The sequence below is a fragment of the Zalophus californianus genome, chromosome 15 (assembly GCF_009762305.2).
Source record: "Zalophus californianus isolate mZalCal1 chromosome 15, mZalCal1.pri.v2, whole genome shotgun sequence".
Taxonomy (NCBI): domain Eukaryota; kingdom Metazoa; phylum Chordata; class Mammalia; order Carnivora; family Otariidae; genus Zalophus; species Zalophus californianus.
In genome coordinates this window covers 14,794,320-14,938,498 of record NC_045609.1, presented here as the reverse complement: position 1 = coordinate 14,938,498, position 144,179 = coordinate 14,794,320, and the positions used below count along the sequence as shown (strand labels likewise).

The 144,179-nt window shown below is 42.3% G+C and overlaps 2 long non-coding RNA genes across 3 annotated transcripts; one reads left to right on the top strand and one right to left on the bottom strand.

The window, feature by feature from the left end:
• Nucleotides 1-31,731: 31,731 nt before the first annotated feature.
• On the bottom strand, nucleotides 31,732-33,151 carry LOC113920132. Its single transcript, XR_003519243.1, has 3 exons — nucleotides 33,096-33,151; nucleotides 32,588-32,715; nucleotides 31,732-31,822 (listed from the first exon to the last, which is right to left on the bottom strand). It is a non-coding gene; the product is annotated as an uncharacterized LOC113920132 (long non-coding RNA).
• Nucleotides 33,152-34,174: 1,023 nt separating this feature from the next.
• On the top strand, nucleotides 34,175-102,799 carry LOC113918209. Of its 2 annotated transcripts, none has more exons than XR_003518475.2 (3): nucleotides 34,175-34,253; nucleotides 46,234-46,454; nucleotides 102,640-102,799. It is a non-coding gene; the product is annotated as an uncharacterized LOC113918209 (long non-coding RNA). The 2 variants fall into 2 exon arrangements; XR_003518478.2 differs by lacking the exon at nucleotides 102,640-102,799 and adding an exon at nucleotides 71,268-71,395.
• The last annotated feature ends 41,380 nt before the right edge of the window (nucleotides 102,800-144,179 follow it).

The following is a 144,179-nucleotide window of genomic DNA, read 5'->3' as shown; positions in this document are numbered from 1 at the left end:
AAAGGACCAAACTTATCTGCAAATAAAGACCTGATAGGACAAAGCCCAATACTCTTTAAAAAAAATACAACAAAATTCAGAGTTCAGCAATATAAAATCCACAGTGTCCAGAACCCAATTTAAAAAATTAACACACATGCTAAGAAACAGGAAAATACAACCCATCACCAGGAGAAAAAATAACCAATAGAAACAGATCCATAAATGACAGAGATGATAGAATTAGCCAATAAGGATATTAAAACCTTTTATAAATGTGCTCAATATGCTCAGTGATTTAGAGGAAAACGTGAACATTATGAGACTAGAAATAAAAGATATAAAAATACACAAAGAGGGGCGCCTGGGTGGCTCAGTCGTTAAGCATCTGCCTTCGGCTCAGATCATGATCCCAGGGTCCTGGGATCGAGCCCCGCATCGGGCTCCCTGCTCAGCCGGAAGCCTGCTTCTCCCTCTCCCACTCCCCCTGCTTGTGTTCTCTCTCTCACTGTGTCTCTCTCTGTCAAATAAATAAATAAAATCTTTTAAAAAAATACATAATAGACACTATCAACAGAATGAAAAAGCAACCCACACAATGGGAGAAAATATATGCAAATCATATATCTGATAAGGGGTTAATATCCAGAATATATAAAGAACTCCTGCAACTCAACAACAACAACAATTTTAAAAAGGATGCAAAGACCTGAATAGATGTTTCTCCAAAGAAGATAAACAAATGGCCAATAAGCACATGAAAAGATGTCATTAGGGAAATGTAAATCAAAACCAGAATGAGATTTCATTTTACTTCTATTTGGATAGCTATTAGAAAGAAGAAAATGAAGAAGAAGATGAAGAAGGAGGAGGAGGAGGAGGAGGAAGGGAAGGGTGAGGGGAAGGGGGAAGAAGGGAGGAGGAGAAGAGAAGAAAAGAAGTGTTTGTGAGAATGTGAAGAAATTGGAAACCTTGCATACCACTGGTAGGAATGTAATATGGTGCAGCTGTGATGGAAAGCAGTATGATGGTTCCTCAAAAAATAACAAGTAGAATTACCATAAGATCCAGCAATTCCACCTCTGGGTATTATCTGAAAGAATTGAGGGCAGGAACTAGAACAGATATTACACACCCATATTCATAACAGCGTTAGTCACAATAGCCAGTGGGTAGAAATCAATGAAATAGAAAAGGATAGTATATGGAAAATCAATAAAGCCAAAGCTAGTTTCTGAAAAAAATAAATAAAATTGATGAATCTTTTTAAAAATGAGATGAGAAAATTACCCATATCATGAATGAACTAAGGGATATTATTATAGATCTGACAGATATTAAAAGAATAAGGAAATATTATGGATAACTTTATGGAATAAATTTGACAGGCTAAATGAAATGGACAATTCCTTGAAAGTCACAATTACCAAAACTGACTCAAGAAGAAATAGAAAACCTTACCTGTATCAGTTAAATAAAATCGAATTCATGATTAAAATCTTCCCATACATAACCTCTAGATTCAGATGTCTTTATTGGTGAGTTTAGCAAATATTTTAGAAAGAAATAATATCAATCCTACACAAATTCTTTAAAACAAAACCAAAACACTGAGCAGTAGAGAATGTTTCCCAGTTCATTTTATGTAAAAGATCCACATTCTGTCATACGAAATTCAAGGACTTTACAAGAAAACTATACATTGATGTCCCTCATTAATATCAGTACAAAAATCATTAACAAAGTGTTAGCAAATCAAACTCAGCAGAATGACAATAGGATGACATATCAAATAGGGATTTATTCTAGAATTGCAAACATCGGTTGTTTTGAGTGTTGGTTCAACATTCAAAAATCAATGACTGTAATTCACCATATTAACAGAATGGAAGTTTTCACAACCCGTACGATCATCTCAATAGAAGTATAAAATGCATTTGACAAAGTTCATCACTTGTTAATAGTGAAAACTCTGAGTGAATTTGGAACAGAGTCCCTCAATCCGATAATGGGTGTCTATGCGAATCTACAGCTAACATCACAGTTAACGGTGACAGCCTGAGATCAGCAAAAAATGCAGATATGTCCATTCTGGTCACTGATATTTGGTATTACCTAAGAGATCTCAGCTCCTGCAATATGACAAAGAATGGAGGTAAAACCTTACCTGTTGGAAGGAAAGAGATAAAATGTCTTTATTAGCAATAACATATGCTGAGAGGAAGAAGACAGGCAAAGAAAAGTACATACTGTATGAGTATATGGACTCCAAACCCTAGACCACAGTTACCAGGTTGGGTTGCCCACTCCTAAAGCTGGTGTGGGGTTTGACTGGGAAGTGGCACAAAGTGGTAGAAAATGTTCTGCATCTTTATTTTGGTGGCAGTTGCATGGATGTGGACACTTGTCCAAGTTCCTCGAAAGTGGGTGTATTTACGGTGGGTGTGTTTTACTGAGTGTAAATGAAATCTCTGTCCAGATTTGCGCTCCAGCCAAAGACCAGACACCCCTGTAATTGAACAAGCTGGGTCTGTTACTCCTGGCATGGAAGGTGAATGCACCCCATGGGGAACTGTGGGAGGGGTTAGAAAGGACTTACAGCGTCTGGCCTGGTGACCAGGAGGGTTTGAGGAAGCAGGGCTCTGCTCTGGAGTGCCTGCTGACAGGTTCTATTTTTTCTATTTAAACAATGTGCCTGTTTGTGTGTGCTCAGACGTGATTACGCAATAGTCTTGTTGAAGTCACAGTCCATCAGGTCACAGAGAGGCCTTGTCTGATGTTGCTGTTCTGGGAAATTGTCCATGTTTAACCAAAATGGCCCCAAGCATGTGGGCCATCTGGTGACACCTCCTCAGACCTGAGCCAAATGACCAGGCCGGTCCCCCTTGTCAGGAGCTGCTTCTCCCCTCTTACCTCAGTAGGTGATGTTAAACATTTCCCTCTCAACCATGCAAGCCCTCAAAGCTTCCTCAGACCCCAGCCTGAAACCATGTGCTGAGCGTTTGTTGCTCGCTTTATGGACTGGGTTGTGTACACGGGGCAGACTCACGTAATTACTGCTTCTAACGTTGGAGTCTGAGTTTCTGGGGCTACGTACCAGCTACTACTTTGAACTGCATCGCTGTGATGATATTCTTCTTTTGTAAATGTACACATTGTGGGCAACTCATCCTTCATCTAGCTTTTGTCCATATCATAATTCTTGGCGATCTTTGAAGACCAAAATGTATTTAATTTAGTTTCTCAGCCCCTTAAGGGGAAATATTGTTTTCTGGTATGCAATTTATATTCTCCTTGCAGAAGGAATCTTTGAGAGTGAATGCAGCTATATGTTTCCTGCAGAAGAGCTTAATGTATACATAAGAGCCTGCAGATATCTGGGATGTCATTCTTTTGAAATTTTACTATATTGTATTCTGAATACTTTGATTTTGGTTAATTCCTAGAATTCTCATTCTTTAGATGAAATATTTAAAATCTTCCCTTTGTGATTTATGGACAGAGTCTTGCCACATTTTTTTTATTATAGTATGTTAGTCACCAAACATTACATCATTGGTTTTTGACGTAGTGTTCCATGATTCATTGTTTGTGTATAACACCCAGTGCTCCATCCAATACATGCCCTCCTTAATACCCATCACCTTTGCCACATTTTTTTAATGAGGAAATCAGGGTCTTGAACGTTGTTTCCTTCCCTGGAGAAAACATGGCAACTGGAAATATGTTTCAGAATTTGTCCGCTGCTCAGTAAAAAATTTCAAAAGTCTGTATCAACTCCTGTTTCAAACCTGATATGAAAATAATTTTTATTATCATGTCTAATCTATAGGTTAGGAGTGTTTAGTAAATAATCTGTGAACTCTAGTTTTAAAAATATTTATTTTCATTGTTTGGAAGCAAAAGAGAAATTTCCTTAAAGGGAACAGAATTTGATAATATGCAATGTAATGGAAAACATAAGCTATATGTGCAAATTATTTTCAATAGATCGTGCATTTTTGGATGCTTTCCAGAATTTTTGTGGAAATCATATGAATATCCTTATTCCCAGCATATTCCTCAGTTGACTTTCAAATGAAGATAATTCTTATTTATTAGTGACCAGAGTGTGAGTAGAAGGCAACTTTATTCTTTCTTACAGCTTACCATTTCAACCTGCTCTGCCAACTCATTTTTCCAGCTCTCAGTGAGACCTTATGTCCATCTGATGTTTTCAGAGTTATTTTCAGGTATTAAAATGTGCATTCGAAATTTCTCATCAATTTACCTGTTTGTCCTTCCCCTGGATCAGTACCGTGACAAGCAGGAGATCTGCACGCCTTCCTCGTCTTGCCCAGCCTTGCTTACTGCTCCCACTCTGCTCCTCTGCAGGCCTTGGCCCCACAGGACTGGTGAGCGGGGTGGGAGGGGGAGCTTACAGGCCATTTGTGGTTAGTGCTGGTTGCCTGGTTGACAGGCAACTGTTTTAAAGCTGACCTTCTCATAGTAGAAGGCTCTCATGGCTTCCTCTGAGACGGCCCTGCTGGGGACCTTTGATGGCAGTTAGCTGACAGCAGAGAAGCTTCCATTGACTGGCCACCAGGCCTGTCCCTGGTTTCTAGCCATCGGACTCCAACTCTCCAGGAGTCCATTTGGAGAGTCTCTTTCAAGATGGCTCTGAAAGTTTCCATTTTTGGGTTTCATATCTGCCCCATGATAGGGGAACATGAAACTGTCCCTTCACACTCCAGAGGTGTGTCCTTTCCCAGTGTAGCCTTGTGTTCTTGCTCTGTGGCCAGGCCCAACTGCTCCAACTGCCCCATCCTTTGGGGGTTAAGTGAGAAAAGTACGAGTTCCCAGAGTCCCCAAGTTCCAAGGATACATGTCAAGCTCTCTGAGTGATTCCTTCGAAACCCCTCATTTAAAATGGGGAGCCTCGGGTGCCTGGGTGGCTCAGTTGGTTAAGCGACTGCCTTCGGCTCAGGTCATGATCCTGGAATCCCAGGATCGAGTCCCACATCGGGCTCCCTGCTCGGCGGGGAGTCTGCTTCTCCCTCTGACCCTCTTCCCTCTTGTGCTTTCTATCTCTCTCATTCTCTCTCTCTCTCTGAAATAAATAAATAAAATTTAAAAAAAAATAAATAAATAAAAAATAAAATGGGGAGCCTCCCCATCCCCACCTCAACAGAAGACAGGCAACAAAGATGAACAGAACCCCCTCAACTCTCTCCAAGAAGGCTCACCCCCTAAACTCTTCATTCAACCATCTCCAGGCTTCCCCTTATGTACCCTTAAAGTATGGAATGGGGTCACCTCCTACAGGCTCTTTTATGGGGTCATTCCTTGGCGTTTGCTGGACCGATGATCTGCCACTCACCTTGGTTCTCAGCCGGTGGGCCTCACCCAAACCTGAGATGAAGAGAAAAGTCCTATTTAACTTTTAGGAATGTATTTTGAAGCCAAGGCATCTTGAGAACCCGCAGAGTAGCAGATCTAGTAATTCTCTTGTGCCTCTCTAATGCCCCATTTAAGGATCTTGGGCAACAAGGCATGGGAGGAGCATCTAGATTTCCATACCTCTCCTACCCCTGACCAGTCACAATCTGGTTCACATTTCTTTCGTCCCTCTTTGCCTGGCTTTCTGGAACTTCATCCCACACATGAATGTCTTAGTATTCAACAAAGATTCAAGGGATTCTAGAGCTCTTTTATTTCTTCCTACACAGCCCCCTCCTCTTTAGCATTTTGTCCTTCAACTTCCTGCCACATCAGTCTCCATGAACTCCTTTCTTCATCTCTGAAACTCAGCCAGACCGCTATGCTGTGCTTGCGATCTGCCTTTCTGTTCCATGGGTCTTGGGTGTGCCTCCAGGCAAAATCCCAAGGGATCACAGACTCCCTTAATTTGTTTCCCTTCTCTCAAGGGTCACAGCCTAATATCACCTACTGGTCAATGTCTGAAAACAAGAGTTTCATGTTTTAGGCAATTTCAAGTGTACGGCAGGAGGGTAAGTTAGATTCCTGTTATCCCATCATGGCTGGAAGCATGGCAGTGTGTGTGTGTGTGTGTGTGTGTGTGTGTGTGTGTGTGTGTGTGTGTGTGATGCTTTTTAAATAATGGTATTTTCCAAATATTTAGATATTAATGGTCTGCTCACTCTTTTGTGTTCTCACAATATTTTCCAATATTTCAAAGCATCTCGTTCTTTTGAATTCTTATTTTTGAAGCTTGCTGTCTTTGACTTCAACTTAATTTTAATCAAAGCTGAATTAAAGACATTTTAGGCTTATACTTTCTGATTCTACATGTATTGTGCCTGTATTATTTTATCATATTCATTATGGCTCCCCCTATTTTTAATCTCTTTTCTTCTTCAATGCCAAACTTTAAGGCCAGGGCTTCTTTATATGCAACTTTTAATGTGCAGATAAATCACCGGGGATCTTATTAAAATGCAAATTCCAATTCAGTACGTCTATGGTGGATTCTGGAATTCTGCATTTTAACTAGCTCCCCGGTGAAGGCAATGCTGCTATTCTGGGGACCAGACTGTCAGCAGCAAGATTTGGGTCATTCTCTAATTCTCTGTGAAATTGCTCTTTAAACATATGAGAAATTTGCCCAGAGAGTGAAACTCCCATTTTCTACCTTGTGAATATGGCAAAGTTTGGAAGAAACAGAACTCAAGATAAAAACATTTTTAATTTTTAAATTTACTCACAAAAATATTATTTCAGAATCAGTCTTAGCTACCAATTCCCATGTTTATCCCCCATACTTCCCATGCTGTATCAATACACATTTTTTATGTATTCACTGAACAAATATTTCTTAAGCAACACACATTATTGAGGCAGAATAATATTATCTTCCCAGTCATCATTACTCATTGCACGTATGAACGTCAATGAAATAAAAGATCTGAAAGGATTTTCAAACAATAGCATCCCAAACAAATACAGCTGACTCTGGAAAAACACGGTTTTGAACTGTACTGGGTTCACTTACCCGTGGATTTTTTTTTTCAATAAATAAAGTTCAGTACAGTAAATGCATTTCCTCTTCCTTATGATTTTCTTAATATCATTTTCCTTTCGCTAGCTACTTGATTTAAGAATACAGTATAGAAGGGCGCCTGGGTGGTTCAGTCGGTGAAGTGTCTGCCTTTGACTCAGGTCATGGTCTCAGGGTCCTGGGATCAAGCCCCACATCCGGCTCCCTGCTCAGCAGGGAGACTGCTTCTCCCTCTGCCTGTCCCTCCCCCTGCTTGTGCTCTCTCTCTTGCTTTCTCTCTCTGTCAAATAAGTAAAATCTAAAAAAAAAAAAAGATGAGACATCATCCTTTCCCCTTCAAAAACCCACTTCCATCACAGGTGTCCCTTCAGTCTCACAAAGAATTGGCCTTAACTCTTCAGTGTCATACTCTGCTTGTAAACACGAACAGTTTAGACAAAAGGCCAAATGGTTTTTAGAAGGTAAAAATCTTTGCATAGCAATATCCTGTCTGAAGATGTCAGGTTGGAAGTAATATTTTAAAAACATTTTTAATTCCACGCATCATCCAACCATTTGGGGCCCAAACATTATCTATTTCCAACGAACTATTTGCAACTGTTTTCATGATTGTTTGGTATTCATTCTCTTACAAAATATGTTTTCTCTTATCACAAAATGAGAGAGCAGATATAGGGGAGGGGCACAGGTGGGCGTGGAAAGGACTTTGGTTCATTTTAGGCGCTCAGACAATCTATCAAATACTTGTCAGTATTTCAAGAGGTATAAAAGTCTATTTTCGGTGATATTAAGTAGTACCATGTTGTCCTACCATAGGATACACCGCAAAATTCATCCAACCGTGTGCAAATTCAAAGATTTTTACCTCCTGCTCCACTGCAGACTTACAAATTCTTGAACATCAGCTTTCTTATATCTGAATTAAACATCTTGACCCCGGGGTTACTTCTCAAAGAAGGAGTACTATCCTAACATGAGGAAGGTAAGGGCTAAGTAAGAAAAAGAAAACCAAGAGATAATTATCACTGAGGGAGCTCTTTTTAGTTGTTTTGCTTTAAGATTTTTAGGTGGGATGTATTCCAAGCCCCATTTCATTTTATCTGTATAGCAACCGGGACACAGGCTAAATTTCAACTGAGACCATGAAGCATGCCAGCAAACCTTCTTTGTCCAAATCTGAATTCGGCCTCCTGCTTTCACTTAACTGTGGAAAAGTGGTGACTTATATGGTGTCACATCTGGAAGGGGCCTCTGGAGTTTTCTCTGTTCTTTATCATTTGAACTGACCACTGGTAGATCATCCCAGGAAAAGGCCCTGGTCTTAGTCCGAACTTGAGACAATGGAAACAATTGTAAAAAGAACCAAAAAAAAAAAAAAAAAAAAAAGGTATTAACGAGCTGGGACACCCAACTCTGGGAGGAAGGAATCTAAAACACATGGTGTGTAACTGTATAGAAGGCTTTCCAGCAACTCCTCCTTAATGGGTCTATATTGGCCTTTTAGAAAATGGAAAGAATAGAATAGATCAGAGTGATTTCACGTGGTAAAGTTAGTATTTTATCATGAAGGTGTTTCAGGGATATATAAATACATTGTGTATTACATCATAAAGTAAAATATATTTGTTTTAGAGGTTTTGTCAAATACTTTTTTCAACACTAGTATAGAGAATTATGCGTGATAGCATTATACATGTAGTTTAAATAAGGTTAAACTAATAATTATTATAACTACATTTATTAAGTCCTTACTACTTGTGAGGCACACAGGACAAATAAGACACATATTCTAAACACTTCATATAAATATTCTCATTGTTCTTTCTAAGGGTCCAATGGAGGTACGTCCCAGTTTTACTGCATTTCAGATTACAAAGCATACAATGAAATAATTATGGGAAGAAGTTCTAGACCTAATCTAGGCTTTGACCTTGCAGGACTATCTATACGAATCTCTTTCTGTCCTGGTGTCTCAAATTCCTTATCTCTAAAGGAAATTATGATTCTTTCACTAATTTACTCACAAGATGCTGTGAGGTTTACTCTGATATTTGTGAAGATTTTATGAAAAAACAGATAATATTAAACAAATTTATTTGGGTATTACTAATCTTCAAAAGAGCATAATTTTAAAAATGAACTGAAATTTAACATGGCCACTTTGGAAATTTTCTCAGCAGCAATAATTGTTCAACATTGAGAACTTGTTACTAAAATAGATTATTGTCTTTCTTCTTTTTTTAAATAATTTTTTTATTGTTATGTTAATCACCATACATTACATCATTAGTTTTTGATGTGTTCCATGATTCATTGTTTGTGCATAACACCCAGTGCTCCATGCAGAATGTGCCCTCCTTAATACCCATCACCAGGCTAACCCATCCCCCCACCCCCTCCCCTCTAGAACCCTCAGTTTGTTTCTCAGAGTCCATCATCTCTCATGGTTCATCTCCCCCTCTGACTTACTCCACTTCATTCTTCCCCTCCTGCTCTCTTCTTCTTCTTTTTTTTTCTTAACATATGTTGCATTATATGTTTCAGAAGTACAGATCCGTGATGCATCAGTCTTGTACAATTCACAGCGCTCACCATAGCGCATACCCTCCCCAATGTCTATCACCCAGCCACCCCATCCCTCCCACCCCCCCACCACTCCAGCAAACCTCAGTTTGTTTCCTGAGATTAAGAATTCCTCATATCAGTGAGGTCATATGATACATGTCTTTCTCTGATGGACTTACTTCACTCGGCATAACACCCTCCAGTTCCATCCACGTCGTTGCAAATGGCAAGATCTCATTCTTTTTGATGGCTGCATAATATTCCACTTTGTATATACACCACATCTACTTTATCCATTCATCTGTCAATGGACATCGTGGCTCTTTCCACAGTCTGGCTATAGTGGACATTGCTGCTATAAACATTGGGGTGCACGTACCCCTTCGGGTCCCTACATTTGTATCTTTGTGGTAAATACCCAGTAGTGCAATTGGTGAATCGTATGGTAGCTCTATTTTCAACTGTTTGAGGAACCTCCACACTGTTTTCCAGAGGGGTTGCACCAGCTTGCATTCCCACCAACAGTGTAGGAGGGTTCCCCTTTCTCCGCATCCCCGCCAGCATCTGTCGTTTCCTGACTTGTTAATTGTAGCCATTCCGACTGGTGTGAGGTGGTATCTCATGGAGGTTTTGATTTGGATTTCCCTGATGCCGAGCGATGTTGAGCACTTTTTCATGTGTCTGTTGGCCATTTGGATGTCTTCTTTGGAAAAATGTCTGTTCATGTCTTCTGCCCATTTCTGGATTGGATTATTTGTTCTTTGGGTGTTGAGTTTGGTAAGTTCTTTATAGATTTTGGATACTAGCCCTTTATCTGATAGGTCATTTGCAAATATCTTCTCCCATTCTGTCAGTTGTCTTCTGGTTTTGTGGACTGTTTCTTTTGCTGTGCAAAAGCTTTTTATCTTGATGAAATCCCAATAGTTCATTTTTGCCCTGGCTTCCCTTGCCTTTGGCGATGTATCTAGGAAGAAGTTGCTGTGGCTGAGGTCGAAGAGGTTGCTGCCTGTGTTCTCCTTTAGGATTTTGATGGACTCCTGTCTCACGTTTAGGTCTTTCAACCATTTGGAGTCTATTTTTGTGTGTGGTGTAAGGAAATGGTCCAGTTTCATTCTTCCGCATGTGGGTGTCCAATTTTCCCAACACCATTTGTTGAAGAGACTGTCTTTTTGCCATTGGACATTCTTTCCTGCTTTGTCAAAGATGAGTTGACCATAGAGTTGAGGGTCCATTTCTGGGCTCTTGATTCTGTTCCATTGATCTATGTGTCTGTTTTTGTGCCAGTACCATACTGTCTTGATGATGACAGCTTTGTAATAGAGCTGGAAGTCCGGAATTGTGATGCCGCCAGCTTTGCTTTTCTTTTTTAACATTCCTCTGGCTATTCGGGGTCTCTTCTGGTTCCATACAAATTTTAGGATTATTTGTTCCATTTCTTTGAAAAAGGTGGATGGTATTTTGATGGGGATTGCATTGAATGTGTAGATTGCTCTAGGTAGCATTGACATCTTCACAATGTTGGTTCTCCCAATCCATGAGCATGGAACGTTTTTCCATTTCTTTGTGTCTTCTTCAATTTCTTTCATGAGTATTTTATAGTTTTCTGAGTACAGACCTTTGCCTCTTTGGTTAAATTTATTCCTAGGTATCTTATGGTTTTGGGTGCAATTGTAAATGGGATCGACTCCTTGATTTGTCTCTCTTCTGTCTTGTTGTTGGTGTATAGGAATGCCACTGATTTCTGTGCATTGATTTCATATCCTGCCACTACTGAATTCCTGTATGAGTTCTAGCAGTTTTGGGGTGGAGTCTTGTGGATTTTCCACATACAGTATCATATCATCTGCAAAGAGTGAGAGTTTGACTTCCTCTTTGCCGATTTGGATGCCTTTGATTTCTTTTTGTTGTCTGATTGCTGTGGCTCGGACTTCTAATATTATGTTGAATAGCAGTGGTGATAGTGGACATCCCTGCCACGGTCCTGACCTTAGGGGAAAAGCTCTCAGCTTTTCCCCATTGAGAATGATATTCGCTGTAGGTTTTTCATAGATGGCTTTTATGATATTGAGGTATGTACCCTCTATCCCTCTACTCTGAAGAGTTTTGATTAAGAAAGGATGATGTACTTTGTCAAATGCTTTTTCTGCATCTATTGAGAGGATCCTATGATTCTTGTTCTTTCTTTTGTTAATGTATTGTATCACGTTGATTGATTTGCGGTTGTTGAACCAGCCTTGCAGCCCAGGGATAAATCCCACTTGGTCTTGGTGAATAATCCTTTTAATGTACTGTTGGATCCTATTGGCTAGTATTTTGGTGAGAATTTTTGCATCCATGTTCATCAAGGATATTGGTCTGTAATTCTCCTTTTTGATGGGGTCTTTGTCTGGTTTGGGGATCAAGGTAATGGTGGCCTCATAAAATGAGTTTGGAAGTGTTCCTTCCATTTCTATTTTTTGGAACAGTTTCAGAAGAATAGGTATTAATTCTTTAAATGTCTGACAGAATTCCCCTGGGAAGCCATCTGGCCCTGGGCTTTTGTTTCTTGGGAGATTTTTGATGACTGCTTCAATTTCCTTAGTGGCTATAAGTCTGTTCAGGTTTTCTATTTCTTCCTGGTTCAGTTTTGATAGTTGATACATCTCTAGGAATGCACCCATTTCTTCCAGGTTATCTAATTTGCTGGCATAGAGTTGCTCATAATATGTTCTTATAATTGTTTGTATTTCTTTGGTGTTGGTTGTGATCTCTCCTCTTTCATTCATGATTTTGTTGATTTGGGTCATTTCTCTTTTCTTTTTGATCAGTCTGGCCAGGGGTTTATCAATCTTGTTAATTCTTTCAAAGAACCAGCTCCTAGTTTCGTGGATCCGTTCTACTGTTCTTTTGGTTTCTATTTCATTGATTTCTGCTCTGATCTTTATGATTTCTCTTCTCCTGCTGGGTTTAGGCTTTATTTGCTGTTTTTTCTCCAGCTCCTTTAGGTGTAGGTTTAGGTTGTGTATTTGAGACCTTTCTTGTTTCTTGAGAAAGGCTTGTATTGCTATACACTTTCCTCTCAGGACTGCCTTTTCTGTATCCCAAAGATTTTGAACAGTTGTGTTTTCATTTTCATTGGTTTCCATGAATTTTTTAAATTCTTCTTTAACTTCCTGGTTGACCCATTCATTCTTTAGTAGGATGCTCTTTAGCCTCCATGTATTTGAATTCTTTCTGATTTTCCTCTTGTGATTGAGTTCTAGTTTCAAAGCATTGTGGTCTGAAAATATGCAGGGAATAATCCCAATCTTTTGGTACCAGTTGAGACCTGATTTGTGACCTAGGATGTGATCTATTCTGGAGAATGTTCCATGGGCACTAGAAAAGAATGTGTATTCCCTTGCTTTGGGATGGAATGTTCTGAATATGTCTGTGAAGTCCATTTGGTCCAGTGTGTCATTTAAAGTCTTTATTTCCTTGTTGATCTTTTGCTTAGATGATCTGTCCATTTCGGTCGGGGGGTGTTAAAGTCCCCCACTATTATTGTATTGTTGTCAATGTGTTTCTTTGCTTTTGTTATTAGTTGCCTTATATAATTGGCTGCTCCCATGTTAGGGGCATAGATATTTACAATTGTTAGATCTTCTTGTTGGATAGACCCTTTAAGTAGGATATAGTGTCCTTCCTCATCTCTTATTACAGTCTTTGTTTTAGAATCTAATTTGTCTGATATAAGGATTGCCACCCCAGCTTTCTTTTGGTGTCCATTAGCATGGTAAATGGTTCTCCACCCCCTCTCTTTCAATATGGGGGTGTCTTTGGGTCTAAAATGAGTCTCTTGCAGACAGCATATGGATGGGTCTTGTTTTTTAATCCAATCTGATAGCCTGTGTCTTTTGATTGGGGCCTTTAGCCAATGGTTACGTTCAGGGTAACCATTGAATGGTAGGAATTTAGTGCCATTGTATTGCCTGTAAGGTGATGGTTACTGTATATTGTCTGTGTTCCTTTCTGATCTATGCTGTTTTTAGGCTCCCTTTTTACTTAGAGGACCTCTTTCAATATTTCTTGTAGGGCTGGTTTCGTGTTTGCAAATTCCTTTAGTGTTTGTTTGTCCTGGAAGCTTTTGATCTCTCCTTCTATTTTCAATGAGAGCCTAGCTGGATATAGTATTCTTGGCTGCATATTTTTCTCGTTTAGTGCTCTGAAGATATCATGCCAGTCCTTTCTGGACTGCCAGGTCTCTGTGGATAGGTCTGTTGCCAATCTAATGTTTCTACCATTGTAGGTTACATATCTCTTCTCCCGAGCTGCTTTCAGGATTTTCTCTTTGTCTCTGAGACTCGTAAGTTTTACTATTATATGTCGGGGTGGTGACCTATTATTATTGATTTTGAGAGGGGTTCTCTGTGCCTCCTGGATTTTGATGCCTGTTTCCTTCCTTACATTAGGGAAGTTCTCTGCTATTATTTGCTCCAATATACCTTCTGCCCCCCTCTCTCTCTCTTCTTCTTCTGGGATCCCAATTATTCTAATGTTGTTTCGTCTTATGGTATTGCTTATCTCTCGAATTCTGCCCTCGTGATCCTGTAGTTGTTTCTCTCTCTTTTTCTCAGCCTCTTTATTTTCCATCATTTGGTCTTCTATATCGCTGATTCTCTCTTCTGCCTCATTTATCCTAGCATTTAGTGCCCCCATTTTTGATCACACCTCATGAATAGCCTTTTTGATTTTGACTTGGTTAGATTTTAGTTCTTTTATTTCTCCAGAAAGTTTCTCTAATAACTTCCATGCTTTCTTCAAGCCCAGCTCGTATCTTTAAAGTCATGATTGTGAACTCTAGGTCCGACATCGTACTAATGTCCGTATTGAGTAGGTCCCTGGCTGACGGTACTACCTCTTGTTCTTTTTGCTGAGGTGATTTTTTTCGTCTTGTCATTTTGTCCAGAGAATAGATGAATGAGACAACAGAATGTTAACAGGTTAACAACATCTCCAGCAAATATACTCTATACAAATCAGAAAAGACCTGAAACCAGGGGACAAGAAAGGGAAAGAAAGAAGAGAAAAAAAAGGGAAAAGAAAAAGATAAAAACAAACAAAAACAGAACAAAACAAAATAAAAACAGAATATGATCAAATATGATCAGGCTAGTGCATGGATCAGTGCCACACACTAGCTTTTGGGCATATTTTGGTCTGTTAGAAGAAAGTGCCTGCTAAAATTTTAAAGGAAGAAAGACTTATATATGTACAAAATAAGGGTTGACACAATGAAGGGATGGAAGATGAATGTAAAGATGAAAATTATAAAAGATTTTATAAAAGGAATTGATAAGTTGTTTTTTAAAAAGAAAGAAGAAGATTGAAAAAGAAAAAGAAAAAAGAAAAAAAAAGGGAGAGAATGTGATCAGGCAGGAGACTAGAACAAAGCCATACACTAGTGATTTAGGGTATATTTTGATCTGTTAGAAGAAATTGTATATCAAAATTTTAAAGAGAGAACAACTTATATATATATATGCCAAAAATAAGGGTAGCTACTATGAAGGGATAAAAATATGACTCTAAAAATGAAAAATAAAAAGTTTTTTTTAAAAAAGTGATAAGATGTTGTTTGAAAAAGGGAAAAAGAAAAATTAAAAAAAAAACAGTTAAAAATTAACTTTGAAAAACTAATGAATTATGGTAAAAAGCCATGAATTCTACGTGCAGTATTCCCCTAGCGCTGGAGTTCTCCCGTTCTCCTTGATCGGTAAACTTGGTCTTGGCTTGCTGGCTGTTCGTACTGATCTTCTGGGGGAGGGGCCTGTTGCCGTGGTTCCCAAACATCTTTGCCGGAGGCGGAATTGCCCCGCCCTTGTCGGTGCGGGCTAAGCAAGCTGCTTGGGTTTGCTCTCAGGAGCTTTTGTTCCCTGCAAGCTCTCAGTACAGCTTTGGAGGACCAGGGTGAAAATGGTGGCCTCCCAATCTCCACCCGGAGGGGCTAAGAACTTGGGCTCCCACTCCTCCTTGCGCCCCCAGAGAAAAGCAGTCACTCCCGTGTCCCCGGTCTCCGGCCGCACTCCGCACTCACCCGGCCTGTGACTGAGCGTTTTTATTCCTGGCACCCGACCCCATGTGGAGTCTCCAAACCCAGCAGATCCCTGCGGTGCGCTTCCACGCCGCTCCTCCCGGGGGAGGAAGGGGAGTCTCCCCAGCTCTGCCGCTTGTTGGGTCCCTGCTGGAGGAGCCGTGCCCCGACTGGGCCGCGGATCACAGTTTATGGCCACCCCGAGCTGAGAGCCGCGCCTCGGCTCCGTCTCTGCAGCCGGCTTCCCCGCTCTGATCCCTGGGAGCTCTGCCGCACTCAGGCACCCCCGGTCTTTCTGTGACCCCGAGGGTCCTGAGACCACACTGTCCCGCGAGGGTTCCACCCCCCCCCCCCCTTAGCCACTGGAGCGACGTCCCTCAGCGGAGCCGACTTCAAAAGTTCCGATTTTGTGCTCCGCGGCTCTAGCACTTGCCAGAAGTGGCCGACGGAGGCCCCCTCCCCCGCCGTCTATCCTCCCGAATATCGCCTCGAATTCACTTCTCTGCACGTCCTACCTTCCAGAAAGTGGTCGCTTTTCTGTTCAGAGTTGTTGCTACTATTCTTATCTTCGATCTCCTGTTGAGTTCGTAGGTGTTCAGAATGGTTTGCTCCCTATTCAGCTGAATTCCTGAGACCAGATGAAATCCAGGTCTCCTACTCCTCTGCCATCATGCTCCGCCCCTCTAGATTATTGTCTTTCTAAAATAAATCTTTAAAAGTAAGGTTATTTCAGAGAAATTCCTGCTCAAAGATGACCCCATGAAGACTATGATGGAATAACTCAAATTTGCATGGATTATGAGATCCCATTCTTTATGAGATAGCCGTTCTGGAAGACTCGTGACTTCATAAAAAATATTAGGACTGTTAAGTTTTTACTATCATAATCACAAAATGGGATATTTAAACAAAAGTGATACCTAAAAATCCCAATACAAAATTTGATAGTAAAAATCTGTCATCCTGACCATCTCATCATACCCATTAGGATTACCACTATAACAAGCAAACAAACAAAAAAGGCAAAAAAAAAAAAACCCCAAAAACAAAAAACCGCCACCACCAAACAAACCCAAAAAATAACAAACACTGATGAGAATGTGGAGATATTAACAAACTCATGCACTGCTAACGGTGCAGCTGTTATGGAAAACAGTATGGCATGCCTTAATGAATTATAAATAGAACTGGGATATGATCTATCAATTAATTCCACTTCTAGGTATATACAGAAAAGCATTGAAAAATTGAGTTCACTGGAGTGGACTTTTTTTTTTTTAAAGATTTTATTTATTTGACAGAGAGAGACACAGTGAGAGAGGGAACCCAAGCAGGGGGAGTGGGAGAGGGAGAAGCAGGCTTCCTGCGGAGCAGGGAGCCCGATGCGGGGCTTGATTCCAGGACCCCGGGATCGTGACCTGAGCTAAAGGCAGACGCTTAACGACTGAGCCACCCGGGCGCCCCTGGAGTGGACTTTGTCCAGCAAGGACTCAAACAGATATTTGTACACGCATGTTCACAGCCACATTATTCACAATGGCCAAGGGGTAAAAGAAACCCAAATGTGCGTTGACAGGTGAAAGGATAAGCAAGACGTGGTGTATACATGCAATGGAATATTATTCTGCTTTGAAAAGGAATGAAATTGTGGCAGGTTTAATGGATTACTGGAGGGCATGGATTAATCTGGAGGACATGATGCCAAGTGAAATAAGCCGGTCACAGAAGGACAAAGACTGTATGATTCCACGTACATGAGGTCGCTAGATTAGTCAAGTTCATGGAGACAGAAAGTAGAATGGGGGTTGCCAGGGGCTGAGGGAAGAGAGAGAATGGGGAATTAGTGTTGAATGAGTATAGAGTTTCCGTTTGGGGTGATGAGCCTTGAAAATGGATGGCGGTGATCATTGCACAGTGAATATACTTAAAACCACAGAATTCTACACTTCAAAATGGTTCAGATGGTAAATTTTATGTCATGTGAAATTTACCACCATTAAAAACAAAACAAAACAAAACAGAACCCGTGTCCCTAAAACTTTAATCCTGACTTCTCCGTTTCAGACAAAAATTTCCCTCTTTGAGCAGGTTAGTATGAGCAAAGTTTTCCCTTTATCAAAAGCTTCGGAGAGTTCCCCGTGGCCAAGAACACTTTGGATACAGAGGGTTCTTCCAGAAGCAATCATAACGGAAGACATGAGCTCTGGGGCTGTCTCCATGATACAGCTTTTCCACTGCAAAGTGTGGTTACCAAGCTTCAGGGTTTAAACACCAGTTCCCTCTATTTTCCTTTAGCTGCTTGACCACTTCTAGAAAAACAAAGCTAGATGCTAAGGTTGAGGTTGTCTCTGTTTCCCTACTCAAAATGTTGTTGTGGAAAAGCACAGAAGAAGAGCATTCGAAATGAAGTCTTTGAAAAGTGTGGTGCTTATAAAGCAGCATGAGGAGCTTGCCTCTACCCCTTAAGTGGAATCTTAAAAGAAAAAGAGGCATTTCCATTGTGCTTTCCTATATAAAGAGATCTGGTGTAATAAAAAATGAAACTAATAAGTAAATAATACACACACTTATGCAAAGATTTTGTCAAGTTGTCTACTTCTTCCTATTATGCTGGTGGACACACTCTTAAAATTATGAACCTCCATTCTGTCCATAACTATTCATACCTTTAATAAATTTGATGACTCAAAATTTCCTTGATTTCCATGGATTGGTAAAAAACAAACAAACAAACAAAAACCCCACTAAAACAGAATAAAAGGGAAGTTTGATCTAGTACTCCTGTCCTTGTTTGCTTTTTAAAATCTGACACATTCTCAGTTCATTTCAAGGATTATAAGAATTCACAAGAATCTTAAGTACATAATTAACTAAAAATTTTAAAACACATTAAGTAAATAAATCCCTTGGTTTGTTTTGGGAAGGTGGCGGAGGGGGGGAAAGATGTTGTCAAACCGAACAAATCCTGACAATTTCAGGGTTTCCAGAATAATTAAAATTTCTTCTATGGGGCATTAGTAGCTAAACCCTGATTACCTTTTTTAAAATATTCAAATCTTGCAAATTTTTAATTTACTAAGTTGACCTTTGTGATCCTCATTACCTCTTTGTTGTTGTTGCTTATACTGAACAGCTAGAGGGAGCAGGGAAGTGAGAATCAGGATGATTGCTCTAGGGCAGATTCTCATGCATGAGTGATACCTACACTGATACCTACATCACAAGGGGCTGGGAGACCTTTTAGTAGACATTTACCAAAACACCTCAGATGTGCTCTTGTCTGATGAGCTGGAAGGACTTCAGGTAGGTGAACAATGATTTCTTTTCTCCTGCCTGTCCGTTCAGACCTGGAGAAGGGTTCAGCGGAACTGGGAGGAGGGGCAGGGGGATGATGTATAATCCAGCAAAACGACGGAAAGTTGTGCATCCAAACACCCACAATAGCAAGTTTAGGAAAAATTGCCACAACAGAGGATCAGAATAAAAGAAGCAAGGTATGAATGAATATTTTTTACGGAAAGGGGTAAAGGCTCAGCAACACTGACATTGAGTCAGGAGGGTGGCCAGGAGAGGAGCAGGGAAGGAGTCTATCTCAAATTCCCCACTGAAGATTTGGTGAGAGTGGCCCATACCTACCACCCTTCACAAAGGAAATCATTTGATTTGAGAAGCATTTCTCAGGGCGCCTGGGTGGCTCGGTCGTTAAGCGTCCGCCTTTGGCTCAGGTCACGGTCCCAGGGTCCTGGGATCGAGCCCCGCATCGGGCTCCCTGCTCAGCGGGAAGCCTCCTTCTCCCTCTGCCACTCCCCCTGCTCGTGTTCCCTCTCTCGCTATCTCTCTCTCTCTGTCAAATAAATAAATAAAATCTTTTAAAAAAAAGAAGCATTTCTCAGTTTCCACTGTACTGGAATAACAGGAAAAGGGAAATGAGACTAACTAGCTGCAGTGAACTGGCCCAGCCTCAGCTGGGGGTGTTCTCAGACGGAGTAATAGTCTCTTGCTTTTATTTTCCATCTTCCACTTAGCTGCCTCCTGTACCTGTCCCGTTTCGTATCTCTATCCGCGTGACTCTGTGAAACTGCTTCCAGGCTGACATCATCATATACTCCGGGCACGATGCTGGCCTCTGGACGGCCAGGTGACCTAATCCAGGCCAACGGAAATGAGACTTGCTGGGGTCCCATGGAAAGAGATGCCTCCTTTTTCCTGTTGGACGTGAAAATAAAGTCAATAGAGGGGCTGGGACTTCTGAAGCCATCTGCTATCTTGTGTGCAAACAGACTGAAGCCAAAAGTGGGAAGCAGAGCTAAGCTATGAACATAACAGAGGCCTAATTCTATCATTGGAGCTCTTGAATATAGCCATGTCCAAAGTTAGCCCTCCTTCCAGAATTTTCTGTTCAGCTGAGCCAAAATATTTCCCTTTTACATAAGCCACATCGAATGGGTTTTATTCTGGCACCTGCAAATAAATTTCCAAGGCTGTACCTGATGACATGCGATGAACAGAGACCAAACCGGACAGAGCAAGCAGGCACACACAGTAGGATTCGATGCTCACATTTGCAACTTAGGTTAGGTGTTCAAATGTGACAGACTTCAAATTATTCTCTTCAGAAAAAATATTCCCAGATGATCCATCCCATTAGCTGCAGCAGGAGCTTAAAAGTGAGTCTAGATATTTAAAGGACAGTAGACAGTAAGATGAATTGCTAAAGAGATTCCTCAGGTTGGGAGTAAAATGTTCTGCCATATTCCATGTGGATAATTTGATAAGATTTGATAAAGTCGTCTTTCCTATGAACTTTTCCCCCTGTAGAGGCAGGCTTCAGAGTTGCTCCCCTAAAATAAAGAACTTTCACACTTTTGCAAATTCTTGGGAATTATTTTCTCCATGGTGGCAATAGCCACAGAGCCGGAGTTGAGATTTGCGAACTCTGGGTCTGCTTCAGGGATGAATTTCAACAGAACACTCAGGCTTCAGTTTTGGATGATCTTTAATTAAATAAATAATACATTTCATCTCATTAAATCACATCTAATGAAAATGACCACATAAGACACAGCCTCAAGGAGACTGATAATTTGTTGATTCTTCTTTCATTTTCAGAGACCGAATAAAATTAAGAAATGTAACAGCTCATTTGGGATTGTGGTCGTCATTTTGCAAAAAAAAAAAAAAAATTTCAGTTATTTTTCACTTATAAGGAATGAATTTCGTGAGCTTTCATCCCCTAAAAGTAGTAGCATTATTCATTCTGAAACATGAAGAGATCTTTATGGTCCTTGGAGCTAGCTGACCTCCCCTCTGCGACAACTGTGTGACATGGGGGCCCTGCTCCCCCCCGTCTGACCCCGGAGACTCCCTCTCTCAGCCCTTTGTTCTATCAGCCAAGTCCTCCTTTCCGTATTCAGTTTCTATCCATCAGGTCTATGATGGTTAATTTTTCTCATCGACTTGACAGGGCCTGCAGGTGCCAAGGTATTTGGTCAAATATTATCCTGGGTGCTCCCGTGAGGGTGTTTTTATATGTGATTCATCGGAATCGGTAAACTGAATAAAGCAGAAGCCCACCCCCCGCCCCCCCACCCCTGCTAATGTGACTGGGCCCCATCCAACCCCTTGAAGGCTTGAATAGAACAAACAGGCTGATCCTCACCCCAAGGAACAGGGAACTCCTCCTACCTGCCCGCCTGCTTTTGGCTGGAACAGTGGCTTTCTCGTGCCTTTGGACCCGAACGGACACATGGGCTTTTCTGGGTCTCCTGAAGCCTGCTTTGCTCTGGAACATTCACCATCAGCTCTCCTGGGGCTCAGGCCTTCAGACCCCGACCCGCGATTGCACCCCAACCTCCCGGTCCCCAGCGTGCTAGCTGTTGACTCTGGGGCTCATCAGCTTCTATGGTCATGTGTGCAAGTTCCCTCCAATAAACCTTTCTCTTTCCCTGCTTTTTTCTCTGTATCTGTATGGACACGTCTATCTATATATCATATTGGTTCTATTTCTCAGAAGAACCCTCATACAGGGTCCTCCTCGATCTTAAGGGGAAAAAAAGAAGAAAAGAAAAATACTTGAGGGGATCTCGCCGCTTCTTAGAAAAATAAAATAAATGTATCATTTTATTTGACCCCATTATTTTCTTCCCTTCACGCTGAGGTCTGAGGTCACACTCCCACTTCTCAGTCGCTGGGTTTCTGATCCCTTACAAATCTGGCTTCTCCCTGCTCCACAGAAACTGTAGCCTTGAAGGAAATCAATAGCTTCTTGATTGTACGGGTCCCTTTGTAGTATTGGGGGTATCCAGTATTCCCCTTTGGCCTCTTCTAGGCTAGCATGGCTAGTAAAATGTTCCTTTAAAATTACAAAAGTTTCACTTTCTGCAAGTTGAAAAAGTTTGAAATATGCAAAGAAGGAAAAAAACCTCAGTCATAATCATAATACTCAGAGATCATCACTGCCAGTATTGTGCTCATATTCTTCCAATATTTTTTCCCATAGTTACGTACTGTTTTCACTCAAAATTGGGATCACACAACATATGATTTGATCATCTGGTCTTTTACATTGACTATATTAAGGTTATTTTTCCAGCCAGTACATATTCTTCTGCAACAGTTTTTTTCATGCCAGCAAATCTGATCATCATATGTGTTCTGTATGCTGTATTATTACCAGAAAGTAAGCTAGATAAAAGAAGATGTTATTAAGGAAATCATAAGGAAAAGAGAAATCCATTTACACTACTAAATGTTTATTTTTCATCTTATTTTATTTTTCCTTCTCTTCCCCTATGTTCATCTGTTTTGTTTCTTAAACACATATGAGTGAAATCAAGTGGTATTTGTCTTTCTCTGTCTAATTTATTTCACTTAGCATAATACCCTCTAGTTCCATCCACATTATCGCAAATGGCAAGGTTTCATTCTTTTTCACGGCTGAGTAATATTCCATTCCATTCCATATATACACCACATCTTCTTTATCCATTCATCTGTCCATGGACATCTGGGCTCTTTCCATAGTTTGGCTATCGTGGACATTGCTGCTATGAACAATGGGGCGCATGGGCCCTTTCGAAACACTATGTTTGTATCCTTTGGATAAATACCTCGTAGTGCAATCGCTGGGTTATAAGACAGTTCTATTTTTAACTTTTTGAGGAACCTCCATACTGTTTTCCAGAGTGGTTGCACCGGTGTGCATTCCCACTTATTTTTTAAAATCCACATATAAGTGGACCTGAGCATTTCAAACCCACATTGTTCAGAGTCAACTGTTTTTTTTTTTTAATTTCCTTTGAAATTTCTAATAATTCATGAGCCATGAATTACTTATAAGTATGTAGTTTAGTTCCCAAGTTTTTGGAATTTCCCATCATCTTTCTGTATAACAATAGGTCAATAAATCAATTGATGTATTGATCAACAATAAGTCAATAGATACCTAGTTTGATTTCATTGTGGTCAGAGAATACAGTCTGTATAATTTCAATTCTTTTAAATTTTTTGAAGTTTGTTTCATGGCTCAAGATGTGATATATACTGGTACACACCCTTGGAAAGAATGTGTATTCTGTTGTTGGTTGAATGTTCTATAAATATCAAATAGATCCTGTTTGCTGACGGTTTTGTTGAGTTCTGCTACATCATTGCTGATTTACTGTGTCCTCTTTGTATGGCTTATAGAGAGAAGGGCATGGCAGTGTTTAACTATGATGGTGGATGTGTCTGTTTCTCCTTTTGTTTCTATCAATGTTCCCTTCACATATTTTATAGTTCTGTTACTTGGGGAGCACACATTTAAGGCTGCTATGGCTTCTTGGTGCATTGAGCCTTTTATCATTATAAAATGTGCCCCCCTCTTTCTGGTAAATTTCTTTGCTTGGAAGTGTACTTATCTGATATTTACATAACCACTCTGCTTTCTTTTGATTCCTATTTTCATGACAGATCTTTTTCATCCTTTTACTTTCAACCTGCCTACATCGTTATGTTTGAAATGAGTCTCTCCACTTTGGCACATAATTTCATGGTTTTTCATCCACTTTGCCAATATGTCTTCAAATGGTGTATGTTGAAGCGTACAGTTCCACGGTATTAAGTACACTCACATTATTGTGCAACCATTACCACCATCCGTCTCTGGAAATTCTTCATCTTCCTCCACTGAAACTCTGTACCCGTTAAAGACTAACTTCCCCTTTCCCCTCTCCTCCTAGCCCCATTCTACTTCCTGTCTGTATGAATTCAGTTACTCTAGATACCTCATCTTAGTGAAATCATATAGTATTTTTCTCTTCATGATTGACTTATTTCCCTTAGTGTAAGGTTCTTAAGATTCATCCATGTTAAACAGTGTGCGTCAGAATTTCCTTCCTTCTTAAGACCGACTATATCCCATCCTCGGTGTATCTCCCATTTTGTTCATCCGTTCATCATCTGTCAGTGGACACCTGGTTGTTTCCATCTCTTGGCTACTGTGAATAATGCTGGGTGTATGAGTATCTGCTCAAGCCCCTGCCTTCAGTCATTTTGGGTACGTACCCAGAAGTAGAATTGGATAATAAAAAAATTCCACATTGAATTTTTTGAGGAACTTCCATACCATTTGCAAGTGGCTGCACCATTTTACATTCCCACCAGCAGAGCAAAAGCCTTCCAATTTTTCCTCATGCTCACCAGCACTTATTATTTCCTGTTTCTTGGTAAGAACTCTTCATACTGTTTTTTATATCTCATTTTCTTTTTCCTGCCTTCTTGTGTGGTGTTACTCATTTTTTATAATTCCATTAGCACAGTATTTTCTGGGCTGTTTGGCTGGCTATTGTTTTTGTTTGTTTATTTGTTTGTTTCTAGGGGGGAGGCACAGAGAGGGGGAGAGAGAGAATCTTAAGCAGGCTCCATGCTCAGTGCAGAGCCTGACATAGGGCTTGATCTCAAGACCCTGAGATCAAGAGTTGGATGACTAACCAACTGAGCCACCCAGGCACCCCTTGACTGGTTATTGTTGAAATTATTCTGGCTTGCTAGCCTCCTTCTTTCCTTCTTTCATCATTTACTTTCTGCTTCGGGAAGCTCCTTTAGCTATTCTCCTAGGGTAGGTTGACTGAGCACATTGTCTGAGTTTTCTTTCATTTGAGAATGTTTTGACTTTTCCCTTCCTTACTAAAGGATATTTTCACTGGGTATAGGATTCTTTGTTTGTCAGCACTTGCAAAAGATTGGATCACTTCCTCCTGACCTCCAAGCATTTGATGAGAAATTGGCTGTTTTTGAATTGTTTTCCTCTTCAGGTAAGGTGTTGTTTTTCTCTGACTGCTTTCAAGAGTTTGTATCTTTGTTCTGCATGGGGTTTGACATGTATTTCTTGGGGTTTATCCTGTTGGTGTTTGCTCAGCTTCTTGCCTCTGTAGGCTCATGTCTTGTGCAAAATCTGGGAAGTTTTCAGCCATTATTTCCCTGAATATTTTTTCACCCTCTTTCTCCTCTTCCAAATGCCAGTGGCATGAGCAATAGGTCATTAAGGCCATCCACGGAGTTTCATTTTCCAGTAATGTTCTGGAGCAGGAATTTTCTCACCTTCAATAGAATATCAAAACCCAAATTTCAGCTGAGAACCAAGGTAATATGGTATTTCCTTGTCCCACCTCATGGTATTTCCTTTCTTTAATTACTGAATTACACTATTTTTTTTTCGCTATTAGCAAAAGACTGTCAGAGGCCAAATACAGATTCCTGGCACTCTGCGCTCACTCATCAGGCACCAGCGAGCATCTATTGTCAGCCAGGCTCCCACTGGCTCCTGGTGGAACGAGAAAGGCCCTTGTTTGTCAATGCTGAGCACAACCTCGCCAGATCATCTGAAAAACCTTTCATGAGATCGTTTTAAATTGCCTGAAATCTGCTATCAGCATTTTCCCCAGATACATAAAGCATTTACTAGTTGCCAAAATCCACTTATTTAGGAAGCACTGGGCTTTTGAAAGCAAAAAAACAAATGTAGCAAATGGCCGTGGTCCAACCTAAGTTTCAGTGTCTTTGAAGCTAAACCCACCAGAGTGAGACAGAACCAAACAATTGCATCTATCAGTCTAATTAATTCCCTTATCCCAAAGAAACCTTTAAAGTTCAGGCCATGCCAGTTAAAATAAAGATCAATTCACTTGCTAAAATCACACACTACGGTGAAGTCTGCTCAGTGGTTTAGGGCAGGGGCACTGACTTTACATAGAATATTGCCTTTTGAAACCAGAAAACATGACTCCACTGTGTTTTAGCTCACGTTCAACAAATCAAAATTCCTAAGCTGGCTAAAAATCAAGTGAGTGGTTCTTTGGCATAACAAAAACATTAAGCCTCAGAGTTCTTTAAAATAGTGAAACTCACTTTTTTCCTGGATTACCTTAAAGATGTGAACCCCTTTAGAGGAAAGGACAAGGCATCTCAGGGTGTCGGGAGTAGGAGAAGTTACTGCCAAGGCAAAGTTACTCAACACGAGATAGAACAGGTCTGAGATGCCAATACAATGAACCACTATACAAAGGTACGATGAAGTGTTCATAGTGATAAAGTAATAAAATGAACCTTCCTAAAACAGTATTATCCTGTATCCCTTTGGCCTAAAACCTGTCAGTGGCTCCCCTCGGGTAAATTTGGTGGGGGCTCCTTCCCTGCCAGTGGTACCTAACGTTTTGAGCCTTGCCTCCTGCTGACCTCTCACCCCTGAGCTCTGGGATTTGTGGTTCCCTTTACCTGCAATATGGTTTCACAATATGGCCACAAGGTGGCCACTGTGCAGGTTCTTAGCTCTGTCTGGACTGCCTTTCCTACCTTTCCTCCATCCCCTGCCTCTGTCTCTTCCCTCTCCTGCTGCCCAAATACACCGTGTCCTTCCACTGAACTCCTAACACATCCCTCGAGATCGAGGACTCACTTCTCTACAAAGCTTTGCCTTTCTTCCCACATCTGATCCATCACTGTAGCTGGGACTGAGAGGCTGTCTCTTAGCAGACGCTCAGTAAATGTTTGTTGAATGAATATAAAAAGACACACAACCCAGTTAACTGGGATGATTGTACAAACACTCATACTCTGAATTTAAAATTCTCATAACTAGTTATTTTAATATGAAATATAATTTAGAACTTTCAATCAAAACTAATGAAATAAATGTAATTTAATGCTATGTTTTCAGTACTTATTTGAATTTTCCACACCAAACCTCTTCACATGTTTTCTTTTGTTGACTGGGAAGTCATGATACTGAGACTTTTGTGATTTACTGAAATGCTCTGAACCTACGGCTTTCTTCAAACTGACTAAGACATTCTTTTTTACTGTTAATTGCTTAAATCTGGACCTGTGTGAGCTTGGAAAGTTTCCAGGCATATCAACAATCTGGCTAGACTGTGCCCATTTCCAGACTCTCGTAAAGATTGAAGAGAATGTAAAATGTGATCACTTTCCAATGGTTTCAAACTGAGCTGAATCAAGAAGGATGATGGTCTTTTCTCGACCTTGCTGCCTGTGGCTAATTCATAATACGCTTGGCTGCTGATGACCCAAGGTGATTTGGAATCCCATATCTCAAAGAATGAGGCTTGAACTATGAGTGTATCCGTTCTCTCTCTCAAGAAAAAAAAAAAATGAATAGTATTGATAACCAAAAAAAAAAAAAAATCATGTATAACAGAAGATGAGGGAGAAAATGAAGATATACAAGTAGGGATGCTATAGATCGAAAAGTGGCCAGGTCAATAGCATAATCCTATACTGGAGTAAATCAGCAAAGCTATCACCTCAGATTTGTAGTATTTAAAAGCATCTTGGTTAAGTCACACTTTAACCAGATGCAGGTAAAGATCCCTCTAGTATATAGTCTTTGGCATTTCCAGAGCACTTTTATATTATAGAAGATATCCTTTCGTTGTTTTAGTCTGCTAAGCTCTGAATGTGAGGAGGTCAGAAATTTGTTCACTCTGGTATCTATGACTAGCGTAGTGTTTGGCATATGATAGGTCTTCAACACATATTGTGGAATTGGTATTTATAAAATGTCATAGGTTTGTCTCTCTCACTCACCGTGGTATCTCTAGCACCTCAACAACATCATCAATGTTGGAAGCTCTCAGGAATTACTCCCTCAGTAAATAAATGTATTAGAGATGACCCTCTCCACTCGTCACCTTGGAAGTGAGGACACAGTACTATGTGCCTAACACAGCGCCTAGTTTCCATTAGCTACTCACTATGTGTGCTTTTTCTTCTTTCCAGCTTTGAAAAACAAAATGAGGTGTCCAGGTAGAGAAAAACAATACCATCCCTCATTAGCATACCAAAAGCCCTCAAAAGAGATATGGCTACCATCAAACAAATAAGACAGTTTTCACCTAATAGAAATGTGCTTATCAAAGCTTTGAAATGCTTATTGGTTTGTGATATTTCTGACAATAGAATGATAGAGAGCCTGAGACCCCACCTATGCACCCCTCAAATTATCCAGACGAGAAAATGGAGCCTCACAAGATTTAAGCAACTGATCATGGGCCCAAAGATGTGTTGGCAGTTGGGCAGGGGATAAAATTCAGATTCCCCCCTCCATCTCCTCATCTGGGCCTTTTCCATTATACCAGATTGCCCTAATAATAATTTGTGTCGGTTAGAAGGACAATATTAGAACTTCCACGTATCATCTGTAAATGATTCTCATCTAGAGATTTTTTTTACCTGAAAAAGCCATTTCTAAATTTAAAAAAAGTTCTTTGGTGAGGGAAAGTTGAAGAAGGTAGCCGTATGATCAACATATATTGAATTTTAGAATTCCTCCTGTGTTTATAGACTTTAATATGAACTCCAAGGCGCAGCATTTACAGTTAAGCTCCTGAAGCCCCAGCTCCAGGGAATTCTGATGTACCTGCTGTCTGCTCGGACTCTGGTTACTTTTCTTTGAGGATCTGCAGGAGGGTCGGGGGTGCGAAAATTGTGTGAGAGCACAGAGCCTCATCTATGGGTAGGAACGGGAAATGGCCCTCAAAGGATCAGGAGCTCCTGGCAGGGGAGAACGAGCCCTAAGGTGGAGAAAGCAACATGTCCAAAATATGCCTTTTGGAGGCAGAGCTGAGTGATAAACTAGTGTGGTTTCCGGAAGGAAAGACTGGAGTCTGAATTCCAGCTCTACCACTTTCTCGTTAATCTTGGGCAACACTTTTTTAAAAGATTTTATTTATTTATTTGAGAGAGTGCACGAGTGGGGGGAGGGGCAGAGAGAGAAGCAGGCTCACCACTGAGCAGGGAGCCCAATGCGGGGGATCCCAGGACGCCGGGATCATGACCTGAGTCGAAGGCAGACGCTTCACAGACTGAGCCACCCAGGTGTCCCATATCTTGGGCAATGTTTAAAATTGTCAAAGCTTTCATTTCCTAACTTGTAAATGGGTGTGACAGTCACAACGTATATGAAGTATTTATCACAGTCCCTAGCACTTAGTGAGAATAAATTATTGAATGCTCTTAGTTGCAAAATATTCCATATGCATAGAAATTTCTAGGGAAAGATCCATTCAAGGAAGCCAGGCTCTATTCAGCAGCTACTCATAGTCAGGGCTGTGCCTGAGTGAATGCAGAGGAAAGGGTCTTGGGCACCTAGATCAGCTCAACCAGTGCTGAGCACACAGCAGGTGGCTCAGGATGACCACAAACACCACGCCCTTCTTCCACAAAATTCCGCCATTCATCTCTGCCACCTGGAGGACAAATTCAGCTCCTTGGTTTGACTATCCCGGTGGGTCTCTTTAATGCCCGGGTGGAGCTCAACGTGTGCAAACACCTGATCTCCCAGAAGCCCTCCTTCAGCCCACAGGGATAAGAAGGTATCATTCCCTTATGCAATTCTGGCATTTCTGCACCTGCATTTTCCACATGCCCTCCTGGTTGGAAAGCAGGGCTGTCTTTTAAGTTCAGTACATCTTACTAGAGTTGACATTTCTTCTTTAAAATGGCTGGATTCCATCCACTGCATGCCAAGCATAAGCGGGGGAAATACACACCTCCCGAGCGAGGCAGAAGCTCATCCAATGGCTCACATGCCCAGAGAACATCACAGAGCCCTGCCTTTCCCTCCTGCACACAGGTGCCCAACAGGAGAGCAAAAAAGGGAAGTAACTTGGTGTCCTATTTCTTAGAACTCTGAACAAAAGAAAGATGACTGAAAGCTAAGTGTTCCTGGAAAAGGCATAAATGAGTCATATTTAAATCTGGAGAAGTATTCCATGAATCCCAAGAATGCCCAGGTTCTTCAGAGGCAAAAGGAAACAAATAGTTAAGTCTTCCCAAGGGTGTGTTCACAGGCGACAGTCTTGGGACTGGCTCTGGGCACAATGTAGAGTGTGTGTAGAGTGGGGTGGGGGGGATTTTTTCTTCCCGACCTTCCATTTTTGTCTCAGTGAGCCTGTGAACCTGTCCTGGGCAAATCTTTGTTCCCAGAGGAAAACAGCTAATGAATGCGTAAAACAAAGTCAAGCTTAGCTTTATCCTTTTGCAGGGGGATTGGGATTTTAAAAGGTGACTATTAGAGAGAACATGCTTCATGCAAAGGAAAGCACTCAGGAGGCATTTCCAGCCATGGTGAGGGTGGGGTGTCCAGGACTCCCCTACTTTCCCCACGCCATGGGTGCTCCTTGTCCTGTCTCAGAGATAAGGGCAGCTCCAACCCTCCACCCACCCCCTCTCTCCTTGCTCTTTCTTTGTAAAGTAGCTAAACCTTTCTCACCACTCTGTTCCCTCAACAGACTTCAGCAGATCAGAGGAACGGACATTTTGCAGGAGCAAAACCAGGGCGCCGCCCATAGATGTCGCTGTTGGGCTCATTTTATCTTGTTTGTCTTCAAAAGCAAGGCGTCCTGAGCTCTTCAAATCCAAGGTTTCACCGCAAGGAATGGGGCTTTTGGGCCTCAGAGACTCAGGAAGAAGCCCTCTTCTTTCTCAGAGCTCTACAGAATGTTTCTCGGGGAAGACTTTTCACAGGAGGCTGGTGTGAGCTGGCGATGGAGGCGGGACTGAGATTTCTTGCCGTCCCTCCCTCCTTCTCTTACAACGAGCGTGGGGCTGGTTGAACTGCGTTCTGCCAAGACGCGGCTCCTTCCCTTTTCCCTGAATAACTCTTAACTGTCTTTTGGGACAGTGCTCAAAGGACGCCCCACAGACCAGCTGCTGCGCTGGGATACTCTGTGACTGCTTTGGGACAAGATAGGGAGCTTGTACCAGAAAGTAAGTTGGCTGAATCACTGAGCTCGGTATTCAGTTGAGTTTTTTCTTAGGCTTCCTTGCTCAAGGGAGATGTGGGTTGATTTATCTTCTGACGCAACCTCCTTTTTGGGTCACAGACGGGCCCTTGAGTAGATCTGCCTTAGTATGAGACTGATACTCCTCTTCCAGAAACTTCACACAGCTCCCACATTGTCCACCTCATCTCCCACCCACCCCCAAACCCCAGGGACAAAACACCCAGTGAACTCTCCTGCAATTGTCTGTCTTCCCCATGTGGTTTATAAGCATCTTTAAATACCTGGGCTTTGAACCAGATCAAACAGGCTGTGAAGAAGCTCCACGACATTGACATGGCCAAGGTCAACACCTTGATCAGGCCTGATGGAGAGAAGAAGGCATATGTTCGACTGGCAACTGGCTCCTGACTATGATGCTTTGGATGTTGCCAACAAAATTGGAATCATCTAAACTGAGTCGAGCTGGCTAAATCTAAATTTTTTCACCAAAAAAAAATCTGGGCTTTGATACATAATGGATATTTAGGAAATACCTGTTGAAGGAATAAATGAATGACTTTCTATATTTCTCTTTTGTGTAGTCACCAACTCGGGTGAGGATTTTTAATTATCATTTTATGCAGTTTTGGATAGCGCCCTCCCCATCTTCCTGTTATTTGAAGCCTTAGCTGGGATTTTAGAGATAGAATAGACTTAGTCCTTCAAATAAATTACCCTTTCCACAAATATCACACAGGAACTGGAACTAGGTTCAGTTGCGTTCACTCAGATGTGAACCACCCATTTATTACCAACCTCTTAAGTTGTAAATATGGTAGAGCGTGGTGTTCAGGATGTTTAAATCACACATCCAAGTTCTTGGCTCCATCTCTCTGCCTGTTTCCACTCTGGAATCTTCTGGTAGTCTTTGCTTACACCTTCTCCCCACTCAGGGATCCCTTGCCGGTGCTATGGGAAGAGAGAAGTTCCAGCAGAAGTCTGAATCTCTCCTGGTGATCTCAGGATGCTCCTTCTTTCTCACTGAAGCCCGGGTTCCCTAAACAAATAGCTGGAGTTTGGGGGCCATGAGACACAGGGATGTACCCGCAATTTGCCAGAGGCTACCATTTAGGTAGCGTGTTCGGTTTTCCCCACGCTTTGCATCTTTTGCTCATAATAAAACTTCCCTCTGCTAAATAATAGGTCACCTAGGGCCCCAAGTTTGAGAATAGTAAGGTACCCACTACCCACGGAGCCAAAGCAGTGTCTTTCCACCAAAAATAAAATGCGTGAGAGAAACAGAAAACTGCCCAGGGGGGGAAATGATAAAGAGCTGGTTAAATCCATCGTTGGCACAAATCTGTTTGCTCGTTTCTTTCTCCGTGCTGTGTATATTCAGCCCACATTTAGTGTGTGTGTGTGTGTGTGTGTGTGTGTGTGTGTGATTGTTTCAAGTAAACATTCCAGGTGCAGCTGTAAACTTTTTTTAAGTCAAGCCTCCCTATCCCTAACCCTGACTGACACCTACACATTGGAGATTGAAAGAACCAGAAGAATCCTTGAGACGGGAACCCTCCCCCATGAGATAGGTGCTAGGCTGGGTGGTATCTGACTCCACATGAGATGACACATTCAATAAACTTAGTTTTCTATCTCCTGTTCCTAAGAGGAAGCTAGCTTTCCTTTGGAATCAGCCTTTCAGCCAGAAAGATCCCAGATTAAAAGCAAAAATACCCCTTGGTTGTCGGCAGCCTGTGAATGGTTGGCAAAGGAGGTTCTCATTAGCAACAATTATACAAATCTGACATTTGCAGTGGTTTTAAAATGTATCACGACTTTCATTTTCCTCATCTCTCTCGATCCTGCCAAACAACACATGCTTTAATCAGTTTCAAGAAGGAAGAATTTGAGACTCAGAGATTTCAGGTATGTCGCCCCAAATTACACAGTGAGTTGCAAATCAGGACTCCCTGGTACATATTCTCAGCCCAGTTCTGGCATCTTCCCCCGTATTTTTGGCCTCCAGAAGCTCCCGGGAGCGAAGGAGTGACTACGATCTTTGTGACAGATCATCACAACCAGTTTCTCCTGTCCCCTGGCGGTCAGGATGGGTTGGGAGAAAGTGGCTTCCTCAGCCTGCAAGGGCAGGGTCCGCTATACCACACTCGCAGGGTCCTGGTGACCTCTGCCACACCCGCTCCTCCCCCGGCCTCATCAGCTCGCTGGATGTAGGTCTGAGCACCTGCCCTGGGGGAGATCAAGTCCACAGGTGCACCATCTGTAGAGTCTTCCCTTTCCTGCAACGTCAAAGATAATGCAATGTGACAAGGCGCTTCTTCCAACTGTCGTTTGCCCCTAGGCCACAAGATGACTTTAACGGTTGGTAATGATGGAGGAGTGACCGTGGAAACCTAACCCACTAAAAGAAACCTGAACTTTCATTTATAAACGATACCCCTCTGCTGTAATTGCCAACGGGGCTCAGTATTAGCAGCTGAGATCTTCTTCGAATTAAGCGAATAGATCTTGAGATGTCCATTAACCTTGTCAGTTGAAGGTAATTATTTTCCTGGAGCTGCAACCCCAGCTGAAAAATAATACGTTTTTACATGAAAAAAAACTTGGCTGAAAACGTCTACTGAAAATTTGATCTAATCTCACAGAATTTGCTCGCGAAGTCTTCGGGAAAAAGGAAACTTAATTAACGTCTGGAAATTGCTTATCGTGGTACTTGCCCAAGCTAGGCGGGTTTGTGTCTGAACGCCTAAAAATCGGAATATTTAATATGCAGTTACTGAAAATGGATTAAGATAAAAATCTTTTGTCCCCCTTTGTGTTTAAATCACTCAGACACCAACCCTAGGAAGATTTCAAAATTCGCTTTAGGACCAAGCTGCCCCCCGCAAGAGGGCAGCAGAGAAAAAACAAGACTCTCCTCCATCAGCTGTTGGGCCTCGAGACTTGGTAAGGATTTCCAGGGCGTGTGGGACGCAGGGGCAGGACTAAGAAACCCAAACAAAACCAGGTGGAAAGGGAAAGGGAAAAGGGAGGATAAGAGGAAAATTACGGCCCCAACACACGAACTCAGCTGTCCCTGTGGGCAGGAGGATGCCCGCCTCAGCTAGAAGATGCAGCCCACCCACTGCGGACCTCAGGGCCACCTGTGAGCTCCTAACCTGCCACCAAAGCCACGGAGGCCTAACTGCGCATGCGGCCCCACACCCGTCATAGTCCCACAGGGAGGCAGCATGATCTATGACGTAGGGAGGAGAACCGAGCTCTAGATGGAAGTTTCCACGGCGCCTTACAACAAGGAATCCCCCCCCCCATGCCACACAGCTGTCAAAAAGAACCAGCAGGTTTCTCCACCCTAATATGGAAGTTTATTCACGAGAGACAGGTGAGCATATTAATCATGTTTAGACGTTTCCTATTACTAAATGTGTTCGTAATAACCACGTATTCAACTTTTTAAATGAAAAATACACACGTAGGTGGAGTTCCCCAAATTGAGAGGGAAAAGAAGGCCATGGGTAATGTGTCTTCCAAGTATTACATCTGACCATGTGATGCTTCCGTCTGGATGCTGCAGAACTGGGCAATGGGTACTACCTGATTAGCTCAACTTCCACAAAAGAGCCTGTCCTCAGTACCCCATTGGCCGCCTGCCTCCTCTGTTGTGTCTGCCACAATTGTGAGCTGTGCACGCAGGAGGCGCTCCATAAACGCTGGTGTGATCCACAGACCGAAGCTCCTGTTTGTTGTGAACTCTATTTCCCAGGCCCTATGAACATGTTATTTCTTGAGTCAGGGCAACGGGAAACACAAAATTTCTTTTCCAGTGAAAACGAATTTCCTCTTAGTGAGGATTTAAGCCCATGGTTTGCACTCAGCATTGTGCAAGATTTAACAAAGTCTGTCGGGAGTGACTGAAGCCTTTTGGGAATTTGCACCGTGAATGGAAAAACACACATGCGTAAACAGGAAGCAGAAGCACGGGGAGAAATGCACCCTACCCTCCTGCCTCTGTCCTTGAGCCTTGTCACCAAAGACTGCCTGCTGTTCCCCCCAGAAATTCCACACGGTGGCGCTCTATCCCTTGGCAACTTTGCCAAACCCTGTCTTCCGCCTGACAGCTTGGAAATTTAATTAAAAAAATTTTTTTTTCTTAATTTAAATTCAATATCGTTAATATATAGTGTATTATTGGTTTCAGAGGTAGAATTTAGTGATTCATCAGTTGCGTATTGGAAATTTAATTTTGCTTTTTTCCTAGAAGCAGACATATTAACTAAGCTCAAAAGACAGATATCAAAAAGCTGAAAGCCAATTTATTAATTCACTTGAGAAATTCTTATTAAGGAACCAGTACACCCACATTGATACGACCCGTGAATTTTCCAACCATCAAGTGGGAAGCCTTCTGGGGTGGGTTGGCTGCTAAGCTGGGGGAATTCGAAGAGGGCGAGCTGAGGGAGCCAGGATCCCATGGCATCCGGCTGAGCTAGCCTGAGCATCCCCCTCCCGCTGGGGGAGGCCGAGGCCTGGCTGATGGGACCAAAGCACCTCTGAGCCGCACCCTATGCAGAAAATAGACTTGGACCCAGGGGATTTAGTGAATTAGGTCCTGCTCATTCTGGGATCCAAAGTGAGTATAAACCCAGGTTGCTGGCCTCAAGAGGATATAGCTGTTGGTGGAGCAAAAGAAATTGTTTTTATAACCTTCTTTTGCAAATGTTGTTTCAAATATGTAACTGAATTCTGTTCCCGATTTTGTCAGCTACTACCGTGTCCATGGCAAACGCCCACCCACCCGCAGTGATGCCTTTCTCTCTCTACCTCTGGCTGAGACCCCTGCATTATTTGGCGCCTTCCTGTGGCTCAAGGGTGCAGGCTGAAAGAGGAGCTGCTCACACTTGTAATTTACTTTAATTTCAGAGAGAGGATAGAGGAGCACCATTAATGTCTAGGCCTCGATCTTCACCAGCCTATTCTCTTTAAGTCCCAGGAGAAACAATGAAATAATAGAAGGAAGGAGGTAGGGGAGAAATCTGAGCTATAAAATAATCACCAAGAAGAAGGGGAGCGGGGGGAAGGGCCCATGCACTTCTCTCAACAGAAGAAGCCTCCGTTTTCTCATTGAAACAAGTCCTGATTTTGCCCATTTACCTAATACACGAGTTTAATTAAATTTAATTAACTTGTTTGCTGGCACATAGACTATGTTAAAACCACAAGTGAAAGTCGGTGCTCACACTGGTGATCCTGACTCAGGAAGGATAAACATTAATTATGATCGCTAGACCTCATCGACCTTTTCAAAGGCTGAGTTCAAAAAATAACTTGCCTCAAGTGATTGGAAATGTTTTTAAATAAGTACTTAGAGGATTATATTTCCATTCACTGCGAAATTCACTTAAACAGCTTCTTTCTATGTTGCTGAATAAATGCAGAGGAAAACTCCCTCCTTATCCCTTGACTCTAATCTAAATGTCTTTGAACTCATCATACTTTGATTTTTTTTTTTTTTTGGTCTTCTCTTTTAAGTGTAATAGAATTTTCAAAATCTCCTTATGTCCCTTTCAACTTCATCTTCACAGAAGAAAGTGCGGGATAAGTTTTTTTAAAAAAATCAGTAACAGCAAAAAATAAAATAAAATCTTGAATGATATAAGGACTCTGGGTCTAAGAAATGGCTCATCCTTTATCCTGGGGTGTTTTAAATCGGGCTCTCTTTATAGCGTCAGTACCAGAAAGTCCCTTCAGCTTCAAGCTCTTCTCTGTTACGGTAAAAAGCATCACATGTGTTCACAGAAGGAACATCCTAAAATCTGTGACTGACAGAGGAATCCACAGACAAGGGTTAGGTGTAAATGGGGAGGGGGGCTGGAAGTTGGGGTTCCTAGCAGATGCAGGGAATGGACAGTGGAGAAGATGAAAGAGTGTGGGCAGGCGGCACTGGTCTGAAGCAGAGGGGACAGTGAATCAACAAGCAGGTGAGGCCTTGGACATGCGAACAGACAGAAGCAAAGTTTTGTTCTCTTGGACCGCTAGCCTGGGAGGGGGCTCAAGTCACCTGCCGGCTGGAGATCAGGCATTTTGAGGCCTGGGGGAGTTTTGAGCTGGGTTCAGCAATGAGGAAGTTGGGCAATCTAGGCCCCCAGGGGTCATGGTGAACCAGAGCCTTGAGGGCTAGACAGCTTGCAGAGCGGTTGGCTTAGGAAGCGGGTCTGAGGAGCGCAGGTCTGAGCACCCTGGTGGTGCTGGGCTCGGTGGCTGAGCCTTCTCTGGCTGGCCAGTGCCCCGGGGCACAGCCGGTGTGACTCCTTTCCTCTTCTCAAAAGGCCGGGGCTGCCTCCTGACCAGAGAAGGCTGCTCCTGAGGGGAGATAGTGGGCTTCCTTGTGATGGTAGATTCAAAAGGATCACAAATTCTTTGCCTTTCCCACCGTGAGCTGAGGAAGTCTCCTGACCTACCTCTTCAGTCTGGGTGGCCCCGGTGACTCTGGGGCTGACAGGACACAGCAGAACCCACACAGAGCCGGGTAACAGCCTCGCCACATGCCTCCCAGCTGCAAACCAGCCTACCGCCCCACCCCTCCCGGGAGAAGCCTCCCCTCACCGCGCCCCCTGCACCTGCCGACCCTCAGCGCACTCCCCACTCCATGCGGCCCGCGGCTTTTGCTAAAAGGGCCGGTTTTATGGCTCTTATTCCAGCACCTGGCACGTAGTAGGTGCTCAGCACAGGCTTGCGGGGGTCACAGACACAAGCTAAGGCTGGCTCTCACCGCCAGGCATGCGGTGGTAAGAGGGATCTGGGCGGTTACGCCCACATGTGTCCCAGAGGCGTTGTTTGTAGGTTGTCATCTGTTTGCCAAATGCAAGGAAATGGAAACATGATCTCGCCACTTTTTGCTTGCTCTGTTGGTGTACTTCTTCTGACAGCAGGGATTGCTGTGTATAGAATGGAGCAGAAGACATTTTCAAGAGTAAGTCCTTGGGGCTCTCCTGGGTCAGCAGTGAGCCGCCGGCTCTTCGGGTCTGAGGCTTGTCCCGTGGGAGTTAGCACGCTACCCGCCCCCCCCCCAGAGTCCCCCACCGCCCCAGGGCCGCCCTGTGTGAGGACAACGGGCCACCAGGAGTTCCCAGCGGCTGGCAGGACAGTTGTGTCCACCTAAATGCTAGGTGGCCCATGCACCTGCAAAGAAAAATCCGTCTGCAAGCCACGTGAGACCTGGCTTGTATTGTGCAATAAGTCACTGTGTGTGAGTATGTTGGCATGTGGTGGGGCGGGGCGGGGGGGGAGAATTTCCTGTAAATTTTGCTTCACGGTCCAAATCACATCTTCCTGCTGCTTTTTCCTGTTCTTCTAATCTCTTTCTCCTGACCCCTTCTCCTCAATCTCTGGTGCTCCTCCAATCCCCCCGCCCAGCTTCTGCCATTTCTTCCCTTTCTCCTCAGTGCGCAATGCCCAGAGAACAGAATTTAGTTAAAAAAAAAAAACACACAACAATAAATAATAAAAACCCATGGGCCAAATGGATTAATTGGTAAAAAGAAATATCTTCAGGCATTCATTGTTTTTATTCCTTGCTCATTTTTATGCTGTACCTCATATAATTTATGCTTTTACAGCGTTTGTCCAAATTTTAGAATTTTCTAGGGGCCTGTTGCTAAATTGGGGAAGATTCACCACGGAGCGGTTTTCTTCATTTTGGCATTGTTTGGCTTTCCAACGTTTCTTGGTGTGCCTCTGGCAATATTTTCATGAATTTCTATCTTGGGAGCAAAAATAAATTGGTTGAAAATGTATGTTTCCAACAACCAGTTCGAGCTCTGATAACTCATGGGGACCCTTGGTGGTTCTGTGACAACTCAGTGAATTTGCTTTCAAATTAATTTTGCTGTTTAAAAATTCTTTTTAGCTCTCAGCTTTATCTTTTATACAATGATGTGTCAAACGAAAGGAAGGAATGTTGTAAAGTAGTTAACTGTCCCTGTCTTCTGGTTGGAAGCTGCACACCTCCTCTTAGGAAGATTTCCTGACACCCTTGAGGTCTAATGGGCTCTCCACCACCATCCCCTCTCCTGCCTGGGCACCCAGGACACACGGTTGCATTTGCTTGTTTCAGTGTCTATGTGCATCTACTAGATGGTCTCTCTCTCTCTCTCTTTCTCTCTCTCTCTTTTTTTTTTAGAGAGAGAGCGCACGCGAGCGCCAGTGGGGGGAGGGGCAGAGGGAGAGAGAGAATCCCAAGCAAGCACCACGCCCAGCGTGGAGCCAGTCTCGGGGCTCAATCCCATGACCCTGAGATCACGACCTGAGCCAAAATCAAGAGGCGGATGCTTATTGATGGTCTATCTGTAATTTAGAAAACCTTTCTCTGTTCCTCACGTATAGCTGGAATTCAAGAAATGTCTATTGAAGAATGAGATGAAATGAACATCTGTGAAATTATACCCACTCCTTGCATAATAATAATAATATTCATCGATATCCTCCCCACATGTTCATTTTGGACCAGACATCTTTGCAGGTGATTAGCATCTCCATCTTACAGATGAGAAACTGAGTCTCAGAACAAGCAACTTACTCAAAGTCACCCCTTTAGCAAGTGGCGGGTTGGGGATTGGAACCCAGGTCTGTCCGGATTCACGATCCTTGTTCCAATTCTTATGCTCTTTTCTCCTTAGAGACACATGAGAGCCAATCAGAAATACTCCCCGAAACAACTATTTTTGCCCTATCTATGTTTTCTGAGCAGTGGGTTAATGAAGAGAAGGCTGGATTTCATGAAAACTTGGGTTTGTGCCCTGGTTGTGATACTAACCAGCTAAGGAGGGTGATCTTTGGCATGTCACTTTACCTCTTAAAATGCAGTCTCTTTTTCTGTGAATTTGGAATAATGGTACTGGTTATTTTCACCGAGTTTTGTGAAGATAGATAAAATTAGACAATGTATATAATGTTGCTTTTTAAAAGTGTAAGTAAAATTAAGCTTTGTCTAAATATTTCCCCTCTGTAGTTAGCAGAGTTTCTTTTAAATGTTTGCCTGTCTTAGCAATACAAAAGGAACAAAAGAGTTTAGATCTGTGTCTGGTCCAGAATTATAAAGAGAAGCAAATAGGTTGGTCCTGTGCCTGGTAGATGCTCAAAAAAAAAAAAAAAAAAAAAAAAAAAAAAAAAATAAGGAAAGAAAAGAAAAGAAAAGAAAAACAGGTTGCTCAAAGAATTATATCCTTTCTTGATTTGGATGGCAGTAAAGGTATAGCCAGGAATTTTAACTTCTTGAATGTATTAGCAAAAGCTGGCTCACCGCTTTTGGTGTGAGAGCTGATCCTTTAAGAAATTAAGGAATCCAGGGCCTTCACAAGAGGGGATGAGCTCAAGCCAGATTTTTGAGTTTCAACGTCAGGGAGATGCTGGGCAGGAAGTCCTGAAATGTGCCCAGTGACAACAAAATAAAATAAGGTGCCAGAGGTAAAACAATCCCGAGGAAAGAGGGAGTCAAGATGCATATTAACCATGTCTTTTGTTTTCTGTTCTCTGATGCTTGGACATCTGGGGCCTTGCAGATGCTGGGACAGACTGTCCCTCCTAGCGTTAGCCAATTCCTAAAGATAGTACCTTACCTGTCGCCCTGCCCTCAACACCCAGGGCCAGGTACCAGACCAGTAGGGACAGCCCCTATGGCCCAGAGCCCTGAAATTATTCAAACCAGCCAGTCCTAAACCTGCTTACCCTGCTGCACCTGTTCCTGCCCACAGAAACCACGGTAAAGCCTCATGGCCACAGGCATCCCTTGTCCTCTGCCTCCTGAGCGACTCTGGCGCTTCCCGGTGTGACACCTACCCACCCTCCCCATGGCCCGGCCTGCCCCCTCCTCTCAGGAACTGTAACCAACACTCTGTGCAATGGCAGTGGTCTCCTGATCTGTTGGCCTTAGTGTCCCTCAAATTTTCTATACGAATATGCCACATTTTAAAGCATGCGGATGGCCTGGGCTTAAGACTAGGGCTTAAGGGTTGGTTTGGGTTTCGGGTTTGGGTGCTAGTAGGCCAGAGGTATTGCGGCTCTACTGGACTCCATCCCTGAGCTCAACAGTCACGCTTCGGAGAACAGTGGGTGAGTGTGAACACACCTGCCTAAGTGTGAACTAAGAGAGAGTATCTTGGCTCCCTGTCGTGCGGTCCCATTGCCCGCGCAGGCAGGTGGACCCGCAAGGCTGTGGTCGGAGCAGGCGTGTGTGGTCCCTCGGCTCAGGGCCCGCTTCATCAGCAGCACTGAGTGTCCGTGAGAAGCCACACCCCGAGGACATTCCTCCAACGTGCAGTCGTCAGAAGACCAACTGTATTTGGACCAAACCTCCCTGGGGTTTGGGGCAGAAGGGAGGGAGTCTTAGGAGTATCAGGCCTCCTTTTTTTTTTTTTTTTTAAGATTTATTTATTTATTTTAGAGAGAGAGAAAGAGAGCATGCAAGAGAAGGGAGGGGCAGAGGGAGAGACAGAATCCTCAAGCAGACTCCATGCCGAGCGGGGAGCCCGACGTGGGGCTTGATCCCATGACCCTGAGATCATGCCCTGAGCCAAAACCAAGAGTCGGATGCTTAACCGACTGAGCCCCCCAGGCGCGCCCAGGCCTCCTTCTAAGAAGGCCTATATGCTTAAGCAACGGACTACTAAGAAGAAGCATTGTAACCAGAGTGATGCGGGTCACACAGGTCCTGGTGTGGTTCCCGGTCACCGAAGGTGGAGTGTGGCTGTCAGTGGTAATTAGAAGCAGGAGGGCCCACGGGGAAAGCTGAGGGGTGCACAGGGCGTGGGAGCTCCTCCTCTGTACCTCTCTCTGCCCAGATTTTATAAACATGCAATTTCTCTTTCTAAATAATTGCAGACTCCCTGCTATAAATCTCAGTGGCAGTCCCTCCAGATTGTTTATCTTGCTCACAGCGTTCTTCCAATTACGGGAGAAACCTGTTCCCTGCTTCCTTTTTGATTATTGTGCTTATTTATCTGTTGACTGGAGGTGGATAAGGGACAGTGGGGTTTTTTTTTATTTTTTAATTGTTATGTTAATCACCATACATTACATCATTAGTTTTTGATGTAGTGTTCCATGACACATCGTTTGTGCATAAAACCCAGTGCTCCACGCAGAAAGGGGACAGTGTTTTAAGAGGAACAGTGGATTCAGAGAGAACATGAACCCCGCAGACCCGGCACAAATCTCCCGCCTTCGTGTGGACGTGTTTAAAGCCACTCTAAAGAAGCAGAGTCATCTTCTTAAAGACCAGGTGATATAAATGGAGCAGGAACCATACCCCATACCTCTTTCGCTCATTCCAGCAATCAGGAGAGTGATTAGATTTTGAGACGAAGGACAAGACAAGAGAAAATGCTTGTTAACGCCTTGATTTTGTATTTTGCTAATTGTTTCATTTCCATAAATAGCTCTAACGGAGTCCATCAAAGGCACAGGCTCTCTCCCCTCTCCAAGCTGGGAGGCATAGAAAGTGATGGTGATCTGAGACAGGCATATTGAAGTGGTTTGTTGAAGGAACTTCAGCTTGATCTGTGTTGTTTCACATGTACATTTATGGGGCGCCTGGGTGGTTCAGTGGGTTAAGCGTCTGCCTTCGGCTCAGGTCAAAATCTCAGGGTCCTGGGATCGAGCCCCGCATCGGGCTCCCTGCTCAGCATGGAGTCTGCTTCTCCCTCTCCGTCTGCCCCTCCCCACTGCTCATCATGCTCTCTCTCTCTCTCTCTCTCTCTCGAATAAATAAATGCTTAAAAAAGAAAAACTTATAACATGTACTTTTATAAACATGTTAGTTGTCTAATCTAAATGTAGTTATTAATTTAGCAGGTGGTGTAGAGAAAAGGTAGCTCGTGAAGGAGGGAGAGAAGGAGCAGACGGGAGATAGCTGGAGAGCAGGCAACACCGAGAGAGAACTTCCAGAAGGAGAGCCTCCCAGCAAGTGCTAAAAGCAAGACGGGGGTAGGCATGTGGTTCTCCCCGAGGTTCTCAGTTTGGGCAGTCATGGGTTCAGCAGTGACGTTAGCAAGAATTGTCTCCATGGGAGGTTGGAGCATAAGTCACATTGCAGTGAGTGGGGGAGCAAAAGTGAGGGATACAGAGTGGAAAGTTGGAAGGATCCATCATTTCTGTGATGTAAAACAAGGCAAGATTTTTCTGCCAAAAGACTGTAGAGCAGTGAGGCGCGCATTTGAATATTTATATAAAGACTCACTCTTAAGACTTACTACTTTACCAGTAAATACAGGAGTTTGGCGAGCTTCAGACTTCTTGCTTGTGAATTAAAGGGTGATTCAAGTTCATTAATGAATGCTCATTTTGTCTCAGGTAGTATGCTACATACCAAGAACACAAAGGTGTATAAGATGCCGCCGAAATTCTTTCTGATTATAAAATGAATACATAATCATTAAAGAGCACTTAAAAAAAAAACAGAAAGCTACAGAGGGAAAAAAAAACCCTGATATTTTTCTTCCAATTTTTTTTTATGCACACACATTTTTCTCTTAAGTTAGGACAACATTATACTTAGAAATTTCTATCCTAATTTCCTCTCCATGTCATTAACTATTTTTGGAAATGCTGTTTTAATTTCTAGATAATTAGGCATCATATAGATACACCATAATTTATATAGTAAGCGTGATCTTAATATTAAAAAAATAAAACCTATTTAAGTTCAAATTGAGACTTATGTTCTAATATCCATGGAAAGTAGGAGTTGGAAATTGAGGCAGAAATAAATCAGCTTGTCAGTCAGTAAATATTAGCCCTACATTACACGCTAACGTGTCTTTATATTTTTCCTGCTGGATATCCTGGATCTAAGTAAAAGGCAATTTCTTCCAGTCCATTGCAAATCATGATATTTCTGTTGTTGTATTGACTGCTGTAGACAAAGCATTTGAAAAGGAAAAACGCAGTTTTACTCACAAGTCCTTACAGGAACAATACCCATCCATGTGAAGCAGTGCTGGCTGTAAAATTTATAAGGTCTAGGGCAAAATAAAAATGCAGGATCCTTCGTTCAAAAAATAAAAGGGAAGAAGTGCCACTTGATGTAGTAAAATAGGAAGCTTTTCCTTCCTGATACAGTCTCTCTCAAGGCATCCTGGTGTTTTTGTTTTTGTTTTTATTTTAATTTGCTATTTAATATCATTCTAAGTAATAAAAATTGAGCTTAAGTTATTAGCCTGCATTTTACCCTTCCCCTTTATATTGTGCACTGCCAGTTTTATATGCAAATGTAAGCATTTAGCTCCTATGCAAAATCCCCCAAATTACACAAGTCACATTTTGTAGCTCATACACGCATCTATATTTTGTTCTTAACAGAACAGTGGAGACAATGCACAAAATTCACCCAACTGTTTCTCTTTCACTTCTTGGTATGCATACTTTCTACCAACACTCTCCATGCTATTTACTGATGAATAAGTTGGGACAGAAAGGAAAAGGGACTATATTTGCCTCATCTCTCCCTTTCCTTCTCTGTCATTTTCGGCATGAGAGGTTGGCTAATACAGGGGAGTTATGATACCAGGAAGAAAGATTATGACCCAGTTTCTTGGTCACTTGGGTTTCTTTGAATGCCATTGTATTCTTTCCATCTTCAAAGTGAGTTCTGATGTGAACAGAAAATATGGCCTCACGTGGCTGTTAGAGCCCTTACTTACTCTGTTGGGTGTAAACATAACATCCTCCCCTGGTACTCACTTTGAGTCTTGCTGAACTCCCACACATCACAGGTTCACGGGAATTCTGTGCTCATGGGGGCATCATGAGGGCCGTAGGTGAATGAGGTGGCAGAGAATGTAGGCGGACACACACATTTCCCACTCACATGCATGCTCCATTGTCCCAAAGACTTCCCCTACAAATACCAATGGAAAGAAAAAATTAAGAGTTTCTAGATGGTGGGGTGCCCAGGTGGCCCAGTCAGTTAAGCCTCCAACTCTTGGTTATGGCTCAGGTCGTGATCTCAGAGTCATGAGATTGAGCCCTGCATCAGGCTCTGCGGCTCAGTGTGGTCTGCTTAAGATTCTCTCTCCCTCTCCCTCTGCCCCTCTCACTTGTGCTCTCTCTCTCTCTTTCTCTCAAATAAATAAATAAATCTTAAAAAAAAAAAAAAGAGTTTCTAGATGGTGACAGACAGCAGAGCATTAATCCAAGCATGGACCCTTCTGAACACTGGTCCTGGGTAGCTGTCCAGGCTGCACACCTGTAAAGCCAGCCCTGATATTGAGGCATGGACCCTGGCAGGTGAATCTTGGTCATTTTTGTGCTCTGGACGAAAAGCAGATTTACTGTGAAGCTAATAAATCTTAAGCTTCTGAGACTCTCCCCTGCCCAGGCTGATGACTCTTTCGAGCTGATGAGAGCCCTAGAATGTTCTAGGTGGGAAGAAAAGCCAGGTTGCAACAAGAAAACGTTTCTCTGTAAGAGTTTCTGGTAAAACCTAAAGAGATCTCAGAAGAAAGAGGCCTGAACTGTCCAGGCTCTGTAATGTGTTGCAAACTTTATGCATTTTTAAAAAAATTCACTTCGTACTTAATTTTGTAATAGTTTTCTTAACGAGATGGCCCAATGACATTAGCTTCAGATTCCCCCAGTACTCTAGATCAGTTGCTGTGCTGAACTCAGAAGGGAAGATACAATTGGCTAATGTGTTTGTTCTCGTACTATTAATCCCCAAAGCCCTGAGCTTTATTAACCTAACACCTGCTGTGCTTGCCCTCTGGACATAAAACGATATTTGACTTCCATCCAAGGAAAACATGTTCTTCTCCACTCCGGTCACCATTCCATCCCACTGGGGATGTACCTTTGTCACTGCTGCCTGTCTTCATTCCTGTAATGTTCTTATCACTGTTTACCTCAATACACACACCATGTTTATAAGGTTGTTCTTGAATGCTCTAGGGCCACAGTTAGCTATTTTCCAGTTTTTTTTCCTGGAAAAAGTTTTAGAAAATTCCTATTTTCTAAAGATAATGACTTCAAACCCCTTATCTTTAGAAAAGCCAAAATCCTTAGCTCGAACAACCTAAGAAATTCAGTAAATTTCTGAAAATGCACATGAAGTGTTGAGAGCAAAAGAATGGCCTTCACTAGCTAAATAATGACTTTCGCCCCGCAGTGAGTCAAAAAAGTCAGACCTATTGGACTTGAAAAACGAGATCTAGGTGGGGCTTGTTGAGAAACTGACAGGGATGGAAGGTTGGCCACTCAGATGGCAGGGGTACAGTGGGGGTGTGGTGAATTTCGAGAACAGTTGGGAAATCTGTTGTGTCAAGTATTACAGATATAGAGAGATAGATAATCCGTTTTGATTTTTTTTTTAGATCTGGCTGCTTGTGGTGAAATTCCAGGAAGCTGGCCCGGGATCCAGAGACAACATGAGGCCCCGGTAAGGGTCATGGTGGGAGACAGGCCTAGCCATCAGGATTCCGGCACAACGGCACAATGATCAGACATCTATCAAGGGGAGGCACGAATGTGACTGAGCAGGAACAGCATGCCTAGAGGGGCAGGTCCATGGAAGAACTGAGCAGAATGTGAGCAAGTAAGGGATTTTCTAGCCTGGGCCATTCTTGGGGGGAGAGAGGCAGAGACATGCAGCCGTAACTAAGGGAGAGGGGACCACCCAGGATCAGTCCCTGCAGATGCAAGATTCCTGGTTCTCAGCAACCTAGCAGACGGAATGGAGCCACAGGGCTCCCAGCCTGTGAGAAGGACAATGTTCCAAATCTCACTGGATGGGACACAGATGACTCAGAAGCTGGGAGGGCCCGAGGCTCTAGGAGGGACACTTGTGGACTGGGGCATGAACGTGAGTGTGGCCAGAACCACATGGAAATAATCAATAGGGCTAAAAATGTAATGTATAAGTAGTTATGTAGAATTTTGGCTGCTGTAGGAAATGTATGTGCTTGCCAGATGGACATGATCAATTAGAAAAGTTATTTTTTAATATTATAGAATTAAACTCCTTGGTTTTTGTTTGCACACCCTGAAGGTGCATCTAAGGCAGAAGCCACAGGGGATATACTGTTACATTGGTCTAGGGGCACCTGGGTGGTTCAGTCTGCCTTCAGCTCAGGTCATGATCCCAGGGTCCCCGGATCCAGCCCCACATCAGGCTCCCTGCTCAGTGGGGAGTCTGCTTCTCCCTCTCCCTCTGCCCCTCTGCCTGTTCATGCTCTCTCTCTAGCTCTCTCTCTCCCTCAAAAAAAGAAAAGAAAAGAAAAGAAAAGAAAAGAAAAGAAAAGAAAAGAAAAGAAAAGAAAATTAGGTTGGTCTAGCATAGTCACACTTTTTTCTTTTTTTAAGATTTTATTCACTTATTTGAGAGACAGACAGAGACGGAGATAGTGAGAGAGAGCACCAGCAGGGAGGAGAGGGAAATGCATGCTCCCTGCTGATAAGGGACCCTGTCTTGGGGCTCAATTCCAGGATCCCAGGATTATGACCTAAGCCAAAGTCAGATGCTTAACTGACTGAGCTACAAACTCCCCTAGCATAATCACACTTTAAACAAAACAAAACAGCAAGGTTGTCTCAGGAGACCTGGGGGCTGAAATTCAGTTTTCCAGGACCTACAATTTCATAATCTTACCAAAGGGAAAGAGCAGACAGACAGACAGACAGACAGACAGACAGACACACACACACACACACACACACACACACACAGAGGAAATCTCTTCAGCACTGAGGTAGATTGTGTCATTAGCCCCAACTTTCCAGGCACCCGTATTAATATTATCCAATCACAACAGTGCTTGCTTCAAGTTTGGCAGACTGTACTTCCCCAGCCCCTAACTTTAAATTTTGTCATATGATTTTCTTTGGCCAATGAGATGTTAGTGAACATGGATCAAAAAGGGTTAAGATACACTTGTGTCTTTGAACGTACATTCATTCGCTCTGGTTACCCACCATGAGCGGATTGTGCCCCAAGTACCCACCTGCCCTTAGCCTGCATCTGAGGATGAGACATAGGAAGCAGATCCCATGCCTGCTGGCTGCTAGTCCAAGAAGGCTGAGAGACGTGTGGAGTGAACTTGAATCTTTGGAACCCAAAGCCTGCAGTCCAGCCAACCCACAGATCTGAAACCATGAAAACTCATTATTGCTTTTACAGCCAGTGAGTTGTGAGATCTTTTTATGCATGACTATTGCAATAATTGCTAATACCAAGCATGGGGTGTTGCCATAACAAGAACCTCAAATTTGTGGAACTAATATGGTAACAAGTGGCAAAAACCAAGGAAACTATTATAGGAAGCTGAACAAACAGTAACCCAAATTATGGAGTGGGAAAGCATCTGATCAAAGTACTTTGTGGTAATTTGGAAAATAGAAAATGTCCCTATAGAACTTCTCATCTTGGGTGAGGAAGTTTGCAGGAAGAATATTGGAAGCAGGAATTAGTTGCTTCTAGATGCACATGGTGAGGCACTACAGGAAAGAGGAATTCTGTTCAGAAAATAGCTTGATGGTTGCAAATAGAACTGAGGGGGATTTAAGGGAGTCTGGAATTGTGGGGCAGAGTTATAAAATGAAACGATTTCTCACAAAGTCAAGTCTGAGCCATCATAACAGAGCCTCTGGACAAAGACCAAATCTAGGGTCCTACTATTGTGACAGCCTTCAGTGAAAAGTACCTCAAGGGGGGGCAGAGCAAGGTGGCGGAGGAGTAAGAGACCCGGATATCGTCTGGTCTCCGGAATTCAGCTGGATAGGGATCAAACCATTCTGAACACCTACGAACTCAACAGGAGACCGAAGAAAAGAATAGCAACAACTCTCTGAACAGAAAAGCGACCACTTACTGGAAGGTAGGACGTGCGGAGAAGTGAATCCGAGGCGATATTCGGGAGGATAGACGGCGGGGGAGGGGGCCTCCGGCCACTTCTGGCAAGTGCTAGAGCCGCGGAGCACAAAATCGGACCTTTTAGAAGTCGGCTCCGCGGAGGGACGTCGCTGCAGTGGCTAAGCGGGGGGTGGAACCCTCATGGGACAGTGTGGTCTCAGGACCCTTGGGGTCACAGAAAGACCGGGGGTGCCTGAGTGCGGCAGAGCTCCCAGGTATCGGGGCGGGGAAGCCGGCTGCAGAGACGGAGCCGAGGCGCGGGCTCTCAGCTCGGGGTGGCCATAAACTGTGATCCGCGGCCCAGTCGGGCCACTGCTCCTCCAGCAGGGACCCAACAAGCGGCAGATCCGGGGAGACTCCCCTTCCTCCCCCGGGAGGAGCAGCACGGGAGCGCACCACAGGGATCTGCTGGGTTTGGAGACTCCACACGGGGTCGGGTGCCAGAGATAGAAACGCTCGGTCACAGGCCGGGTGAGCACGGAGTGCGGCCGGAGACCGGGGACACGGGAGTGACTGCTTTTCTCTGGGGGCGCACTGAGGAGCGGGGCCCCGAGTTCTCAGCTCCTCTGGGTGGAGATTGGGAGGCCACTATTTTCACCCTGGTCCTCCAAAGCTGTACCGAGAGCTTGCAGGGAACAAAAGCTCCTGAGAACAAACCCGAGCAGCTTGCTTAGCCCGGACCGACAAGGGCGGGGCAATTCCGCCTCCGGCAAAGACATTTGGGAACCACGGCAACAGGCCCCTCCCCCAGAGATCAGCACGAACAGCCAGCAAGCCAAGACCAAGTTTACTGACCAAGGAGAACGGGAGAACTCCAGCGCTAGGGGAATACTGCACATAGAATTCATGGCTTTTTTATCATGATTCTTTAGTCTTTCAAAGTTAATTTTTTAATGGTCTTTTTTATTGAATTTTTCTTTTTCCCTTTTTCAACCAACATCTTATCAATCCCTTTTTTAAAACACATTTTTATTTTTCACTTTTAGAGTCATATTCTACCCCTTAATACTAGTTACCCTCATTTTTGGCATTTATATATAAGTTGTTCTCTCTTTAAAATTTTGAGATAACGTTTCTTCTAACAGATCAAAATATACCCTAAATCTCTAGCGTATGGCTTTGTTCCTGATCACATACTCTCCCATTTTTTTTAAATCCTCTTGTTTCTTTTTTCAAACAACTTCTTATCTTATCAAATACTTTTATAAAATTTTTTATAATTTTCACCTTTACAGTCATATTCCATCTCTTCATCATATCAACCCTTATTTTGTACATATAGAAGTTTTTTTTTTCTTTAAAGTTTTGGGAGGCACTTTCTTCTAACAGACCAAAATACACCCAAAATCTAGTGTGTGGCACTGATCTATGCACCAGCCTGATCATATTTGATCATATTCTGTTTTTTTTTGTTTTGTTCTGTTTTTGTTTGTTTTTATCTTTTCCTTTTTCTTTTTTTTTCTCTTTCTTTCCCTTTCTTTTCCCTTGGTTTCAGGTCTTTTCTGATTTGTTTAGAGTATATTTTCTGGGGATGTTGTTACCCTGTTAGCATTTTGTTCTCTCATTCATCTATTCTCTTCTGGACAAAGAGACAAGATATCACCTCAACAAAAAGAACAAGAGGTAGTACCGAGTGCCAGGGACCTACTCAATACGGACATTAGTACAATGTCGGACCAAGAGTTCAGAATGATGATTTTAAAGATGCTAGCTGGGCTTGAAAAAAACATGGAAGTGATTAGAGAAACCCTTTCTAGAGAAATAAAAGAACTAAAATCTAACCAAGTCGAAATCGAAAAGGCTATTAATGAGGTGCAATCAAAAATGGGGGCACTAACTGCTAGGATAAATGAGGCAGAAGAGAGAATCAGCAATATAGAAGACCAAATGATGGAAAATAAAGAGGCTGAGAAAAAGAGGGAGAAACAACTACTGGATCACGAGGGCAGAATTCGAGAGATAAGCGATACCATAAGACAAACCAACATTAGAATAATTGGGATCCCAGAAGAAGAAGCAAGAGAGAGAGGGGCAGAAGGTATATTGGAGCAAATAATAGCAGAGAACTTCCCTAATGTGGGGAAGGAAACAGGCATGAAAATGCAGGAGGCACAGAGAACCCCTCTCAAAATCAATAAAAATAGGTCACCACCCCGACATCTAATAGTAAAACTTACGAGTCTCAGAGACAAAGAGAAAATCCTGAAAGCAGCTCGGGAGAAGAAATATGTAACCTATAAAGGTACAAACGTTAGATTGGCAACAGACCTATCCACAGAGACCTGGCAGGCCAGAAAGGACTGGCATGATATCTTCAGAGCACTAAAGGAGAAAACTATGCAGCCAAGAATACTATATCCAGCTAGGCTCTCATTGAAAATAGAAGGAGAGATAAAAAGCTTTCAGGACAAACAAAAACTAAAGGAATTTGCAAACATGAAACCAGCCCTCCAAGAAATATTGAAAGGGGTCCTCTAAGCAAAGACAGAGCCTAAAAGCAGCATAGACCAGAAAGGAACACAGACAATATATAGTAACCGTCAACTTACAGGCAATACAATGGCACTAAATCCATATCTTTCAATAGTTACCCTGAATGTAAATGGGCTAAATGCCCCAATCAAAAGGCACAGGCTATCAGATTGGATTAAAAAACAAGACCCACCGATATGCTGTCTGCAAGAGACTCATTTTAGACCCAAAGGCACCCCCACATTGAAAGTGAGGGGGTGGAAAACCATTTACCATGCTAACGGACACCAAAAAAAGCTGGGGTGGCAATCCTTATATCAGACAAATTAGATTTTAAAACAAAGACTGTAATAAGAGATGAGGAAGGACACTATATCCTACTGAAAGGGTCTACCCAACAAGAAGATCTAACGATTGTAAATATCTATGCCCCTAACATGGGAGCACCCAATTATATAAGGCAATTAATAACAAAAGCAAAGAAACACATTGACAACAATACAATAATAGTGGGGGACCTTAACACCCCCCTGACCGAAATGGACAGATCATCTAAGCAAAAGATCAACAAGGAAATAAAGACTTTAAATGACACACTGGACCAAATGGACTTCACAGACATATTCAGAACATTCCATCCCGAAGCAACGGAATACACATTCTTCTCTAGTGCCCATGGAACATTCTCCAGAATAGATCACATCCTAGGTCACAAATCAGGTCTCAACTGGTACCAAAAGATTGGGATTATTCCCTGCATATTTTGAGACCACAGTGCTTTGAAACTAGAACTCGATCACAAGAGGAAAGTCGGAAAGAACTCAAATATATGGAGGCTAAAGAGCATCCTACTAAAGAATGAATGGGTCCACCAGGAAATTAAAGAAGAATTAAAAAAATTCATGGAAACCAATGAAAATGAAAACACAACTGTTCAAACTCTTTGGGATGCAGCAAAGGCAGTCCTGAGAGGAAAATATATAGCAATACAAGCCTTTCTCAAGAAACAAGAAAGGTCTCAAATACACAACCTAACCCTACACCTAAAGGAGCTAGAGAAAAAGCAGCAAATAAAGCCTAAACCCAGCAGGAGAAGACAAATAATAAAGATCAGAGCAGAAATCAATGAACTAGAAACCAAAAGAACAGTAGAACAGATCCACGAAACTAGGAGCTGGTTCTTTGAAAGAATTAACAAGATTGATAAACCCCTGGCCAGACTTATCAAAGAGAAATGAGAAATGACCCAAATCAATAAAATCATGAATGAAAGAGGAGAGATCACAACCAACACCAAAGAAATACAAACAATTATAAGAACATATTATGATCAACTCTATGCCAGCAAATTAGATAACCTGGAAGAAATGGATGCATTCCTAGAGATGTATCAACTATCAAAACTGAACCAGGGAGAAATAGAAAACCTGAACAGACCTATAACCACTAAGGAAATTGAAGCAGTCATCAAAAATCTCCCAACAAACAAAAGCCCAGGGCCAGATGGCTTCCCAGGGGAATTCTACCAAACATTTCAAAAAGAATTAATACCTATTCTTCTGAAACTGTTCGAAAAAATAGAAATGGAAGGAAAACTTCCAAACTCATTTTATGAGGCCACCATTACCTTGATCCCCAAACCAGACAAAGACCCCATCAAAAAGGAGAATTACAGACTGATATCCTTCATGAACATGGATGCCAAAATTCTCACCAAAATACTAGCCAATAGGATCCAACAGGACATTAAAAAGATTATTCACCATGACCAAGTGGGATTTATCCCTGGGCTGCAAGGTTGGTTCAACATCCACAAATCAATCACGTGATACAATACATTAACAAAAGAAAGAACAAGAATCATATGATCCTCTCAATAGATGCAGAAAAAACATTTGACAAAGTACCGCATCCTTTCTTGATCAAAACTCTTCAGAGTATGGGGATAGAGGGTACATACCTCAATATCATAAAAGCCATCTATGAAGAACCTACAGCGAATATCATTCTCAATGGGGAGAAACTAAGAGCTTTCCCCCTAAGGTCAGGAATACGGCAGGGATGTCCACTATCACCACTGCTATTCAACATAGTGTTAGAAGCCCTAGCCACAGCAATCAGACAACAAAAGAAGTCAAAGGCATCCAAATCGGCAAAGAGGATGTCAAACTCTCACTCTTTGCAGATGATATGATACTGTATGTGGACAACCCTAAAGATTTCACCCCAAAACTGCTAGAACTCATACAGGAATTCAGTAAAGTGGCAGGATATGAAATCAATGCACAGAAATCAGTGGCATTCCTATACACCAACAACAAGACAGAAGAGAGACAAATCAAGGAGTCGATCCCATTTACAATTGCACCCAAAACCATAAAATACCTAGGAATAAATCTAACCAAAGAGGCAAAGATCTGTACTCAGAAAACTATAAAATACTCATGAAAGAAATGGAGGAAGACACAAAGAAATGGAAAAACGTTCCATGCTCATGGAGTGGAAGAACAAACATTGTGAAGATGTCAATGCTACCTAGAGCAATCTACACATTCAATGCAATCCCCATCAAAAATACCAACCCCTTTTTTCAAAGAAATGGAACAAATAATCCTAAAATTTGTATGGAACTAGAAGAGACCCCGAATAGCCAGAGGAATGTTGAAAAAGAAAAACAAAGCTGGCGGCATCACAATTCCGGACTTCCAGCTCTATTACAAAGCTGTCATCATCAAGACAGTATGGTACTGGCACAAAAACAGACACATAGATCAATGGAACCGAATAGAGAGCCCAGAAATGGACCCTCAACTCTGTGGTCAACTCATCTTTGACAAAGCAGGAAAGAATGTCCAATGGCAAAAAGACAGTCTCTTCAACAAATGGTGTTGGGAAAATTGGACAGCCACATGCAGAAGAATGAAACTGGACCATTTCCTTACACCACACACAAAAATAGACTCCAAATGGTTGAAAGACCTAAATCTGGGACAGGAGTCCATCAAAATCCTGAAAGAGAACATAGGCAGCAACCTCTTCGACCTCGGCTGCAGCAACTTCTTCCTAGAAACATCACCAAAAGCAAGGGAAGCAAGGGCAAAAATGAACTATTGGGATTTCATCAAGATAGAAAGCTTTTGCACAGGAAAAGAAACAGTCCACAAAACCAAAAGACAACCGACAGAATGGGAGAAGATATTTACAAATGACATATCAGATAAAGGGCTGTTATCCAAAATCTATAAAGAACTTATCAAACTCGACACCCAAAGAACAAACAATCCAATCAAGAAATGGACAGAAGACATGAACAGATATTTTTCCAAAGAAGACATCCAAATGGCCAACAGACACATGAAAATGTGCTCAACATCGCTCGGCATCAGGGAAATCCAAATCAAAACCTCCATGAGATACCACCTCACACCAGTCAGAATGGCTAAAATTAACAAGTCAGGAAACGACAGATGTTGGCGGAGATGCGATGAAAGGGGAACCCTCCTACACTGTTGGTGGGAATCCAAGCTGGTGCAACCACTCTGGAAAACAGTATGGAGTCTCCTCAAACAGTTGAAAATAGAGCTACCATATGATCCAGCAATTGCACTACTGGGTATTTACCCCAAAGATACAAATGTAGGGATCCAAAGGGGTTTTGCACCCCGATGTTTATAGCAGCAATGTCCAGAATAGCCTAACTGTGGAAAGAGCCACGATGTCCATCGACAGATGAATGGATAAAGAAGAAGTGATATATATACACAATGGAATATTATGCAGCCATCAAAAGGAATGAGAGCCTGCCATTTGCAAGGACGTGGATGGACCTGGAGGGTGTTGTGCTGAGTGAAGTAAGTCAATCAGAGAAAGACATGTATCATATGACCTCACTGATATGAGGAATTCTTAATCTCAGGAAACAAACTGAGGGTTGCTGGAGTGGGGGTGGGCGGGAGGGATGGGGTGGCTGGGTGATAGACATTGGGGAGGGTATGTGCTATGGTTAGCGCTGTGAATTGTGCAAGACTGTTGAATCACAGATCTGTACCTCTGAAACAAGTAATGCAATATATGTTAAGAAAAAAAAAAGAAGAAGAAGACAGCAGGAGGGGAAGAATGAAGGGTGGTTATTCGGGTGGGGGGAGACGAACCATGAGAGACGATGGACTCTGAAAAACAAACTGAGGGTTCTAGAGGGGAGGGGGGTGAGGGATGGGTTAGCCTGGTGATGGGTATTAAAGAGGGCACGTTCTGCGTGGAGCACTGGGTGTTATGCACAAACAATGAATCATGGAACACTACATCAAAAACTAATGATGTAATGTATGGTGATTAACATAACAATAAAAAATTTAAAAAATTAAAAAAAGAAATGATAGTCTGCAATTGAGTAAAAAATGAAACAGTGCACGGTACAGGATCAACACACTCATTTGTGTACCAAGCACTGAAATCAATATTTGCTTGCTAGAGTCTTTCACTCCACTGAAAATTATACCTATTTACCTACCTTCTTTTCTTATTTCTCCTTCAATTTGATCTAAGATTTAGTAAGACTTAGACCCTACTATGTCATCACTGAAGGGAAGCTGGACCACATGCCCACAGCAGGACCACGAGATGGACAATCCAAATGACATGTCAGTCCTCAGTCCCTGATAATGTAGTATGCACTTGCTTTGGCTATAATGTCATGTTCTTTATTTATTCTTATGGGAAAGTTTTAACTAAGCATTAGAAGAGTTATCTGGACTATCTACCGAATTGCCCACGATTCTAAGGGATTGCTCAAAAAGAAGAACAAAAGTAAGTCTTTATCTCTTTAACCCCACCTTCCCCAATTCCAAACATATAGAAATTTGAAAAGAAATGTTTGTGCTTATGCACATACACACACTCTCTCTCTCTCTCTCTCTCTCTCTCTCTCTCACACACACACACACACACACACACACACACACATGCTTCAGGGCATTATGGTGGGCTGGTTGCAGGAACAGCTCTCCTAGTATAAACAACCCACCCTGTTAAGCACCACATCTGTGGCATCTATTTTTGTTTGCAACTGGAATGAGGGAAGAGTTGGTGAAGGGGAGTCTCCGGGGATGAGGAATGAGGACAATGGAGAAGACCAGACCCTTGACATCTGTTCCTTTCTCCCTTTGGACTGAGTTTCAGCGACTATAATTAGAAGGCATGAACCCCTAAGGTGAGCCAACTGTTTTTGTGGGAGATTCCCGGAAATTCTGGGCAAGACAGAGACTGAAGGGGCTACGTTCTCATATAGCGTATATAAGACACCAGACATAAGCTTGTAGGACCTCAAGTATGGCAGGAGACGGGAAGAGGGCATTTCTCCCTACTTAGAACCCACAAGTGGTCCAGCATCGTGAGGACTGGCTGTTGGCAAGCGTTATGAGATCATTCTCTTGGCCTCTCTTAACTGGAACTGTTCAAAAACAAAATTCAACTGAGTAAATGTGAAGATCTAATGGGCTTTATTAAATGATTCATGAATCGGGCAGCATCCCATCTAGCAAGTAGAGGAGAGCTCCACTGAACTAAATAATGGAGAGGCTTTTAAAGGCAGACAAAGGGTGTTAAAAAAAAAGAGAGAGAGAGAGAGAGGAAAGGAATTAGGAGGGCATGCATTGTTTAGGCAAGGTTGCCCCCATACGGAGAGCAGAAGGAGTCTATCAGTAAATTTCCTAGCATCGACCAAGAAATCCCATGTTTTTTGGTGGAAGGTTACATTGCTTGTGGGTGGTAACTGTAGTTAGGTTAGCTATGCAGTCTTGGTTTACAGAGCCCACTTGGGGCCTCTTGTTTTCTTTTTAACATCATCATGCACAGGGGCTGGGATGAGAAATTGTCAAGTGCATTCACGGGCAGCAGAGAGTGAGTGATGTACGTTGTGGCGGCAGGAGGCATTGTGGTTTCCAGACGCATATCAAATGTAACCCTGAAATCCTGGAAACAGGTAACTGGGAGTCACTTTGAAAATGAGTGACTTAGGGACACCTGTCTGGCTCAGCTGGTAGAGCATGCAACTCTTGATCTCAGGGTTGTAAGTTTGAGCCCCACCTTGGGTATAGAGATTACTTTAAAAAAATGCAAAAAATCTTTAAAAAAAAAAAAAAGGAAAGAAAATGAGTGAGTTATTTGAACAGATGAAAGTTTGCCGTCGTTGTGATTTTCCCATTAATAGTGTGGGAAGACCAGGCAATCTTAGGAGATGCACCTTCACACAAACATACATGCCTACTCACAAGTAAACACACAAAAACGCATGCGTACCTATAAGAATATATTCATTTTTTTCTTGTCTGCGTTCACGGACAAGTTTATTCTGAGTGGCCATTTTTATGTCCATCATTGCACTAGGAATATTTCAATATGGCAAGTGGATCACAGATGTTTATCTCTTTTCTCTACCAAAGCCTTGCTAAAATGAAGTGAGCAAAACTTTCCAGGGTTATTATCCCAAAAAAGCAACAAGAACAGGAGAGGTAACAGAAGCTAAGACAAAAGTCAAACAATGGCTTTGGAATCCAGAAGGAGCATGGATGATCGGAGGTGGAGTAGGTCACAGGGCAGTCCTTCCAGAAGGAGGCTGCTGGGAGAGAGGAGGTGGACCCATAGTGCTCATCAAAAGAAGAGGCCATGCAGGTGACGAGAGGCTGGAAACAAAGGACCTGGCCTTACAAGGAGCTGTTGGCCCTCCCCAGGGCCCCACCATAAGCAGTCTTCTTCTTCCCTGCATGGGATGGGAGCTGACTTTCTAGAACTGCACTGGGGACACCGGGGACTCTGACGCTGGGCAGAGAGGGATGCAGGTGAAGCCATAGGCGGAACACAGGGAGATTCAGTGAGCATCTCCATGCTGCCCCAACAGAACCTCACGCCTTCTTCCCATCCTGCTCCCTAATGAGCAGTGGTCCAGAATGTGCTGAGTTGTCTCTTGTAGGGAGAAAGTCTCTACTTACTGTGATTTAGCAGTCCCCAGCATGAGCTTCCGCTCACCTCCTGTCCTCCCCTAGAAAGCCCGCCAGTGAAAAAGCCCCCACCACACACACACCTAGGGCTCCCAGTCAGCTTTTCCCGTCCCTTGAATGAATAGGAGCGGATACTTAAGGACCATGGACATTTGGATAAAGTCTCAAACCTAAAGGACAAACCCCAAAACATCAGCATACACGAAGTACCTTGGACAGGGCAGAGGCGAAATTGCCAAAAGAGGAAAACTGAAGCAAATTCCAATGAGCACCCAGAGAAATAATAAGCTACTGTCCCTGGAAAATAAAAACACGTTGCTAGGAAAATTCCAGAAAAAATGAAGATAAAAGCCTATAGAAATCAAATCTCTGATGCCAAAACTGTCTTGCCAGCCTGAGCCCGCAAACCCCACGGCTTAAGGTGGGAGGGGCTTCACGCTCCTGATTCTGTTACTGTCTGGGTTCCGAGTTCTGTGCTCTGTACCAAATACGGTGGCTGCCAGGCAGGGACGGGGGCCCATGCAGGGCCGGGGAGCAGGGATGGGGCAGCTCAGCCTGGGGCCGGGGGCACTTACACTAGGGTTTCTGATTTGAGACTAATCCTGCCCGATGTCTCCTTTGGCTAGTAATTCCAAAACACAGACATTCCAGATGCTTATAGATGCTTCTGGGCCACGGTTTGAAAGGGTTCAATCTCTATAATAATGCTACCCAAGCTGAAATTAAAGCCACTAGCCAAAAAAAAAAAAGAGCTTTGATCTGGTACCTGGATGTTACTTGTTTTATTCACCTATTGCCACAATAATGCAGCATAATAAATAAAATTCCTCAAAATGTAGTGGCTTCTGGAAAAGCTACGGGGAATGAGACCAGTGGTAAAGTTGAGCAAGCTGATACCAGTCCAAGAATCTGTTTAAAATTCAGACATTTAATGGTGACAAATAAAAAATCTTATTTGGGAAAAAAAAAAATGTAGTGGCTTCAAACAGCCCTCGTTTGTTCTGGTGTTCACTGGGCAGTGGTTGGGCTGGCTGGCTCCTGGCTCAGGGCTCCAAGCTCTTCTGGGTTCGGGTCTGTTCCCTCAGCATCTGAAACCTTTTCAAGCAGAGGACATCCAGGACATAGGATATACTCCACGTCCTGCACTCTTAGGCCTAGGCTGAGGGCGCAGCTGAAGAATACGCTTTGGGAACGTTCTTCACTGGAGTGCCGGAGTGGAAGTCAACCAAGCAAGCACATTTCACGTTTCTGCACACATCTTTCCAACTAATGCCTCCCTGGGAAAGCAAGCAATGGGGTAATGTCCAAACTCAAAGGGCAGGGAAGTGAATCCACTCACCGAGAGGCTGTGGCAATGGCAAGCGTGTGGATTTCAATACTACTACTATGGAGTGAAGAATTGGGACCAATGGTTGAATTTACTGCCGCTGAACTTATTGGCCCCATTCCTCACATACACCCCCACATTCAAAATACCCTCACCTGCATCATGGAGATCCATTAATGTCTCATCCAATCTCAGCGTCTGCTGCCACATCTGGTTCTCATCAAGTCCAGGTACATACGTGGGCCCTTCCACGCAATATACCGAGATGGGAGAGGGAAAGACCACTCTAGTCAACATTCCCTTTTGAAGGCGGGAGAGTGGGAAAAACAGACCTGTCACCAGCTCACAGAGATTCTAATATCTGACTAGGCTGATGTTGCCAGACGACATAACAGGGACTCCATTGTTCTTGGTTCTGCCCTCTGAACATTTGTCCATTTCCATCGAACACTGTGACCACCTCTGGAGAGGGCGCTGGGGAATTTGCTCTTGTTGACAGCAAGCTGTTTCTCAGTCTCGAAGTTTCTGCCTGTGTTAGCCAGAGTTCTCCAGAGAAACAGAATTGATAGTACATATACATTATACTATATGAGGTATAGTGTAGCATTGTATATATAGTTGAGTATCTATGTATACTAAAGTATATATAAATAAATTGTATATTTATATAAATATATCTATATAGATAAAGACAGAGAGATTTTATATAAGGGATTGGTCCACATGATTATGGAGGTTGACAAGTCTTAAGATCTGTAGTCGGCTAACTAGAGAACCAGAACAGCCAAAGGTGTGGCTGCATTTCAAATGTTGGCAGCCTTGAGACCCAAGAAGAGCCAATGTTTCAGTTCAAGTCTGAAGGCAGAAAAAACAAAAACAAAAACCAATGTCTCAGATGTCTCAGCTTGAAGGCAGTCAGGCAGGAAGAGTTTACTGGTGAAGGATCAGCCTTTTTGTTCCATTCAAGCCTTCAACTGATTGGATGAGGCCCACCCACATTGGGGGTGGCGGGTAGGGGGCAATCTGCTTTAGCGAGTCTACTTATTCAAATGTTAATTGCATCCAGAAAAAGGATCACGGACACACCCAGAGTAATGCTTGACCAAATATCTGAACACCTCGTGACCCAGTCAAGTCGACCCATAAAATTAATCATCACACTGCCTGTTGAAAGTTGGGGGCCAAGAGATCATTTTGTATCTCTACTAGTCTCAGTCTCTTTTAGTCCAGGCTGGCAGGGTTTTTGCCTACGTGGCTCTCTGAAACTGGGGGCTTTCTGTGAAAGGGATTCCAGTCAACTGCATGTGGCAAAAGGCACACCCATCATGCCTTTCAAGATGTGCCTCTTTCCAGCCTTAATTGCGGGTACTTTTGAGAAATCAGACTTCTGTGGAACCAACCATAATCTTCCCAGTCTTCCTAGTGTTTCCTTTTGTCCAGCTGAAAGGGTCTACTAGCTATAATTCTCATCTTTTCAGATGTCTTACCCTTGAGGTACTATTTTTTTATTGTTATGTTAATCACCATACATTACATCATTAGTTTTTAATGTAGTGTTCCATGATTCATTGTTTGTGCATAACACCCAGTACTCCACGCAGAATGTGCCCTCTTTAATACTATCACCAGCTAACCCATCCCCCACCGCCCTCCCCTCTAGAACCCTCACTTTGTTTCTCAGAGTCCATCATCTCTCATGGTTCGTCTCCCCCTCCGATTTACCCCCCTTCATTCTTCCCCTCCTGCTATCTTCTTCTTTTTTTTTTAACATATATTGCATTACTTGTTTCAGAGGTACAGATCTGTGATTCAACAGTCTTGCACAATTCACAGCACTCACCATAGCACATACCCTCCCCAATGTCTATCACCCAGCCACCCCATCCCTCCCACCCCCCACCACTCCAGCAACCCTCAGTTTGTTTCCTGAGATTAAGAATTCCTCATATCAGTGAGGTCATAGGATACATGTCTTTCTCTGATTGACTTATTTCACTCAGCATAACACCCTCCAGGTCCATCCACGTCGTTGCAAATGGCAGGCTCTCATTCGTTTTGATGGCTGCATAATATTCCATTGTATATATATACCACTTCTTTAGCCATTCATCTGTCGATGGACATCGTGGCTCTTTCCACAGTTTGGCTATTGTGGACATTGCTGCTATAAACATCAAGGTGCACGTACCCCTTTGGATCACTACATTGGATCTTTGTGGTAAATACCCAGTAGTGCAATTGCTGGATCGAATGGTAGCCCTATTTTCAACTGTTTGAGGAACCTCCATACTGTTTTCCAGAGTGGTTGCACCAGCTTGCATTCCCACCAACAGTGTAGGAGGGTTCCCCTTTCTCCACATCCCCGCCAACATCTGTCGTTTCCTGACTTGTTAATTTTAGCCATTCTGACTGGTGTGAGGTGGTATCTCATTGAGGTTTTGATTTGGATTGCCCTGATGCCGAGCGATGTTGAGCACATTTTCATGTGTCTTTGGCCATGTGGATGTCTCCTTTGGAAAAATATCTGTTCATTTCTGCCCATTTCTTGATTGGATTATTTGTTCTTTGGGTGTCGAGTTTATGATTTTGGATACTAGCCCTTTATCTGATAGGTCATTTGCAAATATCTTCTCCCATTCTGTCGGTTGTCTTTTGGTTTTGTGGACTGTTTCTTTTGCTGTGCAAAAGCTTTTTATCTTGATGAAATCCCAATAGTTCATTTTTGCCCTTGCTTCCCTTGCCTTTGGCAATGTTTCTAGGAAGAAGTTGCTGCGGCTGAGGTCAAAGAGGTTGCTGCCTGTGTTCTCCTTGAGGATTTTGATGGACTCCTGTCTCACGTTTAGGTCTTTCAACCATTTGGAGTCTATTTTTGTGTGTGGTGTAAGGAAATGGTCCAGTTTCATTCTTCTGCATGTGGCTGTCCAATTTTCCCAACACCATTTGTTGAAGAGACTGTCTTTTTGCCATTGGACATTCTTTCCTGCTTTGTCAAAGATAAGTTGACCATAGAGTTGAGGGTCCATTTCTGGGCTCTCTGTTCGGTTCCATTGATCTATGTGTCTGTTTTAGTGCCAGTACCATACTATCTTGATGATGACAGCTTTGTAATAGAGCTGGAAGTCCGGAATTGTGATGCTACCAGCTTTGCTTTTCTTTTTCAACATTACTCTTGCTATTCGGGGCCTTCTCTGGTTCCATACAAATTTTAGGATTATTTGTTCCATTTCTTTGAAAAAAGTGGTTAGTATTTTGATGGGGATTGCATTGAATGTGTAGATTGCTCTAGGTAACATTGACATCTTCACAATATTTGCTCTTCCAATCCATGAGCATGGAACGTTTTTCCATTTCTGTCTCCTCAATTTCTTTCATGAGTATTCTATAGTTTTCTGAGTACAGATCCTTTGCCTCTTTGGTTAGATTTATTCCTAGGTATCTTATGGTTTTGGAAGCAATTGTAAGTGGGAACAACACCTTCATTTGTCTCTCTTCTGTCTTGTTGGTGTATAGGAAAGCCACTGATTTCTGTGCATTGATTTTATAACCTGCCACTTTACTGAATTCCTGTATGAGTTCTAGCACTTTGGGGTGGAGTCTTTTGGGTTTTCCACATAAAGTATTATATCATCTGCAAAGAGTGAGAGCTTGACTTCCTCTTTGCCGATTTGGATGCCTTTGATTTCTTTTTGTTCTCTGATTGCTGTGGCTAGGGCTTCTAACACTATGTTGAATAGCAGTGGTGATAGTGGACATCCCTGCCATGTTCCTGACCTTAGGGAGAAAGTTTTCAGTTTTTCCCCATTGAGAATGATATTCGCTATAGGTTTTTCATAGATGGCTTTTATGATATTGAGGTATGTACCCTCTATCCCCATACTCTGAAGAGTTTTGATCAAGAAAGGATGTGGTACTTTGTCAAATGCTTTTCCTGCATCCATTGAGAGGATCATATGATTCTTGTTCTTTCTTTTGTTAATGTATTGTATCACGTGATTGATTTGTGGATGTTGAACCAACCTTGCAGCCCAGGGATAAATCCCACTTGGTCATGGTGAATAATCTTTTTAATGTACTGTTGGATCCTATTGGCTAGTATGTTGGTGAGAATTTTGGCATCCATGTTCATGAAGGATATCAGTCTGTAATTCTCCTTTTTGATGGGGTCTTTGTCTGGTTTGGGGATCAAGGTAATGCTGGCCTCATAAAACAAGTTTGAAAGTTTTCCTTCCATTTCTATTTTTTCGAACAGTTTCCGAAGAATAGGTATTGATTCTTCTTGAAATGTTTGGTAGAATTCCCCTGGGAAGCCATCTGGCCCTGGGCTTTTGTTTGTTGGGAGATTTTTGATGACTGCTTCAATTTCCTTAGTGGTTATAGGTCTGTTCACGTTTTCTCTTTCTCCCTGGTTCAGTTTTGGAAGTTGATACATCTCTAGGAATGCATCAATTTTTTTTTAAAGATTTTATTTATTTATTTGAGAGAGAGAGAGAGAGAGAAACAGCATGAGAGGGGAGAGGGTCAGAGGGAGAAGCAGGCTCCCTGCTGAGCCGGGAGCCTGATGTGGGACTCAATTCCAGGACTCCGGAATCATGACCTGAGCCGAAAGCAGTCACTTAACCATCTGAGCCACCCAGGCGCGCCCCCCCCCCCTTTTTTTTAAGGATTAGGAATGCATCCATTCCTTCCAGGTTATCTAATTTGCTGGCATAGAGTTGCTCATAATAGGTTCTTATAATTGTTTGTATTTCTTTGGTGTTGGTTGTGATCTCTCCTCTTTCATTCATGATTTTATTGATTTGGGTCATTTCTCATTTCTCTTTGTTAAGTCTGGCCAGGGGTTTATCAATCTTGTTAATTCTTTCAAAGAACCAGCTCCTAGTTTCGTGGATCTGTTCTACTGTTCTTTTGGTTTCTAGTTCATTGATTTCTGCTCTGATCTTTATTATTTGTCTTCTCCTGCTGGGTTTAGGCTTTATTTGCTGCTTTTTCTCTAGCTCCTTTAGGTGTAGGGTTAGGTTGTGTATTTGAGACCTTTCTTGTTTCTTGAGAAAGGCTTGTATTGCTATATACTTTCCTCTCAGGACTGCCTTTGCTGCATCCCAAAGAGTTTGAACAGTTGTGTTTTCATTTTCATTGGTTTCCATGAATTTTTTTAATTCTTCTTTAATTTCCTGGTGGACCCATTCATTCTTTAGTAGGATGCTCTTTAGCCTCCATGTATTTGAGTTCTTTCCGACTTTCCTCTTGTGATCGAGTTCTAGTTCAAAGCACTGTGGTCTGAAAATATGCAGGGAATAATCCCAATCTTTTGGTACCAGTTGAGACCTGATTTGTGACCTAGGATGTGATCTATTCTGGAGAATGTTCCATGGGCACTAGAGAAGAATGTGTATTCCGTTGCTTTGGGATGGAATGTTCTGAATATGTCTGTGAAGTCCATTTGGTCCAGTGTGTCATTTAAAGTCTTTATTTCCTTGTTGATCTTTTGCTTAGATGATCTGTCCATTTCGGTCAGGGGGGTGTTAAGGTCCCCCACTATTATTGTATTGTTGTCAATGTGTTTCTTTGCTTTTGTTATTAATTGCCTTATATAATTGGGTGCTCCCATGTTAGGGGCATAGATATTTACAATCGTTAGATCTTCTTGTTGGGTAGACCCTTTCAGTAGGATATAGTGTCCTTCCTCATCTCTTATTAAAACAGTTTTAAAACAGTCTTTGTTTTAAAATCTAATTTGTCTGATATAAGGATTGCCACCCCAGCTTTCTTTTGGTGTCCATTAGCATGGTAAATGGTTTTCCACCCCCTCACTTTCAATGTGGGGGTGCCTTTGGGTCTAAAATGAGTCTCTTGCAGACAGCATATCGGTGGGTCTTGTTTTTTAATCCAATCTGATAGCCTGTGCCTTTTGATTGGGGCATTTAGCCCATTTACATTCAGGGTAACTATTGAAAGATATGGATTTAGTGCCATTGTATTGCCTGTAAGGTGACGGTTACTGTATATTTTCTGTGTTCCTTTCTGGTCTATGCTGCTTTTAGGCTCTGTCTTTGCTTAGAGGACCCCTTTCAATATTTCTTGGAGGGCTGGTTTCATGTTTGCAAATTCCTTTAGTTTTTGTTTGTCCTGAAAGCTTTTTATCTCTCCTTCTATTTTCAATGAGAGCCTAGCTGGATATAGTATTCTTGGCTGCATAGTTTTCTCCTTTAGTGCTCTGAAGATATCATGCCAGTCCTTTCTGGCCTGCCAGGTCTCTGTGGATAGGTCTGTTGCCAATCTAACGTTTGTACCTTTATAGATTACATATTTCTTCTCCCGAGCTGCTTTCAGGATTTTCTCTTTGTCTCTGAGACTTGTAGGTTTTACTATTAGATGTCGGGGTGTTGACCTATTTTTATTGATTTTGAGAGGGGTTCTCTGTGCCTCCTGCATTTTGATGCCTGTTTCCTTCCCCACATTAGGGAAGTTCTCTGCTATTATTTGCTCCAATATACCTTCTGCCCCTCTCTCTCTTGCTTCTTCTTCTGGGATCCCAATTATTCTAATGTTGGTTCGTCTTATGGTATCGCTTATCTCTCGAATTCTGCCCTCGTGATCCAGTAGTTGTTTATCTCTCTTTTTCTCAGCCTCTTTATTTTCCATCATTTGGTCTTCTATATCGCTGATTCTCTCTTCTGCCTCATTTATCCTAGCAGTTAGTGCCCCCATTTTTTATTGCACCTCATGAATAGCCTTTTCGATTTTGACTTGGTTAGATTTTAGTTCTTTTATTTCTCCAGAAAGGGTTTCTCTAATAACTTCCATGTTTTTTTCAAGCCCAGCTAGCATCTTTAAAATCATCATTCTGGTCCGACATTGTACTAATGTCCGTATTGAGTAGGTCCCTGGCACTCGGTACTACATTGTACTAATGTCCGTATTGAGTAGGTCCCTGGCACTCGGTACTACCTCTTGTTCTTTTTGTTGAGGTGATATTTTCCTTCTTGTCTCTTTGTCCAGAGGAGAATAGATGAATGAGAGAACAAAATGCTAACAGGGTAACAACATCCCCAGAAAATATATTCTAAACAAATCAGAAAAGTCCTGAAGCCAGGGAAAAGAAAGGGAAAGAAAGAAAAAAGAGAGAGAGAGGAAAAAAAAGAGATAAAAACAAACAAAACAGAACAAGACAAAAAAAAACAGAATATGATCAAGTATGATCAGGCTGGTGCATAGATCAGTGCCACACACTAGATCTTGGGTGTATTTTGGTCTGGTAGAAGAAAGTGCCTCCTAAAATTTTAAAGAAAGAAAGACATATATGTACAAAACAAGGGTTGATACAATGAAGCGATGGAATATGATTGTAAAAATGAAAATTATAAAATTTTTTAAAAAGGAATTGATCAGAAGGTGTTTGAAAAAATAAAGAAGAAGATAAAAAAAAGGAAAGAAAGAAAGCAAAAAAAGGGAAGAGAATGTGATCAGGCAGGAGACTGGAAAAAAGCCATACACTAGAGATTTAGGGTATATTTTGATATGTTAGAAGAAACTGCATCTCAAAATTTTAAAGAAAGAACAACTTATATATTATGCCAAAAATAAAGGTAACTACTCTGAAGGGATAGAATATGATTCTAAAAATGAAAAATAAAATTTTGTTTTATAAAAGGGATTGATAAGATGTTGGCTGGAAAAGGGGAAAAATTTTCAAAAAAAATAGGTAAAAAAAAAATTGAAAGACTAATGAATCATGGTATATAAGCCATGAATTCTATGTGCAGTATTCCCCTAGCGCTGGAGTTCTCCCATTCTCCTTGTTCGGTAAACTTGGTCTTGGCTGGCTGTTCATGCTGATCTTCTGGGGGAGGGGCCTGTTGCCGTGGTTCCCAAATGTCTTTGCCGGAGGCGGAATTGCCCCGCCCTTGTTGGTCCGGGCTAAGCAAGCTGCTCGGGTTTGCTCTCAGGAGCTTTTGTTACCTGCATGCTCTCTGCACAGCTTTGGAGGATGAGAGTGAAAATGGCGGCCTCTCAATCTCCACCCCGGGGAAGCGAGAACTTGGGGCCCCGCTCCTCAGTGCACCCCCAGAGAAAAGCAGTCACTCCCGTGTCCCCGGTCTCCGGCCGCACTCCGTGCTCACCCGGTCTGTGACCGAGCGTTTCTATCCCTGGCACCTGACCCTGTGTGGAGTCTCCAAACCCAGCAGATCTCTGCGGTGCGCTCCCGCGCTGCTCCTCCCCGGGGGAGGGAGGGGAGTCTCCCCGGCTCTGCTGCTTGTTGGGTCCCTGCTGGAGGAGAAGTGGCCCGACTGTCACCAATCACAGTTTATGGCCACCCCGAGCTGAGAGCCCGCGCCTTGGCTCCGTCTCTGCAGCCGGCTTCCCCGCTCCGATACCTGGGAGCTCTGCCGCACTCAGGCACCCCCGGTCTTTCTGTGACCCGGAGGGTCCTGAGACCACACTGTCCCGTGAGGGTTCCACCCCCCGCTTAGCCACTGCAGTGACGTCCCTCAGCGGAGCCGACTTCTAAAAGTTCCGATTTTGTGCTCCACGGCTCTAGCACTTGCCAGAAGCGGCCGACGGAGGCCCCCCCCTCCCCGCCGTCTATCCTCCCGAATATCACCTCGGATTCACTTCTCCGCACGTCCTACCTTCCAGTAAGTGGTCGCTTCTCTCTTCAGAGAGTTGTTGCTATTCTTTTCTTCGATCTCCTGTTGAGTTCGTAGGTGTTCAGAATGGTTTGATCCCCATTCAGCTGAATTCCTGAGACCAGACGAAATCCAGGTCTCCTACTCCTCTGCCATCTTGCTCCGCCCCCCTCCCCCAGACTATCATTTAGGAGTGGGCAGTCTGATTCAGTGAGCCAGGGCAAGTCTAATGACTTAACTTTTAAGATCCCACAGTGCGCTCTGACTTTTGAAAAATCTCAATATTCTTAGGGCTCCAGAAGGAAAAGGAAACGTCATTGATTCTTTCAACATTGACATATTATAACATTACCAACAATCAAAATTCAGCTTCATTAGGGGAACATTGAAATAAAGACGTCCCTGGGGGGCATTTTGTATTCTAGACTGCTTAGCTCCTTCCTGCTACTTCCCACAGCCAGGACTCTGGTATCCCAGAGAGGGAAATGAGAAGAGCTGCTCGAACTGCCTCAGGTTGGCCTTTCGTGGTATGTTGTGTCAACTATAGTGATAAAGTGTCCCTGGAAACAGCTACTAAGAGGAACCTAGGCTATGACAGGCGTTCAATAAACAGGACTTCAACATTTCGGGTGAGAAAAGTCTATGAAATGAAGAAGCAATCATCTGGGTACCTCTTCACTCTTTTTCATGGTTACAAAGGCATCACTTACACATCAATGGCGATTTCATTTCAGAAATCAGGGGCATGCATGAACGGTGGCCTCATTTGACATTGGGAGGTGACACTGCAGAGAGAGTAAAAGGATCAGGCTTGGACTCAAATAAAAGGATTTCAGAAGATCCCCGTTCTGAGGAGGACTCCCAACGAGGCAGTTACCGGGATCCTTGTGTGAACGTTTCATGGGGACAGGGCTTTTCCAGAACATACCAGGTGGTTTCCTCTTGGCCAGCACAGGATGCCAGGACCAGCCCCCCAAGGGTGGCAGCTCACTTCCCCTTCCTACGAGCAGATGAGCAGCATATGGCCATGTGCTTCTCAAGGACAGAGCCTGTGGCTTTTCCCAGCCGGTTGGGAAAATAAATGTGGATGTAAAAGAGGTTTTAGAATAAAATCAAAAAGATTAAACTCATACCCGGGCTCTGTGCCTTCCTGGACAGAGAAGGAAACACTGAGCTGAACGTTGATGTGGTGAAGACTCGCATGGCAGGAAAGATCACCTGAAACCCCAGAGTGCCCAGAGGGAACAAAAAAAGAGAGAGGTTTTTCAGCTATAAAGTTCTCATTCTTCACACATACAACAAAAACAAGAACACTTTAAAATAGATGACCTCTTCAGCCTTTTAAAAGATGATTCCCAGGAGGATGCAAGAGTTAAAATGTATTGCTAAGAATAAAAATAATGGTAAAGAGGATGAATGATCTTTGGGAAGAGAATAATAGGTGGGAAAAGGACGTGTATCCAGAATTTAGTACGGCTAAATTTGCATAGCTGCTCCATACAGCCCAAGCTGATTACAGTGAACAAAGTCCCTTTAAAAGAGACCTTCACCATTTGTGCCAATACAGATAGACTTTGAGAGCGTGATGCTAAGTGAAGTAAGTCAGAGCAAGACAAATACCGTTTGATCTCACTTATATGTGGAATCTAAAAACCAAAAACAAAAGACCAAACTCATAGATACAGAGAACAGATGGGTGGTTGCCAGAGGCTGGGGGTTGGGGGCAAAATGAGTGAAAGGGGTCAAACATAGAAGTTTCCAGGTATAAAATAAGTAAGTCCTGGGGATATAACATACAGCACAGTAACTATAATTTATAGTATTCTGTTGCCTAGCTGAAAATTGTAGGAGATTAGATCTTAAAAATTCTCATAACGAGAAAAAAATTTTGTAACTATGTGTAGTGATACACGTGACCTAGACTTATTGCGGTGATCATTTTGCAATATATACAAATATTGAATCACCGTGTTGTACACCTGAAACTGATATGTTATATGTCAATTTTATCTCAATAAAAAATACACATGGTCCGTTATATTGTTTAAAAACTTTTAAATAACTAAATACGGTATATTCCTCTTTGAGTTCAGTGCCAAAAGTAAATGTGCTCATAAAAATTGATAATCGCTTCTGTATAATTTATTAATTTTCCTCTTGCCATGGTTGTTAGGAAACCCAGAGAAAATGAATAAAGCAAAATACACTTGATCTTGGCTTCTAATACAAATTATCCTTTTTCACCCCTCACATAACTCTTGAGTTTTTACAATATTATTATAGGGGCACCTGGGTGGCTCAGTCATTAAGTGTCTGCCTTCAGCTCAGGTCATGGTCCCAGGGTCCGGGGATCGAGCCCCACATCGGGCTCCCTGCTCCGCAGGAAGCCTGCTTCTCCCTCTCCTGCTCCCACTGCTTGTGTTCCCTCTCTCACTGTGTCTCTCTCTGTCAAATAAATAAATAAAATCTTTAAAAAATTATTATTATATTAACAATCAAGCTTTTAAGTGCATTTTATTGTGAATTTACCAAAAATCTTATCGACTGAGCTAGAGCAGACATTATAAATAATGCTCAGTAAGCAACATTAGAGCATCTCATTGTGAAATTCTGGAAATTGCAAGGACACAATGACAGTAAAAATAAAAATTATAATTTTTTCAACAAAGAGGCCTAGCAACTGAGGTCCTAAGAGGATCACTGATAAAGTGCTATGTGGTCAGGATCAGCTGAATTGTAAAGCTGTAAATTGTAAAGCTGTAAAACTGTAAAGTCCAGTAAGAAACATAGTTGCGTTTAGGATAAAAGGATGCTTCAACCCATTCTCACTCATGTTAGTCCATCCTAACAAATAAATGATTGAAAAATTAATAAATGGAGAAGAATGAACAAATTTCTTGTACAGAAAAATTTTAATAATTCATTTAGATACTCAGCCTTAGAGGAGGTAGAGTGTAACTCCCCATCCCTAAGTGTGAGCTGTGCATAGTGATGTCCTTCCGGGTGGGGGGGGTGGCCAGCATGGAAAGGGGGAAAAGGGTAACTTTATAGTGGGGAAACCTGACAAACATTCTCTCAGTCTCCAGGTGTTCAAGGCAACATCACGGCAATCAGTCATGTTGGGAATATGTCCCCTCGATGCAACGCAATGAAAAGGACAATTTATCTCTGTGCTCTTCCTCCACAAAAGCCCATAATCCCATTTAATCATGACAAAACATCAGATAAATGTTAATGGAGGGGCATCCTCCAATATACCTGACGAGCACTACTTAACAGTGTCAAGGTCACCAAAAACAAGGAAAGTCTGAGAAACTGTCACAGTCACAAGGAACCTAAGGAGACATGACAGCTAAATGTAATGTGGTGTCCTGGGTGGGATCCTGGAATGGAAAAGAGACATAAGTAAAAACTAAGGAAATACAAATAAAGTATGCATTTTAGTTCATAATAATATGTCGATATTGGTTTATTAATTATAAAACTTAAATTTAAAAATCTATCAATATCACGCATACGTGGAACATACCTTAAGGGACACAAGTCACTCAGCCCACTTCACTAAGAAGCTAGTAACAACCCCTCACGATTGAGGCTTGCAGACTAACCTCTGCTCTGATCTCATATTTATCCCTGCCCATGCATCCTACACTGATCTCAGTCCACTTGATCTCTCCTGGGAAGTCTGCTTCTTGCTTTGAATCTGCAAGAATTCAAAGATGGTTCTAACTGTTGAGTTTTTATAAATCAACGTATTGGTTTCCATTTGTCACTGTAACAAATTACCACAGACTTAGTGGCTTAAAGCAATAGAAGTTTACTATCTTATGATTCCAGAAGTCAGAAGTTCAAAATGGGTCTCACTGGGCTAAAATCAAGGTATGCGAACACTGAGGTCCCTCGTGGAGGTACCAGGGCAGAATCAATTCTCTTGCCTTTTCCAGCTTCTAGAGGTTGCCTGCCTTCCTTGGCTCACAGCCTCTTCTCATCTTAAAGCCAGCAAAGGCCAACCAGGTCTTTCTCATGATGTCATCTTTCTCTTCTTTACCCTTCTGCCTCCTTCTTCCCCATTTGAGGACCCTGTGTAAATAGGATCCACCAGGATGACACAAGATGATCCCTCTGTGTTGACAGCTGATGGCCAACTTAATTCCATCTGCAACCTTCCTTCACTGTCCCCTGCCAGGTAACATGACATATCCACAGGTTCTGGGGATGAGAACATTGGCCATCTTTGGAGGTGTGGGCATTATTCTGTCTACCCCAATCAATTTCTTTAGAAGGTTTTGCCTACTTCCAACTCTAAAGGAACCAGGCTTACATTTCTGTGGTCTGTAATACTTTTACTTAAATGTATTTCTTTCCTGAGTGCTTTCAGATTTTTTTTTTCTCTGCCATCTCCCTGCCAACCTTCCCTACTTACTTGGGTGAGGATGACTTAAACTTTTTTTTGGCAGGCAGAGTTTAAATTCTGCTTGGAGTCTGAGGTGCAAATCATTATGTTTCACTGGGTAGGACCAATGCTTGGAAGACAAGCCTTACAACGCAGAAAGAAATATAAAGAGAAAATCTGGCTGGCCTGATATCTATTAAAATAATCGAATCTATCATTAAAAATGTGTCTGGGCAAGGCCTTTGGCTGTGATTACCTATGCAAAAATGTTGATTGGAAGCAAAATGACCGGAAGCTGATTATGTTTTTGAGGAATCGTATGTCCAAAAACCCAAGCTTATCCATTAACAGCCCGTTAATGATCAACCCCAGGAACTCCCAGCCCAAATCTGCACCTGCAGGAAGTGAGCTACTAACCTGCGCAGCCCAAGGGCAGAGGAGTCTCCAGTGCCCACCTTGGTGACAGACATGGAAGAAAGGTGAAGGAGGGTTTGGGGTGAGGTTTTACTCCACGAAGGGCAAACCAGAAGCCACAGAGAATAGTGCCCAAGGGAGTGGGGGCCAAGGAGTGGTCCGTGAAGGGACTGCTACCAGCTGACTCAATATGCCTTCTTCCTTAGGGAACTCTAATTTATTCATAACAATGATATCCTGCCAAAGGATTATATTTTCCAACTTCCTTTATAATTAGTGTGCATGGGACCCAGGACCGGCCAATGAGATATAAATAGAAATTGCTGGGTGGAACTTCTTTGAAGTGAAAGCTCTTTAAAAGACCTATGGATTTTTTGTGCCACCTCCACAACTTCTTACCTCCCACATGGAGTCCTCACATCATGATAGCAACTCAGCACCCCCTGAGTTTTGAGAAGGATACTGAGAACAGAAGACCACTAAGAAGCCCAGAGCAGGAGGATGGAAGGCTCCTCAGCCTCTGAAGCTCAGGGCCCCCACACCCCCATCTACTACCTCCCTCTGGCCTTCTCATTGAGGAAGGAATTCCAGCCATCTTGTGCTCTACAGCTTTTTTCCTATTGTCTGCTACTAGCATTGGAGGGCAATTCTCAAAAGTATACTCACTTTCTTTATGAAAGCCATCAACTTCCTCCAAACCCTGCATGTTATTCGTCTTATGGTAAGGGAACTCAATTTGATAAACCAAGCAGTTTGCTAAAAATTTCTGACCTAGAGCCAATTACAAAGCAGTCCACTTCTAAAAGCCCACATGCTTTCTATGATTCTTTTGGAGATGCAACTGTTGTCCCAAATGTGTCTGTCTTTTCTGTATAAATTCCGCTGTGTAGCATGAGAGGGATGTGTTCTGGTTGCATTGGGTTTAGCTAAGAGTTGCCATTTAAAACCTTAGAAAAACTACAATTATCCTGACCGTGAAAACCTCCCTGTATATGACTTCAACTCTCAAATATTCACTAGGTCTATTGTGGAGTTTTCTCTTCTGTCTTACTTTATTTGGCAGGACTGTGGTTTTATTTGGAGCCAAACGGTTCAGGCAGAATGTCTAAATTAGGAATGCCTTTGGCTGTGATGTACAGCAAATCTAACCGTCTAGGCTGCTTCTTGTCAGAAGTCTGGAAGCAGGAAGTTCAGGCTCCTTCCACTGCTCCAGGTCGCCATCAGGGACACAGGTGCCTTCCGGTGGCCTCTGCTCTTCCTAACATGTGGCATGCATCCTCTTCATTGAGAGACAGACGTTCCATCTCTGAGCACCATGTCCAAATTCCAGGCAGAAAAAGAAGTGAAAATCAAAGTTCAATGTGCTTTTTGCAATCCAGACATTAATTCAGGAAAGAAAGCTCTCTCTATGTAAATCTGCCATTATCTTTTGACCCCAACTGTGGCACATGGCCACACCTCACTGGAAGGAGAAGAGGGAAAATAAATATTTTTATTTCAGGACATTGACACCCCAAATAAAACCGATTCTCTTTTCTCTTAGAAAGTGAGAGAGGGGAGTCAAAATTGAGTATCTAAGCAGAATACCTGTCACCTAGGATAACTGTGTTGTTTTAATCCAAGGAGAGTCTCCATTGAAGGTATAAAGGCTCCAGAGGAAAAAGCCTGTAAAGAGAACGGCAATACCACATTTTCAAGCTAAGTAAAATTGCGGTAGGTGAAGTCATTTTCCAACTGTAAACAGTGTTCTTCCTTATACAGACTGTCCTTTTCTGTGACACCATTGATCTGAATTGTAAGAGGTACAAATGCATGAGAAGGTCACAGTGAACTTCAGCAAAGCAAGGAAAGAAAACACTTAGCAGTGCCCCCTGCTCTGTGCTAAGAGAAGGGTGAGAAATCAAGGTCACTGATTTTAAGGAGCCACTTTAATAAAGAATAAGGTGTTGAGAGTTCACTAGAGCTCAGAGCCTAAAGGAGCTTGTTAAAGCTGTGGGTGAAGGACTTGAATGAAGAATTCTTTCTCGGGACACACGTGTCATCTCCTCCAGGCCCGAAGAGGACAAGACTATTCCATTCATCGTGAGCTCACAGGCGGTGGATATTTCTGAATAATTATCAAAAACAACTTCTCTTCTCCATATCTGGGACCACACTTAACAGGCACCTACGGAGGGCCTACAATAGTGCTTTAGGCAAGATTGTCCAAATGTCGTCTTCAACCAACTCACTGGTACAAATGTCTACAGTAGGTAAACATTTGTTGATCTAATGAGTGAATTGTTGACACCTTACTTGTCTTTTTCTCTTCTTTAAATTCAGTGAAAAGCTTCTTATTTTAAGAAAATATTGATGAAATTTACTTAAAAAGTGAGTCATCTGCGGGGTACCTGGGCGGCTCAGTCGGCTAAGCATCCAAATCCTGATTTCAGCTCAGATCATGATCTCAGGGTCGGGGGATCGAGCCCCGCATTGGACTACACGCTCAGCACAGAGTCTGCTGGAGATTTTCTCTCTCTCTCTCTCTCCCTCCCCTCTGCCTCTCCCCCAACCCCTCCTCAAACTCACACTCTATAAATAAATAAATAAATAAATAAATAAATAAAATCTTAAAAAAAAAAGTCAATTGCCAGTGAATGGTACTGCTTTCAGAACTGCAACAGGCTCCCACCCCAGTCTCCCTGCTTAAAAGGTCCCATTCTGTCTCTCCTCTAGCCAGACCCCTCACCATGGGTCAAAGAGTCAGTGAAGCCAGTGGGACCTGCTCCAAAGCCAGTGGTCCCCCGTGAGGCTACACTCTAAGGTCCCAGGACCCTGGAATTCCCTGGAGTCAATAGCCCCAGCCCACTTCCGCACCTGCCTGGGACTCTTCCGAGGCCATCTGTCCAAGGACTTGAGGTCAGAGCTTGGAGAAAGAGCTAGACAATGACACCAGGGTACAAGGCCCATCTGGCCCTGGACAGAATGGGTGATGGAAGAGAGGGAGGTGGGCAGGGCCAGGGGCCAGCTCTCCAGGGGCCATCACGTTCTAGAACAACACTCCACAAGTCCAAGATTTGTGAATTTGAGCCTGGCCTACCAGGTCATTGTGAAGGTCTATATGTCAAGGTAGAACGTGTTTTACTTAATGGCCTAATCATTTCATTTCTAACTTTCCAATATTTAGGCATACGATATGCAGGTCTTCCTCTCCACTCTCCCTGTAGGCCCCTTTTCTCCCCTCTGGTTAAAGTCATATATTTAGAAATTTTAAATTGTTATATTAGATTCTTTTGAAAGAAGTGCTCTGTTCAATAAAGTAGTATACACAGATCCTCGTTTTAAACATTTCTTTGAACAACACTTCTTGTTCTGCGTGACTAGGGTAGGGTACGCATGTGAATTGTTTTCCATAGTTGTGACAAGGGGTAATTTGAAGGTGAAGAAACAAAGCACATTAAACACCTTTCTTCAAAGGAAACTACAGAACTTGGCATGAAATCCTGTTCTCTGTTCTAACACAACCTCAGTCTTTTTAATTTTGTTCATAAATTATTCCCTTTTCATCTCTTTTTTTAAAGATTTTATTTATTTATTTGAGAGAGAGAGAGTGAGAGAGCATGAGCAGGGGGAGGGCCAGAGAGAGAGGAAGAAGCAGGCTCCCTGGGAACCAGGGCTCGATCCCCGGACCCCTGGATCATGACCTGGGCTGAAGGCAGCTGCCCAACCAACTGAGCCACCCAGATGCCCCTCCTTTCCATTTCTTAAAACAATGTCAGTAACTACATTACTGTACCCATTTTAAAGATAAATTGAGCCGCCCCCAAATCACAAAACACTCTTCTATTTCCAACAGCATGGTGACCTGGGCCATGGAAACCAGAATTAGAGGGCGAAGTAGGACAAAACACCTCTGTGGAAACCTAGCTTTCTACGTGCAGGCTGGGCCTTCCCAGAGTTATTTCTCTGCCTTTCGTGGCTTCTGCATTCTGGGACAATCTGTACTTGGGGGCCTCTCAGGTCAAGGGCTCTTTCAGCAGCCTGTGCTGCCAAGATTCCAAGTGGGGGCACATACCGTCAGGAACCAGTCTAAGCTGAAATGGATCAATTCTCCCTAATTACATTTTGACCAAGCATGGACAAATGAATTTCATCACCCTGGCATCCACATCACTAATGTCTGGCAGTTCGGTATTCTCAAAACTGGCATAGTTACTGGGTGACGAAGCATGCCGTCAGGCTCTCCAGATTTTCTACCACACTGGTGGCCATGATGTGAATTTTATTTTGTGCAATATTCATAACATCCCCCCTACCAGCTCTGTTCATCTGGGGCTTTGGCAGCTCACCACAGAGACCGAGCCACAGGGAAGGTGCCTGTGTGTAGAATGGCAGGTGCTCTGTATGTGGGACTGTATGTGAGTATTTTAACTGCTTTCCAAAGCAAGCAGATTATTTGCTGTCTTGACTTAGTTACACCCGTCTCCCACCCATTAACTGAACAGGCACAAAGTTCATTGAATTAATAATTAGAGCCTTAGATCTTTATTTCTGTTTTCCACAGATTTTCAATTGTGTACACTGTATCAAGATGGAAGCCATATTTTTCTGAAGAGTTGGACTGAAACGGTCCTTAAGAATCTGCACCTACTTGGCCTATATATTTGTAGGTCTTACCATTCCAATCATCTGGCTTCCATAGCACCCTTAAGAGGCTCTTCCTGACCATCCACTTTAAAGCATCCTTCTCCTGGGCGTCTGGGTAGTTCAGCTGGTTAAGCACCGACTCTTGATTTTGGCTCAGGTAATGATCTCAGGGTTGTGAAATCAAGCCCCACATCAGGTTCTGCACTGCGTGTGGATCCTGCTTAAGATTCTCTCTCAACCTCTCCCTCTGCCCCTCCCCCAACTCACTCTCTCTCAAAAAAATAAAAACGAAATAAAAATAAATTATCCCTCTCCCACCACCCTGTTCTGAAATCTCCCTGGTATTTGCCAAAATAAAAAATTACATGGCATATTTATTTGCTTCTCTGTATTCGCTATGTTCCCATACCATGAAATCCAGACATTTTAGTTATGAATTTCTACGATGAAACAGAGTTCTCATATGCCCCTTTAAAAATATAACAGCTTCATTAAGATAAAATTCGCATATCATATAATCCATCTGCTTACAATGCAGAATTCAGTGGCTTTTAGTGTATTCACAGAGTTGTGCAACCATCCTTACAATCAGTTTTAGGACATTTTTCTCATGCCCAGAGAAAACACGTACCTCTTAGCAGTTCCTCCTGACTTCTGCCCAACCACTCCTCACCCCTCCCCAACCCCAACTCCTGGCATTCCTGGCCAACAATTCATCTACCTTCTGTCTCTCCAAATTGGCCTCTTCTGGACATGTCACACAAATAGAATCATATACTGTGTGGTTTTTTGTGACTTAGCGTAGTGTTTTCAAGATTCATTCATGTTGGGACATGTATGTGTCAGTTCTTCATTCCATTTTATTCATTCGTGCATCAGTTGATGGATATCTGGGATGTTGCTACTTTGGGGTTATTATGTATAATGCTGCAATGAACTTTCATGTACAAGTTTTTGTTGGATGTGTTAAAACACATCCCACCCATGTGTTTTAATTTCTCTTTACTATATGCCCGAGAGTGGAATAGCCCGGTCATATGGTAACTCTATGATGTTTAAGCATTTTAGAAACTCCTTTTGAAAGCAGCTGTACCATTTTGCATCTCCACCATCGGTGTGCAGGGGGTTACAATTTTCCTCCCCACCAACACTTGTCATTGCCTTTTTCATTATGGCCATCCTACCGAGTATGAAATGGTATCTTGTGGTTTTGAATTGCATTTGTTAATAATGGTTAGTGATGGTGAGAATCTTTGTGGCAGTATTGGCCATTTGTAGATCTCCTTCGGAGAAATGTCTCTCAGATCCTTTGCACATTTTTTATTGTTATGTTAATCACCATACATTACATCATTACTTTTTGATGGAGTGTTCCATGATTCATTGTTTGTGCATAACACCCAGTGCTCCACGCAGAACGTGCTCTCTTTAATACCCATCACCAGGCTAACCCATCCCCCCACCCCCCTCCCCTCTAGAACCCTCAGTTTGTTTCTCAGAGTCCATCGTCTCTCATGGTTCATCTCCCCCTCCGATTTCCTCCCCTTCATTCTTCCCCTCCTGCTATCTCCTTCTTTTTTTTTTTTTCTTAACATATGTTGCATTATTTGTTTCAGAGGTACAGATCTGTGATTCAACAGTCTTGCACAATTCACAGCGCTCACCATAGCCCATACTCTCCCCAATGTCTATCACCCAGCCACCCCATCCCTCCCACCCCCCACCACTCCAGCAACCCTCAGTTTGTTTCCTGAGATTAAGAATTCCTCATATCAGTGAGGTCATATGATACATGTCTTTCTCTGATTGACTTATTTCACTCAGCGTAACACCCTCCAGTTCCATCCACGTCATTGCAAATGGCAAGATCTCATTCCTTCTGATGGCTGCATAATATTCCATTGTGTATATATACCACTTCTTCTTTATCCATTCATCTGTCGATGGACATCTTGGCTCTTTCCACAGCTTGGATATTGTGGACATTGCTGCTATAAACATTGGGGTGCACATACCCCTTCAGATCCCTACATTTGTATCTTTGGGGTAAATACCCAGTAGTGCAATTGCTGGATCGTATGGTAGCTCTATTTTCAACTGTTTGAGGAACCTCCATACTGTTTTCCAGAGTGGTTGCTCCAGCTTGCATTCCCACCAACAGTGTAGGAGGGTTCCCCTTTCTCCACATCCCCGCCAACATCTGTCGTTTCCTGACTTGTTAATTTCAGCCATTTTGACTGGTGTGAGGTGGTATCTCATTGAGGTTTTGATTTGGATTTCCCTGATGCTGAGCGATGTTGAGCACATTTTCATGTGTCTTTGGCCATTTGGATGTCTTCTTTGGAATGATGTCTGTTCATGTCTTCTGCCCATTTCTTGATTGGATTATTTGTTCTTTGGGTGTCGAGTTTGATAAGTTCTTTATAGATTTTGGATACTAGCCCTTTATCTGATAGGTCATTTGCAAATATCTCCTCCCATTCTGTTGGTTGTCTTTTGGTTTTGTGGACCAAAACATTTTGCTGTGCAAAAGCTTTTTATCTTGATGAAATCCCAATAGTTCACTTTTGCCCTTGCTTCCCTTGCCTTTGGCAATGTTTCTAGGAAGAAGTTGCTGTGGCTGAGGTCGAAGAGGTTGCTACCTGTGTTCTCCTTTAGGGTTTTGATGGACTCCTGTCTCACATTTAGGTCTTTCAACCATTTGGAGTCTATTTTTGTGTGTGGTGTAAGGAATTGGTCCAGTTTCATTCTTCTGCATGTGGCTGTCCAATTTTCCCAACACCATTTGTTGAAGAGACTGTCTTTTTGCCATTGGACATTCTTTCCTGCTTTGTCAAAGATGAGTTGACCACAGAGTTGAGGGTCCATTTCTGGGCTCTCTATTCTGTTCCATTGATCTATGTGTCTGTTTTTGTGCCAGTACCATACTGTCTTGATGATGACAGCTTTGTAATACAGCTGGAAGTCCGCAATTGTGATGCTGCCAGCTTTGCTTTTCTTTTTCAACATTCCTCTGGCTATTCGGGGTCTCTTCTAGTTCCATACAAGTTTTAGGATTATTTGTTCCATTTCTTTGAAAAAAGGGGTTGGTATTTTTGATGGGGATTGCATTGAATGTGTAGATTGCTCTAGGTAGCATTGACATCTTCACAATGTTTGTTCTTCCAATCCATGAGCATGGAACGTTTTTCCATTTCTTTGTGTCTTCCTCCATTTCTTTCATGAGTATTTTATAGTTTTCTGAGTACAGAATCTTTGCCTCTTTGGTTAAATTTATCCTAGGTATCTTATGGTTTTGGATGCAATTGTAAATGGGATCGACTCCTTCATTTGTCTCTCTTCTGTCTTGTTGCTGGTGTATAGGAATGCCACTGATTTCTGTGCATTGATTTTATATCCTGCCACTTTACTGAATTCCTGTATGAGTTCTAGCAGTTTTGGGGTGGAGTCTTTTCGGTTTTCCACATACAGTATCATATCATCTGCCAAGAGTGAGAGTTTGACTTCCTCTTTGCCGATTTGGATGCCTTTGATTTCTTTTTGTTGTCTGATTGCTGTGGCTAGGACTTCTAATACTATGTTGAATAGCAGTGGTGAGAGTGGACATCCCAGCCGCGTTCCTGACCTTAGGGGGAAAGCTCTCAGCTTTTCCCCATTGAGAATGATATTCGCTGTAGGTTTTTCATAGATGGCTTTTCTGATATTGAGATATGTACCCTCTATCCCCATACTCTGGAGAGTTTTGATCAAGAAAGGATGCGGTACTTTGTCAAATGCTTTTTCTGCATCTATTGAGAGGATCATATGATTCTTGTCTCTCTTTTCTTAATATAGTGTATCACGTTGATTGATTTGCAGATGTTGAAACAACCTCGCAGCCCAAGGATAAATCCCACTTGGTCATGGTGAATAATCCTTTTAATGTACTGTTGGATCCTATTGGCTAGTATTTTGGTGAGAATTTTTGCATCCATGTTCATCAAGGATATTGGTCTATAATTCTCCTTTTTGATGGGGTCTTTGTCTGGTTTGGGGATCAAGGTAATGGTGGCCTCATAAAATGAGTTTGGAAGTTTTCCTTCCATTTCTATTTTCTGGAACAGTTTCAGGAGAATAGGTATTAATTCTTCTTGAAATGTTTGGTAGAATTCCCCTGGGAAGCCATCTGGCCCTGGGCTTTTGTTTGTTGGGAGATTTTTGATGACTGCTTCAATTTCCCTAGTGCCTATAGGTCTGTTTAAGTTTTCTATTTCTCCCTGGTTCAATTATGGGAGTTGATACATCTCTAGGAATGCATCCATTTCTTCCAGGTTATCTAATTTGCTGGCATAGAGTTGCTCATAATAGGTTCTTACAATTGTTTGTATTTCTTTGGTGTTCGTTGTGATCTCTCCTCTTTCATTCATGATTTTGTTGATTTGGGTCATTTCTCTTTTCTTTTTGATAAGTCTGGCCAGGGGCGTATCATTTTGTTAATTCTTTCAAAGAACCAGCTCCTAGTTTTGTTGATCTGGTCTACTGTTCTTTTGGTTTCTATTTCATTGATTTCTGCTCTGATCTTTTTTATTTCTCTTCTCCTCCTGAGTTTAGGCTTTATTTGCTGTTTTTTCTCCAGCTCCTTTAGGTGTAGGGTTAGGTTGTGTATTTGAGACCTTTCTTGTTTCTTGAGAAAGGCTTGTATTGCTATATACTTTCCTCTCAGGACTGCCTTTGCTGCATCCCAAAGATTTTAAACAGTTGTGTTTTCATTGTCATTGGTTTCCATAAATTTTTTTAATTCTTCTTTAACTTCCTGGTTGACCCATTCATTCTTTAGTAGGATGCTCTTTAGCCTCCATGTATTTGAGTTCTTTCCGACTTTCCTCTTGTGATCGAGTTCTAGTTTCAAAGCACTGTGGTCTGAAAATATGCAGGGAATAATCCCAATCTTTTGGTACCGGTTGAGACCTGATTTGTGACCTAGGATGTGATCTATTCTGGAGAATGTTCCATGGGCACTAGAGAAGAATGTGTATTCCGTTGCTTTGGGATGGAATGTTCTGAATATGTCTGTGAAGTCCATTTGGTCCAGTGTGTCGTTTAAAGTCTTTATTTCCTTGTTGATCTTTTGCTTAGATGATCTGTCCATTTCGGTCAGGGGGGTGTTAAGGTCCCCCACTATTATTGTATTGTTGTCAATGTGTTTCTTTGCTTTTGTTATTAATTGCCTTATATAATTGGGTGCTCCCATGTTAGGGGCATAGATATTTACAATCGTTAGATCTTCTTGTTGGATAGACCCTTTAAGTAGGATATAGTGTCCTTCCTCATCTCTTATTACAGTCTTTGTTTTAAAATCTAATTTGTCTGATATAAGGATTGTCACCCCAGCTTTCTTTTGGTGTCCATTAGCATGGTAAATGGTTTTCCACCCCCTCACTTTCAATGTGGGGTGTATTTGGGTCTAAAATGAGTCTCTCACAGACAGTATATCTTGTCTTTTAATCCAATCTGATAGTCTGTGTCTTTTGATTGGGGCATTTAGCGCATTTACGTTCAGGGTAACTATTGAAAGATATGAATTTAGTGCCATTGTATTGCCTGTAAGGTGACGGTTATTGTATATTGTCTGTGTTCCTTTCTGGTCTATGTTGCTTTTAGGCGCTCTCTTTGCTTAGAAGACCCCTTTCAATATTTCTTGGAGGGCTGGTTTCATGTTTGCAAATTCCTTTAGTTTTTGTTTGTCCTGGAAGCTTTTTATCCCTCCTGCTATTTTCAATGAGAGCCTAGCTGGATATAGTATTCTTGGCTGCATATTTTTCTCCTTTAGTGCTCTGAAGATATCATGCCAATCCTTTCTGGCCTGCCAGGTCTCTGTGGATAGGTCTGTTGCCAATCTAATGTTTCTACCATTGTAGGCTACATATCTCTTCTCCCGAGCTGCTTTCAGGATTTTCTCTTTGTCTCTGAGACTCGTAAGTTTTACTATTAGATGACGGGGTGTTGACCTATTTTTATTGATTTTGAGAGGGGTTCCCTTGCCTCCTGCATTTTGATGCCTGTTTCATTCCCCACATTAGGGAAGTTCTCTGCTATTATTTGCTCCAATATACCTTCTGCCCCTCTCTCTCTTGCTTCTTCTTCTGGGATCCTAATTATTCTAATGTTGTTTCATCTTATGGTATCGCTTATCTCTCGAATTCTGCCCTCGTGATCCAGTAGTTGTTTCTCTCTCTTTTTCTCAGCCTCTTTATTTTCCATCATTTGGTCTTCTATATCACTGATTCACTCTTCTGCCTCATTTATCCTAGCAGTTAGTGCTCCCATTTTTTATCGCACCTCATGAATAGCCTTTTTGATTTCGACTTGGTTAGATTTTAGTTCTTTTATTTCTCCAGAAAGTTTCTCTAATAACTTCCATGCTTTCCTCAAGCCCAGCTCGTATCTTTAAAGTCATGATTGTGAACTCTAGGTCCGATATCGTAGTAATGTCCGTATTTAGTAGGTCCCTGGCAGACGGTACTACCTCTTGTTCTTTTTGCTGAGGTGATTTTTTTCATCTTGTCATTTTGTCCAGAGAATAGATGAATGAGACAACAGAATGCTAACACGTTAACAACATCTCCAGCAAATATACTGTATACAAATCAGAAAAGACCTGAAACCAGGGGAAAAGAAAGGGAAAGAACGAAAAAAGAAAGAGAGAAAGAAGAAAAAGAAAGAGATAAAAACAAACAAAAACAGAACAAAACAAAACAATAAAAGAGAATATGATCAAATATGATCAGGCTGGTGCATAGATCAGTGCCACACACTAGATTTTGGGTGTATTTTGGTCTGTTAGAAGATAGTGCCTCCTAAATTTGTAAAGAAGGAAAGATATATATGTACAAAATAAGGGTTGATACAATGAAGTGATGGAAGATGACTGTAAAGATGAAAATTATAAAAGATTTTATAAAAGTAAGTGATAAGTTGTTTGATAAAAGAAGAAGAAGAGTTAAAAAAAGGGAGGGAGAGAATGTGATCAGGCACGATACTAGAACAAAGCCATATACTAGAGATTTAGGGTATATTTTGATCTGTTAGAAGAAACTGTATCTCAAAATTTTAAAGAGTGAACAACTTATATATATATGCCAAAAATAAGGGTAACTACAATGAAGGGATAGAATATGACTCTAAAAATGAAAAATAAAAATGTTTTTTAAAAAAAGGGATTGATAAGATGTTGGTTGAAAAAGGGAAAAAGAAAAATTCAAAAAAAAAGTTAAAAAATTAACTTTGAAAAACTGATGAATCATGGTAAAAATGCCATGAACTCTATGTGCAGTATTCCCCTAGTGCTGGAGTTCTCCCGTTCTCCTTGATCGGTAAACTTGGTCTTGGCTCGCTGGCTGTTTGTGCTGATCTTCTGGGGGAGGGGCCTGTTGCCGTGGTTCCCAAATGTCTTTGCCGGAGGCGGAATTGCCCCGCCCTTGTCGGTCCGGGCTAAGCAAGCTGCTCGGGTTTGATCTCAGGAGCTTTTGTTCCCTGCAAGCTCTCGGTACAGCTTTGGAGGACCAGGATGAAAATGGTGGCTCCCCAATCTCCGCCAGAGGAGCGGAGAACTTGGGGCCCCGCTCTCAGTGCACCCCCAGAGAAAAGCAGTCACTCCCGTGTCCCCGGTCTCCGGCCGCACTCCGTGCTCACCCGGCCTGTGACCGAGCATTTCTATCTCTGGCACCCGACCCCGTGTGGCGTCTCCAAACCCAGCAGATCCCTGCGGTGTGTTCCCGCGCCGCTCCTCCCAGGGGAGGGAGGGGTGTCTCCCCGGATCTGCGGCTTGTTGGGTCCCTGCTGGAGGCGCAGTGGCCCGACTGGGCCGCGGATCACAGTTTATGGCAACCCCGAGCTGAGAGCCCGCGCCTCGGCTCCGTCTCTGCAGCCGGCTTCCCCGCTCCGATCCCTGGGAGCTCTGCCGCACTCAGGCACCCCCGGTCTTTCTGTGACCCCGAGGGTCCTGAGACCCCACTGTCCCGTGAGGGTTCCACCCCCCGCTTAGCCACTGGAGCGACGTCCCTCAGCGGAGCCGGCTTCTAAAAGGTCCGATTTTGTGCTCCGCGGCTCTAGCACTTGCCAGAAGCGGCCGACGGAGGCCCCCTCCCCCGCCGTCTATCCTCCCGAATATCGCCTCGGATTCACTTCTCGCACGTCCTACCTTCCAGTAAGTGGTCGCTTCTCTGTTCAGAGAGTTGTTGCTACTCTCTTCTTCAGTCTCCCGTTGAGTTTGTAGGTGTTCAGAATGGTTTGATCCCCATTCAGCAGAATTCCTGAGACCAGATGAAATCCAGGTCTCCTACTCCTCCGCCATCTTGCTCCGCCTCTCCTTTGCACATTTTTAAATCAGGTTATTTGTCTATTTATTATTGAGTTGTGTGAGCTCTTTATATACTTTAGATCTATGTCCCTTATCAGATATTTGATTTGCAAATATTTTCTCCCATCTGTGAATTGTCTTTTCATTTTCCTAATGATGTTCTTTGAAGCGCAGAAGTTTTTAATTTTGATGAAGTCAAATTTATCTATTTTTTATATTGTCATTTGTACTTTTGGTGTTGTACATAAGAAGGCTTTGCTCAACCTGAAATCACGAAGATTTACTCCTATATTTTTTTCTAAGAGTTTCATGGTTGTAGCTCTTACATTTAGGCCTACAATTCATTTTAAGTTAACTTTTGTGTATAGTATGAGAAGTGTTATATATCTGTATCAGTGATTCTCCGTGCCTACAATACTGCTTAGAACATGATAGACACTTCATAAATGCTTCATGACTGAAAGATTCCATGATGAAAAAAATAGTCAACATAAAGAGATCTTAATAGAAGTTCCTGAAGGGCGCCTGTATGGCTCAGTCAGTTAAGCATCTGCCTTCGGCTCAGGTCATGATCCCAGGGTCCTGGGATCAAGACCCACATCGAGCTTCTTGCTCAGCGAGGAGTCTGCTTCTCCCTCTCCCTCTGCCTGCCCCACCCCCTGCTCGTGCTCTCTCTCTCCCTCACTCAAATAAATAAATAAAAATCTTTTAAAAAAATAGAAGTACCTGAAGGAATGCTATATCAATATAGCCCACTTTCTGAGGTTTTCAAGTAAAATAATGGATAAGCAATTAAGTTACTTTAAAATAGCATAGAATTCAAAAACAAGGTATCTCTCTCTGGGAGTCTTGGTTGTGGGTGAAAGAGAAAGGAGACTTCGCAAAGTTCAGTGGCGTCAATGGGGTAGTGAGGAAAGACAAAGCTCCTGCGGGCTTCGATGTATAAAACACGTTCTAATCATTTACCTGTAATTGAGCAAAAAGAGAAAATAATTTTTGTTGTAACAAGCAGATCTTTCTTACCACTTGACATTTTTCATATTGCCTTTCTTTCTATGTTGAGTAATAATGTATAATAATAAAATAACTTTACTTATGAAACACTTTCACATATGGCTTATATGTAAGGTTTAGAAATAGCTGATTCCTTCATGCAGTCACTCAGCTAATATTTTTGACCTGGTTTGATAGGAACCCTAAAAGCATGTATGTACTTTAAATTTGATTTGGGTTCCTAGTTTGCAATCACGAAACAAAATGACTCTTTAAACTTGAAAGTTTTCAAATTAAAAACCATTTCTTTCCTGAAAGTAATATGTAACATTTGGAAAATACAGAGAAGTTTTGAAAGATTAAAAAAATTATGTTTGGTTCTACAACCCATAAGTATGACAAAAGTTTGCAACTGGAGGAAGTTTCAGGCCTTTTGCTGGTGGATTTTTTTTCACATTATTGTAAATAATTTATTTTCCAAGTATTTTATTATGAAAGTTTTCAAAATACAGAAAAGTTGATGGAATTGTATAATGGTTGCCCATTTACCCTCAGCCTCAGTTCAAAGATATTTTATATGTTTTAAAAATCTTTCTGTCTGAAGATATTATTTATGGCTTTTTTTTTAACCAGGATCCAAATAAGTTTCAAGCATTACATTTGTTTATTATCTCTCTTCAGCCTTCTTTGATTAGAATGTTCCTGAGCCTTCATCTCTTTCATGACATCAATTTTTTATCATCTTTATTAATGTATATATTATGTATAATCCAATTGATGTGTATATTTTGGTGAGTTTTGACAAATATATTCACCTACGCAACCACTACCAGAATCAAGATACAGAACATTTCTATCACCCAAAGATATTCTCTTGTGATAATTCCAAGTCAACTTCCCACCTCAACTCCAACCCTAGGCAACCACTGTTCTTCTTGCTATCTTTTCTAGAAATTTCATTATGTGAAATCATACCGTATCTATTCTTCTCTGCCTGACTTCATTTCCCTTGGTTGTGATACCAAGAATTTGTTCCTTTCACTGCCGTGTATTATTCCTTTATGTAGATATATCTCAGCTTCCACAGTTGTGTATTTACTCACCTACTGATGGACATTTGGATTGTTTCCTCTTTGGGGTTATGAGGAATAGGGTTTCTGTGAACAATTGTATATAATTCTTTATGAGGACACATTTTCATCTTTCCTGAGTGAAACGTGGCCAAAAAGGGAATTTCTGGGTTTTATGGCAGCTGTACATTGAAGAAATTGCCAAATTGCCTTCCCAAGTGGTTGTACATGTTACAGCAGGAATTCCCGGCAATGGTTATGAGAATTCTAGATGCCACATCCGTGCCAACAATTGACCTTGTCAAGCTTTAATCGTTATCATTCTAACACTTGTGTGGTGATATCTTCTTGTAATTTTATTTATATTTCCCTGATGACTAATGCTGTTGAACATATTTTTGGGTATTTATTGCTTATTTGTATGCACCTTTCTGGGAAGTGCCTTCAAATATTTTGCCTATTTTTAAGTGGATTGTTTGTCTTTTGTTATTGATTTGTGTGAGGTCTTTATATATTCTGGATCCAAGTTTTGGGTTAGTACGTGCATTTAAAGTAATTTCTCCCAATGTGTGGCTTGCTTTTTTCTTAATGGTGTTTTTAGAAGAGCAGGGGTTTTAAATTTTAATGACATCCATCTTAGCATTGTTTTCTTTTATTTTTAATGCTTTGTGAACTATTTTAGACATCTTTGTGGTGAAGATTTTTCCCCTACGTTTTCTTCTAGAAGTTGTAGAGAGTTTTTGCTTTCACATGTAGGGATATGATCTATTTGCACACAATCTTTTAGACATTTTTATGGTGATAAGATATATATAACATAAATTATTACATTTTTAGCGTTTTTAAGTGTACAATTCAGTGGCATTAATTACATTTAAAATGTTGTGCAACCAGCACCTCCATTTCCAAAAATCTTTCATCACCCCAAACAAAAACTCTGTAACCATGAAACTAAAAGTCCTCATTCCCATCCCCACCCTTCTGTAACCACCAATCTACTTTCTGTCTTTATGAATTTTCCTATTCTAGATATTTCATATAAGTAGGATCATGCAATATTTGTCTTTTGTGTGGCTTACTTTACATAGCATAATATTTTCAAGGTCAGACAAGTTGTAGCAGTATCAAATTTTCTTTCCTTTTTATGGAATAATATTCCTTGTATGTATGTACCACATTTTGTTGATGTATTCATCTGTTGATGGACACTTGGTTTGATTCCACATTTGTACTCTTATGAATATGCCTGCAATGAACATTGGTGTGCAAGTATCTGTTTGAACCCCTGTTTTCAGGGCTTTAGGGTCCATTCCTACAAGTGAGATTGTCAGGTCATGTAATTATGCTTAACTTTCTGAAGAACCATCAAATTGTTTTCCATAATAGCTGCATCATTTTCTAATTCCTCTAGTGATCTACGATAATTACAATTTCTCCAAATTCTCACTCACACTTGTTATTTTCCACATTTAAAAAATGATCAGTAGAGTAATGAGAGGTATGAAGTGGTATCTCAGGATTTTTATTTGCATTTCCTGAGTGACTAACGACGCTGAGAATCTTCTCATGCACTTATTGACTATTTGTATATGTTCTCTGGAGTTATGTCTATTCAAGTCGTTTGCCCATTTTAAAACTAGGTTGTTTATCTTTTTGTTGTTGAGTTGTAATTCTTTCTATTCTGGATATTAAACTTTTATCAGCTCTATGATTTACAAAATTTTCCTCCCATTCTGTAGAATCTTTTCACTTTCTTGATAAAGCCCTTTATTTCATATAAGGCATGAAAGTTTTTAATTTTAGTGAAATCCAATTTATTTATTTTTTCTTTGGTTGCCTGTGGTTTTGCTGTCTATCTGAGAATACAATTCAAAAGCATGAAGAATGGACTTCATATTTTCTTCTAAGAGTTTTGGGGTTTTAGCCTTTATAGTTAAGTCACTGATCCATTTTGAGTTAATTTTTGTATACGGTGTGAGGTAAGGGTCCAGCTTCATTCTTTTACGTGTGGAAATCCAGTTGTTCCAATGCCATTTGTTGAAAAGACTGTTCTTTCCTCATTGGATGGACTTGGCACCCTGTCAAAAATCAATTGGTCATAGATGTATGGGTTTTTTTCTGGACTTTCCATTCTATTCCATTGGTCTATGTCAATTCTTATGTCAGTTACACATTGTTTTGATTACTACAGATTTCTTGTAGGTTTTGAAATCAAGAGGTCTAGGTCCTCCAACTTTGCTCTTCTTCAAGACTCTTTCGGTTACTCAGAGCCCGCAGAAATTCCACATTAATTTGATGATTAGCTTTTCTATTTCTTCTCAAAAGGCTGTTGAAATTTTGATAGGGATTGAGTTGAAACTGTAGATTGCTTTGGGTATTATTGATATTTTAACAATATTAAGCTTCCTGCTCATGAACGTTGGGATGTCTTCCTATTTATTTAGGTGTTCTTTACTTTCAGCAAAGGTTTGGAGTTCTCAGTATACAAGTCTTTCACCTCCTCCTTATATTTATTCCTGGATATATTATTCTTTTAGGTGTTACTATAAATGGAATTGTTTTCTTAATTTTCTTTTTAGATTGTTCATTATAGGTGTAATAGAAACCTACGTCATTTTTGTATGACTTGGTTTGTAAGATTCAATCTTGTACCTTGCAACTGTGCTGAATTCATTTATTAGCTCTAGTAGCTTTCTTGTGGATTATTTGGGATTTTCTGTATGTAGGATCATATCATCTGTGAGTAGAGATAGTTTTCCATCTTTCTTTCCAATGTGGGTGCTTTCTTGTTCTTGTCTAATAAACTCTAACTAGAACTTCCGGCACAATGTTGATAGCAATGATGAGTGAAGGCATCCTTGTCTTGTTCCTGATCTAAGGGGGAAAGCTTTCAGTTTTTCACCACTTAGTATGATGTTTCCTTATGATGTTTCACCATAGTGATCTTTATCATGTTATGGAAGTCCCCTTGTGTCCTTAGTTTCCTGAGAGTTTTTATCAGAAAAGAGTGTAAAATATTTTCAAAAGCCTTGACTGTGTTAATTGAGATGATCATGTGGTTTCTTACTTTGTTGTCAATGTCATATATTACATTGATTTTTTTTCCATTTTGAACCATTATTGCATTCATGCAATAAATCTAACTTGGTCATGGTGCATAATCCTTTGAATATGCTATTGAATTCAACTTCTTAGTATTTTGTTGAAGATTTTTGCATCATGTATTCATAAGGGGTATTGGTCTGTAATGTTCTCTTCTTGTGATGTCTTTATCTAGTTTTGGTATTATGGTAATGCTGGCCTCATAGAATGAGTTAGGAAATCATCTCTCCTCTTCTACTTTTGGGAAAGTTTGGAAGGACTGCTATTAATTCTTTTTTAAATGTTTGGTGGAATTCACCAGTGAAGCCATCTGGTTCTAGTTGTTTCCTTGTTGGGTGGTTTTATTACTGATTAGCTCTCTTCACTTGGTATAGGTTTGTTGAGATTTTCTGTCTTTTTCTTGAGTCAGTTTACATAATTTGTTTGATTAGGTCCTTTTCCTTCTTTTAGGCAGATAGAATCTATTCATGTATTATATATTTCCTCCTATTATTATCATTTTTTCAAAGTCAACATGCATTCAGAATTAACTCAGTTTCTCCTCAGAGTAAAATGAAGTTCTCTACATTTTTGTTAAAATGTTAATGTTTTCCCTGAGAGTAGGTTTTACCAGCTGGAGCTCAACTCATTTACACCCAGAATTTTTGTAATGACAGGAATCTCTCTCCTTCACTGAATCATCCATTACTCATTTACATTTCAGAATAATGCATTTTCAGAAGGAAAATAACAACCAGTAGTTATTTAAAGAGCACTGCCACAATTAATCAGCTGTTTGACACCACTCTCCTCTTCAGGACAACAAGTGGATACTTGCTCTTACTACCAGGATCTATTTTACTGTATTGACTGTGGTGGTAATGGTAAATTGAAACATGTCTCACAGTTTCTGCTCTCATTAAAAGCATCATAAAATGCGGTTGAATTCCCTGATCCAAAATATTTGACTCATCAAGAGTTTTCTCACATCAGTTAATGAGTTCATTAGCTAAACTCCTTAAATTAAATCCTTTATCAGCATTATATGTAGGCAAAGATACAAAATCCTCATCCGTATATCACACAAAAATTCATAGCAATGCAAAGAGAGCAATTTCCTATAAGTATTAAATAATAACATTTCTGAAGAACTTCAACTTCCACTTAGAGATAAGGGACAGCCTGAAGAGGGGATATTGCCCACCAACCAGTAGATTCTCTTAATAGTCTCCTGTCAATGCCTTAAGTATCAGTCAACAACCAGTAAGCTGTAAAATAATGCCAATGATACCATTTCTATTCGCAGATCCATTATTTATGTAAATACTTGTTCTGTTTAGGATGTTCTAGAATAAATTAAGCAGTAAGTGACTCCTCAACTTCAGCCCAAAAGGTCTTGGAGTGAAGGTGGGAGGTATGTTGGGGATAGTGCTCAATTTGGTAGAAGTCCATCTCTTTTCCAAGCTTAAAACAAACTGTGTGTGTGTGTGTGTGTAAAGAAATCATAAGGCATACAAATTGGATGACACTGTTAAGTCTTTGACCACTGGTACTACAAGGAAACTGTCAATCAACAGACATCAGCCACAAGCAAACAGCCACTCCCAGATGAATGTAAGCCACGATGTGTGTGTGTGTGCGTGTGCATGCACACACACACACACATGCACTTGGATGTGTGTTGCGTGTGAATATGCCAACTATATGTGTGTTGCTTGTGCAATGTGAGAAAGAAATGAAAGTGCAGAGGCCAAGAGGAGAGAGGAAAGAGATGGAAAAAGGTGAGAGACATGATGTTCACCCAAGTGTGGAGCTGTGGACCATGCTGATTACAATGACCTACACATTTTTAAAATATCTTTTAGTTTTTTAAAGCTTTCAGCTTTTCAAAGTGCTTTATCCTATCTCATTTTATCCCATTTGTTATTTATTAAAAATAACAAATCCTCTGACTTTATAGCTTCAGTAGAGAACTAGAAAGAGGAGATACGAAAGTTGTCTTCTAATTCTCAAGTTGGACATGTTTTTCTTCTCTATGTGGCTTGGAGAAAAATGTGTTTCCCAGACTCTGGGTTGAGACCCTTGCCCTTGAACCAGGTGAACTCAGTCTCCCAGACACAGAATCTAAAGGGACTCTGCCACAGTACATTTGTCTGGACAGTGGAAACTTTGCTTCTTCTGCCAGCCCCAGCGAGCTCTGTCCTTGGATCATTCCTCATTCCTCACAGTCTGATTTTCCTGCTCCTCTAGATGTTGGCTCTGTTCCTGACCTTGGTGCCGGCTCAGCTTTTGCCAGTCTTCCCAAGGATACAGTCTTAGCCCCTGTTTCTTGCTTTATTGTTCTCGTGTCAATTCCAGCAGCTCAATGAGTCTTGTCTTCCTCTGCGACTGAAGACGAGCACATGGTTCTCACATTTAGTGCAGTCATCATTCATTTGTGTGTGTGTTTTTGCCAGTTGAGAAAGCAAAGCTTCGTGTGACCTGTTTTTCTCAGATCTCTTCAGTCTGTGTAAACACAGAGTTGCATCTACAGTTAGAGCCACTCCCAATATTGCTTGCACCTCAAAGACCCGCCCCCATTCCCATCTTTTTCATGAGGCTCCAGAGGGTTCTCACTTTGGTTTTCACGTGGTGTCTGCTCATTTTTCCTCTCTTCTTCTGAACTCTGCTCACCCTCCTTTTGGCAATATGCCTACACTTGATACAGCCCATCAATGATTATAAACTTCGTGAGGATGGCCATGTCTGGTGAATGTCAAGGGCACTGCCATGCATGCCAAAGGCACTGTACCCCTTCTTCACTTCTACTAAAGCTTCCTTTGCCCTTTCTTACCACTTTTTTTGCCTTTTGATGCTATTAAAGCTGTTTCAACGGTTGCCAATTCTTAAGGCCCTGACCTCTGCCTCTAGAGTGCTTCTGGATGCATCCCTCTGATGATGCTGGTAATATGCCAGGGCACTTGAGGTACTAGAGCTTGGCCACATTCTACAGAGGCCCCATTGGGCCAGACACCTCTGGTATTATAGCAAAATCCCTTTCCTCTACTTTCACACTAACCTCTGTTAAACAACTATCTGAACTTTAGACAATGGTTATATACTAGATTATATGTGACCAGGAAATCTACAGTATGGTTTTAGAGTCTTTAGAGATGCTACAATGTTAGAATCAATCTCTCCCCATGCTCTCTCTACCCTTTTTACTCTCTTCACTGCCCCCTCCTTGGTCCTTATTTACCTCTGACCATTTCAAAGTCTTGCATCTCTCTCTCTCTTGGTCTCATTCCCTCATACTATGAAGAGATTGTCTTTGGGGGTGAATGTGATGAATCTGATGAGAGATTGCCTCAGAGCAACCCAGATTTCCACCATTCCAACTCAGCAACCGCAGAGGAGACAAACCACTTCTCTCTTTCAAAAGCCATACACAACATCTCACCAAAGACAAAATTTGTCCCAGTTTGAGTCATGTACTTTTCCTTGGGTCAATCACTGCAGCTTGGAGATAAGATATCGAGACTGAAAATATCATTAAGTCATTATAAAAGATAAGGTGGGGCAATTCCACAAAGAAGGGAAAACACTGCTACCAGAGGAAGGGAGTAAGGAATGCTGGGCAGGGATAAAAAACAAAACAAAACAAACAAACAAAAAAACACAGTAAATGCTCAGCTGAAAAACAAATGTCTTACAAAGTTTATGGAGAAAACCTTAATTTTTTTTTGGCCACACAACTCTGCCTGGAACTCGGAGATGAATCCATGGAGGTGGGTCAGAGCAATAGCTTCTGGGCAGACGTACTCCACACTCTCCCATGCCCAACCATGACCGGGGCTCAAATACAGGGCATAGCTGTATGCCAACCTTCTTGGCCTGGATGAGTTCTTTCTTAGCAGACTCTTTAATCTTCCATGCCATAAACTCACGGCGGGCCGCCCCAGTGTCAGACCTACAAGCATGTTCAGGGTGTCTAAATCCTAAGATGAGTAATCCTTGGGACTCTGGAAGATGCGTAATGTCTTGTCTTTTCCATAATTATAGGGGGGAATTACATATCTGCTTCTATCAATGTCTAGGATTCTCTCAGTGATTAATTACTTGGAATTTCTGTAAAGTGTTTTAAGGTCTTTTCAAATGATAATGATGTAAGTAGAAAATATCTAATTAATACATGTCATGATTTTGGTTCAGTTAAAGAAATTTATGAATTTTTTGTGTGTGTGTGCAATGCTATATTTTACAAAATGCTGCGGACAGAAACTTTCTTTCTCTAAATCAAGGCAGTTATATTTCTGGGATCATTTATATATGACCCTTACCAAAAGCAGGATCACGGAATGGAGGACATTTAGACATTGTTTCTACCATTCCACCAAGCCCTAAACTTATTTTGTCAGATTAAAAGATTGTATCTAGATTGTTCCATTTTTTTCTAGATCCCACATTATCAAAATTTTAAGCAAAAAGAAAAATGATCTGAACTGACCTATGGAAATACAATTATAACACGCTTTTGTATAGCTCAGGGAAGAAAGCATTAGATGTTGAGGATTCAGTTAGTAAGGCCTTACTTTGGTTTCTTTTGTTTATGAAGACAGCTCAGGGCATGGTAGCTGTTGACTCGAAAATTTCTATGTCCAGCTTCAACCTTTCTTTGATGTCCTGATAGTACAAGCCATTGTCTCCTCAACACCTGCGTCTGTCATCGTCATAGATCCATGGAAGAGAATCCTTAATTCTTCCCTCCCTAAATGTGCCCCCTCCACCAAGTTTCCTCTCTCCATTGTTAAGATATCTCTCAGCTTGGACCCACCCTTCTAGCTCCTATTTTGTGGTGCTTGGGCTCGGACTCGACCATCCCCATTCCTGCTTTGCGAGCCGCTCCCCTAACAGGTGGGGGATGCTAATGGGAGACTTCAGCCTGAGGGAGGAGAAGGGGACTCTCGCTGTTTCTGGTCTGCTTTCTCTTCTGGTTCTGTCTTCCTGTTCCTGTCACTGTGACCTTGACAATGCTGTTTCACCTGGCCGCAGTTCATTCCACCACCAGCAGGGACTCCAGCCTGAAGTTTTTCCAGATGTCATTACACCTCCAGAGAGAAACCAGCAGCACCATCCACCTGGCACCCCCTTCTCAAAGGTCTGGATCCTCGTTCTTTGAGGCTCTTCCTCTAAGCTGAGAGAGGATAGCAAAATGCAGCTCCCCATTTTCATCTTACTGTCAGCTCTATGGGACCCCTTTTCCAGGCTGCTAAGCATCATTGTTCCCTTTGGTCTCCCAGCCCTGTGAGGGAGAGCTGTTACCCAGGGGCACGACCTCAGGGATACATTCGTGCTCATTTTCCCTTTTTAGTTCTTTAATACCCAGGGCTTTTAAAAAATACTAAAATGCTTATATTAAGTTACCTCTGTTAAAATAACCGGTACGATTTCTTTCTTCTAACAGAATCAGGACTGAAATACTTTCTATCTCGCTTAAAGGAATGGCACCCACCTGTTGACTGGGGCCAAACACTGGAAGTCACTGAGTTCCCTCTCCCTACATAACAGACAGCAAATCCATTAGCAAATCTTCAATGATCCATCTTCAAAACATATCCTGGATTGGACCGCTTGTCCTCACCTCCATTTCTGCCACCTTCACCTCAGATGCTATCTATTTTTTTTTTTTTGCCTGAATTCCTGCTAGCCCCCAACCGATTTCCTGAATCTGCCCTTGCCCTCTATGTTATCAGCCCCTGGATGTCTTATCTCAGCCAGACTGATCTCTTAAAACTAACATCAGATAATGTCACTCTTCTGTTCCCAACTCTCTGATGCCCCTGTTTATGCCTTAAATAGATCCAGATTCTTTGCCTAGGCCCTCGGGGCTTTCAGGATCTGGCCCCGATACCCTGTCTGACTTTCTGTCCTCCCACACTCCCACCTGCTCACTCTCCGAAGCTACTCCAGCCCCACCTTGAACGTGCCACAGTCCCTCTCCCCTCAAGACCTGCACTTGCTGTTGCTTCTTCCCAAAGCACTCATCTCCAGGATCTTGGTACAATGCCACCTCTTCAGAGGAGCCTCCCCCTGGCCAGCCTCTCCAAATAGGAAACCTCCTCCCTATCTTCACCCCCAGCACACGAAAGCAGAGACATTTCCTGACTTACTCATCACTCCTAGCATAGAAATAGCTGTCACTGATGTGCCAAGCACAGCCCAAAGCACTTTAAATGTATCAACTGAGTTATTTTTTAAAAGATTTTATGTATTTCTTTGACAGAGAGAGGGAACACAAACGGGGGAATGGGAGAGGGAGAAGCCGGCTCCCCAATGAGCAAGGAGCCCGATGTGGGACTCGATCCCAGGACCCGGGATCATGACCTGAGCTGAAGGCAGACGCTTAATCAGCTAAGGCACCCAAGCGCCCCTTAACTGAGTTATTTTTCATAGCAATTCAATTAAGTAGTTATGTTACCATTCCTACCTTAATATGAGAAAACAGAGGCACAGAAAGGCGAGTATCTTGGGCGCCTGGGTGGCTCAGTCGTTAAGCGTCTGCCTTCGGCTCAGGTCATGGTCCCAGGGTCCTGGGATCGAGCCCCGCATCGGGCTCCCTGCTTGGCGGGAAGCCTGCTTCTCCCCCTCCCACTCCCCCTGCTTGTGCTCCTGCTCTCGCTATCTCTCTCTCGGTCAAATAAATAAATAAAATATTTTTAAAAAATTTTAAAAAAAGAAAGGTGAGTATCTTTCACAAGGTCACACAGCTTGAAATTGGAAGAGAATCGAAAGATTCAAATACAGAACCTCTGGTTCTAGAACCCAAGCTATTGATGTCCCCGGTAGTCTGCCTCCTGTTGCATTAGGAATTCAGTAGATATTTACTGAATTAATAAATACATAGCTAAACATATGTGTTTTAGAGTCATTAAGTCCTGGACGGGATCTTGGCTCATTTGCTCACTATCTAAGTGAGTTCTTGATTTTTCATCGCATTTCTACAATTTACCTAGAGGTATGCTATTGGGTCAGTTAGTTAACCTCTCTGAGCTACAGTTATTTGTAAAATAAGGTTAGAGCAATAGTCCCCTGACAAATGAATAAACAAACAACAAAAAGCAGAAACAGACCAGTAACTACGGAGAACAGACTGGTGGTTGCCGGCGGGGAGGGGTGGAGGGAGTGTGCAAAATGGATGAGGGGAGTCTGAGGTGCAGGCTTCCAGGTACAGAAGGAATAAATCACGGGAATAAAAGGTACAGCATAGGGAATATAGTCAATAGTATTGGGTTTTTGGGTTTTGGGGGTTTTTTGTTTTTTTTTAGAGAGGGAGAGAGAATCCCAAGCAGGCTCCATGTCCAGTGCAGAGCCCAACGTGGGACTCAATCTCACAACCCTGAGATCATGACCTGAGCTGAAATCAAGAGTCGGCTGCTTTAACCCACTGAACCACCCAGGTGCCCCTCACCCCACCCCCGTCAATAGAATCATAATAGCATTGTATGGTGGCAGATGGTAGCCACACCTGTGGAGAGCATAGAGAAAAAAATAGAATTGTCGAATCACTATGTTGTACACCTGAAATAATGTCACATTGCGCATCAACTGTACTTCAATTTTTTTAGGAAAGAGTAGTATTTGCCTCAGAGGACCATCGTGGGGATACAAGTTACTGCAGGAAAAGTGCCCAGTGCAGAGCTTGAGCTGGAAGTAAAGATTAGTTTAGATATTATATTCTTGTTATTATTATTATTATATACAGAAACTCCTCAGGAGAACTTTGAGAACTTTAAAATCCTTTATAAGATAACATCACTCTAATCGGTATAGATTTATAATTCTGTTCTCTATGTAGTTCATTTGGTTGCAGATAACTGAAATTGACTCTAAGTAGGTCAAGAGGCTAAAATAGGTATTCTTGGAGAGGTCAGTGGTGTATATCACTGAATCCAGAGAAGAAAGGAACAACTGAGCCTCATTAGGAAGAGCAACAGCAAGAGATGTTCTAGAGAGCTCAGTCAGCTTGTGGACTTCTCTTCTATAGCACTGCTGTTAGCATGACTCAGCTCCGGAGACCACAATTGTGTGTACCTCCCATAAATTTCCAAATTTCTAAGAAAGAATCTGATAGACTCTGTTCAAGGAGGGCCAGAGATCCAAAGTTAACCTAAGCAGGCATGACTGTGCAGATCCACTCATGGGTGTCGGGGGAAACTTCTCTTATGGAGAATTGCTGCAAACCAGGGAGGCATCCCAGGATTTTTCTCTGAAATTATACATGTTGGCTGCCCACCCCCACATATGTTTACTCACACATATTGAAAGATGGCTCTGCCTAACGTAGTCTAATTATCACACATAAAATCGCTACTTCGCACATCACTTTCCCAACCAGAGACAACTCAAAGTCACATTCAGCCATTGCCTCGGGATTCAGTAATGTCATTGAGATCCTGTTTTCCCAGGCCAAGATGTCTGTTTGATATAAATTCCTCCACGGTGATTCTGTCCCAGATCACAGTAACCCCAGAAACCATGGGTACATTTAACCACTACCACAAAATGGTAAAGAACAGGAAGAGAGGGATACCTGGGTGGCTCAGTCGGTTAAGAGTCTGCCTTCAGCTCAGGTCATGATCCCAGGGTCCTAAGATCGAGTCCCGCATCAGGTTCCTTGCTCAGTGAGGAGTCTTCTTCTCCCTCTGCCTGCCGCTCCCCCTGCTTGTGTGCTCTCTCTCTCTCTCTCCGACAAATAAATAAATAAATAAAATCTTAAAAAAAAAAAACAAAAACCAGGAAGAGAGACGAAAAGGGAAAAGAAAAAAAGCCATAATTTATTTGTTAAAATGGAGGTTGTAACTGTTCATTCCTCACTAGCAAGCAAAGGAATGGTGGCAGAGGCCGTAAGTATTCGTTTCTTGAGTTGGCCAAGAGGTCACAGCAGGTGTTGATGATTTCCCTTCTCTCCCATTCAGTTCATGGTGCCATTACCCCTCACCCAGAATCAAGAACAATAACCCAGCCAGGGTTCACAGTTGTTTTTCCTTGGGCTTGCTCCCAATGCAAAGCAAGAATATATATGAGAAAAGTGATCAAACAAAAAGTCAAGGCTCTTCTTTACCTCTTCAGTTATCTCATGGAGGCATACCTGTAATTTGGCAATCTAGATTTTGAATGTAGAGGGAGGGTCAGCCATGTCACATGATAAACTTCCTCGTACACTCAGAGTTATAGATCAGCCACCAGAAATGATTTTTAGCTTAACATTAAATGATAAATATTAAATATTAAAATGATAGAGGTGTACATTAGGACCATCTCCCCTTATCTGTTCCAGAGGAGAAGCCTGGGGTTTTCCACTTAATGTCCATGGCAGGGCTTTCTGTAAAACAGTTCTAGCCTTAGTACTTCTTGACCTTAGTCAACACCTCCCTAGTCAACTTTCTTTGTGCATTGGGTTAACCTAAACCTTTAGTTCTGAGAGACCTGAGATTTTGATGAGCCAACCTGTGAGTGTCAGGTGGTTTTCCATGACCTGCCATGGAAACGCAAGGGTTTCTTCCAGTTCCAACCATCCTTCCCCAACATGGCAGCTGACTATAATGACTGATAGTCAAAGGCCATCATCCCACCCACCCCTACTACTATTTTTTTTTCTAATTTATTTAGTCATGTTAGTCACTTTTAATGATGAGATAGCAGTCTCAGCTTTCCATTCAGCAAAACTTTTACTGTGATCCAGGGTAGGAGTATTCCTTCTTTAGTACTAATATCTCCAGAACAGAAGAATTCAGTCACATGGGAATTTAGAACAAATATTTCGAGAGTGAGTCATCAGGCGAAATGGTGAGAGGCTCCACTTCCATTTCTGTGTTTTGTTCTGAGATCTGTATTTTCTGGCAGTTAGTAAGATGGCAGCATGTATTTCTGGCTGGTTAGAGCCCAGAGCGCATCTTGCAAGAAACGCCAAAACATACTGTGGCACTGTTTGTCAATTTGCATTGGCCCTTGAACAACACAGAGGTGAGGGGCGCCAACCCCCATGCAGTCAAAAACCCACGTATGACTTCTGACTCCTCAAAATCTTAACTACCTACTAATAGCCTACTCTCAACCGGAGCCTTACTCATAACAAAGAGTCTATTAACACACATTTTGTATGTCCTAGGTATTCTATACTGTATTCTTACAATAAAGAAAGCTGGAGAAAAGAAGACATTGTTAGGAAAATCATAAAGAAGAGAAAATGCTCTTACAGTACTGTACGTTATTTGTTGGGAAAAATCCATGTATAAGTGGACCTGCACAGTTCAAACCCATGTTGTTCAGGAGTCAAAAGTTTATAGAGTCATGTGATCACCACCGTGATCCAAATATAAGACATTTTCATCACCTCTAAAAATTCCCTCATTCCCTTGCTTTCCTCTGCTTTTGAAGGCAAGATAACAGATTCAACATTAGCCTCAGCACCCTCGATGATGGAAGGTTTCCAGATAATTACGTTTCTTGCCACCAGAAAACTGCCTGGTCCCTGGAGCTGTGTCAGGTATTCCGGGTAGATGATGGTTGGCAAAGCAGACATTCAGAAAAAGCAATGACTACTGACTCTTGTTAATGGTAGGTCCCTGTTTCTGAGGCCAGGCAGGTCCTCAGTTTCTACCACCATCACCTTTTTATCCATGAGACTACTGCTCAAGCTTGGGGCTGGCCAGGGAATCGATGCTCACTGCCATATAAGGGGCTATTTTATTAATCTATATATCAGCAGCAGTGTCTTCATGGAAGGCCTTCCGCTGAACATTTAAAAGGAACACAAGCAAGTGATTAGTGGAATAATGAGAAGAGATGTTATGGGACAAATAAAGTCTTTGGGAAGCTCTTGACAGTGGACTATGTTAAAATGTATCAGTCAAGGGCAGAGTCAATGTTGCACATGAAGCATCTTACCTAGGCGCTGGCCTGGCACTTGGATAGGCAAAGTAAGAATGGAAACTGGAGGACCATAAAACTATCAGCCACGGCGTGAAGATTTTCCTGGTACACGCTCGTTAACCATTCCATGTCTTATCTTGTACGCAGGTGGATAACTCGGCATGGTCATATCATTAGGCAGGTGTGTATCCCAAATTTGAGTGAGGCCGTCCTTTTCTCTTGAGTGTGGGGCACATCTTCCTGATTCTTCGCGCATGGAATACTTCTGAATTGTGTCCTTGATGTTACAAACGTTATGTCCTGGAGACCAAGTCTTCCTTATATCCCCCCAGTAACTGTTGTTATTTGAATAGGCAACTAATTTGGTTCGACTTGAAGCAGGAAGTTAAGTCCAGCGCCCTCTCCGTTCCGTTCCTCTGTCCCCAGTTGAGGGACTTGAAACCTGTCCCTTGCATAAGTCTTCAAGGGTCAACCACAGACTTAAACTAATTGTATATATTCAATGGTCGCCCTCTGTGCCCCGTGCTGTCCAGGATTTTCTCCTCACATCCGGTAAATAAGACGTCTGTCAGCCTAAAAGCCACAGAGCATGGGACCCTAACTCCATGCTATTTCTTCCTTCCAGGTGCTGGCTTCCCTTCCGAGTCGGCCTGCTCTGTGTACACTCTACGTTGCATTCGGTGTTGGCAATGCTCATCATCACTGGCCGTAAGAGGTGATTCAGCCATAACATCAGTGCAACTGACCAGTTCAGTTTTAATCCCTCCCGGCCCCTCATTGCTTGCGTGAACTTAGGCAAGTTTTTAAATGCATCTGTATTTAAGAAAGTTTCTTTGTCTTTAAAATGGAAAATAATACATGCGTGCTTAGGGTTGTTGAAAGGATAGGTGTATATAATACCTCTAAAGTGCTTGGGAATATTGCTATTATTGTTTTCTATCCGGGAGTGTTATTTTTGTGCCATTTTTAAGATTTCTCCCAACACTTTTAGTCACTTCCTCAATGAATAATTACTGTGATTCATTTGAAATGTTCAGGCAACTTGTCATCTAGGAGAGCAGTAGATGAAATTCACTGATAAATTTTCATAAATGTAGTAAATCCCCAAGTCACAAATCACCATTCTCCTTTCAGGTAATGTTTCCCTAGTTACTCAAACACTATATTACTTTGTATCCTATTTCCAATGTGCCAAATATTGTGATTAATAACTACTTCACAAACAGTTAGAATTGAATTTATAGGTTTTTGCAAGTCACTCTCAAACATTTATTACAATTCCCTGTTAAGTTAAAAAATGTTAGAGGTGGCCTTTTTACAGTCCTCTGTTGGAGAAATATTTACTGACTGCTTACTACTTCCAAGAACAAAAATTAAAAGACAGGATTGCCTACAAAAACCTTGTGATGTTTTCGATGGTGTTCAAAACATTTATTTTATAAGTTTACCTTATTTAGATCAGAAAAGCAAATGCCTATAATAATGCGTAAAGGTGATTGTATAACTGTTCATTAGCATTCCCTGCAGCATTTAGCATGTTCTTCGAGGCCAGAAAAATAAATCATGTATTCCCCAAGGTGTGACTAAAAGAATGATCCTTTGTTTCCGTTAGGACTTGGTGCCAAGAAATAAAAAACCTGACAACAGGGGTTTAAACAATTGGGGCTTACTTTTCTCATGCAATGACACCCTAGATGTAAGCAGTGTAGGACCAGTGCAACCTCCCAGAGTTGTCAACAGAGACCCAGGCTCCTCAGTGAATGGGTTCTCCCATTCTGGCTTTTATTCTGTTGTGTGTAAGATTGGCCGCTGCACCTGCCGAGGCGGTGCTTGCTTTCCAAGGAGAGGAAGAAAGGCAAGTGAAAGTGCATATGGGATGTGCCAGCTGAGTTGGTCCCATTTTTCTCAGAAAAGCAAGTGCTCCAGGGGCAGCCCTCTTCCCGGGCAACTCAACTTAGATTTCATTGGCAAGAACTGGGTCATAATGCAAGGCAGTCTGGCAAGGTGAGTACGGGAGCCGTGTCCGGTAACCCCTGAAGAGAACTAGCATTCTGTTAGTGACACTGAAGAGAAGGACGGATGGATATTGAGAAGGTCAGAACTTTCCAGCCATGGGTAGGGGAAATTGTGGGGGCACATGAAGGATTTCCAAGGAAGCCGTCGAGACCATTTTCCAGTTTTTCAACCTCCATTTATACAGTCAGTTCTAAAAGTGAGCTGCCTGAACAAGCAGCTGAGGTTATCATACCAGTTGTCTCTAACCACACTTGCTATTAAAACTGACCTCTTCCGGGGTTCCTGGGTGGCTCAGTCGGTGGAGCGTCTGAGTCTTCATTTCGGCTCAAGTCATGATGTCAGGGGTTGTGGGACTGAGCCCCTCATGGGGCTCCGCACTCAGCCGGGAGTCGGCTTGAGGAGTCTCTCTCTCTCCCCTGTCTCGCTGCCCTCCCCCTGCTCATGCTCTATCTCTCTCTCAGATAGATAGATGGATAGATAGATAAATAAATAAACTGACCTCTTCTTATTTTGCAAAACAATAAAGAGATTGATCACTTTACTACCTTGGGCATTCAAACACAGAAAAGGAACATTTTTTAAGGAGTGATACAGTTTAACAAACTCCTTCTATATCCATCTGCTTATATACGTGTTTCTTAGTGTTTGCATATAAGAGATGAAAAATAGGAATAAAACTGATGGTGAATACTCTCTCACACTAGCAATATGTAATATTCACCCATGAAAATATGAAGAAGTCTAAAAAAAAAAAGGCCCTACCCAACTCATTAAAAAAGCATTTCTTTTTTTAAAAGATTTTGTTTATTTGAGAGAGAGAGAGAGAGAGAGAGCACACACGCATGAGTGGGGGGAGGGGCAGAGGGAGAGGAAGACAGAATCTCAAGCAGACTCCAGGCTGAGTGCAGAGCCCAACAGGGGCTCCAACTCACAACCCTGAGATCATGACACAAGCTGAAACCAAGAGTTGGAGCCACTCAGGTGTTCCTAAAAAATTTTCTAACAAAAATGTATATTTTCCACTTATCAAAGTAACATAAAAATTTATATTTCCCACTTATGGTAATTATCAAAATGCATAAATAATTGTTTTATCTTGACTGATATTAATCCTATCAATATTTATAAATATAATTGAACCCAGAAGAAATTATTTCTAACAGCTGAATCCTGGGGTCACCAACTTTTTAAAAAAAAATACGTATACATATTTATTTATGTTGGAGGATATCAAATTGCTCTGGCATTTAGAACTCAATGGATATGTTACTTATACTCCATTGGGTATAATGAAAATAATTATTTTATGCTATTATTTTTAATTTCTCTAAATCCAAATAACACCATATAAATATATCATGATAAATTTATTATTTATGTAAAATCTTTTCAAAATGTATTTAAAACTCTAAACTAACATACTTTGCAACAGTTCAAATTTAAGATGAAAAAACATTTTTTTAAGATTTTATTTATTTATTTGAGAGAGAGAGAATGAGAGAGAGAGCACATGAGAAGGGGGAGGGTCAGAGGGAGAAGCAGACTCCCTGCCGAGCAGGGAGCCCGATGCGGGACTCGATCCAGGGACTCCAGGATCATGACCTGAGCCGAAGGCAGTCGCTCAACCAGCTGAGCCACCCAGGCACCCAAGATGAAAAATGTTTGATGTCAGCTTAAAAAGACATTGTTTTTCAAAATTCTTTTAGGAAGTGTGTGGGCAAAAGTTTTTAAGGATTCCAGGGAAAGACAGCTGGCAGTGCCATGGACACCTTTCCTGTCTCAGACCTACCTGTTACAAAGCTGTTACTGTATGACTAGGTTTTCAAGTCTATCTCATAACTTAAGTTATAGAACTCTTAAAAGAAGCTCCCAGAATGGAAGGTAAGGCCACCAGGTGGAGCGGTGTGAGTAACTAGTTAAATCATTAAATAACAAATATTCTCAAGCACCTGTTGTGCTCTCTGTGGGTACCTTACAGACCACAGTATAAAGAAGAGATGGTGCCTATCCTCAAAGATTCCACAGATCAGTCTGCGGACAAGACATTATAACCCAAGATGTGGGCTATTTCTACATAGTATGCATAAGGGGCCATAGGAACATAGGGAGCTGGGTTTGAGAGGAGTAGGCATCAGGGACAGCTCCACTATAACAGAATATTTAGATACCCACTTGTCGCCACAGATTTACAGTTATACATGTTTCTTTCCTTATTTTATGCACAAATAAATATCATAGTAGTGAACATTTTCTATTTCTCCATGTTCTTTCATAGAATCTATCTGTGTGGTTATATGATTTTCACAAGTTATGATTAGGGGCAGGTAGAATTTTACATTCTGTTTTTCCCCCCATGGGCATTAACATACACATTTTTACAAATGGACAGTGTGAATATGACAGAAGACGCATTTAAAGTGACCCAAGAGTCTGACTAGGTGGGTTTGCTCTCCAGTCACAATTAATACCAGCCAGAGTCTCATGCATGGCTGTGATTGAAATATTCCTTTAGGGTTCAACCTGAGTCTTAGATTGAATTCGCTGCATGATGTAAGCCTCTGAGGAAATTTCTTCCATGGGTAGAGGAGTAATGGCCTTCAAAGAAAGATGGCAGCAAGGTAAATGTGGGAGACAGAGCAGCTCCACCAGAGATTTCCAGATTGTTTGGAAATCCTGTACTTTCACAGATTTAAGCAGGCGAACATCTTTATTTACATGTTTTATTCTATCCCCCACACAGGAATGTGTCAGATACTGTGTAAATAGCAGGGGAAATACAGATAGGTAAATTTCTACTACGGTAGAAATATCTTACTCATTTTTGCCATGATGTGCAAAGATGAGTGTCTAATAATCTTTAGACAATGTCTCACTTATATTCTGTGTCATCTGATACTCAAGAAAGGACCTTCCATAAAAATGATAATGAAAAAGGTGATGGCTTGGGCCCCTGGGTAGCTCAGTCAGTTAAGCGTCTGCCTTCGGCTCAGATCATGATCCCAGGGTCCTGGGATCGAGCCCCGCATCGGGCTCCCTGCTCAGCAGAGAGTCTGCTTCTCCCTCTCCCACTCCCCCTGCTTGTGTTCCCTCTCTCACTGTGTCTCTCTCTGTCAAATAAATAAATTTTTAAAAAATCTTAAAAAAAAAAATCACACGGTTAAAAAAAAAAAAAGGTGATGGCTTGACCAGAACAGAGAAAAATCCTACAATACCAGATTGGAGAGACAATGGCTTCTGTGAAGTGCTGCTCGTGGGGTCAAGTGCAGGGGCAGAGCTGTGGCGTGCCAGATGCGTCACTGGCGACCAGCACGGAAGTTGTGTCTGGGGAGACAAAGCATAGACATCCCGAACGATATGGAGAGATAGAATGTTAGCCATATACTCTGTGTCATACTCTGTGTTAAAAACCTACATTTGAAGAGAGAGAACAAAGCAGCTCTCATGGTAGCTGGTAGCTGGCCCGTCACTCGGAGCTGGACCAGGGTGTTCTCCCGCTGATCACGAACAATTGCACAGACCACGAACATCAGATGAGGTCCCTGTGTCCAAGACACCTCTATAATCACGCCCAAGGAAAGACAAAAACCAGAACACAGTGCAAACCCCTAAAATGACCAAATTTTGCTTTCTCCCAGCTCACAGGAGGGACTGCTGCTTCTTCCCCAATTATGGCTTTAGCCTTCCTTGGTCCTCCACCTTCTAGATAAAAAAAATTCAAGCTACCCAGTCAACGGAATTGTCCCCGCTTTCCGACGGCATCCAATCCAGAGCAACTGTCCACTTTCGTAGACCCTCTCCAAAATCACTCAACACAAACTCAAATCCTTTAAAAAAAAAGCCCCTCTTAAGATGGTGCCTCAGAGCTCCCCATGGCGTGTCTCTCTTTAGTTATTATTTATCATTATTTATTTATTGCCTCCATTATTATTGCTGAGGCAAATAATAAACCCAGTTCTGTGCTCCTTGAGGTTTTTGGCTGGGGGGAGCGGGTGTGAACACTATACAAACTCATTTAACCTTTGCGATGACCCCTTGAGGAGATGACTGCTTTCATCCCCATTTCACAGATGAAAAAACATAGAGAATTTGAGTACAGTGGCCAAAGTGACCCAGCCTGAGAATGGCTCAGCTGGAATTTTAATCCTGGTAGTCTGGAAGCGAACTAAGTCTGTGCCCTTGGTGGTTGCTAGGCTGTCCCCCAGCGAGAAGGAAACGGAGGAATTAATAATGCATCAACTGCAGGATGAACAATCTGTGCAAAAGGACTTAGAGAAGAAAAAGTCAAGAATGGAGATTTTTTTAAAGAGAGAAAGACAGGAAAAGCTTTTTTTTTTTTTTTCTTTTTTTTTTTTTAAGAAAGTCAATCTCTGCATAGGCATTGAAGGTTGCTTGTGGAGCTGGTCGGTCCTCCCGGGCTAGTTATAAGAGAGGAGACAGAAGGCTAGGGCTACAGATCCCCAGCTCCCTAGAGTGACATGCTTAAGAGAAGGAGAAAAAAACAATAATGTCTTGTTTAGGTATAACCCACCTAGTAAGGGACACACCTGACACAAGAATGATAATGGAGAGAAATCTCTACGGGGCTCTTTTTGAGGGCTGCCTGGCAGAGACCTCCCGTTCTATTTCTTTTTGGGGTTCTTAGAACTACTGCAGCACCACCTGGGATGCCAGGATGTATCTGTTGGGGAGAGGACAGGGCTTATGTCCTTCCCCTTTTCCCTCCGTCAAGCCCCAAATCAATTTTAATAGCTCTAGAGATCCCTGTGCAATTTTATGGATAGCCCCTCCCCATCTGCTCCCACCAGTGAGAGCGAAGCTAGGCTCCAGGTATGTTAAAATCTTTTGGGTGGATCAACCATTTCAGCATGCCATTATATCAATAAATTTTAATGGGGACCTCAATGTGGGAAAGTTCTAGAAAGAGAAGGATAGTTAAATATAAGACTGTTGGCTCAGTCGGTTAAGTGTCTGCCTTCGGCACAGGTCATGATCCTGGGGTCCTGGGATCCCCCACTTGTGCTCTCTCTCTCTCTCTCTCAAATAAATAAAATCTTTTTACAAAATAAGGTTCTGTTTCCAAGATGGCATAGACACGCTTTTCCGTATTCCTTCCAATAATTACAATGAAAAACTTTGGAGATTATATATAAACAAGCAGAAGCAGACTTTGAAAGCTGGAGAGAGGCAGACTGGCTAAAAGACACTGGGGCATGAAGAACAGCATGGTGATGAACAGCACTGGGTTTTCTTTTGGTTTCAAAACTAAGTCTGGGTGCTGGAGAAGCCTACAACATAGAAACATCAACAGGCACAGAGTTGCTGAAAACAAGAGAAGAAAAGAAAAAAAACCCTTTAAAATGCCCAGTCTCTCTGGCCAACAAGAAAACTCTCAGAAATAACCACTCTACTGCAATGTGTCCCCACCCCCGACCACACACACCTGCGCATCAATCTATGACTTCACCCCACATAAGCCAGCAAAAGCTGAGTGAGGTATCTAGACTTCCAGCCTCCCAGGAGTATAACAAACCACTGCAGGCTCCCACTGGACTGGTGTCAGGGAAGGCAGAGCTGCTCTCCCCACAGCATTAGTAAAGATCCTATGAGAAATCTGGGCTCTTAGCTGGACCCAACAGAAACAAGGAGCTTCCCTTCCCCACCCTGTCAAGTATCAGTGGAATGGAAAATTGGGAATCTGGACTTCTACTGCAATCTTGAAGCAATGAGGCTGCACCCCACCCCCTACCCTTGCCAGAGTGGTGTGACAGGAAGCCAGCTAAACCAGAAGGTATAAATAAGATGCAGTCTTCTAATAATCCAAATGTCTGTGTTTCAGCTGAAAAATCACCTGTCATACCAGAAACCAGAAAGATCTTAAGCTGCTTTAAAGAGATAAGCAATAGATACCAATTCCTATGTGACAGTGTGGTTAGAATCATCTGACAAAGATTTTAAAGCATCCATCATAAAAAGGTTTCACAAGCCATTTCAGACATGCTTTTTTTTTTTAAGATTTTATTTATTTCTTTGAGAGAGAGAGAGAGAGCGCGCTCACAAGCAGGGGGAGGAGCAGAGGGAGAGGGAGAAGCAGACTCCCCGCTGAGCAGGGAGCCCGATGCGGGACTCGATCCCAGGATCCCAGGATTCTGACCTGAGCCGAAGGCAGACGCTTAACCCACTGAGCCACCCAGGGGCCTCCAGACATGCTTAAAAACAAATAAAGAAATAGAAAGTTTCAGCAAAGAAACTGAGGATATGAAGAGCCAAATGGAAACTTTGGAGCTAAAAAATACAATAACTACGATAAAAACTCAGTGGATGGACTCAACTCAAAAGCAACTGAATGAAGGCAAGATCAGCTTTTCAACAAATGATTGTGCAAGAATTGGGTATCTACTGGCAAAAAAGGAAAACAAACAAAAACCTTAAGTCTCACATCTTTTACAAAAATGAATTAAGGACTTAAGCGTAAAATCCAAACTATAAAACTTTCAGGGGGGAAGAAAGGAGAATATCTTCAAGACTCAGAGCAGGTAGAGAGTTCAGGCAAAGAATTGGAAAAGAAAAACTGGTACATTTGACTCTATCAAAATTTAAACTTTTACTCTGAACACATCTCTTTGACATTGATGAATATATTTCATTGCAAGTAATTCCTTGGTTCAGCACAAATAAGAAATATCTGTAAAATGGAATTTTGGAGCAAGGAGTCATTAGAATTTTCTTTCACACCTGTGCAAAGATGTGATGGTCATGGGGTTACAACCCCTGTATACATGGAGACCTCCCACCCATCGGGGATTGAGGGTGTGGCATTTATTTTTGCACTTACAAATGACTTCAAAGTCCTTATGGTAACATTTGGAAGAGAAAGTTCCTTGGGATGACAATTCCTCCCCGATGAGAGAAAACAGGTTGTCAAGAGACACAGTAATTTACTCTCAGGGCCAAGGAGATAAATTCTCAGCCTGCTGGATTCCCCTGCTGATGTTTTCCACATTACTAGACTAATAACTAACACAATTTAAATAGAAATATAGAGAAGGTGACTCACAGTTCTCAGTGTGTAGTTCTGCTATATGAAATCTAAAACTTACACTAAACATTTACTATAACTTCCTTAAAACTACAAAAAATAAAGAGTCCAAATTAAAGTTCTTGCTAACTCAATTAAAAATGAATTTAAGATGGATCATCGCCATAAATGTAAAAGCTTGAATAACGAAGCTTTCGTCAGGAAGCACAGAAAAATATCTTTGCACATCTGGTTTTGGCAAGGACTTCTTATAAAACAAGATGCCCTAATCATAAAAAAAGTTATAAATTGGACTATACAAAATTAAAAAGATATAATTAAGACAATAGAAAGGCAAAACCACAAACTCTGAAAATATTCCTAATGCATATACCTAACAAAGCACTTTTACTCAAAATATATTTTTAAATCCCTCTAAATCAGTAATTAAAAGAACAAACAGCCCAATTCTTTTTTTAAGTTTTATTTTATTATGTTATGTTAGTCACCATAGTTTTTGATTACATCATTAGTTTTTGATGTAGTGTTCCATGATTCATTGTTTGCATATAACACCCAGTGCTCCATTCAATACGTGCCCTCCTTAATACCCATCACCGGACTAACCCATCCCCCGACCCCCCCTCCCCTCTAGAACCCTCAGTTTGTTTCTCAGAGTCCATAGTCTCTCATGGTTCGTTTCCCCCTCCGATTTCCCCCTGCCCTTCATTTTTCCCTTCTTACTCTCTTCTTCTTCTTTTTTTTTTTTTGAACATATAATGTATTATTTGTTTCAGAGGTACAGGTCTGTGATTCAGCAGTCTTACATAATTCACAGCGCTCACCATAGCACATACCCTCCCCAATGTCTGTCACCCAGCCACCCCGTCCCTCCCACCCCCACCACTCCAGCAACCCTCAGTTTGTTTCCTGAGATTAAGAATTCCTCATATCAGTGAGGTCATACGATACATGTCTTTCTCTGATTGACTTATTTAGCTTAGCATAATACCCTCTAGTTCCATCCACGTCATTACAAATGGCAAGATTTTGGGGTTTTTGACGGCTGCATAATATTCCATTGTATATACTATATATACCACATCTTCTTTATCCGTTCATCTGTCGATGGACATCTTGGCTCTTTCCATAATTTAGCTATTGTGGACATTGCTGCTATAAACATTGGGGTGCACTTACCCCTTCGGATCACTACATTTGTGTCTTTGGGGTAAATACCAAGTAGTGCAATTGCTGAGTCATAGGGTAGCTCTATTTTCAACTTTTTGAGGAAACTCCCTACTGTTTTCCGAGTGACAAACAGCCTAATTCTTTTTTTTAATTATGTTATGTTAATCACCATACATTACATCGTTAGTTTTTGATGTAGTGTTCCATGATTCATTGTTTGTGTATAACACCCAGTGCTCCATGCGGAACGTGCCCTCTTTAATACCCATCACCAGGCTAACCCATCCCCCCACCCCCCCCTCCCCTCTAGAACCCTCAGTTTGTTTCTCAGAGTCCATAGGCTCTCATGGTTCGTCTCCCCCTCCGATTTCCGCCCCCTTCATTTTTCCCTTCTTACCATCTTCTTTTTTTTCTTGCATTTTTAAAAATTTTTATTGTTATGTTAATCACCATACAGGACATCATTAGTTTTGATGTAGTGTTCCATGATTCATTGTTTGCATATAACACCCAGTCCTCCATTCAATACGTGCCCTCTTTAATACCCATCACCAGGCTAACCCATCCCCCCACCCCCCCCTCTAGAACCCTCAGTTTGTTTCTCAGAGTCCATTGTCTCTCATGGTTCATCTCCCCCTCCGATTTCCACCCCCTTCATTCTTTCCCTCCTGCTATCTTCTTCTTTTTTTTTTTAACATAAATTGTATTATTTGTTTCAGAGGTACAGGTCTGTGATTCAACAGTCTTGCACAATTCACAGCGCTCACCATAGCACATACCCTCCCCAATGTCTATCACCCAGCCACCCCGTCCCTCCCACCCCCCCCAACTCCAGCAACCCTCGGTTTGTTTCCTGAGATTAAGAATTCCTCATATCAGTGAGATCATATGATACTTATCTTTCTCTGATTGACTTATTTAGCTTAGCATAATACCCTCTAGTTCCATCCACATCATTACAAATGGCAAGATTTCGGGGTTTTTTTTGATGGCTGCATAATATTCCATTGTATATAATATATATATATATATATCACATCTTCTTTATCCATTCATCTGTCGATAGACATCTTGGCTCTTTCCATAGTTTGGCTATTGTGGACATTGCTGCTATAAACACTGGGGTGCACATACCCCTTCGGATCACTACATTTGTATCTTTGGGGTTAATACCCAGCAGTGCAATTGCTGGGTCATAGGGTAGCTCTATTTTCAACTTTTTGAGGAACCCCCATACTGTTTTCCAGAGTGAGAAACAGCCTAATTCTTAAAAGAGCAAAGTCTCTAAAAGACAAAAGAAGCTATATCAATGGCCAGTAAGTACAAGAAAAAGTGCTCAAAATTATTAGTTGTTGGGGGAATTCAAATTAAACTACAATGAACTACCATTTGCATACACCAGGATGGCTAAAATAGAAACAGACTGGTAATACCAAACGTCAGCCAAGGTGTGGAGCAAGTGGCCTCTCATACACCGTCGGTGGGGTGTAAATAGCACAACCACCCCTGAGAACTGTTTAGCATCAAGTTAAACATACATCTATCCTACAACACAGAAATTCCATGCTTAGGTATTTGCCTCAAATAAGTGAAAACAGATACCCACAAAACATCTTGTACAAGAATGTTAGCAGCTTTATACATAATAGCCCCAAACTGGAAATAACCCAATGTCTGTCAGTAAGAAAACAGCTAAACATATTGTAATATGTTCATGCTCAGCAATCAAAAAATCTACCGATCTGCTAACATATGCAACAATATATTGCAAAAACAGCGTATTGAGTGAGAGTAGGCAAATGAAAAGGAGAGGAAGCGGATATCATGTTATTTCATTGCTATAATATCAAAGGTGGGCGAGAGTAACCGGTGATGCTAACATAGTTCTGAAGGTGGGGAAACTTACCAGAGAGGGGCCCAGGAAGCTTTCTGGTAGGGATGGAAATATTATTTTGTTTCACACAGTGGTTACAAGGTTACATACAATTGATTAGTCTGTGTGTTTTACTTTATGTAAACTATCCCACGGGAGCGCCTGGGTGGCTCAGTCGTTGGGTGTCTGCCTTCGGCTCGGGTCATGATCCCGGGATCCTGGGATCAAGCCCCGCATCGGGCTCCCTGCTCCACGGGAAGCCTGCTTCTCCCTCTCCCACTCCCCCTGCTTCTGTTCCCTCTCTCGCTGTGTCTCTCTCTGTCAAATAAATAAATAAAATCTTAAAAAAAAAAAAAACTATCCCAAGGGTCATAAACTAAGGAAATTAACAAATATGTTGATGTGCACATCTGTGTGTTTTACTTTATGTAAACTATCCCATGAGTCATAAACTAAGGAAATTAACAAATACGTTGTGAAGAGCAACGTGTGCACGGGTAGTCATGGCTCCTATCCATATGCCAGGCACTGTTGCCTGACGTGAAAGCTAAAGGTTACTCCACGAAATCCTCATAGCAGTCCCAGGATCTAAATATGATTACCAGATTACAAATGGTAAAATGCAAACTTTACGATGTTGATACCAATTAACATGTATATATTTAAAGATAGGAATCCTGGGGCGCCTGGGTGGCTCCGTCGTTAAGCATCTGCCTTCGGCTCAGGTCATGGTCCCAGGGTCCTGGGATCGAGTCCCGCATCGGGCTCCCTGCTCTACGGGAGGCCTGCTTCTCCCTCTGCCACTCCCCCTGCTCGTGTTCCCTCTCTCGCTGTGTCTCTCTGTCAAATAAATAAATAAATAAATAAATAAATATCTTTAAAGATAGGAATCCTGAGACTCAAAACTTTTCTCAAACTCATCCAAGGTAGGACAAATGACAAGTGGTGACATTGGTATTTAAATCCGAAACTTACATCTATAAAACAGAGTGGTTCTTTCTCTTCCACTCCCGTGATTGTCCCTCTAGCCATCTCTCAGCTTCAATATTACAATTTCATCCAGCCAAAATGCTTTCTACACTGTAAATATTTCTACCAGCTTTCAGTCATCTCCACCTTCCGTGATATTTTATTTTCTCTTAAACTGGTATTATTATCATTTTGAGAGAGAGAGAGAGCGGGGTAGGGGGAGGGCAGAGGGGGAGGGAGAAAGAGAATCTCAAGCAGACTTCCTGCTGAGCACTGAGCCAGACAGGGGCTCAGTCCCACGACCCTGAGATCATGACCTGAGCCGAAATCAAGAGTCAGACGCTTAACCGACTGAGCCACCCAGGCAAATTTTTATTATTCAAGTATAGTTGGCATACCATGTTGTATTAGTTTCAGGCATAGAACATATTGATTCAACAATTCTATACATTACTCAATGCTCCCCACATTAAGAGTAGTCACCATCAGTCACCATACACAATATTACTGACTCTAATCCCAATGCTATAGTTTGCACCTCTGTGACTTATTTATTTTATAACTGAAAGTTCATATACCTTTAAATCCCCCTCATCTATTTTTCCCATCCTCTCACCCACCTCGCCTCTGGTGACCACCGGTTTCTTCTCTGTGCCACAATATCATTAACTGTGTTCCCTATGTTGTATCCCATGATTTATTCATTCCCTAACTGGAAACCTGTGCCTCCCACTCTTCTGCACCCGTTTTGTCCATACCCCCACCCCTTTTCCCTTCTGTCAGCAAGTTCGTTTGTTCTCTGTATTTATGAGTCCATGTGTGCTTTCTTGGTTTTTGCTTGTTTGTTCATTTGTTTTATTTTTTAGATTCCACATATAAGTGAAATTATGTAGTCCTTGTCTTTGTCTGGCTTATTTCACTTAGCATGATACCCTAGTGGTCCATCCATGTTGTTGCGAATGGCACAATCTTGTTCTTATTTATGTGTGTGTGTGTGTGTGCGCGCGTGTGCGCGTGTGTGCACGTGTGCGCGCGCGCGTGCATGTGTGTCCCACATCTTATTTATCCATTTTATCCATTAATCAATCAGTGGGCACTTATATCTTTTCTGTGATATTTTACAAGATATACTATGCACCTGTACCTTCTTAAAACTCAATAGTTTTAACTCAATAGCTGAGTTTTACAAGCTCAGCTCACCCTGGGCTGGGGGCATCATTCCCTATGCTGGGCTCTTCTACAGGTGAACAGGGCAGGTTCTTTGTTGAAATCCACATTTTTAAAATTTTATTTTTAAGTAATCTCTACACCCAATGTGGGCTCAAACTAATCACCCTGAGATCAAGAGTCGCACGCTCTCCCAACTGAGCCAGCCAGATGCCCCTGACAGCCACATCTTACAAACCAATAGGTTTGCTACTGTTTCATCTCATTCTCTTTGTTTTGTGTTTTAGCTTTGAGGACAAGTCCAGGTTAGATGTTAAAGCTTCTTGGAAGTAAGGAAATGCTGCCTTGCTGAATATATAAACCAAAGTGAATGCCGTAAAGAAGACCCCCTGATGGGAACGGCCAGGTGTACTCCCACTACCCACCCCAAGGCTCAGCCCCTAGGTCATATTGCCGATGCTGCATTCAAGCAATGACAGCACCTTTAACATTGGCCCCCGTCACTATGCTGAGACCATGCCAGGAGAGACCTTTTGTTCTGTATAATTCCACTCACTGACCTGAGTGTCTGTTCTTGTTCCAGAACCACGTTTTTATTACTGTCACTTTCTAACGCTTTCATACCTGATGAGAAAGCAGCTGACACTTGAGTGGGTTATATTCTGCATGACTGCCTCATATTTCTACCCGTTGTTAATGAAAAAACTTGACCCTTTTCAATTCTTTAATTCAATTAATGCCCTCCATTTCATGTCACAAAATCAGGTCCGTTCATCAGTTGCCAGGAATTAATTGACAGCTTGCTGTGCTCAGAAGTTTAGGGATACAGAAAATATAAAATATAGTTCAAGGAGATGAACAATCTATTGCTTTATAACACCTTGATGGGTGTGGCACAAGCAAACGCACAGAGAAAACATCACATCAGCACAAAATCTGACAAGCACTCTGATATGACTAAGCACAGGGTGTGGAGAGGGGGTGGAAGTGGCTAGAAAGCTGGAGAAGTGGTACCTTTGAAAGAACGTCCTGCTCTGGTCCTCCTTGGGCCACCTTTTGCCGCATGGGAGAGAAACCTGCAGAACCAAGGACACATGCCCACCTGAAACCCAGTGCCTTACCTTCTAGACCAAGGTCTGGCTACCTAGGACCACAGAATTCCCGGCCCAAAGGCCAACAGAATCTGCTCTCATGGCTCAGATAGCTCCTTCCCTGGATCCACATCCAAGGTCAGACATCCCAGGGGCATGTATTTGTGGGCATGATAGCTAACCAAGGGGTGGCTATTGGCAGAGGGTTTGGGTGGAGGTAGAAGTTGGGGTTGGCATGGTCCCTCATGGTGTAAAAGACAATCAGGGCTAAGGGGGGAAGAGGGTCAGACACAGGTCAGGGACTTGGGCCTGGGTATCTGCTCTCTCCATGCAGATATAATCTGAGAATTCCCAGTTGAAATCTGGATGTCTGAAGCAGGAGAATAAAACATATTTTTGTTTACCAGCTTGATAAGTTGATTTATGGCATCTACACATAGCGTATGTGAGCCTTTGTCTTCATTCTTGGCTCTACTATTTAGAGATGAGTCTGCCGAGGAGGGCCCTGTGTGGAGTGCTCTATGGGCGCGGGGTCATCTCTGGAGGCGTTTCTCTAGGGCAGTGTCGTAGGTATTGAAAGATCCCCTTGTGACGTGTGGCACTTGGTGGTGAGTGAGCAAAGCTGGAAGCAGAGAAGCCAATTCAAGGGCTGTTGAAAGGATTGAAGGAAAAGATGATGCAAGCTTAAACTAACATGGTGACAGGGAGTGGAGAAGAAGGAACAGAGCGAAGCACTATTTCTGAGCTTGCAGGGGACACTTTTGGGGAGCCGATGTGTGTCCTTCAAAGGACAGAAGCTTCAGGCACTGCGGTTCCTATGTAGAACCATTTGCTCCAACATCTCACCTGATTTGTTAGCTGTCACTGCTGTAACAAGTTACCACAAACGCAAAGCCTTAAAACAATACAAATTTATTATCCTACGGTTCTGGAGGTCAGAAGTCTGAGACGGGTCTCACTAGGCAAAAAATCAAGGTGTTGGCAAAACTACATTCCTTTTTGGAGGCCATATGGGAAGATCCGTTTCTTTGCCTCTTCCAGCTGCTGGAAATTACCCACATCCCCTGGCCCCAAATCCCTCTCTCCATCGTCAAAGTCAATGGCGTGATGGCAGGCTGTGTCCTTCTCGTGGCACGTCACTTGGATCTCTCTGCCTCCGTTTTCCAGTTTGAAGGACCCTTGTGATGGCGTTGGCCCCACCTGGGTAACCTAGGATCCATATGTCTCGTTTAAGATCAGTGGATTAGCAACCTTAATTCCCTCTGGTCCTGTAATATAACAAACTCCCAGATTCTGGGGACTGGGGTGTGGACATCTTTGGCTTTGATCTTCCGCCTGTCATATCATTTTTAGAACTTGCTTCCTTCTGCTGTGGGTTCTGGGGCTGGGATCACTCGTCACGAGCAAACAGGATGAGCACTGGGTGTTATAGGCAACTAAAGAATCACTGAACACTACGTCAAAAACTAACGATGGACTATATAGTGGCCAACTGAACATAATAAAGTTTAAAAAGCAAAAGGAGTGAATTGGTGAAGCTTGCCTAACGCAAGATATTTTATCACTTTCTGGGATTGAAAACAAAATACAATTATGTTTTAGAACTCAGGATGGCGTTACCTGAAAACCTCAGGTGTTTCAAGTAATCTGGAGCCGCGGAACCCACAGAGTGGGGTGCCCCTTCATCCCCTGTGGCTGGGTACACAACATTCTCTGTAGGCTTTGAAGGTGCCTCTTTTCTCCAAATCCTTTTTTCTAACTGGCACATCGTTATTACAAGGTCTTTTCTGTGGGCTAGATTTCTGTTACTCCAGAGGTAACCTGTTAAAATCCAGTCCTCTGCACTTGGTTACCAGATTATTTTACACGCAGTACAAAGAATGTGGCCCTTAGAGACACTGTCTTTCGACAGAAGGAGGGACAAGTAAAGAGAAATGTCTGTGGTGGGAGGTGGGGTGCTCCGAGGGCTGTGGCGGATGAATCTGGGGAGCCGCAGGGATACATGAGCACAGGAAGAGGGGTCGAAGAGTGGGAGCCCCAGAGGCAAAAACTGGGTGAGCTCAGAGTCTGGAACCGGCCTTACTGGTCACCAAATTCTCCCGTTCCCATGGCATTCTCTCCTCTGGGCTTTCTTTATCTATTCCATAGGCGTAGGGATGAGATGCGTTGTTTTCATGGTTTTTCTGCTTTCCCTACTGGGGAATTCAGTTCTGAGACTAAGGTAGAATCCTGTGGAGCTGTGGACTGAGTCCTCGAGGAGCACAGCCATGGACGATGGGAGCGCCCAACACATAGCCAGTCACCTCAGTGTTCTAGACGCAGCCCAGCCCCGACGGCAGAGCTGGGAGTAATTTGCGGGATCCTATGTAATAGTTCATGTGGAAGCTCTGCAGACAGGGCAGTTTGTGGGGTACAATGGAAAGAAATCGAGTCTTGGATTTTTTCCAGTGCTTTCTGAGCATGAAGAGTTTCAGAGATTGTTTTGCTTCTGGCTCTGTAAGGAGGAAACTTGTAATGAGGAGAGGTGGTGGGACATCTGAGATTTACTGGGGAGTTATTAGCATTTCTGATACAGTTTCTACCAATTCCCTCCTCCACATCATTCTCCCCAAACTGAGAAATACAATTTTGAAAAATGTATTGAATGTGTTAAGGGGATTGCAAATTAAAGCTCACTAGAAACACCGAAGAGTGAAGGAAACCTCACATGGCTTCTTCTTATGATGAAAATAACTCACCCAAATTGTGCATCCCAAGTACAGTGTTTCAGATTACAAGTTAAAGAGCTAAATATCAAGTTCATTATCTCATACAACAGTGGTGAGAACTATAACAAAGGAAACTTTACTTTTTTCTCATGTGCTGATTTCACTTGATATTTTAAAATTCCAAATGGATCAAATGTTGGCCGAATAACCTAATTTTGTTGAATTACAGTAGTTTTGATGACTCTTCTTTCACCTAATATCTCAGGCAATTAGTTTTCCACAGGAACCCCCAAAAGCAGAGCTCACAATGGCTGATGATGTCATAGTTGCCATTGGCCTAGTTACCAGATGGGAGCTGGGCCCACGGGAAGGTCATGGCTGTGATCGATGCTGCTACAGAAGTGAGACCGATCTGTGCCTCGATTGCAGAAAGGACACCAAAGGGCTCAGCATCTATATTATGTCGTCCGGATTTTATCTCATTCCTTGTACCCTTGTTTTCCCTTTGCTTTATTTCATTGCTATTACAAATACACAGTATTTGACTTTATTCATATGCAGTTCTAGAACAAGCAAGACTAAGCTATGTTGACACAAATCACAATAGTAGTTGCCTCTGTGTGTGTGTGTGTGTGTGCGTGGGTGACTGAAGGGTGATAGGAAGCTCTTACACCTTGTTTTTTTTTTTGTTTTTTTTTTTAATTTTTTATTGTTATGTTAATCACCATATATTACATCATTAGTTTTTGGTGCAGTGTTCCATGATTCATTGTTTGTTCATAACACCCAGTGCTCCATGCAGAACGTGCCCTCCTCAATACCCATCACCAGGCTAACCCATCCCCCTACCCCCCTCCCCTCTAGAACCCTCAGTTTGTTTTTCAGAGTCCATCATCTCTCATGCTTCGTCTCCCCCTCTGACATACTCCCCTTTTCTTCCTCTCCTGTTATCTTCTTCTTTTTCTTTTTTCTTAAAATATGTTGCATTATTTGTTTCAGAAGTACAGATCTGTGATTCAACAGTCTTGCACAATTCACAGCGCTCACCGTAGCACATACCCTCCCCAATATCTATCATCCAGCCACCCCATCCCTCCCACCCCCAACCACTCCAGTAACACTCAGTTTCTTTCCTGAGATTAAGAATTCCTCATATCAGTGAGGTCATGTGATACATGTCTTTCTCTGATTGACTTATTTCACTCAGCATAACACCCTCCAGTTCCATCCACGTCGTTGCAAATGGCAAGATCTCATTCCTTTTGATGGCTGCATAATATTCCATTGTGTATATATACCACTTCTTCTTTATCCATTCATCTGTCGATGGGCATCTTGGCTCTTTCCACAGTTTGGCTATGGTGGACATTGCTGCTATAAACATTGGGGTACATGTACCCCTTCGGGTCCCTACATTTGTATCTTTGTGGTAAATACCCAGTAGTGCAATTGCTGGATCGAACGGTAGCTCTAATTTCAACTGTTTGAGGAACCTCCATACTGTTTTCCAGAGGGGTTGCACCAGCTTGCATTCCCACCAACAGTGTAGGAGGGTTCCCCTTTCTCCACATCCCCGCCAACATCTGTCGTTCCCTGACTTGTTCATTTTAGCCATTCTGACGGGTGTGAGGTGGTATCTCATTGAGGTTTTGATTTGGATTTCCCTGATGCCAAGCGATGTTGAGCACTTTTTCATGTGCCTGTTGGCCATTTGGATGTCTTCTTTGGAGAAATGTCTGTTCATGTCTTCTGCCCATTTCTTGATTGGATTATTTGTTCTTTGAGTGTTGAGTTTGATAAGTTCTTTATAGATTTTGGATACTAGCCCTTTATCTGATACGTCATTTGCAAATATTTTCTCCCATTCTGTCGGTTGTCTTTTGGTTTTGTGGACTGTTTCTTTTGCTGTGCAGAAGCTTTTTATCTTGATGAAATCCCAATAGTTCATTTTTGCCCTGGCTTCCCGTGCCTTTGGCGATGTTTCTAGGAAGAAGTTGCTGCGGCTAAGGTCGAAAAGGTTGCTACCTGTGTTCTCCTTTAGGATTTGGATGGACTCCTGTCTCACGTTTAAGTCTTTCAACCATTTGGAGTCTATTTTTGTGTGTGGTGTAAGGAAATGGTCCAGTTTCATTCTTCTGCATGTGGCTGTCCAATTTTCCCAACACCATTTGTTGAAGAGACTGTCTTTTTTCCATTGGACATTCTTTCCTGCTTTGTCAAAAATAAGTTGACCATAGAGTTGAGGGTCCATTTCTGGGCTCTCAATTCTGTTCCATTGATCTATGTGTCTGTTTTTGTGCCAGTACCATACTGTCTTGATGATGACAGCTTTGTAATAGAGCTGGAAGTCCGGAATTGTCTTACACCTTGTTTTACTTGGTGCTTGCATTTGTCAAAATTCATCAAAGTGGACACTTATCTACATATTTAGTTGTGCATAAATCTGTCTCAAAAACTGGGTTAATTTAGTGCTTTATGATAAACAAAATGTAGTGAAGGAACCAGCCAGCCACACATTCTTCCCTTTTTCCCACCTCTTAACTTCTTCATTGGAATTGAAATCTATCATCTTGGGACAACTCTGGCATGTCAAGGAATCCCAGATGGAGTGCAATTTCCAGAAGATGCTGGAAGCTTCCTGGGAAGAATAATGAAGAAGACTTCAGGATTTGTGGTTGGTCACTGGATGACGATTTTTGAAGCATGAGGAAGGACCCAGGTAATTGTTGTTCTTTGCTGGATCGTCTTGGGTGAGAAACTCACCCTACTGCGTGCCCACCCTAATGGATGGGAGAGTTCAGTTCTGTCAAGATTAACTGACTAGGGACAAAAATGGTCCTTTTGGAGTGTGAGTATGTGTGCTCCCAGGGAATATGTCCCACATTCTTAAAGAGAAGGCACAACGACCAAAGCTTAGCAGAAGCTGACTCACAGCCAAGATTATTTGAGTTTGCTCATTTTTCTTTGCCAGGTGGAAACAGTATTTGGGGTCCCAGCCATTTCACTGAATGGTAATCAGGATCAAAAGCTATTTCCCTACTGTGGCAATTGTTACGCTTCTAAGTTCCTGGGGAGGACACAGTAATAATCATACATCTATTCCTCACCAGAACCAACAAGAGATGTGACCCAATATCAGGAGAGGTTTGCCAAGTAGGCTGGCGTTGGTGAATGCAGCTTAGGTCTGCAGGGAAGTGGATTTCCTAATACTTAGCTGCAGGACTGGATATTAACCTTTCCATCCAGGGTTGGCCCCTGCCCCCCTCCACCACTGGGGCAAGGCTTCTGTGGCCAAGCTTCCCTCGGGACTAACAGAAAGTAGGAGTGTTCTCTGAAGTCAGGCTCCCATCCGAGGGGGAAAAAGGAGGAGGAGGAAAATCATGCCCAGTGTTCTTCCAAGCTCCCAGTTGATGATCCATTCCCTTTCCCTGGGTGAGGACAGGCGAGCTATGTTAATGGAGACATGTATATTGATTGAGCCTTTTCTTTTCTGTAGCTCAGATGCTTTGACTTCTGGACTTTGCTAACACTGGGGAGACCAGTCCTCCCAGAGTCGGCCAATTCCCACAGATAAACTAGCCACCGCCCCCCCGACCCCAGGACACCTTCCAAATACAAACCAACCAGCTCCTAGAGCCCGCTCTACCCCCATACTTCTTCTATGGGGCTCTCCCTCTGGACCATGTCCCCCTGTCCTAATCACGCAGGGCCAGCTGTCTGACAACCAGGGCCAGCCCCTCTGCCCCAGAGCCCTGAAATTACTCAAACTACCCAAACCCGAGCCTGCTTATTCTGCCTCTCCTGTTCCTTCCCAAAGAGACCACAGTGAAGGCTCTTGCTCTCCGTTCCCCTCTCCCTCTGCCTTATGACTAACCCTGGGGCTTCCCCCTACACCCCCCACCCAAGGCATGGTGTGCCCCCTCCTCTTGAGAACTCTAGCAAAGCATCATTTCAATGACAACTGTCTCCTGAACCATTGGACTTATCGTACCTCAATAAGAATAAAACCTATATTTGAAAACAAGTTCCGTCAACATGATTGTAGGGGGGAAGCACCCCTCAGAGGAACATTACTTATAGCCTCCGATTGGCCATGCTAGGGTTTGTTTCACCTCTGGAAGCTGTTCCTGTTTTCCTGTTGCAAATTCTGTTCAGCTTCATAAACCTGGTTCCATCACCTTGGTGGAACTGGGAAGCAGAGTCATGGGACGTTTGAGGCTCTGACGTCAGAGCAGACTTGGGTCTCATCGCAGCACATCCTGTCGCCGTGAGCCGGGGCGAGCCACTCACCTCCACTCTGCCTGACTCTCCTCATGCGGAAAAATGGGTTCATGGGAGGACTTCCTCCACAGGGTTGTTCTGGCATAGAAATGCTCAATCAGTGTGTTCCTTCCAAAACAAGTCAGTCCCATGTAAGGGAAACAGTATTTGGCAGAATTAGTTGGACCCGTCTAGCAACCGTTTCCTTGTTCCTGCTTCTATCTGCCCCCCTCCCCCCGGGACGCCTTGGTCCCTTTGGCTTCCCTGTGTGTATGTCCTTCTGCGGACTGCGGCTTTGAGCGCCTCACCTCTAGGTCTTGACATAACCTAGCAGCATCCTGTGTCGTCCTCATATCCTGTGCCCAACTGTTGGACCACAGACTCAGACCTGGCTGCTGATTCTTTATTTTCAGGACTGACCTTGTGAACCCTCGGGTTTGATTTCTGTTCTCGTCTGCTCAGCAAGCTATTAGCTGTTTCTAAGGAAGAGGTGCAGGTGTCTGACCTTTACTGCAAACTCCTCCTCTCTGCCCCAGACCATGTCCTCCAGTGTTCTCTTTGGCCACTTCCTTCTTGCTCGGCTGCTCTCCTGGACTTTTGCTGCTTCCGCCTGTCACAGTCTGTTCTCAGCCACCAAGTGGACCAATCTTAAAAGCAACAGTGCTTCTTCCCTGGCCCTCCCCTCCCATGCTGCCTCTCATCCGCTTCCTGGACAGCACACCGAAAATACTTGTCCACGCGGGGTGTCTCTTTTGCCTCCCCTCCTCCCTCCCTCCCAGCTCCCATCAGCAGGACTCTCTGTCCACCTCGAGTTCCGGTTCTGCTAAAAAATCCTCAGTGTGACCTTAGGCCAGGCCCTTCTCTGCTAACATCAGAGGCTCTGTGAAGTGAGGGGATGGGGATTAGTAAGTCTTCAGCGCCCCATTCAGTCCCCATTGTCAAAGACAGGTGAACATGGTAAGAATCTGTTGCTGTCGTTAATCTCAGATATGTAGCATTTGTAGTAACTTCTACTTAGATTACGCTTTTAAAAATAAGGAGTAAGTCTGAAGAGAATTATTAGAAGGAAAAGGGATCAAAAGGAGAATTATGGAAATTTCTTGTCATGGAACATGATATTATCGCATCTGGCTGTGATGTTAATAGGTGCCTAATGCTATGTCACCCCGTGCATTCTTGTGCCTGGGAGGCTGAAATCCGTACTCACTTTGTGATTTTAGGCAAATGAGAAAATGACATTTATTGATCTGTTGACCTGTTCTCTCTGAATATGAAGCAATAAAAAGAAAGTGAAAATGGAATATATTGTCCTAGAGAACATATAAGAGAAAGATGGGCTGTCTCATTATTCTCACTTAAGTCGAAAATGATTCCATATTTTTCTAATCCAGCTCCTATGTGAATCAATATTGCTGACAATGAATCACCAGAAAATCACCCGTGGTTCGTAGTGATAATCACACATCACACTTGGGTTTAGGAACCACAGACTGGAAAAATACATATTTCTTATGTGCCATGGAAGAGTAAGGATTTCAGTTTCACCAGGAGAACAAATGTAATAATGTTTATTTTCTCTTTTTCCCCACCTCCTTCCCAGAGGACACGCAGAGACCCGGGTGCTGGAGTAAGCACAGTGGACATTTCCTGGAGGTAGTCTGCTTTACAGCCAGCCCAGCTGAGAAATCTTCCCTGTGAAAGACTTGAGAAATGCCGAATTGTATAGACCATGTTCACTGCATCTTGTGATTTGATCGGTATGGGCAATCACCCACACGAGGTGAAGTTCTGTCCTTGTGTGTGTGTGTGTGTGTGTGTGTGTGGATTGTTGATTTAAGCTTTTAAAGAACAAGATTAAAACTGAATGCGATCACATGGTTTTTAAAAAAAGTCAAGTAACGAGGGAGAGCACAGTAAATGTAAAGATCCGTCTGCAGTTTCCTCGGCCAGCTCCCACTCCTGTCCCAGTTGATGTGCTGTAGAGAGGGATTAGAGAACACAGTGAATGGTCCCCGCACCCATCCCCAAATATCTTCCACTGGCCCCGCCATGCTGTACAGAACTCTTTGCTGAGCCGGAAAGGTAGCATATAAAGAGGCAATCGTTTATTAACAACACGGCTTAAACTGGGTTTCATCCATGCACTTTTCGCTTCCGGGTTTGATCAATCTATTTCTTCAGTCTAGAATGACTTCCCCATCTATTTATCCATCCTTCAGATTTTAATTCAAACCTTTCCAGACACCCCCCTCTCCCCACCATGGTGATGAATCCTGCCTGCTTCCTGGAGAGATAGCTGATATCCTAGTGAGCATGAATTGTGTCTCAGTTGCCTCTATAGTGTCCATTACGGGGCAGTCTTTCAAACCCAGTACAAGCTCAACACATGTTCTGGGACTGGATGTATTTAAGACAAAGCCACTAACTACCCCTCCAGGGTGCTGGCTACCAGGACAAAGTACTCCTGCAATGCAGCCATCAGCCAAGTCGACTCTAAATTGCCTACAGGGAAAACATTGAGAAATAAAGGTTATATTATGCAGGATAAGCTTGGAAGCCAACAATCAAAGATGAAATACAATGTGTTGGGGGAGAATGCATTGTTTGCTGTGTAAAGTGTTCCTGTTGGATTATTGTAAAGATTGCATTTTCTAGCCCAGCAGCCACCCAAATGGCTCCCACCTCCTTCGGCTTCGCTTCAGCCTCTAAGGAGAAAACAATGACAGAATTTTAATTTCCAGCCTACCCATTCTCTGCATCCACACAGAAGCACATCACCTCCTACACTCCCAATCCTCTTTTCCGGGCGACTGTGGAGCCAGCAAAACAAGATCCCTCTTTAAAGAAAGCACAGTGTGGTTGGTGATTAAGTTATAGCATAGCTCTTTACTCTGTTGACAACAACCAAATAGCTAATTAACTGTCCATGCATTACTTCAGAATTTTTCCTTTTCCAAGATTTTATTTATTTATTTGAGAGAGTGAGAGAGACAGAGAGAGAGAGAGAGAGAGAGAGAGAGAGAGAGCGCAAGCAGGGGGAGGGGCAGAGGGAGAAGCAGACTCTCCGCTGAGCATGGGACCCTGGGATCATGACCTGAGCCCAAGGCAGATGCTTAACCAGCTGAGTCACCCAGGCGCCCCCAGAATTTTTCTAATAATCTACTTGCTGACAATTATAAACAGGGACAAAGGTCTTTGCAAACAGCAGTTAGAAGACCCTGACCCAGGCTGTGTTGATGAAATCACTTTCTAACTGCGGTTTCTTCTCTGACCCATGCCCTTCACTCCCATTCGATCCTCCCTGAAGGAACAAAGAAACGCTGTGTCTACTCAACGGAAGGGAGCACACCATGACTGTCTTGCCATAACTTTAAGGAATTGGTTAATCATTTCACTTGCTTCCCTACCTCCCCGAGCATGTTGGGGATATGTCAGTCCTCACTGTAATTCTGCAAGGTTCGGCATCATTCACGCCAAGGCTCAGGGAAATTGAGTGACTATTCAAAGTCTATAAACAGAAGGAGTAGGAGTCCAGCCTACTACGAGGTCTAACTTCAAATGAAATAACTGCGCCGTTTTAAGTGCTGATCATTTACAGTGGAGAAAGGTAAGCCCACAGTCCTCTCGGCCACTCCTATCTATACCTGCATCCCATTTGCAGCCCGAGGCTTTTCTCTCCTCCATCCTGCAAACTTCCCCGGTTGCTTCCTTTTCTCGTGCGATCAGTAGATGTCCCAAATTAGCCCTGGGCGGACAGGCAGGTGGAAGAGAAAAGAAAAGGACTGTGAGCTGTTCCCCCAACGCCCTCCTTCTCAAGAGGAGACAACACCTCCTGCAGATTGCTCGCCTTCCTACGCTTTTTCTTTTTCTATCCATTCTCATGACGAATTCTCCGCGCAAGCTCCCCATTAATTCATGTGTTAAGCCACAGAGCAGACCCCAGAGCGCTATAGAATTGATGGCATTTTTGTTGAGTCAGATTGTCACATGCTCTAATTACTCTGAAGGTCATTATGTGATTTACAGCTGCCTGTAGAAGAAAAAAACAATCTCAATAGAATTGTTTTCCCATTCATCCTCGCTCGGATGCCGGCAAATCGATTTAAGCACAATCTGCTCTCAAAATGAGAAAAATCTGCCCAGACATACAAGTTGCATTATTAATCATGTTGGAACTGGACCCTTTTCCTGGCTACATAAAGGTTTACTAAGGTTTTTTTTTTTTTAAGATTTTATTTATTGATTTGACAGAGAGAGACACGGCGAGAGAGGGAACACGAGCAGGGGGTGTGGGAGAGGGAGAAGCAGCCTTCCCGCCGAGCGGGGAGCCCGATGCGGGGCTCGATCCCAGGACCCTGGGACCATGACCTGAGCCGAAGGCAGATGCGCAACAACTGAACCACCCAGGCACCCCTTTCCTAAGGGTTTTAACCCAAAAGGTTTCTAATTTCCTCTAAATTTTATTTCAAGTCCACAGGTGTGGGATTTTATTCCTAGTTAATAGAGAAAGATGAGATGAAGAAGAAAACCATCTAAATGATTGTTTCTCCAGTAAAAGCCATTCCCTCAAGTCAAAAGGAAACCTCTTTAAAATTGAGTTGGGAATACTTCTGAGTCCTCTGCTTGTTGATGCCTGTTTTCTTTGTGCCTCAAGGCTGTCTGCTGTGGGAATGTCCTGTGGGGAGACTCCCCCTAGGCTCCGTTGCTGTTGTCACACGCAGACAGGCGACGTCACGACTTCACTGTGTGTTACGGGTCGTGTTGTGTTCCCCCCAAATCCATATGTTGAAGTCCTAACTGCCAACACCAGAGGATGATCTTATTTGGAGATAGGATCTTTCTCTCATTGGGAGATGGGTCATCACTTTAAAGTGAGGTCATTAGGGTGGGCTCTCGTTCAATAGTACCGCTGGGAAATATGGACACAGAGCCACACCAGAGAATCCTTTGTGAACGTGAAGATCTACAGGCCAAGAAGAGAGGCCTGGAACGGATCCTACCCTCACAGCCCTCAGAAGGAACCAGCCTTGCCGACACCTTGATTTCAGACTTCTGGCCTTCAGATCCAGCACAAAAAATGTCTGTTGTTGAAGCCCCCAGTTTGTGGGACTCGGCATGGCGCCTGAGCAACCGAATACACCGTGTGCTTTCATGTCCACGGTCACTGTAGAGCTGTGAGTAATAAACGATGAGCAAACTGAAGCTTTGAATTCTCGCTGGTTTAACAGCACCTTTTCCAGAAGAAAAGAAATACCCTCATATTAAGCATATTTACCACTAATGAGATGATTGTAATCCTATTAACTAGCATTTCTTTGAGTGCTTATGGGTATCAGGCATTGTTCTAAACTCTTTATGTGTATTGACTAATTTAATCCTTACTGTAATCCTATGAGGGAAGTATATGATCACCCCCATTTTCCAGATGAGAAAACTGAGGCAGAAAAAAAGGCGAAGAATGTGTCCAATTTCACATAAATATGGCAGAGCTGAGTTTGTTCATGTGCTTATAAAGAAGTTAGAGGAAGCAAAGAAATGGCCCACATTCGGCAGCTCTGTCTTAGCCGAGCTGAGAACCTATGTCTTCCCACTGGATGTCACTTCCTTTCCACATCACCACATCAGATAACCAGAATCCTTGTAGATATAATCTTCATAATGAAGTTAAATACGTGTCTGATAATTGGTAATAGATTTGGGGGTGGGGGAGTATGATATTATATATACTTTACTGCGTACACCAAAGTGAATTCCTAACGGCTTAAGAGTGTTTAACGTAAAGAATTAAAACCATGAAGGACAAAGAAAAAAACAATGGAGAACATATATTTGTTCTCAGGATAGGAAGAACTTTTTGAGAGTAAAGGCATAGAAATACACCACAAGAAAAAAAAAGATTGATAGATCCACATATAGGACAACTGCACACCAATGAATACATAAAACACAGAAATAAACACAATGCAAAATCAGCTTGGAATATACATCGTGACTGTTGGGGGAAAAATTAAAATGAAATCTCCAGTCCATCCTGAGAAATAGTCTCCACACCCACACAGAATAAAGATGACAGGTTTATTATTGAATTCACAACGGAACAGACTGCCACACGCATCACAGAGAATACGCTCATTGGATTATGAAGACAGAAAGGAACGCCACCTTGTGTATAACCTAGCAGGTGAAACCCATCACTCCCAGGTTCTCAGGATTTGTGGTTTTCTCGGAGGACGACCTGACAATATCATTTGTTAAATATTCACCTGGTAATTGGGGTAGCCATCTGTGCCTTTATCTGAAGGGAAAGGAAACTTCCCCTTGTATTCCTGTGACAAGCAGGAGGTTTAGAGCCCAGAGGCCAGGTTAACGTCCCCAGGTGACGGAAGTTAGAGGCACGCTCTTTCTTGATATTTGCATTGCAAAAAGAGGGCTCCAAGCCCTTAAGAGAAACATTCCTGAGTCCTAAGGCTGGCAAGAGGCTTATTTAACCTCTAAAAAGATTTACATAGACATCAAAGGAATAGAGGAAAGAAGTTATTTCCAAGGAAATGCTCTGAAAAAAGAAGTGGGGGAAGTCTTTTTCCTTTTTAACAACAGGGAAAATTCAGGGTTGTCTTTGTGTTTTGTTTTTTACCTTTACATAGACCAATGATAACGTCCATAGAGAGAGAGCTCTTAAAATCAACCAGAAGAAGATAAGCATACCAATAGAAAAATAGGCAGATGATTTGCAGATTCGGGAAAGGAGAAATTTAAATGGCCTTTCAATATATAAAGATGGATTCATGTCCCTAATTACCAAAGAAATACAAATTATAGGATGCCTGGGTGGCTCAGGCGGTTGAGCGTCTGCCTTCGGCTCAGGTCATGATCCCAGGGTGCTGGGCTCGAGTCCCGCATCGGGCTCCTTGCTCATCAGGGAACATGCTTCTCTCTCTGCTGCTCTCCCTCTCTGTCAAATAAATAAATAAAATATTTTTAAAAAGTAAAAATAAGAAAGAAATACAAATTACAATGAGAGTTCATATTTGACAAAAATCTGGCAATTTGACAAAAATTGGGGGCAAATAGATAATACTTAATAGTGACCTGAGTGTAAGCAAATAGGGTGCCTTTAGACTCCTTCTGGTAGGGACATACATTAGCACAACTGTTCTAGGGGACAGTTTAGCCGTGGGTGTCAAGCCTTATAAGTGTCCAGAATCTGTTTTCAGTGGCTCATCCAGAAAAAGTATCAGAGATGTACATAAAGATTTATGTATGACTGTATTGAAAAATAAGTGAAATTTCAATAACAGAATTAGTACTCTTCCAATATATCCATATGATATAATAATGTGTAGCTATGAAAATTTAATTTTCTGAGCTGAGCAAGGAGCCCGATGCAGGGCTCAATCCCAGGACCATAGGACCATGACGTGAGCTGAAGGCAGTCGCTTAACCGACTGAGCCACGCAGGCGCCCCGAAACTTTGATTTTCATAAAACATTTAATGACAGGAAAACATTCATGACGCGAGCTTGGTTGAAAAGAACGTGAGAAGGAGAGAAATACTTGAATCTATTGACAAGAGCTATCTCTAAGTAATGCGAGTGATTGTCCTATTATTTCCCCCCTCAAGTTTCCTTCCAATAAATACGTATTTATAATTGAAAAAAAAAACCCACATTTTTAGAAAGGGTTGTTTATACAGTAACAGCAACACAAAAGGATTGAGCTAGCTGACATCCGCTGTTCACTCCAAGCTTCTGTAAAATGCAGGCTCACGTAGACGTCTTGGTAACACTTTTATGCCAGTGACCTCCCCACAGAACTGGGAATGACAACTCCAGACTGGGGTGACCTCTCTTCTTTCATATTCTTGGGGCATTGCTGTGTGAACTATCCCCACCTTGTCTCAATACTACCTGGGGTCCAAGTAAAAATCACAGCTGTAGAGAATTTAAAGATGATCTGGCTCCATCCCCGAATGCTGCAGCTGGGATAAGTGAGCCCAGAGAGACTGATGAAGTCAGCATTCATTTCTCTATCAGGATGTTTTTTTAGGATGCTAGGGGATGGTGAGGTACCTAGGTTATTTCAAGGTAGCCATCCATGGGTCAGCTCAAGGGAAGGACAGTGGCAAGCAAGAAACACAGTGGACACCAGATGTACTTAGGTCATTTAGAAGGCAATTTGGTGACCAGCTTATCTGGAAGTGTCTTCAATGACCACCAGCCTCCACTCAGAATTTTAATACTTGATAACCCCATGACTCAGCCACTCCATTTCTAGTCATTCTCCCCCTCCTATCGCTCTCTTTCCCTGACGATTTCTACTTTATCATCTTTTCTACTGCTCTACAGTCTCCCACTGTCTTTCTAGGTATCATTCAGTATCTGGTGGCGCCATTAACAGCTATGTTCTTTCTCTTTTATTTTCTTTTGGTTTTTAAGATTTTTTGGTTAATTAATTTATTTCGAGTGGGGGAGGGGCAGAGAGAGAGAGACTCTCAAGCGGGCTCCACACTGAGTGCGGAGCCCAACGTGGGGCTCTGTCTCACCACCCTGAGATCATGACCTCAGTGGAAACCAAGAGTCAGACGCTTAACCAACTGAGCCACCCAGGCGCCCCGGGTTATGTTCTTTCTATAGAACATTTGACCTCCTCCTCACCCACCCTGGAAAGGTCTGATTGACTCAGGAAGTTACCAGATGTGCCAAATCCACTTTTTCAGGGCAGTAGGGCATTTGGTATGCTGAATGTTTACCAACGCATAGGAAATTCCTCAGAAAGGAGCTGAGGCCCACAAGTATGAAAGTTCTCCAAAGAGGGCAATATGAGGTGCAAATTCCTTCTTTGACCTTTTCAATACTAGATCCAACCTTTTCCCAGTGTACATTCCCAAGGGTGCTCCAAACAACCCACCATCCCATTCAGTTGTATTCCTTTTCTCTCTCATTCAATTGTATCAGAAATGCAAGGCTGAGAGAGGGATGAGCAGCTCCTCTCATTTACCAATAAGAGCAACATACTTGCAAAATTTGACAACTCAAATATTACTGGGGGTGGTACTGAATTGGCTTGGCTGGGCCAAGGTATCTAGATATTTTGGGTTAGATGTTGCCATGAAGGCATTTTTTTTTTTCAGATGAGATTAACATTTAAATCAGTAGACTTTCAGTAGACACTTCACCATAATACAGGTAAGCTTCATCCAATCAGTTGGAGGACTTAAGAGAAACAGACCGAGGTCCTTCAAAGAACAGGGAATTCTGCCATCAGACTCCTTTTGGACTTGAGTTGCAACATCTACTCTGCCCTGAGTAGATGCCAACCTGCCCTGAAGATTTTGAATTTGCCAGCCCACACAATCATGTGAGCCAACTCACATGAGCCAATGCCCTAAAATAAGTCTCTCTCTCTAAATATATATAATTAATGTATACTAATATAGATAATATACAACTATATATTTATATAATAAGCACTTATATATAATTAACATAATTCAATATAAATCATATACACACATATAACATATATATCTACATCAATTATATATATTCTGTTTCTCTGGAGAACCCTGACTACCACAGTCGATAACAAATTATTTGGGGGTGCCTGGGTGGCTCAGTTGGTTGAGCGCCTGCCTTTGGCTCAGTTCATGATCCTGGAGTCCCGGGATCAAGTCCCGCATCGGGCTCCCTGCTCAGCGGGGAGTCTGCTTCTCCCTCTAACCCTCCCCCCCTCACGTGCTGTCTCTCTCTCTCTCTCTCTCTCTCTTATTCTCTCTCTCAGATAAATAAGTAAAATCTTTAAAAAAAATTACTTGGGACTCAGTCATGATTATGAATCAGTGAATTAATAACTTTTCCCAAAGTTGTCTAGTTTGTTAGTGGTAGAATCAGAACCAGATCGTGGGACTCCCAGCTCAGAGTTCTTTCTCATGCATCATAATCAAATCAATCAGTAATTCCATTTATAGTCCAGCTCTGTGCCATCCACTATTGAACTATGAGCTAAGATTATCATCTGAGCAGGTCACTATCCTTAGGGTCTTAAAATCTGTTTGGAGTGACAAGGCAAACACAAGTGAAAGAAATAGAGAATGACAAAATCATATTCTAAAAGCAAGACCTATGCTTTTCCAATTCAGGAGATGCTAATCACATGTGGCTATTTAAAATTAAGTTATTAAAGTTACATAAAGTTAAAAGTTCAGTTGCTTCATTTCATTAATCAGTCACATCTCAAGTGCTCAGTAGCCACATGTGGCTAAGGACCACCAGATTGGGCAGCATAGATAAAGAACACTTCCATCACCTTAGACAGTTCTGTTGGACTGCCCTAGGCCGAAGCTAGAAAGCCAATGTGAATTCAGGGACAAAAGAAACCAAACCATATTAAAAGTGTCCAAGGCAGGGCGCCTGGGTGGCTCAGTTGGTTAAGCGACTGCCTTCGGCTCAGGTCATGATCCTGGAGTCCCGGGATCGAGTCCCGCATCGGGCTCCCTGCTCGGCGGGGAGTCTGCTTCTCCCTCTGACCCTCTTCCCTCTCATGCTCTCTCTCTCTCATTCTCTCTCTCTCAAATAAATAAATAAAATCTTTAAAAAAAAAAGTGTCCAAGGCATAAGCCTCCATACTTCTTAAATTTCTACAGAAGCTCTGCATCCCTTTCTGAATTCAGTGCAAAATCCTTATCAGGGTAAAAGAATCCCTTAAAAATATCATCCCCTGCCAAGGCGACTCCACGGCCACACCACCTTTTCCTGGATAGAAAAGGCTCTCTGGGCTAAATTTTACTTTCTTCATAAAGGCCCCAGGAGGTGGTCAGTTAAATGTGATGGATAGAAAACATGTATTTGTCTCCTACCCCTCCCCAGCTCCTGCTAAGTTGACAGCAAAGGAGTTTTTAAAACATGAATGACTGAATGAATAAACCAAAGGCATACATAGATAAGGGAAAAGGGTCAATGTACTTACCCACTTTTAGAAGATGGGAAAGTGATGGACAAGTGGTTAGCAGTGATGGACAACTGAGTTAGCAGTCAGATAGCAAAGATGAAGCCTCAGCCTGTTGGAGGAAGCGTCTGGAAGTCAACAGGACTTCTGCTGGTGGCAGATCGAGAACCTTGGAAAAGTCCCACACCGAAGCATTAGGTAAGCACAAAGGCATGAGTGCCTGGTGGCAGTGAGAACTAGGAGACCTGACTAATGTCTTTGGAAGGAACATTCCCCAGGTGCCTATCCCTGCTCTGTAAAACCAGGTTAATATCTCCCTCACACCATAGAGCTTATGAGTAAACCAAGACATTTTTGGAAGAGGGGTAACTCTTCCTTGTTAATGCAGAAACAGCAGCATCGTCCCATGAAAATGTCCTGAACACTGTGTTGGCACCAGAGTCATAGAAGAAATATAAAATGCTATTCTCGCTCTCAAAGAGCTTTCAATCAAGAACAACTAACATGTAATGACGCAGCATTCAACCAATTACACCAGTCATTTATGAACTCCACTGAGTATGCAAGCCCTGTGAATTTTGGAGGCATTTAGAAACAAACAAAAACCCTGGAACCAAAGTGGCCGGGGAAAGTTTGGAAAAAAAGAGTGATCGAATTTTGAAGATGGTAAGATTTGGACAAAACAGTCATTTCTATTACTTATTTCTAAGAAATCAGAATTCTTTAGTGGAACTAAACAGGTGTTGACTTGCTTGCTCAAGTGGTCAAAATGAGCAGCCTATGTTCTATGTCACCGGTGAGGACTGAATTTTTTAAAGCCGGCTTCAAATCTGACACGCCATTTGGGGGATTTTACAAATCAATACAATCTTAACATTTTGCAATATTTTCCTCCATTTTCTTTGTTGCGGAGAACTGTTTTGCTTTGAAGGTCGAAAAAAAACCACTCTGTTTACCAATTTACCATGTTAACCATTTCTAGGTGTACAGTTCAGTAGTGTTAAGTATATTCACAGTGTACAACAGATCGCCAAAACGTTTTCATTTAGCAAAACTAAAACTCTGTACCCATGAAATTACAGCTTCCCATCCCCCTCCCAACCCCCAGCAACCACCACTCTACTTCCGGTTTCTATGACCTTGACTACTTCAGATACCTCATAGAAGTGGCATCATCAAGTATTTGTATGAGTGTAAAGTGATATCTCACGGTGGTTTCTATTTGCATCTCTTTAAAAGATTAATGGTGTTGAGCATCTTTACATAGGTTTGTTGGCCATTGGCATATCATCTTTGGAGAAACCTGTATTAAGATCCTTAGCCCATTTTTAAAATTGGGTTCTTGTACTTCGCTATTGTTGGATTATAGCATCTGTTTTCTTCTAGGACTTCTTTAGTTTCACCTCTAGCGCTTAGGTCCCTAATCTAGTTTGAGTTAATTTTTGTACATGGTGTAAGGATCCAACTTTATTCTTTTGCATGTGGATTTCCAATTTTCCCAGCGTCATTTGTGGAAGAGACTGTCTTTTCCTCATGGAGTGGTCTGGGCACCTTTAAGTTCATCTGACCATACACATGAGAGTTTGTTTTTATACATGTTCCTAACCTACTGAAAATTATTTTTTGAGACTGCCTAATGCCAAGGAACAAAGAATGTTTGTTTTTTTTTAAATTATTCAAAGTTGTTCAACGGATGCCATTTTCTTTGGCAGTTTTCTTTCTTTTTTTTTTTATCTCACAGAAATATAAAAGACACATCAGGATGAATTACACTATTTAAAAGTTCATTCAGATAGAAATGTAATTCTCTTTAATCAGACTCAATACAAATTTGGTTTCCAGATGGCAAATCACGAGTGATCATTTGTCTTACTGAATGAATTACTTAAATTCCTTTTAAATATCAAAGGTACAGCCCTGAAGCAAACATTGTCAAATTTATACTACATTCTAGGGTCATTTAATCTTACTTCAATCTGAAGCAGTGACAGTCTGGGGCTTTCTTCCTCAAATAGTGAGGGCATATTTGGCCTATGTTTCTGCAAAAAAGACCCTGTCTTTTTAAAATTTTCCAAACTAATAGCATTTGAAACAAAGAGGATGGCAGAAACTCAAATCATCAGTAACTCCTATACTGGTTAGGATTATATTCAACTACACAGGATAGTACAAAATAATTGTGGCTTGAACAAGATGAAGTTTACTTTTCTCTTACATAAGAGAAGTCTAGAAATAGGTATCCCAGAGGGGTGCCTGGGTAGTCTAGTGGGTTGAGCATCCAACTTCAGCTCAGGTCATGATCCTAGGGGTACTGTGATCGAGTCCCATATGGGGGGGGGGTCCCTGGTCAGCGGGGAGTCGGCTTGTTCCCGGCCACTTCCTCTACCCCTCCCCCCTCTAGTGCTCTCTCTGTCTCTCTCAAATAAATAAATACAATCTTTTTCTAAAAAAAAAAAAAAAGAACTATGTATCCTAGAAATGACATTGTGTCTGCACAGGGGTGGGTGTGCCGACTTCTCTTGGTGTTCACCATCCACCTTCCAGCAAGCAGTGAAAAAATGGAAAGACAAGCCCTTTCCCTATAAACTGTTGCTCCTTACACCCTTCTGGCCAGAGTTTAGTCACCTGATCCTTCACTGCTAAGTATAAGGAAGTCTATCCTCTTATACCTGTGCAGTAGAGGTAACTTCTTTTCCCACCAATCACAAGGCAATTCTTAGACTAATTCTTAAATTGAACTTGTCTATTGAATGGACTAATGAAAAGTTTATTTTAAAATCCAGTTCTAAAGACTTTTTTACACCACAACACCTGGGTGTGTGGGAGACTGGAAATATAGTCATTCTCCAGCTGTCCACAGATTCTATTGCTACGGGAGAAAGGGATGACCCACATTAGGGGATAATCAATCATCTCTTTTATAACCCACCCCCCAAGTGGCCGGTCCCTTGCTGAAGTCCAAACAAGGACAGTAATAATAAAGTCCCTTCTTGTGATACATCTCTTGGCACATCCTCAATGGTACAGCAGAGGATTTTCTTTTCTTGTTCTTACTACATGACAGCCAAAGCCATGTTCTTTCTTTACATGGCCCGCCCTTTTTACTGCCCTGACCTGTGTCCACTGATGGTCCTGCCCTGTGCTCACCTTCCTCCTTAGTCTGCTCCCGTCCTTACATCTGTCCCTGGTCCAGTCCGGTCCCTACACCCATCCTTTCCTCCAGCCCCATAGAACTACTTGCAATTCCTCAAAACCACTCTGCTTTTACCCCTGGACCTTGGCACATGGTCGTCGCTCCACCCTATCCCTTTCCTATCCCTTGGCTGAAAAAACACCACCTCATCACAGACCTTTTGGTATTGATTGAGCCCACTGGGATGCTTGAGGAAATCATACCAATTACTTGTACTGGAGGGAAATGGTACCTCCCCCAAACTGCTGACCCAGAAGAACTAAATCTCAAATAGGATTTCCTGGATCTGGCAAAGGATACTGTGGCCTCTTTATCATTCTGGTAAACTCCCCAGGCAAAGCAGGGATAATACCGAACACTGTGTTCTAGAATACTGTGGACCATGTATCCGAGCAGTGGTGGGATGGAGTGAGGTGGGTGCAGAACGAGGGTCACATGGCAGGTAGGGAGTTGCTGAGGGCTTTATAATACTTCACTTGCAATTCCAAAGTCGAAAATGATCTGAAAACCTAACATTTTTTCACAACTCATTTGGCAACAAATTCGAACCTGAAATAGTATGAGACTACTTTAATCTTCATCCCCTTTAGTGCAAATATTCATGCATTTTACAGAAGACATGTTAATGTATTTGATTTCTGGGTTCTGCCTCGGGCCCTGTTGGAGTATTATATAATATAAAACCCCCCAAATAATAAGCTGATTTATAGCCTCAAGGGCTTTACCTAAGGGATTGTGGAACTGTGTTTCATTTCTGCACAGTTAATATAATACTAGCCCCCCAAATCACGCCTATATCTGAGAGGAGTACATGTATACCTTTCAAAGGAAGCAGAAGGAGGGGAACTCAGCAGGGAGTTTGCTTCTCCCTCTCCCTCTGCCATGCCCCCTGCTTGTGCTCTCTTGCTCGCTCTCTCCCTCTCTCAAATAAATAAATAAAATCTTTTAAAAAATCGATATGATTGCTGTACAGGACCTGGAAGCAAAAAATCATTTTTTTATAGATTTACCCATGTTCAGAAGCACACTATTTTCTTGAACCCGGCAGTATTTGACCAAGGCAAAACTGATTAACATATTATTAAGCTATCATAGAAGGACAATTATGAGATTAAATTGGAGTTGTAGTTCTATTTCTTCTGGTTTCTATGACTTCCAGACTTAATAACTGTTCCTAAGAAAATGAGACATTTCAGATAATAAACGATGATTACAGTCAAAGATTTGCTAATATTTGACAATACTGATTCTAATTTCTTATTAAGAGCAGTTACTTAAAAAGCCAGAGAACACTTTCAATTTTGCATAATACTGGCATAGAACCTGAAAAATGAGATGTTTGCTCAGAGGTAGCCTTGGGTTTTTGGAGAAATGAGTTCATTCCTTCAATATACTTGACTGAATTTTTACCATGTGTCAGGCCCAGTGTCAGGCATTGGAAATACAAAGACGAATGAGACAACAGCGCTTCCCCTGAGGCGGGATGGACCTGAGAACCCTGAAGACAAGAATAGAAAGAACAAAAAGCCTTTAGGATTCAATGATACAATGTGTCAAACTGTTTTCATTTCCTGTCACAGGTAGAGACTGTCTTACTTCTGCTCCCTTAGCGTCCGGCAGAATTGAGCTGGGTTTACAGAATCAAGATGGGCTGATTAATTGAAACAGAAAACTGCAAAGAAATGAATAAATCCATCATTAAGTGAACTAGAAGGCAAGTCCCGAGGGGCACGGAGCCTTTCTCTTTTTATCTTTTCTAACTCATTACCTCCCTTCTGAGCTTTGCCCTCACCCCAGGGAGCTCTCAAAAAAATACTGAGTTGAGTGAATGGTTTGAACCCAGGTTGTTCTGTTATTGTTCCCGGAGTTAGGTCACTAAAGCCTGTTGGATGCATAAGAGGCACCGTGGTGGTGTGACTGTATTTTCCCCTCTTACAGGCTCCTGGGTTACCGCGGTGATTACAACCAATCACTCCCGTCCAGTTATTTATTTTTCTTCTAGTTGCACTATAACTGCTTCTGTGTTCCGTTTGTGGGAGAAGAGCTGGGAATACGACGATGACAGGTCGCCACTCAAACGCCAGTGCCATTTCAAAACCGAGAAATAACATCCAAAATTGAACCTTCATGTCCTTATAATGAGTCTTACACTGTCCTTTTCATCGCTAAAGCTAGTCTCCATCTATAGCTACAAGTACACAGAAATATACTGAGGTCCAAGGGCGCCTGCGTGACTCAGTCAGTTAAGCATCAAACTCTTGATTTCGGCTCAGGTCACGATCTTAGGGTGGCGGGATCGAGCCCTGAGTTGGGCTCGGCACTGGGCATAGAGCCTGCTTGGGATTCTCTCTCCCTCTGCCCCTTCCCCATCCCCCGTTCATACTCTCTCTCTCTCTCTCTCAAAGAAAAGGAAGAAAGAAAGAAAGAAAGAAAGAAAGAAAGAAAGAAAGAAAGAAAGAAAGAAAGAAAGAAAGAAAAGAAAGAAAGGAAGGAAGATACTGAAGTCCAGAAAATAATACAAACTATACTATTGACATACAAAGAAAGTCTCCTCTGGCACCTCCAATCATTAGGTGGATTTCAAAAACCCTAAAATGAGAGCAAGTTGGGATGACCGTATGTGAGGAGGAGAATTTGGTCATAAAAGAGAGCCAACCCAGTATGTGTTCTGTTTGAATTGCAGCCTGTAGGAAATCTGGACGGGATGACGAACTTAAAAGTGCATCCAGATTTGCAAACCTCGGAAAGAAAAGCAATTTCCTCTGCAGCCAAATGTGGCCAGGTTTAAAGCAGTCCGCTCATTTTCCCCAGTTAAGAATCAGGAAAATAATTTCAAGGCAGAATAACAACTTCAAAGTTTAATTTCCTGGTTATAACATCAGACTAAATGTGCTTTCAATATTACCTTTTTGAGGGGCTCCCAATTTCCCAGCTTCACTGTAGAAAGCCATTTAGCCTGGATTTAAGAGATTATAATCAAAGAAATGGAGGAGAATGAAAGAAAACAGTGAGGGGAAGGGGGAAAGAGGGCATGGAGGTAATGGGGAAGAGGGAATAAAAGAAGGGGGGGATGAAGAAATTTATAGGTCACATCACTCAGTTTAGTGCTTTCCATGAAGAGTGTACCTTGATTAATATTTGCTGTTCTGTTGTTTCAACACAACCAGGAATCAAGTGTAAGTTACAGGGTATAAATACACTGCCAAACCTTCTTGCAGCTTCTCTGCCTCGCCCAGGGACGTAGAGCTACAGATAAATATTTCAATTCCTTGGAGCAGAGAGTTCCAGGTTGTTCCGTTAGGTGTTGCAGCTTCCAGAAATGGTAATAAATAATAGCTAATACTTATAAAACTCCTACTGTGTGCAAATCCTTCCCTAAGTGCTATCTGTGGTGTCAGTTAATCCCCAAAACAACCCTAAGAGATAGTTTTACCACTATCGCCCCCATCTTACAGATAAGAAAAATAAGGCACAGAGCAATTATGGCCAAGAAGTTGGTAAGTAGCAGACCTGGAGTCTTGTTCCGGTATCCTGGCTCTGAACCACTATACTATTCTGCCTCTCAGGAAGGCTTGTCCACTGGACATCCCCCAGGTTCGGGCCCCAGTATTCGACACAGAGTTCCAGAATGGAAATATAATGAAGAAACATAATAGGAATAAGAAAGGTTCTTCTTGGATTTTAAGAATACCTAAGATCCTTCTTCATCCTCGATCTTGGGAGCCAAGTAATACTTCAAGTGTCCCATGTCAGCAATTTTATACTCTACAACAAGGGGTATATCGGCAGACATACTCAGTGTTATTGTAGGAGAGAGCTGAGTGGATTTTATAAAGAAGTTCAGGTATCTCAGTGCAAAAGTTAGCTGAACCGGCTCATTCATCTCTATGGTAACAGCTTCCTCCTCCTTATTGACATTACTTGTCAGCATGTACTTGAGTCTGTTACCAAATTTGTACCTCTGAATACATATGTAGTATCTTCTGTAAACAACCGATTTTCTCCTTCATTCTTTACAATTTGTTTAAAGAATAAAGTCCAAAGTCAAATCTGGTCTTGTTAACCTAGGAGTATTTCTGCCTTACCCAAAAATACTTGTGATTTTCATAACAAAAGGATTTTGACTCTTAAATACAGTTTTAAGAATTTTTTCAATTTAAATAAGTTATTTGAATTTCAAACATCAAAAAAAATAAAGAAAGAAGGTTTGAAATCACAACGGATAGTAGGAAATTTGGTTTCCATTCATTTAAAATTTCCATAATGAGTTGCCTTTGCATGTTTTTTGGGTTTTGTTTGTTTGTTTGTTTTGCTTTGACCCCGGGTCTCTCCCTGACCGTGAAGGAAGTGTGGGGGCACACCAGAATATAAATATTTAGGAGCAAGGCAGTAGAAAACCTTCCGAGATCTAATCAGAATGATGTTCTCTGAAGGATCCAATTTCTCCAGGACCTCCAGAGTATTTATATCTTGAATATTCTAAGTAAATGCAGGTAAATATAACTTGTAGTATTCACAGAACATAACAGTTTTCAAAGCAGAGAAACGCAATTTTAAGCAGTTTGGTGAAAGAGCTCACTGGAGCGCTAAATACCTGGAGAGGGTTGATAGTGAGTAAAGCCCAGACAGACCTGGGTTTCAGGATTCAGTAACCAAATAACCAGTGTATCAAGGACTTACTACATTAAAAGCGCTGCTAGAAACTAGAGGATACAAAAATCAGACTTCGAGGACTTTATATCCAAATATAAGGGAGGGTCATGTATTTTCTGAAATTTTGTACACCTTATGAACATATATTCCTTTTTGAAAAATTAAACTCAGACTTTGGTTTTATTTTAACATTTGGCAACTCGACTGGAACTTGGTGGGGTTTGGTGGGTCAGCCCCTCCTACAACTGAGATCTCTGTGTGTCCCTTGGATTCTTATAAATGCACAAAACTCATTACAGTAACAAGGAATGGAGGCAAACTGATTCCAATCGTCTTCTTTGGTCTTTCTCCTGAAGCTTCTACAGATTTATAGTTTGCATACTGCAGGGTAGTGCTCAACTAGGGGTCATATTGTATTACTTGTTCGTTAATCTGCCTCCCACAAAGTAAGTGTTACATACCCTGATTGCAGAGACCATTTATTCAACTTCTGCAGTATTTATAAAAACATGGCTGTTCTGCTTCAGTCTCAGAAGGTGGTAAAGTCCACATGTCAAACAAGTATTTTCAAACTGCTTGAGTCTCTTACCTTTTTTGATTAAATGTCATGAAGGAAACACAGTTTCTTAACACTCCCTCTCTCCACCCTCACACTCACTGCCATCCTGCATTGCTGCTGCCTCTGTCTCTTATGGAAAAAAGCGAACAAACGAAAATCCTCACCGCGAACAATTCTAACTCTTACGTCTATCAGAAGACTCTCCTTGCCTTCCATTCCCCACCTTTTTCTCTTTAAATTGAGGAATAATTCACATACTGTGAAATTCGCGTTTTAAAAAAAGTGCACAATCCAGTGGTCCTAAAAAGTATATTCACAGAGTTATTACAACCACCAGCACCCCCTCTTTCCAGAACATTTTCATCACCCCCAAAAGAAATCCTGTACCTATTAGCAGCCACTCCCTTTCCCCATCCTCCAGCCCCTGACAACCACGAATCCACTTTCTTTCTCCATGGATTTGCCTGTTCCAGACATTTCATGTAAATGGAGCCATATAGTAGGCAGTCTTTTAAATCTGGCTTCC